The 144,179-nt window shown below is 45.8% G+C and overlaps 1 long non-coding RNA gene across 1 annotated transcript; it reads left to right on the top strand.

Moving 5' to 3' along the window:
* The first annotated feature begins 47,886 nt into the window (after positions 1-47,886).
* LOC123052894 (uncharacterized) lies at positions 47,887-50,927 on the top strand. Its single transcript, XR_006425153.1, has 2 exons — positions 47,887-48,441; positions 50,540-50,927. It is a non-coding gene; the product is annotated as an uncharacterized lncRNA (long non-coding RNA).
* Positions 50,928-144,179: the final 93,252 nt, after the last annotated feature.

The raw sequence follows: 144,179 nt of genomic DNA, 5'->3' as shown, positions 1-144,179 counted from the left end.
AAGGAATCTTCATAGTCGGTCGTCAAGCTTGCCTTCCACACCAGGTAGAGTCCAATCCGGACACGGGTGTAGTCTTCGGCCTTCATGTCTTCACAGCCCATCAGTCCGGCCCATGGATAATAGGCCGGACGCCCGAGGACCCCTTAGTCCAGGACTCCCTCAGTAGCCCCCGAACCGGTCTTCAACACTGAAGTGTTCGGCACACAAATCGTCTTCGGCATTGCAAGGCGGGTTCATCCTTTAATGTTCTCCAAGTAATGTATTCGGCCATTGATCCAATGTCGCTCCCCTCGGCTTCTGCGCGTTAAATAACTTTGTCTTCCGCGCGTCGAGCGAAGGTGGAAGGTCAGGGTATTTTTGCAGATTACACCCCGTCCATGCAAGGAAGAGCACCTATTAAAGAGATTGGATCCTAGATCCATTCGGCACCACGTAGAGAAAATCCCCGGAGACTGTTTAAGAGAAACCATTCCAGCATGGCCAGCGTCCCCAGCTCCTCCACCCGTTCTGGCCCAGAGAAAGGCGAGTGGGAGAGGTGTTCAGTGTCCCACAGTCAATTAATGAAGTTGCAAACACAGGGATTTCTTCCCCCTACAGATCTAGTCCCTGTTCGAGCGGGGCTAGATTTCTTCAACGGTGAGACTCAGGTAGAGGACTTTCCCAATCCATCCGGGGGAGAGCGAGTATGTTTCATCCCCTACCTGCTAAAAGGCGTTGGATTTCCCATCCATCCGTTCCTCCGAGGGCTTCTGGAATACTATGGCCTCCAGCTGCACAACTTCACCCCTGCCTCCATTCTGCACATTGCGGGTTATGTCGCTTTATGCGATTATTCCTGGGCATTGAAGCCCATTTCGAGCTGTGGAGGAAATTGTTCTGTCTTGTTCCGTGCAATCATGAGGGGTCAATATTTGAAGTGGGCGGAGCCGAAGTGTGGCGTATCGCTGATACCGGATATCTGTCCGGCACACCAAGGAAGGCATCTGAAGAGTGGCCTTCCGAATGGTTCTATATTGAGGACGTCGCACCTGACCCAGTTCGAAAGGGTCTTCCGCTGAAGAAACGCCACAGTTGGCGTCTTCGGAGTCATGAAGAGGGTGACAGTGCAGAAGTTCGTCAGCTCATGAGCAAGATAAGGACGCTCGCTCAGTCCGGACTCACAATAATCGAGGTAATGGCGACCTCCATAGTGCGAGGGGTTCAGCCGCTACAATACAGAGGGCTGCCGATGTGGCACATAATGGAGAGGATGACGCCTCCCGCTGTGGCCGGAAAGGTCCGGATACCCCCGCTGCTCTGGCCAAGATATTGGTCGAGCTGTTTAAAGGGGAGGAAGAGGAGTTTCTTCGCATCAAGCACAGAGATGGGTATTCTATGTATGATCCTCCCAGTTGGGTAAGCCTCCACCCCTCTATTCCACTCATTCCACTTCCGGATTATTTTTGATAAATTTCAAGTCTGTTTGTTATGACAGCACTGGCGGAAGGTCACCGAAGGACTTCATAGTCCTGCCCCACAACCGGAGATCCGCAACCGAGATCTAGATCCTGGGTTTGAAGAGGATCCGGATATATTCGTGGTGCTTGCGGAGGGGGTGTTTTACCAGGCGAACTATGACGGCACAGAAGTGGCCATCATCGCCGATTATCCTGGTCTTCTTCCAGTTTCCCACATAAGTAATCAGGAGAAACCCCCCTCGAAAGAGTTTCCTCACACTGCCTCACCCACCGCGCTATCTCATGCTTCAAAGGGGAGGCGTTCGGCGCGTCATGCTATGCCGAGGATGACTCCAAGAAGAGCAGCTCCCGCGCTGAGCAAGGCCTTGAAAAGGAAGGTTGGCGAAGACCAGGCCGGCCCTTCATCGAAGAGGTATGGATTTAAAGGTATGCTTTGGCAGTCGTACCCAACCGTGATTGTTATGTTGGTCCTGTATCAGGAAAAAGGTTCACCGGACTATGTCCGGGGATTCCGCCGGCCGCACTCCCAACAACCGGGATTTAGATCCCACCAGAGAGGTGGGGGCCGCTATGGGGGCAACGCCGGACTGTCCTTCGGCCGAGGGTTCGGAAGACATGTCCGTTACCAACTCGGAAGTAGAGAGTGCCATGAATCATCGGCGCTGCAGGGCTGTCTTATGAGACCCCAAGTTCTCGGAAGAGGCATTCAATGCCTTCAGTTCGGCTGACGCATACATCCGAGCTGCTCGAGATGGGGTTAGAAAAGCCACAAAGCAACATTTGACAGATGTGCATGTAAGTTTTTTCTTCGTCCGAAAAGGATAACCATATGCCCATAGCCCGCGAGACTAAAAGCAGTTGGTACAACTGATTTAAGGATCGTTGTATAACCAGGTCCTTACCGAGAAGAATGCTCTGCTAGCCCAAGAGCTGGAGCGGTGTCGGGCGCAGCTGAATGCTGCTACCGCCAAACTGGAAAATTTCAAGAAGGTGTCTTCCGGTAACGTTCCCCTCCATCGAGGAACAATAATTTTATATCAACTATGCTAATACTGTTGCTGATCGCATAATAGGATCGCCTGATCAACTTGAAGAGAAGTTGAAGATCACCCAAGAGGGAGAAAGAGAGGCGAAAAGGCTACACGCCACAGGCGAGCGTGTGCTGGCCCGCGTCAGGGACGAGAAAAACAAGCTACAGGATTCCAACACTACATTGGGTGAAGAGTTGAAAGATGTGCGGGCCCAGCTAGCTGACTCCGTGAAGGAGAACAAGAAGCTGCGGGGCGGCATATTCAGTATGTATCTGAACTTATTTTTAGAGTAGTTCGGAGATAAATGGAACTGATATAGTTATGTTTGCAGGCATATTGACGGGCCGTCCTGAAGAGGAGGTGTCCGGATCATCAAGGTATCTGCTGCAAAGTCTGTCGCAAGTGCACGAGCATGCCCGGCTGGCCATGCGGAGCATTGCCAAGGCCTTATGGCCATCCGCCTCCCCTCCAGGAAGTATGGAGGAGCTTGTAGAGCTATTCAAGGGAGCGCGGCGGCGTATCCGACTATGGAAGATATCGGCCTACCGAGAGGGTGCACGAGAGGCCTGGGCCATGGTGAAAACGCGATATACCAAGCTGGATCCGAATCACATGGCCCGCGTTGGACCGCTAGGGTCAAATGGGGAAGAAATTCCCGTTAGTTTAGTATATGACCAAGTAGAGGTGGCCGCCAAATATTCCCAACAGGATTGTAAGTTAGACTGCCTGTTGGACGGTATAGAGGAGGAAGTGTTTGAGTCCAAGTGACCATGTACTTTCCTTACCATGTGTAATTCTAGCTGAATTGTATAGCATTTGTCATGGCAGACCTTTTCGCTTCAACCTCTGGGCCCGAGGGTGCGGAGTGTTTCCGAATACCCTCGCGGCCGAATAGACCAGGGTATGCCTGGAAAACTAGGCTTAGGGGTCATAGTTGCTTGAACAGACAAGTTGTATCCTGCTAGTTATGTTATATTACATTGAGATCGTAAGAAACATCTTCTAGAGAGAATAGTTCCGTTAAGGGTTCCTTTCCCTGGGTGTGCATGTATTAATGTACATGTCCGATCTATGATGGAAAAATCACAGAGTATGTGACTTCTAGGGGTTCGCAATGGAGTAAATGCAAAAACGTCTTTAATTCACCGATCGAATATTCCTTTAAGAACGCTAGCTTTCGGCTTCACCCAGTCTGAGGTACACATCCGGATGACCCGGCAGTAACAACCGCAGAGGTGCTCCCTTTATGCCCTAGCCAAACTAACGGGAACGTAGGGCATAAGCACAGGAGCCAGGCAACCCAGCTTGGCCAAAACTTAAGTCATATCGATGCATATAATGGTGAAGAAAAGGTACATATGGAAGAAAACGCATATGTGAAGAGCTTGATGTTCCGTGAATAATAAAAAAAGCTTCTGTTCAAGAAGCCCCCGGGTATAATGGACGTACATATATAAAGATGTGTATGTCGATGGTGTTCGATCGAGCCGTATGAGAGCTTTAAAGCGAAGAATAAAAGCGGAAAAGAGAGAGAAAGTAACGGAAACTATAGAGGAGAAGGAGACAAACAAAGAATTTGGCGCTAGGCATAGAACCTTAGGAGTCTGGCCGCGCTCCAGGAGTTCGGCTCTAGGCGATTTTCCGATGCATCACGAAGACGGTACGCTCCTCCGGTAAGAACTTCGTCAATTATGAAGGGACCCTCTCATTTGGGCTTGGGTTTGTCCTTTTTCTTCTCCGACAAGCGTAGAACGAGTTCGCCAACGTTGTAAGTCTTGGCCCGTACTTCTCTGCTTTGATATCTTCGAGCCTGCTGTTGATAAAATGCTGAACGGGCTTTGGCGACGTCGCGCTCCTCCTCCAGGGCATCTAGGCTGTCCTGCCGATCCAACTCGGCCTCTTTCTCTTCGTACATACGCACTCGAGGTGAGTCATGTATAATATCGTAGGGCAACACAGCCTCTGCACCATACACCATGAAGAAAGGTGTGTATCCGGTAGTACGATTGGGCGTGGTCCGCAGCCCCCAGAGTACGGAGTCGAGCTCCTCAACCCAGTGCTTGTCTGATTCTTTCACAGACCGCACTAGTATGGGTTTGATGCCGCTCATAATAAGACCATTGGCTCGTTCGACTTGACCGTTGGTTTGCGGGTGGTAGACGGAGGCGTAATCGAGTTTAATGCCAAGATTGGTACACCAGGTTTTTACCTCATCGGCTGTGAAATTAGAGCCGTTGCCGGTGATGATGATGTGTGGAACACCATAACAGTGCACCACCCCGGATATGAATTCTATCACCGGGCCGGACTCACCCGTTTTGACCGGTTTAGCCTCTATCCACTTAGTGTATTTGTCCACCATAACCAGTAGATATTTTTTCTTATGGCTTCCCCCTTTAAGGGGTCCGACCATGTCTAGTCCCCAGACCGCGAAAGGCCAAGTAATGGGGATAGTGTGTAAGGCAGTTGGGGGCATGTGGCTTTGGTTGGCGAAGAGTTGGCATCCCACGCAGCGTTGGACGAGGTCTTGTGCGTCTGCTCGGGCTGTCGGCCAATAAAACCCAGTACGGAAGGCCTTGCTAACAAGAGCCCGAGCTGCGGCGTGGTGTCCACCGAGACTGGCGTGTATTTCCGCTAAAAGCTGCCGCCCCTCTTCTTCGGAGATACATCTTTGAAGTACTCCAGTAGTACTTTTCTTGTAGAGCTCTCCGTCGTGAACCTTGTAGGCCTTCGAACGCTGGACAATGCGGCGAGCCTCATTCTGGTCTTCGGGAAGCTCCTTCCTATTAATGTAGGCCAAGAAAGGTTCGGTCCATGGGGCAATGACTGCCATAATGAGGTGGGCCGACGGTGTTATTTCGGTGGCTGAGCCCCCGATACTATCAGTGTGTTCGGGATTTGGATTTGTATTCGAATCTGGACTATTGTTGTTGCCCTCCCCTTGCCACACCACGGATGGCTTAAAAAGCCTTTCCAGAAAGATGTTAGGTGGGACGGGGTCGCGCTTAGCACCGATGCGAGCAAGGACGTCCGCCGCTTGGTTACTTTCTTGGGCGACGTGATGAAATTCAAGCCCCTCGAATCGAGCCGACATTTTTAGTATGGCATTGCGATAAGCTGCCATCTTTGGATCTTTGGCTCAAAGTCGCCGTTTATTTGAGATATGGCGAGGTTCAAGTCCCCGCGCACCTCCAGGCGTTGTATGCCCATGGATACGGCCATCCGAAGACCATGCAGTAGGGCCTCGTATTCGGCTGCGTTGTTAGAGTCTGTGTATAATATCTGGAGTACATACTGGACGACGTCTCCGGTGGGGGATGTTAACACGACTCCCACTCCCAGCCCTACCAACATTTTGGAGCCGTCAAAATACATAACCCAATTGGAATATGCGCCGTACTCTTTAGGGAGTTCGGCCTCTGTCCATTCGGCGACGAAGACGGCCTGTACTTGGGATTTGATGGCTCGTCGTGGCTTGTATGTTATGTCAAATGGAAGTAGCTCTATGGCCCATTTGGTGATCCGTCCCGTGGCATCGCGATTGTTTATTATGTCATTGAGTGGGACCTCAGAAGCCACCGTGATTGAACACTCCTCGAAGTAGTGTCGTAGCTTGCGGGATGCCATGAAGACCGCGTATGCTATCTTTTGGTAGTGGGGGTACCGGGATTTGCACGGTGTGAGGACGGTGGATACGTAGTATACTAGTTTTTGAAGTGGGAATTTGTGTCTGTCATGTTCTCGTTCGACGACGAGCACGACGCTCACCACCTGATGTGTTGCCGATATGTATAGCAACATGGGTTCGCCCGCGTTTGGTGCGGCCAGGATTGGATTGCTTGCTAGGAGGGTCTTTATTTCCTCTAGTCCGATGGTCGCTGCGTCTGTCCATTCGAAGTTATCGGTGCGCCGTAAGAGGCGATAGAGTGGTAGCACCTTTTCTCCTAATCTGGAGATAAAGCGACTTAATGCTGCCATGCAGCTAGCTAGTTTCTGGACTTGTTTGAGGTCTGTTGGTGTAGCCAACTGTGACAGAGCTCAGATTTTAGCTGGGTTTGCTTCTATTCCTCTATTGGAAACGATGAAGCCCAGCAGCCTTCCAGCGAGGACGCCGAAGACACACTTTTCCGGGTTGAGTTTAATGTCATACGCGCGGAGGTTGTCGAAAGTGAGACGTAAATCATCTATTAGGGTTTCGACGTGCCTAGTTTTGATGACGACGTCATCGACGTAGGCCTCTACTGTCTTGCCGATCTGCTTCTCCATGCATGTTTGCATCATGCGTTGGTATGTCACGTCGGCGTTCTTGAGCCCGAAGGGCATGGTGTTGAAGCAGAATGGCCCGTATGGGGTAATAAATGCTATTGCAGCTTGGTCAGACTCCTTCATTTTGTTTGATGGTATCCGGAATATGCATCGAGGAAACACAGTGAGTCGTGTCCTGCGGTGGCGTCAATGATTTGATCAATGCGGGGAAGGGGGAAGGGACCCTTAGGGCAAGCCTTGTTGATGTCCTTGAAATCGACACACTGTCCACCGTGGGTTCTCATAGTGCGGCGTCAACTGTTGGGTTTAGTTGCGCTCCGATAGATGCTGTCTTCTTGGGGTCCGTTGGGTGGACCTGGAATTTTACTATTTCTTCTGCTGGTTTGAAGGAGGTGGATTTGGGGCGTTTGTCGAGGATCACGTCGTCCCTGTCCACCGTGGAGCGTAGTGCGGTTAATTCTTCGGTCGCGAGGGCTTTGGATAGCGCCTCCAGGGCCAGGGATGCGGTTTTGTTTTCAGCGCGGAGTGCTCTGTCCGGATCACTGACGAGAGTGATTATACCGTTTGGTCCGGGCATTTTGAGCTTCATATACCCGTAATGGGGTATGGCTTGGAAGCGTGTAAAGGCATCCCGCCCCAATAGGGCGTGGTATCCGCTGCTGAAAGGGGCCACTTGGAAAGTTATTTCTTCGGACCGATAGTTCTCCGGCGTGCCGAATACTACGTCAAGTGTGATTTTGCCTGCGCACCGCGCCTCCCGGCTGGGAATAATTCCTCGGAAGGTTGTGCTACTTTGCTTGATGCGGCTCCTGTCTATTTCCATTTTATGGAGTGTGTCCTCATAAATGAGGTTTAGTCCGCTGCCGCCGTCCATGAGGACCTTAGTAAGTCGAAACCCGTACACGATGGGACTGAGGACTAGCGCGGCTGGCACTCGGACTGTTCTGTACTTTGGTTCATCACCGGCATTAAATGTTATAGCCGTGTCATTCGAAGGGTTTATTGCAGCGGTTTGGCACACTTCTGCGAGGTCACGAAGTGCCCTTTTGCGCTTGTTGTTTGAAGCGAATGTCTCAAAGACCGTCAATACTCTTGTGCCGTCGTCTTCTGGGGGGTGTTGTTCTGGGGCGTCCTTGATAAGGATATCCTCGCCGCTCTTGGCCACCTGCCGTAGTATCCAACATGCTCTAAGGCTGTGGGTTGCCACGGTATCTGGTGTTGTATGTATTTTGCATGGGCCATCGAGCCACCCCTCCAGAATGGGCCGTGCCGCATAGTGGTTTATGTTTCTTGACTGTTGGACTAGGCGTGCCACGGGGGTGCGCCCTCTTCGCCTGTAGGGGGAGTTGAGTTGGGACCGACGGTTCCCAGCGAGCTGCCTGAGTTTTCCAAGCGCTCTCCATCGCGTTGTACTTTTGTACGATGGTTGCTAAGTCAGCGAATTTCAGTATGCGGTGGCGATTGATGGTGTTGAGGATTCCTTCGTCCGCGCAATTGTTGCAGACCGCTGATATTGCGTCCTCGTCACGGCAATCTTTTACCTTGTCCTTGACAAGGAGGAATCTGGCCCATAAGTGGTGGACCGTTTCCTGAGACTGCTGTTTTATGCTCATGAGAGCGTCTATGTTCGGGTGGGTGGGTGGAATTAAATCTGAACTCCGACCTGACCGATTACCCGGAGTCTGATGACCTTCTGGGATTAATAGTCCGGGTTCCGGAATATCTTCTGATTGTTTAGGACCGCCGTCCGATGCTATGTTCAGAGGGCTGGTCGCATCCTTTCGCGGGTGAGTGTCCGACTCTTCCTGAACGGCGATCCGAACATAGTCCGTCTTCGATATAGAAGAAGACTCGCCGTCCTGCTCCACGACTACCGCAATCTGGTGGGTGACCGGTAGGGCCTTGATTTCTCCTTGATCGGTTTTAGGCCCGATCCGATCGTAGTCTGTGGCGATTCCCAAAGCGGCGATGCGATCTAGGAGTTCGTTCAAAGATGAAAACTCTGCAGGATCCATCTGCTTGGAGTGCTCGGAGTTGATGCGAAGGGGGTTTTCGATGGCCCGAGAGGTCATCGTCGGCTCAACGGCCGAACGGGCGATCATAGTAAAGCGGCCCAGCCGGAGGGTTTGGCCTGGGGCCAGAGCTCCCCCGGAGGTGATGTTGTCTTTAAGGACAAGGCGAGCCATCGATCCTTTCATCGACGGCATAGTGGAACTCTCAATGAAAGCACCAATGTCGGTGTCAAAACCGGCGGATCTCGGGTAGGGGGTCCCGAACTGTGCGTCTAGGATCGATGGTAACAGGAGACGGGGGACACGATGTTTACCCAGGTTCGGGCCCTCTCTATGGAGGTAATACCCTACTTCCTGCTTGATTGATCTTGATGAATATGAGTATTACAAGAGTTGATCTACCACGAGATCGTAATGGCTAAACCCTGGAAGTCTAGCCTGTATGACTATGGTAATGTGTATATCCTATCCGGACTACGCCCTCCGGTTTATATAGACATTGGAGGGATCTAGGGTTACATAGAGTCAGTTACATAAGAAGGAATCTTCATAGTCGGTCGTCACGCTTGCCTTCCACGCCAAGTAGAGTCCAATCTGGACACAGGTGTAGTCTTCAGTCTTCATGTCTTCACAGCCCATCAGTCCGGCCCCTGGATAATAGGCCGGACGCCCCAGGACCCCTTAGTCCAGGACTCCCTCAGTAGGCATCCACCGTACTGAGGGCATTGAACTCTTCACTAGAAAAGGCAGGGTTCCTTAAAGAATCCCTCCTTCGACAATGATTCATAGTCCTTTCGACCTCGGAGGTGGTGGCTGAACAAGTCCCTGAACTCTCTTTTGAGGTACTTCAGGGGGACATTCCCCGTAGTGGGTATGGCCTCGGCGCTAGGCCTCAGGGCGGAGGTATCCCTGGCGACCGCCTCCTCAATTGCTGACGCATGGGCAAGCTGCCTGCACGGAAGGACAGGTAGTTAAGCATTTGATTCATAAATAACCCTCGAAGTGTCATTGTTGATAATATCACCTGGTCGGGGATAGGGCATCATGCTCCGTCTCCATGGTGGCCGCCCATTGAGGGGCACCCTGTGTAGCTGTTGGAGGCCCCCCTTGAGAGTCCAGACCAGGGTACAGGTGCTTTGAGCGCCGACCCTTAGGAAGAGGAGTCAGGGTGCTCGGGGCCTCAGGGGCGGAAGTTCTTTTCCGAGTTGAAGCCAGAGAGGGTTTTACCGATGAAGATGGTTGAATCCCTGGCAGGTTGGGAGTAATAGCCACTCTGGAGCCATCAAGGCTCTCCTGATAAAAAGTCCCCTCCTCATATATGGTGGACAATTCTTCATCTTCGTGGAGGACGTGAGTGCCTCCTCTACTCTAGTGGATCCACCATGACCTCAGAGCTAAGAACTCGAGCGGCTACTCCTCCAATCACCACGGCCAGTGCTGGTGCTGCTGCCACCTCGGGGCTAGCTTCTGAGGTGTCGATGATAATTTTCGAGGCCTAACTAATGGAGCTTTGCCAGGAGGTGGAGGCATCTTTAAAGCGCCCGGCGCTCCACTCTAGTCAGTGAACGGGCCTCCACACTGTCAAGAACCGATTCAGGTTTCTTGAGGTCAGGGTGCTAGATATTCTTCTCAGCTTTGCTGGAAGCATGGATGTATGTACATCTACTTTTTATTTGCTTTATCTGATCATGATAATGTAGCCAGTAGCCCAAAAGGTGCACCTCGGTTTTCTAAAATCCTATAGCTCCTCAAAATATTTGCGGCCAAAGATGTAGCCTTTTCGGTGGTGTAATTTAGTAGAGGAAGACGATAAACTGTAGGCCTGGTTATTTATGAAACCGCCGTGTATAGTAGCCCCCGAGCCTTAGGTAGTTTGGAGCAAATTGACTTGATGGTCGACATATCACATCAACTTAGTTATTGTCAACTAAAGTGAGTAAGAAAACGCTAATCCCAGTAGCCCCCGAGACTCATTCTTCTTCTCGTCCATCCACCGTATCATAAGATTCTTTGGCCCTATGACCTCCACGTCCTCCCGGGTCTCGATCTCCTAGAAGTTCATCTCAATCCTCGACTGTCTGAAACATCAAGCGGCAACGTTGTATGCACATGCGGCCACCTCCGAATACTTGAGGGTGCTGAGCTAGTGGCGATAGCCGTTGCACTAGAACTCGACACCGAAGTTCCCGGACGGCTTCTCCCGCACCCTAAAGAAGTTGGTCTTGCTCTTTGAGACCTTCTCCGGTAGCATGGCGATGGCTCAGGTGCGGCTTGGAGTTGGCAAGGGTGGGGTAGGGCCAAGGAAGCTTGGAATCGGCAGTGGTGGGGTGGGCTGGGTAAGCCTTGAATTGGCCGAGGTGGGATGGGGCTAAGGAAGCTTCGAATTGATGATGATGGGGCAGGACCGGGGAAGCTTGGAATTGGCATGTGGTGAGTGAAGAAGCATCGAAGCAGCGGTGACGGGGTAGAGAAAATGCAATCAGCTAGCAGGGGGCGATGGTGGAAGATTCAAAGCTTCGAATCCGCCATGCCTGGTGGAAGAAAGGAAAGGGAAGTGGCGAAAGTTTAGGGGCTCAGATGCTAGGAGAACTCTGGGCGCAAGGTCTGAAGGAAGAAGATGAAGATTAGGAGGAATAAACCCAGCTCTCTCTCATACACAACCTTATATAGGCAGATTAGAACGTGAAGCGACGGTGGGATAAAACACGCCGCACAGTAGTACTTTCGTCGGTTTCCCAAACTATACACGTTAATCATGCGCAAGAATCAAGGGGACGATTAAATAAATTACTACGTATATTAGGGCAGGATCGTCTCTACTGATGAGACATGACAATGGTGGGGCCTCACGCCGCGCTTGCACGTCATGATGATCGTTGAATTGACAACACCCCAATGTTGCGTGGGAAGACGGATCGAGCCGGTCAGTGTTGTCAAAATAAGACCGGACCATCATCTTGGTCCAAGCATGGGAATGCTTCGTGTCTAAGGCACCGCCACGTGAGAAAACATTTCTCGAGGTCTAGCGCAGAAATAACAAATAATTTAAGAGAAGCCAAAGGAACCTGAGAAGGGCTCTTCGGATGCCCGACGTGGAAACCCTTCGGATATGCTTAACATCCAGAGAGTCGAAGATGGGAAGATTTGTTCAGCCAACTTTCAAGACCATCGACCGAACACGAAGAACAGTTCTGAAGATCCGAGGAGCGTCCCTGACTTGAAGCCAAGTTCAGGGCTGCTAATGGTGTCTTGGATTAGGGGGGCACTTACCACGTCATCTCTCGTCTAGGTGGGCTGGGCCGAGGACCCCCATGGCAGTTCATCAATGGGCCATCTCAAGAGGGCCCATGGCGCGTAGAAGAAACATTCTTGAAGATTTGGCACATACTCCATGTCATAGAGGTCATCTACAACATGTTTTACCTTCTACGTAGCTGACCTAATTGTAACCCCCCCGGTACCTATATAAACCAAGGGATATGACTCGTAGACGACACACAACAATCTTGTGGTAGGTCAACCTATACTTTGTGCTCCACCCAAATCAATACAACACAAGTAGGACATAGAGTTTTGTCTCTTCGGAGAGCCTGACCTGGCTAAACCTCATGTCCTCGTTACCATCGCATCTAGGCTACTAGCTCGGGACCCCCTACCCATATCTACCAGAATCAACTCTGTCGCCCAAACGCGTAGTTGGTGCGTGTGAGTCTCAGATATGGGGCGGAGATGCCGCTCTCTCTCACCACTCGCACGCGCACCACCAACTCACCACCGCCACGGCATGTGCGGCTACACCCCCGGTGCGCAACTGATGACGGTGAACTTGCGTGCTGCTTCAGCTTAATCCTAGAGCTTCCATCGCCACCACCATTGTTGACACCACTGCCGCACTGCGAAGCACGGGAGCCAGCCATCGACCCCACAGGGCTCTAACACCAATTGTTGTTGTTTGAGCTGGTCGAAGTCGAGAGAGAGACAGAGAGAGAGAGAGAGAACAAGTGACACTTAGTTTTGTGTTGCGTGCAATATGCAGCTTTTCTGTTTCTTCTCCTTTTATTTAGTGCTCAAAGAAAACTGTCTTGGAGTTCACCCAATGATTCGATCATGCCATCCCACGACCACAAGCATGCACAAACACACCTACAATCACGCGGAGGATCACATAGATCGCGTCCTTGTATTCGGCCTAATTGAATTTAACTAGAAAACTAGCGAACTGAACACATTACAAAAATGCCGCCATGTCAGCAAAATCAGCTGCCATGGCAGGCTTATTTCCTAACAAAGAAAAACATGTGGTTGCAACGAGATCAGGCTAACACTGCCTTGGCATCCATGTCCTAAGGCACCGCGAAGCGTCCTTGTCAAAACACACCAACCATGTAGAAAGAGTGGAAGGCACCTCCTTCCACTCCTAGCTCAGCATCAGCCACCTAGTTTGGGTCAACACCTCCACGGTAGGAGGCGCCCATGCCTGCTTTCCTAGCGAGTCATGTTGGACGGGGGCACAAACCAGTGGCTACGACCACCGCCGATTAAGCCTTGGTCCTAGCTCTTTGGACATGTCCTAGGCGAGCTCGCATATCACCATGCGAGTGGCCGTTGGTGCTGATCTGCCGACGGCACATCCGCGCCCAGAAGCCCAATTTGGACTGACACCACGAACGAACCACATGCCAAGAGAGAACAACGTGAATGCTTGCACCAAAGCGGACAAGTCGGCCTTCCTTACCTTCTCGCCAACAGACGTCGTCCACCACCTCAGATCTGATCCACTTCGCTCACACGTCCAACGAGCACACCATCTTCGTCCTAGAGCCTCCTGTACACCGCCTTTCCGAGGCATAGCCATCACCAGGAGCGGTTCTGGCACCTCAAGCCCCTCTGGCCAGCCTGCCACACCCATTAGCAGCAAGCCAGCCGCAAGCCACACCCATGACAGGCGTGCTGGAGCAAGGACAATAGAGGCCGCCAGATCCTCCCATGGCTGCCCCTAGACTAGGTTTGAACCATCGCCGCCTCCACAAGCACACAACAGCCGCGCCGTGAGCCGCCGCCTACCTTGTCGTCGCTCCGCCATCCACGAGCACGTCGCCGCCTTGAGCCGCAACCTTCGCTTTGTCAAACCTTGCGCATGCCCGATGACTACGCTCCGTCAGGCCGCCCCACGCTGACCACCCTCGAGCAGCTGAGAGGGGCCCTGCCGCTGCCTCGGCGACTCCGACCATCGGCTGCTGTCACTACGTAGTTGTAATGTTTTAATAAAGCAATGTTCCACATATTGACGACATATATGTTGCTTAATATTAACTAGCAAAAGAGTATGTGCGTTGCAACAAAAGAAAAATACCACACTCCCTAACCCAATAATCATGAGTCAAGACTTCAGTTGGTCCACGTCCTTTATTTCAACACATGGCATCCCATCTTTGTTTTCACTTACCCTCCTTCCCACCCTCGCCAATGGTGGCCTCAGGGCTCACAAATTCACAACGTGTTTGAATTTTGTCAATCCTAAGGCGTCTCTCTCTCGGCGTAAGATGAGATTCTTTTTCTGTAAGGTTTCGGCGAGGCTTGCATGCGTGGTTGTAGATTATTTTCTTTCATCTCAAATTCTGATTTTGCTGAGGTGTTCATTTCCAATCCGGATCGATGTCAATATGAAAGAAAGACGGATCAGCTATTGATTAATATTTCGTCTTACATAGCATTTTAAAAACGGTTAACAGGTAAAATAACATCATATTCAGATTCTACACATTTTTCTAATAAAATACCATATACAACATGTTAAATTTAGAGTTAGGGTTTAAAAGCTATGGATAATTTTTAAAAGCATTTGATATGTACTACAGGTTGATTAATCCAAATAACAGGGGGTTTACTGCAAAAGAGAAAATATGAGTTAAAACTGATATGCAGGTTAATTACCACACACATCAGAAGGTTTTTTATGCAAAAATAAAAAATCTGACTTAAAACTGAACTACGGGTTGATTACCAGAAACATCAAGGGGGTGTTTTATGCAAAATAGCATGTCGGATCAAGAATATATTTTTTCATTATTAGTAGTATATTGATATTGATTTTGATTTTGATTTTCATCACATATCTTTGTTTTCTGTTGTATCGTGTTTTTAGATAGTTTGAAAAATAGGGAGAAGGCACATGTCCTCACACACAATATTTCAACGATAGAAGAGACTTGGTTTGTAAGGATAGTTCGTGTGCAAACAAGGTACGAATAAACACTCGCGACTATTCAGGTGCCGATCAGAGTGCGGCTGGAGTAGAAGTCCAAATAAACAAGCACAAGCTGCCAGGACTACTCCCTTCCTTCCTAAATATAAGTATTTTTAAAAATTCCAATATGAGACTATATACAAAGCCAGTGGCGGTGCCAGAAATGTTGTCTTGTGTAGTCAATTTAAAACTGTGTGGTCAAATATATGAATTTATACAATTTGTTTTAATATTTCTGCACCTCTATGCTAGTTTTATCAAAAAGTTTGGTAGTCGATTGACTACCCAGCTTGTACGTGGCTTCGCCACTGTACAAAGCAAAATTTGTGAATCTACACTCTAAACTACATCTATATACATCTGTATGTAGTTCATAGTGAAATCTTCAGAAATATTTATATTTCATTATGGAGGGAGTAACTAAGACTACCCATAATGTGAGTAGCATAAAGAGTACAGAGATGACACCATAATAAAAAAAGATGATGTAGCAGTTAATTAATGAGGGAGACAAATTAAGTAACATAGTTAGTTACTCACACTATAAATAACATCATAGTACATACCTGATACCCCTCACAAAACAACAACAACATAGGAGTACATACCAAGACAAGATGATCATATAACCTAATAAATAAAGTGTTGCATGACACCACACATATGTTATTCTTTGTTAGAGCAAGTATAATAAGGTACAGTCAGCAGGCTGTAAGGATTAAACTATTATATCTTTGCTGATGTGGATAAGAGAGAAGAAGAGAGAGAAGGGAAGCGGGCTATAGATTAACAGCCGGCTGCAGCTCGGACTCCAAGAAACATTGTGAAAGTGTAAGGTGGGCCATGCATTTTATAAAGTAGTATTACTTAGCAACTAGCTATTATACATGTTGGCTATTAGGTTGACTATATGGGAGGTGGCAATATCATACAGTCTATTAACCATGCTCTTATAGAGTTAGTAACATGCACTGATTAAGTTACTCCCACCATGAGTAGAAGTACGTAGTAGACATGTGGCGGTTCCGTAGAAGCAAGGCAACCGCATTGTGTATAGCTATACTTAGGGATTAAATTTTAGGTGACCGATCGATAACTTAAGTTGCAAGTTGCGACGCCTAGAGCCAAGAGTAATTTGTCCTCTCTTTCAAAAAAGAGTAATTTGTCCCCCGTTTCGACAGCCACATGCATCACTTTCACATTTATAGTACTGGCGATTGGAAGAATCAAATGTGGCCCAGGCTTTGTGATGCATAGCAGCAGCAGCATTCAGCTGCTAGGCTGTTACGATCATTTTTGCTCATATAGTACAGTTGGGCTGTGCCTGTAGGTATAACTACAATGCATGCGTGATGTATTGCGACCATGATGTCCCAACGCCGGATTTGCTCATACTGCTACATGAATATAGACAGGTTGCCACAGCCGGTGGTGGCAACAGATGGTTAACCACGTATATCCGTGGATGATACTGATCCATCTGTCCCTGCCTCGATCTTACTGAACAACAGTATAAGTACGTACTCCTGCCCAAATTTATTATTCCCTCGATCCAAAATAAATGCCGCGGTTTTAAACTGGAGTTAGTAGTAGTACATCTTTGTTTAATTAGCAGCACTGCAAGTGCGCAGTATTTGACGAATTCATGCGTGCATGACTTCCGGATCCGGACATCCACCATCCGTGGTTGGAGAGGAAGCAGCAAAATTGCAGATATATACTGAAAATACTGCATGTACTAATTCGTTTTGGCTGCAAAATGCAACGTTGACATGAACACAGGGCATTAAGGTAAGATAGCAGTGTGGTTGTGCTAACCAACCGTATATAAGACTGGGCAGGCGTATCCGGCCATGGAAAAGAGAGCGAAATAAACAAGTCGGAACAACCCAAGGGATGATTGAACCGGCCGAATCCAAAAGAGTCGCCACCGATCGTGCTCCGGACTTCCGGATCTCTGGCACGAAACGACCACGGCGACAGCAACGGCAACCGATAATCTCTCCATCGCCGGACGATGGGCACTGTCATTTTTAAAGAGTATTTGAAAAAAATTACCATATTAGAGGTTGCCGTTCCACTAACCATATTTAAAAAAGTGTATGATAACTATCAACCTTTTCTAATTTCGTTACTAAAAACTACTCCCTTCATTCAAATTTATTAGGCCCTGAGGGCATCTCCATCGCGAGGCGCCTAATCAGGCGCTTGACTAGGAGTAAAAAAGGATATTTATTCTAGCGCCTCAGCTTGGAGTCCAGGCATGCAACTCTAAGAGCTAGCGTACGGGTGGTACACGCAAAAAATAGAACGGGCAGCTCGTTTAGCGCCGGGTGACTCTTATGGCATCGACGGTAACCAAATTTCGGGATTAGAAGGAAACGGCCAGGATCCTGACCCTAGCGTCTGGCTTTAGCGTCTGCATTGCAGATGCCCTGAGTATCAAGCGCGCGTCCCTTAATGTAAGGCCCGTAACGAGCACGAGGCATTACGTGCAGCTTTTGTTTCCTATTTAATCACACCGTTGGAGTAAAACTAGGAGGTGTTACATGCAGCACCCAGTGCATGAGTTGGCCTTTCCATCGAATTGGGCCTGCAGCCGGATCTGCTTTGACTGCTCCCTCTCCATGCTTTCATTCGTGCTCTCATTTTATTCTACGGCTGTGTTTTTTTTCCCTTTCTAATCTAATCATCTCCCTTTTTAATTTTAAGAGAGTGGGGTCGGGCCTTATTTTGTTCCAATCAAATCAAGCCACGTACGCGGGAGTACGGATGGGCGCACGCACGGGGAGCAGGCAAGTCTCATCTCATGCAACCACGATTAGCACATATAGCTGGCGGCCTTGATTACCAGCATTAAATAACATGGGAAGTGGAACCGAACGCGCGACTGTTACTGGCCACAGTTATCGGCATCTCATCTTTATGTAAGAGTGCCTTGGTCGCAGTGCTTTGGTCGTTGGGCCTAATAAACCCGGACGGAGGGAGTACCACTTTTGAAAAATGACCAGTTTAGACGATTTAAACACGTTTATGACATGTGGGACCCATCCGTCAGGTATGACATGGCGGCAAAGTCAACTCTGTTTATTTTGACCGTTACGTTGACCGTTGTTACAAGTGGGGCCCACCTGTCAGCGTCATTCTTCTTCTTCCTCCTCTCTCTCTGGCATTTCCTCGAACACCCCGTGTGCATCCGGGCTTGAGCTCTGAACTCCTCCATGGCGACGCCCGGGCTCAGCACGTCACTGGCGTTGGTTTGGGACTGGAACGGCGGCGCAACCAAGGCGGCTGGAGCTGTGGAAGCGGCCGCCGAAGCTGACGGAATTCCTCCGAGGCCGTCGGCGCCACCACCCGACGCAGCTCCTCGGCGATGCTCTCCTTCAGGATCTTGTGCTCGAGCAACTCGGTGCGCAGGCGGGACTCTCGCTCTTGCAGCTCCTCGACGAGGCGCGCGAGCTTGGCGGCATCCAACGTTGTGGCCTCGCGCGTCGGCTGCACCTGCACGGAGGACGGGAGGCGGACGACGAAGAGCCCCGGGAGCTCATCTGGTAACTCGGACCAAGGCCGATGCTTGAGCGTGCGCGTGCGTTGCCGTTTAATTCTTTGAACAAGAATTTAGTGGCCAATGCTTGAGCGTGCACGTGCATTGTAGGTTAATGCAAGTACTAGCTAGGTTGGTTCGTGCGTGCCGGTGGCGGTGGTCGCCAGCAGAGGTGACCTCGCCGAAGTGATGTGAGGGGGAGAGGCGGTCACCGAAGTGGTTGGGCAGCTCGGGCTCTCCTGATCCAGACGGGATCGAGGCATGGGGAGAGGTGAGCGCCGGCAGTTGAGGACGGCGGAGGTGCCTTGCGAGTGCACAAGAGGTGTTTGAGGAAATGCCAATGAGAGAGAGGAGGAAGAAGAAGAGTGATACTGACAGGCGGGCCTCACTTGTAATAACGGTTAACATAACGGTCAAAATAAACAGAGTTGACTTCGCCGCCACGTCAGCCCTGACGGATGGGTCCCGCATGTCGTCTAAACTGGTCATTTTTCAAAAGTGGTAGTTTTTAGTTACAAAATTAGAAATTTTTGATAGTTATTAGTCACTTTTTTAAATGTGGTAGTTTAGTGGGACGGCAACCTCTAATGTGGTAGTTTTTTGTCAAATACTCTATTTTTATAGGAGACACGGATGTGTTGTCTCGCAAACAGATTTTTTTTAGGGAAAACATCGGGCTTTATTGCGTTATAAGAATGTTTAACGAAATACAAATAATATCTGGTACATTAATAAACCAAATATGGCTCCCGATGGGTAACGAAGCAGAGGCTCTAGCAAGAGCATGGGCCTCCTCATTATGCTGTCTGTGTTCATGACTGAAAATCACATCCTGCAGTGATTGCCGCTTGTGTTCGATTTCGCGAAGAACCGTGGCATAGTGGCAGGCTGAAAAGGACTTTGATATTGTTCACCACGACCACCTCAAGGCAGTCAGATTCAACAAAAGCTCGGTTCTGCTGGAGATCCAAAGCGAGAGATAAATCTTCGTTACATACCTGTACTTCCAGACTCGGCGGGTCTACTAGTCCCTCATAAACAACCACTGACGCCCCAAGATCAGCGCCAGCTTGATCTCTGCAAATAGCTGCCACTGCTCCGAACTTTCCATCCCCACCAAGTGCACCGTCAACATTGGTTTTTACCATGCCAGCTGGTGGTGGCAACCATACGTATAGAAGATCTCAAGTCACATGCACGAGTTGCAAACACATCCTCCAAGAACTTACGAAAACACTAACGCCCACACGCGTGGGCGTTAGCCAACTCACGCACACGCCTCCATCGTCGTTCAGCAATTTCTGCATGAATCTTGGCACGTTTTGGTTGATTTTGTGTGCCACGTAGGACAACTCGCGTGTGTCGTGTGAGAGAGTTCACCCACACGCCGGTTTCCTCTCCACGGTCAACAGTTGCCATTCGGGGGCGTGTGGTGGAACTGCTTAGCGCTCGCACGCCTCGCCCGACTGCGGTTGCCGTCAACCACGTCTCGCACTTCGCCCCCCTCCCCTCGCGGTTCCATTTACTCGCTCCACTTCATTACTCACCCAACCCACCCCGCAGTTCATTCGATTGGAAGAGAAGCCGAGAGGAGAAGGCGGCGGCGGAGGCGGAAGAGTCGACGGCATTCGCGGCCGTCGGTGGGACTCGCCGGACCGGAGCGTCTTCGCCGGAGTGCCTGCAGATGGAAGGTAACGCTCCTTGCCACACTCACCTTCCTTGCCTGCATTCCCCCTCTCCTCCGTGGACAATGTTCCGCTCGAGATTCATCGAGATTCCGGCGGATTCGCGGTGCTTCGGCGTTCCCGTCGGCGGCGGAGTCCAGTGCTTGCCGTTTTGGGTGGCAATGCGCAGTTTCGTCGCCGCCGCGGTGGCAGTCATGCCGGTGTGACTCGGCCTGTCCGCAGCCACATCCTGGTTCTGCCTTGCGATTGAGCCGGCGTTTTTCTAGTTGTCAGTTATGTATTGCATCGAAATGCTATTTGCGAGGGGGAAGTTTTTCGTTGTTGAATTTGAGGTTATGATAATTGCCAATGAACCCTAGATCTAGGTAGTTGTATTTCAAAGTGTAGTATAAAGGCAGCCATGGCAGTTTCAGCAACTATCTGCAATGGATGGCAACTAATTTTCTGATCAATTGTGTCAGTTGCCACAAATATGCTTTCCATGTGGCAACTATTTTTGTGACCACACTATGGCTGTTGCCATGCTGCAAAGTGTAGTATAAAGGCAGCCATGGCAGTTTCAGCAACTATCTGCAATGGATGGCAACTAATTTCCTGATCAACTGTGTCAGTTGCCACAAATATGCTTTCCATGTGGCAACTATTTTTGTGAACACACTATGGCTATTGCCATGCTGTAGGCAGGATAATGTGGCAACTTCACTGTATTATAGACCCAATTTGTGTTTTGCCATGCTGATTAGTGATATCTGAACATATTTGGTTGTATTACACGGCAACTCATTTTTAATATGAGGCCAGTGTGTGAATTTCCACATTACAGGTTGTTTAGTGGATGTTTTCAGCACTTTTTGAATTGTCTTCCATTTTAACATGGCAATTTCAACCTAGTACATTTGCCTTTGAACATATGGCAACTCATTTTTTATGATGACAGCGTGTGAGTTGCCACATTATATGTTTGTGTAGTGGAAGATGTGTTCCTTTCTTTGTAGTGTCTTGTGCTAACATGGCAACTTGAACATTTGTGTAAGTGCCATATGATCTGTACATTTTTCAAATGAAGCCAATGTGTTTAGTTGCCACTTTTCTTGTTGGACAATCATAGGGGGTGTGCGTGTTCCTATGATATTGCCTAATCTATTTGCCACTTTCAATTGAGCCCATGTGGCAAGTACATTCTGTTAGGTGGCAATTGCTTCATTCATAAGTTCATTTTCACCCTGACATTTTGATTTGTTCTTATCTCAGCACAATGGCTCGCGGCGACCATCAAGACGATGATGATGATTTCATGGAGTTACCGCAACAGAATCGCGCAACTGGACGGACAAAAGATGGCAATGAGGTAACTTTTCCACCCCCGTATGTTTTGAATGTCAGATTTAGTTTGCAATCGTCTGTTAGGAACTAAATTTTCATGATGCTGAAACATGGCAACAAATGATCATTTGTCTGTTTTGCAGAAGAAGAAACGTTATTGCAACAGGGCTTCACAGGAACGCCTGACTATATTGACCAAGGGACTTACCGACGAGTAGTAGGGAGCTACTGCTGAGATGGGTATGCAGGCTCTGATGGATGTTCGGTGCAAGAACCTAGTGAACCCTGTATGCGACGGGCTCGGTGAGATTTACGACACCGCCTCCAGGGAATTTGTGATTCCGAGACGTGGAAGACTCCCGTTGGACGAGGAATTTGTGTTCTGCACTTTGGGTGTGCCCCGTAGAGAAATCAAAGTCCCGTATGAGGTCAATAATAAGATTGAGGAAACATTGTTCGCCCCTTTGTTTCCTGGGATGGCATCCATGCCGAATACGACTGTGCTGGCAATTTCGCTGGAGGGCATGAAAACCCATGGCGAGGTTTTTAAGATGAAGATACTTGATACGTCTCCAACGTATCTATAATTTTTTATTGTTCCATGCTATATTATATTCTGTTTTGGACATTATTGGGCTTTATTATACATTTTTATATTATTTTTGGGACTAACCTATTAACCGGAGGCCCAGCCCAGAATTGCTGTTTTTTGCCTATTTCAGAGTTTCGCAGAAAAAGAATATCAAACGGAGTCCAAACGGAATGAAACCTTCGGGAACGTGATTTTCGGAACGAACGTGATCCAGAGGACTTGGACCCTACGTCAAGAAAGCAATCAGGAAGGCACGAGGTAGGGGGCGCGCCCTCCACCCTTGTGGGCCCCACGTTGCTCCACCGACGTACTTCTTCCTCCTATATATACCTACGTACCCCCCAAACTACCAGAAACGGAGCCAAAAACCTAATTTCACCGCCGCAACCTTTTGTACCCGTGAGATCCCATCTTGGGGCCTGTTTCGGAGCTCCGCCGGAGGGTGCATCGATCACGGAGGGCTTCTACATCAACACCATAGCCTCTCCGATGATGTGTGAGTAGTTTACTTCAGACCTTCGGGTCCATAGTTATTAGCTAGATGGCTTCTTCTCTCTTTTTGGATCTCAATACAATGTTCTCCTCCTCTCTCGTGGAAATCTATTCGATGTAATCTTCTTTTGTGGTGTGTTTGTTGAGACCGATGAATTGTGGGTTTATGATCAAGTTTATCTATGAACAATATTTGATTCTTCTCTGAATTCTTTTATGTATGATTGGTTATCTTTGCAAGTCTCTTCGAATTATCAGTTTGGTTTGGCCTACTAGATTGATCTTTCTTGCAATGGGAGAAGTGCTTAGCTTTGGGATCAATCTTGCGATGTCCTTTCCCAGTGACAGTAGGGGCAGCAAGGCACGTATTGTATTGTTGCCATCGAGGATAACAAGATGGGGTTTATATCATATTGTATGAGTTTATCCCTCTACATCATGTCATCTTGCTTAAAGCGTTACTCTGTTCTTATGAACTTAATACTCTAGATGCATGCTGGATAGCGGTCGATGTGTGGAGTAATAGTAGTAGATGCAGGCAGGAGTCGGTCTACTTGTCTTGGACGTGATGCCTATACATGATCATACCTAGATATTCTCATAACTATGCTCAATTCTGTCAATTGCTCAACAGTAATTTGTTCACCCACCGTAATACTTATGCTCTTGAGAGAAGCCACTAGTGAAACCTATGGCCCCGGGGTCTATTTTCCATCATATTAATCTCCCTACAACAAGTTATTTATAGCACCATTTTTATTTTACTTTCTTTGCTTTGCATCTTTATCATAAAAATACCAAAAATATTATCTTATCATATCTATCAGATCTAACTCTCGTAAGTGACCGTGAAGGGATTGACAACCCCTTTATTGCGTTGGTTGCGAGGATTTATTTGTTTGTGTAGGTGCGAGGGACTCGTGCGTGGCCTCCTACTGGATTGATACCTTGGTTCTTAAAAACTGAGGGAAATACTTACGCTACTTTGCTGCATCACCCTTTCCTCTTCAAGGGAAAACCAACACAGTGCTCAAGAGGTAGCAAGAAGGATTTCTGGCGCCGTTGCCGAGGAGTCTACGCAAAAGTCAACATACCAAGTACCCATCACAAACCCTTATCTCCCGCATTACATTATTTGTCATTTGCCTCTCGTTTTCCTCTCCCCCACTTCACCCTTGCCGTTTTATTCGTCCTCTCTTTTCCATTTGCCTTTTTCGATCGCTTCTTGTTTGCTCGTGTGTTGAATTGCTTGTTTGTCACGATGGCTCAAGATAATACTAAATTGTGTGACTTCACCAATACCAACAACAATGATTTTTTAGCACTCCTATTGCTCCTCTTACCGATACTGAATCTTGTGAAATCAATGCTGCTTTGTTGAATCTTGTCATGAAAGATCAATTCGCCGACCTTCCTAGTGAAGATGCCGCTACCCATCTAAATAGCTTCGTTGATTTGTGTAATATGCAAAAGAAGAAAGATTTGGATAATGATATTGTTAAACTGAAGCTATTTCCCTTTTCGCTTAGAGATCGTGCTAAAGCTTGGTTTTCATCTTTGCCTAAAAATAGTATTGATTCTTGGAATAAGTGCAAATATGCTTTTATCTCTAAATATTTTCCTCCCGCTAAGATCATCTCACTTAGAAACGATATTATGAATTTTAAGCAACTTGATCATGAACATATTACACAAGCTTGGGAGAGGATGAAATTAATGATACGTAATTGTCCTACACATGGTTTGAATTTATAGATGATCATACAAAATTTTTATGCCGGGTTGAATTTTGCTTTTAGAAATCTTTTAGATTCGGCCGCGGGAGGCACTTTTATGGAAATCACTTTATGAGAAGCCACTAAACTCCTAGATAATATTATGGTTAATTATTCTCAATGGCACACTGAAAGATCTACTAGTAAAAAAGAGCATGCGATAGAAGAAATTAATGTTTTGAGTGGAAAGATGGATGAACTTATGAAATTATTTGCTAATAAGAGTGTTTCTTCTGATCCTAATGATATGCCTTTGTGTACTTTGATTGAGAATAATAATGAATCTATGGATGTGAACTTTGTTGGTAGGAATAATTTTGGTAACAACGTGTATAGAGGAAACTTTAATCCTAGGCCTTATCCTAGTAATTCCTCTAATAATTATTGTAATTCCTACAACAATTCTTATGGAAATTTAATAATATGCCTTCTGAATTTGAGACTAGTGTTAAGGAATTTAAGGAATTTATGAATTCGCAAAAGAATTTCAATGCTTTGCTTGAAGAAAAATTGCTTAAAGTTGATGAATTGGCTAGGAACGTTGATAGAATTTCTCTTGATGTTGATTCTTTAAAACTTAGATCTATTCCTCCCAAGCATGATATCAATGAGTCTCTCAAAGCCATGAGAATTTCCATTGATGAGTGCAAAGAAAGAACTGCTAGGATGCGTGCTAAGAAAGATTGCTTTGTGAAAGCGTGTTCTTCTAATTTTTATGAAAATAAAGATGAAGATCTAAAAGTTATTGATGCGTCCCCTATTAAATCTTTGTTTTGCAATATGAATCTTGATAATGATGGGACTGAATATGATCCACCTTTACCTAGAAGGCGTTCCAAAAATTCAGAGTTTTTAGATCTTGATGCTAAAATTGATAAAAGTGGGAATGAAGAGGTCAAAACTTTAGATCTCAATACACCCACTATTTTGGATTTAAAGGAATTTAATTATGATAATTGCTCTTTGATTGATTGTATTTCCTTGTTGCAATCCGTGCTAAATTCTCCTCATGCTTATAGTCAAAATAAAGCCTTTACTAAACATATAGTTGATGCTTTGATGCAATCTTATGAAGAAAAACTTGAGTTGGAAGTTTCTATCCCTAGAAACTTTATGATGAGTGGGAACCTACTATTAAAATAAAAATTAGAGATCATGAATGCTATGCTTTGTGTGATTTGGGTGCTAGTGTTTCCACGATTCCAAAAACTTCATGCGATTTATTAGGTTTCCGTGAATTTGATGATTGCTCTTTAAACTTGCACCTTGCGGATTCCACTATTAAGAAACCTATGGGAAGAATTAATGATGTTCTTATTGTTGCAAATAGGAACTATGTGCCCATAGACTTTATTGTTCTTGACATAGATTGCAATCCTTCATGTCCTATTATTCTTGGTAGACCTTTCCTTAGAACGATTGGTGCAATTATTGATATGAAGGAAGGGAATATTAGATTCCAATTTCCGTTAAAGAAAGGCATGGAACACTATCCTAGAAAGAAAATAAAATTACCTTATGAATCTATTATGAGAGCCACTTATGGATTTCCTTCCAAAGATGGCAATACCTAGATCTATCCTTGCTTTTATGCCTAGCTAGGGGCGTTAAACGATAGCGCTTGTTGGGAGGCAACCCAATTTTATTTTTAGTTTTTTTTGCTTTCTTCTTCTGTTTAGGAATAAATATTTGATCTAGCCTCTGGTTAGATGTCTTTTTATGTTTTAATTAGTGTTTGTGCCAAGTTTAACCTATAGGATCTTCTTGGATGATAGTTATTTGATCTTGCTGTAAATTCCAGAAACTTTCTGTTCACGAAAATAATTGTTAAAAATCACCAGAACGTGATAAAATATTGATTACAATTGCTGCTGATCAATAAACAAATTTTCTAGGCCGTCCTATTTTGGCTGAATTTTTGGAGTTCCAGAAGTTTGCGTTAGTTACAGATTACTACAGACTGTTCTGTTTTTGACAGATTCTGTTTTTCGTGTGTTGTTTGCTTATTTTGATGAATCTATGGCTAGTAAAATAGTTTATAAACCATAGAGAAGTTGGAATACAGTAGGTTTAACACCAATATAAATAAAGAATGAGTTCATTACAGTACCTTGAAGTGGTCTTTTGTTTTCTTTCGCTAACGGAGCTCACGAGATTTTCTGCTGAGTTTTGTGTTGTGAAGTTTTCAAGTTTTGGGTGAAAGATTTGATGGATTATGGAACAAGGAGTGGCAAGAGCCTAAGCTTGGGGATGCCCATGGCACCCCAAGATAATCTAAGGACACCTAAAAGCCAAAGCTTGGGGATGCCCCGGAAGGCATCCCCTCTTTCGTCTACTTCCATCGGTAACTTTACTTGGAGCTATATTTTTATTCACCACATGATATGTGTTTTGCTTGGAGCGTCTTGTATTATTTGAGTCTTTATTTGTTAGTTTACCACAATCATCCTTGCTGTACACACCTTTTGAGAGAGTCACACTTGATTCGGAATTTATTAGAATACTCTATGTGCTTCACTTATATTTTTTGAGCTATATAGTTTTGCTCTAGTGCTTCACTTATATCTTTTAGAGCACGGTGGTGGATTTGTTTTATAGAAACTATTGATCTCTCATGCTTCACTTATATTATTTTGAGAGTCTTAAAATAGCATGGCAATTTGCTTTAATCATAATATCATGAGAAATTTGATGCTTGATAATTGTTTTGAGATATAAAGGTGGTAATATCATAGTTGTGCTAGTTGAGTAATTGTGGAATTGAAAAATACATGTGTTGGAGTTTGTGATTCCCGTAGCATGCACGTATGGTGAACCGTTATGTAACGAAGTCGGAGCATGAAGTATTTGTTGATTGTCTTCCTTTGTGTGGCGGTCGGGATCGCGCGATGGTTAACTCCTACCAACCCTTCCCCTAGGAGCATGCGTAGTAGTACTTTGCTTCGAGGGCTAATAAATGTTTGCAATAAGTATATGAGTTCTTTATGACTAATGTGAGTCCATGGATTATACGCACACTTACCTTTCCGCAATTTTCTAGCCTCTTCGGTACCGCGCATTGCCCTTTCTCACCTTGAGAGTTGGTGCAAACTTCGCCGGTGCATCCAAACCCCGTGATATGATGCGCTCTATCACACATAAACCTCCTTATATCTTCCTCAAAACAGCCACCATACCTACCTATCATGGCATTTCCATAGCCATTCCGAGATATATTGCCATGCAACTTTCCACCGTTTCATTTATCATGACACGCTCCATTATTGTCATATTGCTTTGCATGATCATGTAGTTGACATTGTATTTGTGGCAAAGCCACCGTTCATAATTCTTTCATACATGTCGCTCTTGATTCATTGCATATCCCGGTACACCGCCGGAGGCATTCATATAGAGTCATATTTTGTTCTAAGTATTGAGTTGTAATTCATGAGTTGTAAGTAAATAAAAGTGTGATGATCATCATTATTAGAGCATTGTCCCAAGTGAGGAAAGGATGATGGAGACTATGATTCCCCCACAAGTCGGGATGAGACTCCGGACTAAAAAAAAGAGGCCATAAAAAAAGAGAAAAGGCCCAAATAAAAAAATGAGAGAAAAAGAGAGAAGGGACAATGTTACTATCCTTTTACCACACTTGTGCTTCAAAGTAGCACCGTGATCTTCATAATAGAGAGTCTCTCATTTTGTCACTTTCATATACTAGTGGGAAATTTCATTATAGAACTTGGCTTGTATATTCCAATGATGGGCTTCCTCAAATGCCCGAGGTCTTCGTGAGCAAGCAAGTTGGATGCACACCCACTTAGTTTCTTTTTGAGCTTTCATACACTTATAGCTCTAGTGCATCCGTTGCATGGCAATCCCTACTCCTCGCATTAACATCAATTGATGGGCATCTCCATAGCCCGTTGATTAGCCTCGTTGATGTGAGACTTTCTCCTTTTTTGTCTTCCCACATAACCCCTACCATTATACCTTATTCCACCATAGTGCTATATCCATGGCTTGCGCTCATGTATTGCGTAAGAGTTGAAAAGGCTGAAGCGCGTTAAAAGTATGAACCAATTGCTTGGCTAAAACCGGGGTCGTACATGATATGAATATTTTGTGTGGGGAAGATGGAGCATAGCCAGACTATATGATTTTGTAGGGATAACTTGCTTTGGCTATGTTATTTTGATAAGACATAATTGCTTAGTTAGTATGCTTGAAGTATTATTGTTTTTATGTCAACATTAAACTTTTATCTTGAATCATATCAAATCTGAACATTCATGCCACAATAAGAAGAATTATATTGAAATTATGCCAAGTAGCATTCCACATCAAAAATTCTGTTTTTATCATTTACCTACTCGAGGACGAGCAGGAATTAAGCTTGGGGATGCTTGATACGTCTCCAACGTATCTATAATTTTTTATTGTTCCATGCTATATTATATTCTGTTTTGGACATTATTGGGCTTTATTATACACTTTTATATTATTTTGGGACTAACCTATTAACCGGAGGCCCAGCCCAGAATTGCTGTTTTTTGCCTATTTCAGAGTTTCGCAGAAAAAGAATATCAAACGGAGTCCAAACGGAATGAAACCTTCGGGAACGTGATTTTCGGAACGAACGTGATCCAGAGGACTTGGACCCTACGTCAAGAAAGCAATCAGGAAGGCACGAGGTAGGGGGCGCGCCTACCCCCCCAGGGCGCGCCCTCCACCCTCGTGGGCCCCATGTTGCTCCACCGACATACTTCTTCCTCCTATATATACCTACGTACCCCCAAACTACCAGATACGGAGCCAAAAACCTAATTCCACCGCTGCAACCTTCTGTACCCGTGAGATCCCATCTTGGGGCCTGTTCCGGAGCTCCGCCGGAGGGGGCATCGATCACGGAGGGCTTCTACATCAACACCATAGCCTCTCCGATGATGTGTGAGTAGTTTACTTCAGACCTTCGGGTCCATAGTTATTAGCTAGATGGCTTCTTCTCTCTTTTTGGATCTCAATACAATGTTCTCCCCCTCTCTCGTGGAGATCTATTCGATGTAATCTTCTTTTGCGGTGTGTTTGTTGAGACCGATGAATTGTGGGTTTATGATCAAGTTTATCTATGAACAATATTTGATTCTTCTCTGAATTCTTTTATGTATGATTGGTTATCTTTGCAAGTCTCTTCGAATTATTAGTTTGGTTTGGCCTACTAGATTGATCTTTCTTGCAATGGGAGAAGTGCTTAGCTTTGGGATCAATCTTGCGATGTCCTTTCCCAGTGACAGTAGGGGCAGCAAGGCATGTATTGTATTGTTGCCATCGAGGATAACAAGATGGGGTTTATATCATATTGCATGAGTTTATCCCTCTACATCATGTCATCTTGCTTAAAGCGTTACTCTGTTCTTATGAACTTAATACTCTAGATGCATGCTGGATAGCGGTCGATGTGTGGAGTAATAGTAGTAGATGCAGGAAGGAGTCGGTCTACTTGTCTCGGACGTGATGCCTATATACATGATCATACCTAGATATTCTCATAACTATGCTCAATTCTGTCAATTGCTCAACAGTAATTTGTTCACCCACCGTAATACTTATGCTCTTGAGAGAAGCCACTAGTGAAACCTATGGCCCCCGGGTCTATTTTCCATCATATTAATCTCCCTACAATAAGTTATTTCTAGCACCGTTTTTATTTTACTTTCTTTACTTTGCATATTTATCATAAAAATACCAAAAATATTATCTTATCATATCTATCAGATCTAACTCTCGTAAGTGACCGTGAAGGGATTAACAACCCCTTTATTGTGTTGGTTGCGAGGATTTATTTGTTTGTGTAGGTGCGAGGGACTCGTGCGTGGCCTCCTACTGGATTGATACCTTGGTTCTCGAAAACTGAGGGAAATACTTACGCTACTTTGCTGCATCACCCTTTCCTCTTCAAGGGAAAACCAACGCAGTGCTCAAGAGGTAGCAATACTCATGTACCTGATCTCAGCTGTTTTTGCGCCTAACACATCTCTTCGCCCAAGCAACAAGTGCTTCCTCATCCTGTTGAATGCTCTATCTCTACTCCTTTCTTCCTTCAATTTTTTTTATTCTGATGTCATATGTAAGCTAGTCACTGCCAGTTTTTTGATGCTTTCATTTGAATGCTGATGTGGCAACTTCTTGTCCTGAAATTTGTGTCGTGCAGGCGAAGCTGAAAGATGTGAAGAACATGAATTGGTGTAAGTTCATCGTGGACTTCCTGCATGATGCATTCTCAAACAAGATGTACCAGAAGGGTTGTCGACTCCATTTAATGGTATTTTCCCCGACTCCTTTGCAAACACTCTTACCACGTTGAATGTTTTCCCAAATCAACATGTCAGCTGTTGATAAGTGTGAACCGTACAAGATCATGCATGGCAACCCGTTTTGTTTTCATTTGTTTTTATATGATTTTTTTTACGTGTGAAGGCGACTTCTGTTTGATCCATGGCATCCGTGGTTACTGCCTACAAGGCAATATCATTTGTCAACAACATACAAAAAAATAAATTCATTTCATACATCCACTCTCTGTTTTATACAATATGCATGGCAACCATGATGTTGACCTTGTGGCAACTATCATCACAACAAGATGGCAACTGCCATCACATCATGATGGCAACTAATACAGATAGATGGCAACTCTTTTTTTCTTAATCCCCATCAACTTGATGACTGAAGGAATATACATTAGCTTCTTTTTCAACATAGCATGATGGCAACTGACATATTTTTCCTTTTTATTGTGTACACCAGCTGATGTACGTCGATCGTCTTGATCTGTCCACCGTTGACTTTACTGGGATAGGAGGTCCGCCACCTCCACATAAGTTTGCTGTCTCTGCGTGGACGTACGATGCTGTCAAGGCTGTGCTTGCCGCAAACAAGATAACTGATAAGAAATACGGGAAACTGCAGGTTAGTTCTGCCTCCTTTCTTTGCACAACATTCTTCAATTTCGATGCTGCATAACATATGAAAAAAATCCCCATACGGCAACCGTTTGTGGCTACCAAGATATGAATACCCTTGTTAGCCATGGCTTTCCGCACATGGCATCCATGTCTGACGCCACACGGCAACTCCGCCATCCGTGTTGAAACTTCTATTCTCTCCCTTTTTTTGCAATACATGAGCTGTTAGTTAGTGTTCCTTATTTTCTCTCTTACATCCCTAGCTGTTTTTGATGATTTCCAGTTGATGGCCAAGCATGCTATAGACTACAGCGTGTTTGGTGGGCCTCAAAACTTTGGCAAGTGGATGGACGTGCACTTAGCTCCGTCTTGTCCTGCGGAGGTAATCAAGGATTTTTATTTTGTTTTCTCAAATTGTTTTTCTCTTCTTTTTTTGATATATCTCTATGGTTGTTTTGGTTTATTTGATCTTGTGCACATGACTCCAATATGGTTGGTTACTGTTGCTTCTTGTTTCGTGCACAGGCGAGGGCACCTGTTGAGCATCTAATTGGGCAGTTTGCTTCCGGAATGACCGGCTTGCTCGAGAAGTTGGTTGAGGGTTGGATGTCCCTTAATGGCTCTGACAGCGACGTGGTTGCGAGGCAGTTCACTCCATTTGTTGTAGAACGGACCCATCGGCCAACTGGTTGACGTGGCTGGTACGACTACAACAGCTCCCAGGAGCTTCCTAACACACAAGATGAACTAGATGGAGATGCTGCTCTCGACAAGGACGATGATGATGACATGGAGAACGTGCAACAAGATACAGATGATGATGAACATGTTGAAGTTCGTGCAGGTGGTAAGAAGGGCAAGGCTGCACCAGATGTCCCCCCACCGGAGAAAGTCAAAGAACAGACCGCTGTGAGAGACAAGGGGGTGTCGCCCTCAAAGAGGGGGAGGGCTCCAGAGGATGTTGGGCAGGGCTCTCCTGGCAAGAGGTCTAGGACCGATCCCTTAGCTGCTAAGAGGAGGTTCGACATCTATTTTAGTGTCTTGTTTGTCTCTCCTTTTGAACAGACCGACCCCTTTTTTCCATTTGTTTGCGAAGCGTGGCAATGATTTTCGTGTCTGGCACTTGGTACCTTTTTTGTCATGTTTTTATACGTGCAGTGAGGCGACAGCTGGTGGACGAGCAGTTATGAAGAAACAAGCACCAACACCAACCCGTGTTTTTGCTCGATTGAACAAGGGTGCCCCCATTGCTGGTGACACCCCTTCCACTAGGTCACCTCCTTGTACGTCGACGTCCAACACTGGGGATCCTGTCGTGTTGGTACACTTGAGGAAGACAGTCAAGAAGTAGGTTATCCCTGTTCTTTCATTGTCATAGTGCTATATTTTTGCTTTTCAATGCAGCTGTCCAGCTTGCCACATGGGCTACTGCCATCAGTCCCACATGGCAACTGTTGTTTTCCCATGATCTCTTTTTTTTGCTGCATGGCAACTCCTGCTTGTTCTGCATGGCAACTGCTAACTAGGCCACATGGCAATTCTTATTCCACCTATATGGCAACTACCAACTTTCCACTGGCTTCCACCCCCCATACATTTGTCTTGTGTGCTCATCCCATACCTAGTTCTGAAATGGCAGCTCTGGCACATCACACATTTTTTCATTTTTCAAGATGGCTACCATGGCAACTATTTTGTTTAATTTTTAACACTGTTCACGTGCTTTTTTACAGGGTGAAGAAGACTACCACACCCGTGACCAAGCAGAACCCCAGAGACGCACTCGAACGCATACACTCAAAGCTGTCGACAGGTGGCAACTCAGATTCTCATGAGGCGCGAGTCGACAAAGCTGCTGCTACACCGTCCATTGTTCCCACTAGCTCTGATGCAAGCGGCCGACCATCTCCGCCGGTTGCAGATGTGCAGGCTACAACAAGAGGCATCCGTACATCTGGGAGTGATGAGTCAGTATCTGCCAGGACTGCAGAGATATTGCCCACTCTGCTGGCAATGAAGGATGCTGCTGTGAGCCATGCCACCCGATCAGCAAGTGTTGAAGTGGACACCCCCGAGATCAACCTAAGCAAGGAAGATTCCCGCTCATCTGATACGGGTTCCAAGCGCGTGGGTGGTGGCACTTCTGCGTCCACGAAAGGAGGGGCTGAGGCGATAGTTCAGACTGATATGCCATCCATAGGTGAGAGTCTTGGCACAACAGCTCCAGCTTCTGGTGTTCCAGAGGTTGCTAAGGCGACCGTTTCGCGAGCTGGTCTTCCACCTAGGCGTCGTAGCCCCCACAAGCAATCTGCAGAGATACCCAACGCACCAGCTGTAGCTAGGAGCAGCAGAGATGACTCTGGTTATGTGCCTGCGTCCACACTGTTCCCACCACCTGCCAAAAGCAATGTTATGGAGAAAACAAAAGACCGGAGTACAACTGACCCAGGTGGCAAGTCGGGCACGACTGACGAAGGTGAACGTCCGGAGCAGACTGCGTCTTTACCCGCCGTGGAGAACCCCAACTTAAATCTGCGCACTTCTAAGTTCACAGTCAACATTGGTGTCCCCTACAGCCCAAACAAGAAGATTGGCAAGAAAGTTGCGACTGATACCGCTGACCACACGCCCCGCCCTACTAATAAGCCTGATGATTCTGCAGCAGACGAGGCAGAAATGTTTGTTGATCTTTGACCCCTGGATTCTGCCCAGCAAGTTGTTCGTGGTCCGGCTAGTAGGCAGGAGAGGCACCCAATGGCCTTCACCCCACCAAGCTTTAGCCTTGGCATCGATCGCACTCAAGATGAACCAATGGTGCAAGATCCTATGCCAGTTGCCTTTGCTTTCCCGGCAGGCATGGCCCCAATGATGGCACAACCAATGGCTGAGGGCAGGAAGGCTGTGAAGTTTGCAGAGCCGATTGTGCAAGGTACACTTTTTATGCGTTTATCATTTTGTTGTACACATTTTTTCTAGTCTGAATTTTGTCCCAAGCTTTTTTTTGGCTTCTCACTGTTAGGGCAAATGTTATCTGATGACATGGCAACTAGATTTTTGCTGCACAATGTCAGCTACATTTTGTTGCCATGTTGCATTTTCCATTCGGCAAGCACATGGCAACTGCAGTTCAACCCACATGGCAACTGTAGTTGTTGCCACATGGCAACTACAGTGCACTACACATGGCAACTGGAGTTGCCTCCACACGGCAACTCCCTACTTTATGCACATACGTTTCACATTCTACACCATTTCTTTGCGCACTAAACTTGTTTTATTTCCCACGTATCCTAACCCACTTTTTTGATCATTGCAGCCACCCCTGAGGAGATTACGCCGTCACTTGATGAAGCTTACCGCAGGATTGAGGAGGCAGCATTGCAGAGGAGGTCCTCACGAGGTCAGGGGCAATCAAGTTCTAACGTGCCTGCTGAGTCGGTATCTGAGGATACCGTTAGAAGTGCCACCCCTGGTTCTATGAGGCAGCATAGGGTAGTTCACGCACCACCCGCGGATGACTATGAGCCAGAAGTCAAGGCCACAAAGGATCAGAACCAGCTGTACGATATTGTCAAACGATTTGGAAATGCGAGGTCCAACAGCAAGCACATGAAGGAGCTGAAAGCGTAATGACCACACCACATAACCTCTCATTTGCTTTCCTCTTTTTACTTTTCTTCCTTTTGCTATTCTAGATATGCTCTGTTTACATTTTATTTCTTTTTTTACTTAGTATACATGATTCTTCCATGTTATATCATTTTCATACAGCTCATGTTTGGACAGAACCAAGATCATACAATGCGATGCGACGTACGTTGACCTGGGTGATCTTGCCGAGTCTGTGAGGCCACTCGGTAAAATGTCGAAGAATGTAGTTGCATGTGGGATTGAATTAATCAACAGGCATATGGATATGTCTCCCGACAAAACAATCATGCGGTACAGTGTGACCTGCAGTGACTTCCACCACAAAATCCCGAGGAAGCATTTTGCTGTGCATGGTGATTTCAAGCACACAATGAAGAAATGTGTGAGTATTCCGTCCTTTTTTGCACATTTTTCCTCCCATGGTATGTTTTGCCAGTAGCTACGCTTCACATGTGGGCTACACCCTGTTTCGTGACAGCTGTTTCATGTGGCAACAGCTGCCATGTAAAATGAGTTTGATTTGCTTCTTAATACAACCTATGTGGCAACTTCAAACTAAAATACAGGGCAACTTTGTTCATACATGGATGGCAACTTCTTTTAATTACACACTGTAAATAAACATTCTATGTGGGTTTACTTTTGGACACTTGCTGCTTTATGTCATTCATGTGCCTCTTAGTGCAACCGGTGATATCTTTACACATCATTTTTCCAACTACATCATTTATGTTCTTGATGTGAACTCTGCTTTTTCTTTCCTTCATTTTACTTGCAGGTCTTGTTCTCCATGTTCCAGGAGCTTGCACCACAGGACCCACATGACAAGTGTGGTCACCACTACGCGATTTGCCTTGACCTGAAGAACCAACGTTTTGAGGTGCTTGATTCAATGCGTTCAGAAGCTGACGCAGACCTTACTACACATGCTGAATACTTCATCAACAACCTCAAAGAGACATGGAACCGTCACTACAAAAACTCAAAGGTCCAGATCAGACATTTTCCAATCGAGTACGTGGCGACTACGAAGCAAGGAAACCGGTACTTACTATCTTTTCTTCATGTGTCTGATAACCCACAAGTATAGGGGATCGCAACAGTTTTCGAGGGTAGAGTATTCAACCCAAATTTATTGATTCGACACAAGGGGGGCCAAAGAATATTCTCAAGTATTAGCAGTTGAGTTGTCAATTCAACCACACCTGGATAACTTAATATCTGCAGCAAAGTATTTAGTAGCAAAGTAGTATGATAGTAGCGGTAACGGTGGCAAAAGTAACAGTAGCAGTTTTGTAGTGATTGTAAAAGTAGCAACGGAAAAGTAAATAAGCGAAGAACAATATGTGAAAAGCTCGTAGGCATTGGATCGGTGATGGAGAATTATGCCGGATGCGATTATTCATGCAACAGTTTTAACATAGGGTGACACAGAACTAGCTCCAATTCATCAATGTAATGTAGGCATGTATTCCGAATATAGTCATACGTGCTTATAGAAAAGAACTTGCATGACATCTTTTGTCCTACCCTCCCGTGGCAGTGGGGTCCTACTGGAAACTAAGGGATATTAAGGCCTCCTTTTAATAGAGTACCGGACCAAAGCATTAACACATAGTGAATACATGAACTCCTCAAACTACGGTCATCACTGGGAGTGGTCCCGATTATTGTCACTTCGGGGTTGCCGGATCATAACACATAGTAGGTGACTATTGACTTGCAAGATAGGATCAAGAACTCACATATATTCATAAAAACATAATAGGTTCAGATCTGAAATCATGGCACTCGGACCCTGGTGACAAGCATTAAGCATAGCAAAGTCATAGCAACATCAATCTCAGAACATAGTGGATACTAGGGATCAAACCCTAACAAAACTAACTCGATTACATGATAAATCTCATCCAACCCATCACCGTCCAGCAAGCCTACGATGGAATTACTCACGCATGGCGGTGAGCATCATGAAATTGGTGATGGAGGATGGTTGATGATGATGATGGCGACAGATTCCCCTCTCTGGAGCCCCGAACGGACTCCAGATCAGCCCTCCCGATAGAGATTAGGGCTTGGCGGCGGCTCCGTATCGTAAAACACGATGAATCCTTCTCTCTGATTTTTTCTCCCCGGACACGAATATATAGAGTTGGAGTTGAGGTCGGTGGAGCACCAGGGGGCCCACGGGGCAGGGGGCGTGCCCAGGGGGGTAGGCACGCCCCCCGCCCTCATGGACAGGGTGTGGGCCCCCTGGCCTTGATTCTTTCGCCAGTATTTTTTATTATTTCCAAAAATAATCTCCGTGAAGTTTCAGGTCATTCCGAGAACTTTTATTTCAGCACAAAAATAACACCATGGCAATTCTGCTGAAAACAGCGTCAGTCCGGGTTAGTTCCATTCAAATCATGCAAGTTAGAGTCCAAAACAAGGGCAAAAGTGTTTGGAAAAGTAGATACGACGGAGACGTATCAACTCCCCCAAGCTTAAACCTTTGCTTGTCCTCAAGCAATTCAGTTGATAAACTGAAAGTGATAAAGAAAAACTTTTACAAACTTTGTTTGCTCTTGTTGTTGTAAATACGTAAAGCCAACATTCAAGTTTTCAGCAAAGATTATGACTAACCATATTCACAATAACATTTAGGTCTCATGTTTACTCATTTCAATGGCATAATCAACTAGCGAGCTATAAATCTCAGATGACAACACTTTCTCAAAACAATCATAATTTGATATAACAAGATGGTATCTCGCTAGCCCTTTCTGAGACCGCAAAACATAAATCCAGAGCACCTTTGAAGATCAAGGACTGACTAAACATTGTAATCCATGGTAAAAGGGATCCAGTCATAGTCATACTCAATATAAATCAATAGTAATGGATGCAAATGACAGCGGTGCTCTCCAGCTGGTGCTTTTTAATAAGAGGATAATGACTCAACATAAAAGTAAATAGACAAGCCCTTCACAGAGGGAAGCAGGGATTTGTAGAGGTGCCAGAGCTCGAGTTTTGAAATAGAGATGAATAATATTTTGAGCGGCATACTTTCATTGTCAACATAACAACCGAGAGATCTCGATATATTCCATGCTACACACATTATAGGTGGTTCCCAAACAGAATGGTAAAGTTTATACTCCCCCTCCACCAACAAACATCAATCCATGGCTTGTCCGAAACAACGGGTGCCTCCAACTAACAACAGTCCTGGGGGAGTTTTGTTTGCAATTATTTTGATTTGATTTGCTTAAAGCATGGGACTGGGCATCCCGGTGACCAGCCATTTTCTCGTGAGTGAGGAGCGGAGTCCACTCCTCTTGAGAATAACCCGCCTAGCATGGAAGATACAGACAACCCTAGTTGATACATGAGCTATTCGAGCATGCAAAATAGAATTTCATTTGAAGGTTTAGAGTTTGGCACATACAAATTTACTTGGAACGGCAGGTAGATACCGCATATAGGAAGGTATGATGGACTCATATGGAATAACTTTGGGGTTTAAGGGATTGGATGCACAAACAGTATTCCCACTTAGTACGAGTGAAGGCTAGAAAGAGACTGGGAAGCGACCAACTAGAGAGCGACAACAGTCATGAACATGCATTAAAATTAATAAACATTGAGTGCAAGCATGAGTAGGATATAATCCACCATGAACATAAATATCGTGGAGGCTATGCTGATTTTGTTTCAACTACATGCGCGAACATGTGCCAAGTCAAGCCACTTGAATCATTCAAAGGAGGATACCACCCTATTATACCACATCACAACCATTTTAATAGCATGTTGGCATGCAAGGTAAACCATTATAAACTCCTAGCTAATTAAGCATGACATAAGCAACTAAAATCTCTAATTGTCATTGCAAATATGTTTCTTCATAATAGGCTGAATCAGGAACGATGAACTAATCATATTTACAAAAACAAGAGAGGTCAAGTTCATACCAGCTTCTCTCATCTCAATCAGTCCATCATATATCGTCATAATTGCCTTTCACTTGCACGACCGAACAATGATAATAATAATAGTGCACGTGCTTTGGACTAAGATGGAATCTGCAAGCATTTAATAAATAGGAGAAGACAAGGCAATATGGGCTCTTGGTTAAATCAATAATAATGTATATAAGAGCCACTTCAACATTTTCATTATGGTCTTCTCGTATCGACCCCCAAAGAAAAGAAAAGAAATAAAACTATTTACACGGGAAAGCTCCCAACAAACAAAAGAAGAATAGGACACCTTTTTGGGTTTCTTTTAATTATTACTACTACAGCATGAAAAGTAAACTAGCTAAAGCTACAACTAATTGTTTTGGGTTTTCTTAAGGTTTTTCGAACACACAAAAAGAAAGCATAAAAAAGGATAATAAACTAGCATGGATATACAAAAAAAAGTATGAGCACCGACAACTAGCATGAGTGTGTGAATATGAATGTAATGCCGGTGAGCAATACGTACTCCCCCAAGCTTAGGCTTCTGGTCTAAGTTGGTCTATTCCCATGGATCAAAGTTGTAGTTGGGATCGTACCGTGATGCAGCAGCTATTGCCTCATGAGCTGCCGCTTGGAGACGAGCTGTCTCCATCCTCCTCTTATACTCGTTCATCTCCTCCCTGGTTATAATAAATCTCCCTTTTGTCTGAAAGTCAAAGAAAGTAGGAGCAGGGAGAGCAACATGGAAAATGTTGTGCCTGTCAAACATTAGTCGGTACTGGAGAGGTTGTTCATTCCTCTCAATAAACTGATGGCGAACCATAGCCTCATATCCTAGATAAGTGGGAGGCAATTCCATATCACTCTCATGTATGGGTATCCCAAGAAAATTAGCCACACGAGTTGCATAAATTCCCCCAAAAAAGTCTCCACTTAAACCATTATTATGTAACCTCCGTGCAACAATGGCCCCCAAGTTATAGTGTTTATCTCCTAAAACAGCACTCCTGAGAACACTAAGGTCAGGGACACACATGTGACATGCTTCATCCTTACCATTTATGCACCTACCTACGAAGAGAGCAAAATAATGTATAGCAGGAAAATGAATGCTCCCTATGGTATCTTGTGTTATATCTCTAGACTCCCCCACTGTAATACTAGCAAGAAAATCTCTAAGCTCAGATTTGCGAGGTTCACTAGCACTACCCCATTGTGGAAGTTTGCAAGCAATATTAAAATCCTCTAAGTCCATAGTGTAAGATTGGCCATAGATATATCAAATAGGACAGTGTGAGAATTACGTGAAGATGAAAATTTGAACCTTCTCACAAAGGAATCAGTTAGGTGATAGTATTGAGGGCACTTATCTAGCATGAAGCCCTCGAGTTCAGCATTACGCACATATGCATCAAATTCCTCCTTAATTCCTGCTTGGACCATGAAATCGTCTGACGGCCATTCACAAGGCCGCACTTGAGCTTCCCTCGGTGGTTCATCGTCCGCATCGCGTATTGCGGGCCTGGGTCCTTGCTTCCTTGAAGAAACACCTTGGTACATTTTTCTAAACATATTTCTTCCTCTGAAAAATTTCTGAATTTTTTAGTAACTTCAAATAAAAGTGAACCAAACTCAACAAAATTGATAGCAACTACTCCCACAAGTGCCTAGAGACTATATCATGCATTAGAACTACTTGGGACCATATAAATTTGACATGCAAGATCAAGAACAGGGTCACCTAGGCAGCAAAAATTTGCAATGAATAAAGCACTAGAACAAAAACTAATTGGACCATTGGAGGAGTCACATACCGAAGAACAATCCCCCAAAGCAGTTTTGTGAGTGGAGCTTTGAGCTGGGAGATCAAAAATCGCAACAAAATGAGCTAGAACTCGTGCTTGAGCTGGTTGGTGATTTTTTTGGGAGGAAGAAAGTGTGTGGTGGCTGGAATAAGTGGAGGGGAGCCACCATGGGCCCACGAGGCAGGGGGCGCCCTGGACCTTCGTGGCCAGATGCTTGCTCCCCCTGATGTGTTCTCAGTGCCAGATATTCTCAAATATTCTAGAAAAAATCATATTCCACTTTCGGGGCATTTGGAGAACTTTTAGTTTCGAGGTATTTTTTATTGCACGGATAATTCAGAAAACAGACAAAAAATTACTATTTTTGCTTTATTTATTCTAAATAACATAAAGTAAAAGGAGGGTACAGAAGGTTGTGCCTTCTAACTTCATCCATCTCATGCTCATCAAAAGGAATCCACTAACAAGGTTGATCAGGTCTTGTTAACAAACTCATTTCGAATAACATGAGACCGGAGAAATTTTGAATAACACTATGTTACCTCAACGGGGATATGCACATCCCCAACAATAAGAATATCATATCTCTTTTTGACAGTAGGAAGAGGGAATTCAAAACCTCCAATAGTAATAGTTGAATTTTTTTCAATAGAATTGATACTGTGGACTTGAGGTTGTTTCCTCGAAAAGTGTACCGTATGCTCATTACCATTGACATGAAAAGTGACATTGCCTTTGTTGCAATCAATAACAGCCCCTGCAGTATTCAAAAAGGGTCTTCCAAGAATAATAGACATACTATCGTCCTCGGGAATATCAAGAATAACAAAGTCCGTTAAAATAGTGACGTTTGCAACCACAACAGGTACGTCCTCACAAATACCGACAGGTATAGCAGTTGATTTATCGGCCATTTGCAAAGATATTTCAGTAGGTGTCAACTTATTCAAATCAAGTCTACGATATAAAGAGAGAGGCATAACACTAACACCGGCTCCAAGATCACATAAAGCAGTTCTAACATAGTTTCTTTTAATGGAGCATGGTATAGTTGGTACTCCTCGATCTCCTAGTTTATTAGGTATTCCACCCTTAAAAGTATAATTAGCAAGCATGGTGGAAATTTCAGCTTCCGGTATCTTTCTTTTATTTGTAACAATATCCTTCATATACTTGGCATAAGGATTCATTTTAATCATATTAGTAAAACGCATATGCAAAAAGATAGGTCTAATCATTTCAGCAAAGCGCTCAAAATCCTCATCATCCTTTTTCTTGGATGGTTTTGGAGGAAAAGGCATGGGTTTCTGGACCCATGGTTCTCTTTCTTTACCATGCTTCCTAGCAACAAAGTCTCTCTTATCATAATGTTGATTCTTTGATTGTGGGTTATCAAGATCAACAGCAGGTTCAATTTCTACTTCATTATTATTGCTCGGTTGAGCATCAACACGAACATCATCATTAACATTATCTCTAGGTTCATGTTCATCACCAGATTGTGTTTCAGAATCAGAAATAGAAATATCATTGGGATTCTCAGGTGTGTCAATAACAGGTTCACTAGAAGCATGCAAAGTCCTATCATTTTTCTTTTTCTTCCTTTCAGAAGGACTAGGTGCATCAACATTAGTTCGCCGAGAATCCCGCTCAATTCTCTTAGGGTGGCCCTCAGGATACAAAGGTTCCTGAGTCATTCTCCGACGAAAGACTTCATATAACAGAAGATGGGCACCGGAGGGCCACCAGGGGGCCCACGAGGCAGGGGGGCGCGCCCCCACCCTCGTGGCCAGGGTGTGGGCCCCCTCTGGTATTTTCTTCACTCAGTATTTTTTATTATTTCCAAAAACAACTTCCGGGGAGTTTCAGGACTTTTGGAGTTGTGCACAATAGGTCTCTAATATTTGCTCTTTTTCCAGCCCAGAATTCTAGCTGCCGGCATTCTCCCTCTTTATGTAAACCTTGTAAAATAAGATAGAATAGGCATAAGTATTGTGACATAATGTGTAATAACAGCCCATAATGCAATAAATATCGATATAAAAGCATGATGCAAAATGGACGTATCAACTCCCCCAAGCTTAGACCTTGCTTGTCCTCAAGCGGAAGCCGATAACGATAAATATGTCCACATGTTTAGAGGTAGAGGTGTCGATAAAATAGAATACAGACATGAGGGCATCATGATCATTCTTTTAACAGCAACACATATGGATATTGTCATATGATTTCTTATGCTCAAGTAATAATCTATTCACAATGTAAAGTATGAATCAGAAACTTCATTGATTACCAACAAACTATAATCTCAGTCATTGGAGCAATTGCAATTTATCATAACATCGGAAAGAGTCTATGTCAGAGCTTTTCAGCAAGTCCACATACTCAACTATCATTTAGTCTTTCATAATTGCTAACACTCACGCAATACTTGTGGTTATGGAATTTTAATCAGACACAGAGAAAGACAGGGGCTTATAGTTTCGCCTCCCAACCTTTTACCTCAAGGGTAATGTCAACAATAATAGTTCATGCTAACTTACTTCCAATTAGATATATATGTCAGGATCTTTCCAACACACTGTGCTTGCCAAAGGATAAAGTGTAAAAAGGAAAGGTGAAGATCACCATGACTCTTGCATAAGGTAGAAGATCAAAGTAAAAGATAGGCCCTTCGCAGTGGGAAGCAGAGGTTGCCATGTGCTTTTATGGTTGGATGCACAAAATCTTAATGCGAAAGAACGTCACTTTATATTGCCACTTGTGATATGGACCTTTATTATGTAGTCCGTCGCTTTTATTTCTTCCACATCACAAGATCGTATAAAGCTTATTTCCTCCACACTAATCAATCATACATATTTAGAGAGCAATTTTTATTGCTTGCACCGATGACAACTTACTTGAAGGATCTTACTCAATCCATAGGTAGATATGGTGGACTCTCATGGCAAAATTGGGTTTAAGGGTATTTGGAAGCACAAGTAGTATCTCTACTTGGTGCAAAGAATTTGGCTAGCATGAGGGGGAAAGACAAGCTCAACATGTTGGGTGATCCATGACAACATACTTTATTTCAGATATAAGAAAACATAACCCATTACGTTGTCTTTCTTGTCCAACATCAACTCTTTAGCATGTCATATTTTAATGAGTGCTCACAGTCATAAAATATGTCCAATATAGTATATTTATATGTGAAACCTCTCTTTCTTTATTACTTCATATTAATTGCAACGATGACCAAAGCTATGTTTGTCAACCCTCAATAATTTTTAGTCATCATACTCTTTCTATGTGAAGTCATTACTCTCCATAAGATCAATATGATCTCTTTGTTTCTTTTTATTCCTTTCCTTTTTCTTTTATTCCCTCAAAATCATAGCAAAATAATCAAGCCCTTGACTCAACACTAATCTTTATTATATAACTCACGGACTTGATTACATAGAGGGATCATAAAGCAAAACTCAAAACTAAATCATACCAAAAACTGTATTCTACTAGATCAAGCTATTACTAAAAGGATCGAACTAAGAAAAACGGTAAAGATAGAGATGCGATGGTGATACGATACCGGGGAACCTCCCCAAGCTTGGAAGTTGCCAAGGGGAGTGCCCATACCCATGTGATTATATCTCCTTTTTCGGTGATGGTGTGATATTCTTGGCGATGATACTCCTCAGGATACGATTCTCTTCCTCGAGCTTATTGAGTTGCCACTTGAGATTCATTATCTCCTTACGGAGCTTACCCGTGACGGTTAAAGCTCCTTGCACCCATGGATGCTGCATAGCTGCGGGAGAACAAGTAACACTCTTTTTCATATTTTCATAAGAGAGAAATTTAACATTGGAGGGGATGACCGAGTTTGGGATAGCTGAGCTCTGTAGTTCCCCCATTGTGAAGCCTGCCCGGAACCGAGGAGTAACTTCACGATCCTCCTCCATGGCATCTATCCTTTTCAAGTCAGCTTCCATCTCTTCCTTCGTTGAGGGCCCAAAGTGATATGCATCGCTGTTTGCCCCTGGACTTGGTGTCGGATGAGACACCCGACTCTCCCCGACTGACTCTTGAGAAGACATCTTGCTCTAATCTGCGGCAAAAAACAGCTCGAAACAAGAACAGAGAACAATTGCGTGATACAGGAGTCAAAACCTTCGGGAGATTATATAATGAATTTTTACCAACCAAAATACGTATCATGCAAGAAAACGGAGTCCGGAGAGCGCACGAGGTGCCCACGAGGCAGGGGGCGCGCCCTCCACCCTCGTGGAGGCCTCGTGTCCTTCCCGGACTGCTTCTTATTTTTTTATTTTTCTAAATATTCCAAAACGGAGAAAAATTGCCATTTGAACTGTTTTGGAGTCAGTTTACTTACCGTACCACATACCTATTCCTTTTTGGAGTCTGAAACGTTCTGGAAAGTGTCCCTTATGTATCCCTCCGGTGTTACGGTTTCGATAACATAGTTTCAACATTTATTGGATTACCTGAGATATAATGTTTGTTTCTTTGACCGTTCACCACCTTCGGATTTGTGCCTTCGAAGTTGTTGATTTTTATGGCACCGGAACGATAGACCTTCTCGATAACGTAAGGACCTTCCCATTTAGAGAGAAGTTTTCCTGCAAAAAATCTTAAACAAGAGTTGTATAGCAATACATAATCACCTACATTAAACTCACGCTTTTGTATCCTTTTGTCATGCCATCTTTTAACCTTTTCTTTAAACAATTTGGCATTCTCATAGGCTTGGGTTCTCCATTCATCAAGTGAGCTAATGTCAAATTACCTCTTCTCACCGGCAAGTTTGAAATCATAATTGAGCTCTTTAATGGCCCAATATGCCTTATGTTATAGTTCGAGATGTAAGTGACATGCTTTTCCATAAACCATTTTATACGGAGACATACCCATAGGATTTTTATATGCAGTTCTATAGGCCCATAATGCATCATCAAGTTTCTTGAACCAATTCTTTCTAGACCTATTAATAGTCTTTTGCAAATTTAATTTAAGCTCTCTATTACTCAATTCTACTTGACCACTAGACTGCGGGTGATAAGGAGATGCAATTCTATGATTAACATCATACTTGGCAAGCATTTTACGGAAAGCACCATGAATAAAATGTGAACCATCATCAATCATTAAATATCTAGGGACTCCAAACCTCGGAAAAATAACTTCTTTAAGCATCTTAATCGAGGTGTTATGATCAGCACTACTAGTTGGAATAGCTTCTACCCACTTAGTAACGTAATCAACAGCAACTAAAATATGAGTATACCCATTAGAGGCAGGAAACGGTCCCATATAATCAAAGCCCGAGACATCAAACGGCTCAATAACAAGTGAATAATTCATAGGCATTTCTTGATGTCTACTAATATTACCAATTATTTGACATTCATCACAAGATAAGACAAACTTACGAGCATCCTTGAAGAGAGTGGGCCAATAAAAACCAGATTGCAATACCTTATGTGCAGTTCTGTCTCCAGCGTGGTGTCCTCCATAAGCCTCGGAGTGACACTTGCGTAGGATCTATTCCTGTTCATGCTCAGGTACACAACGTCTAATGACACCATCTACTCCTTCTTTATAAAGATGTGGGTCATCCCAAAAGTAATGTCTCAAATCATAGAAAAACTTTTTCTTTTGCTGGTATGTGAAACTAGGTGGTATAAATTTAGCAACAATATAATTAGCATAATCAGCATACCATGGAGCAGTACGAGAAGCATCTATGACATTTAGTTGTTCATCGGGAAAGCTATCATCAATAGGTAGTGGGTCATCAAGAACATTTTCTAACCTAGACAAGTTGTCTGCAACGGGGTTCTCAGCTCCCTTTCTATCAACTAGCAAAGTGGCCCGCTCGATGCGCGGGCTAGAAATTTATAAAGGTTATTGATGAGAACATACGATTTCATTCATTTAAATAAAAATCAAAATTACATGTGATGCCCTTTTGAAATATATAAGACTTCTGTGAACATAGTTCTATCTTTGATATATTCAGGTTTTTATTGATATTCAAATATATTCATCATCACTTCATCATTTACGTGTTAATGATGCATGATGTACTAACTTTTTTTATGATTAGTTTTGTTTAAAATTTTATTTTCGGCATTTTTATCATGTGCTTAGTTATATTTTTTTACTACACAATTCTTATACTTCTCATTGTTTTCATGTGGGCATGGGTAGATTTGCTAATGTTGTGCAAGATTGTAGGTATTTTTCTCAATATATAACGTTTTTGTACTAATGGTTATTTTATTTTAATTTTGTATAAAAAAAGTAGTGTATTTATATATTGCACATAGCCATTAAAACTTTGTTGGTAGTTATTGGTTTCAATGGTCATTTGATTTAGTTAAGTTAAGACACGTGTGCTCAATCTAAATAAGGTTGTTCATAGTGTAGTAGTTTTTATCGTTTCAGGTAGCACCGCTCGTTGGTTGCGCCGTGTACCAAACTCTGCTTCAGAATTTGTCTTTAATGAATATAATGTGCACACCTGGCTTTAACCAGATAAAATCTAGTACAGCGGGAAGGATGTCATATTTCTGATCCACTACTTAGACTCTATAAGGGCTTTAGGTGAGGAACTACTTATGTCCCGAGGCACCCTTCTCCTGAGTTCTACCCAGCTCAAGTTTAAGAATGCGACCATAATCCTATTTCATGGAATATAACTCATTTTTTCTTTTAGAAAAAGACACATGTGCTCTGTAGTACCAGTGGTGACTTGTACTTTCACGTTGGCATAGTTTGGTGTCAGATGGTCCACTTTCTAGAAAAGAAACATCGTCCACGTTCATTATATTTCAAAAAAAGGCCATAGTGCACACTATTGTACATGTACGTACAAAACATTACTGGTTTCATTGATGCCACCATGGTAATTGTACCTTTCCTTTTATGTAGTCTTCCCTTCCGAGTAGTTTTTTGTGTGTGTTTTTCCTTGGAAAAGTTCTTTTTTTTTCGCCAGTGGAATTTTATGGGATTTAGCCAAACGGGCTCACGCTGATGGACTTAGGGGGTGTTTGGTTCAGAAGTTTTAGGATTTTTTTAGTCCCTCTCATTTGGTTTCTAGGAACTTTTTAGGGACTTTTTTTAGTTTCCGGTACTAAAAAGTCGTGAACCAAACACCGACCACACATCTTTCTTACACACCCCAAAATAAAATCCTCTTTCCCTGCCCTTGCCCTTGCCCGATCCCCTTTCTCACTCCAAAATTTCTGCCGCCGGTAGCTCTCATCAGCTTGATTCCTTGATTCCCTGCCTTGAGCTTTGCTCGTCCTCACCAGCAGCTACCCCGGCAGCTCGATTCACTGGTGCGGCCACAGGGTGATCTTCGACGGCGGCTGGTTTGTCTCCTCGTACGACTCCTCGGTCTCCTCCTAGGCTGGTAAACGGCGATGGAGGGGTAGCAGGGGCCAAGGTGTAGCTGCGCAAGCGAGGAGGCGAGATCATCAATCTGCACGGGGTTGTTGCTGTCAATATCCGTGCAGGTGATGTTCGCGTGGATTTCGTCTTCCGCAGCTGCTTTGATCCATTTTAGTATGAGGATGGTGTAGACGTTTTCTGCCCCTAGAGCGCCGGCCAGACACATCCTCCACATCGGCAACATTCTTCGAAGTTTGAAGGTCCCCCTTTTCCTTCTCCTCACTGTTATATTTTTTTATTAACCGCTTCCTTTGTTTCTGTAATTGATACGATAGTATAACGTAATTAAGGAAATGCCTGTTAGTGAAAAATGTTGACATCTTGGAAAACATGTGATTATTTTTAAGGGCTCTATAAGTGTTAATGAGATAGATAATAATTAGTGAGTGAAATTAAAAAGAATATAAGTATATGTCTGTGCACATATACACATGATAACTCAATCGGCGGCGCTTCTGCCATCGGCATGCATGTAGGTGATGCGCTTGCTTCTATCTTGCATAGTGTGCGGTTTGTAGCGGCTTTGTCATCCCGAAGTTCCAATGTGGATGTGTCATCACTGTCCCAAAGCGAGGCAGCCCAAAAATTTGTCTTCGGCATTGACAAAGGCAGCCCGGCTTGGTCATCGAATATTTTTACCACGCATGTCTTCAGATGACTGATACCTACCAAAATAAAGGTTTAAACCATATGATAAACTAACCTGCATATGTATATCTTAGTCTAAATGATGTGTAGCTTATTGTGGAAACATGCACTAAATATGCTTTGATTAATGCCATGTGTCTATTAAGGTGAGAAGCATGCACGGTCCTGAATCTGAATATAAAACATGGATTCGTACCCATCAACAGACTTCTTATAGAACAGAATTGACCACAACCATATGGATGTACATGGAAAACAACATGCCACCATCTCTCTTTGAAATAGCAATATTTATTGGAAATTTACATTTGGTGCACACTAATTCGCCAATAAGAATTTTTTAAATCTGCATATAGCACACTTTTCAAACTCTAATGCAAGGTGGTAACAATCATTTGATATTTAACATTTATGAGAATGTTAGAAAAGAAAAATGAAAGATAATATTGCGCAAGTCTAGACTGTGCATCCCTTCAAATAAAGGAACGATCATGAGCACAACTTCTAAATGCATAGGTGTATGTTCCAATTTTTATGTGTTGTAAAACATTAAATACTATCAATTTTTATTTTAACTGTAACTGGATTTCTTTTATGATCTGAATCTCTATTTGAGAAAAGTTCAATCAAGTTATGAAAAGCATTGCATAATGTCAGCCATTTCATATTGAATGCTTATGCCAAAAGAAGTGTTTTACAGCCATGTACATGTAGCTATCGTGAAGTCAAGGTGGTTCATAGATCTTTGGGGTTTGATCACCATGGACGTTACAAATAAAAGCAAGGGATTGGGATTCCAATGTTGCATTTCCAACACCAATAGACTTTAGTCCTACACTATGAAAAACATATGTACCATATTTAGAACTGAAACCCTTAGAGTAGATTGTATTTTTTTCTATGGAGTGCCTTGTCTTCTCACTGCTACATCTGAAAGGAGTTTAAAAATATACCTGTTACTATTAAACAATGCAATCAATTCCAAACAGCGGACATGCATCATACGACCTCCGATCCATAAAAAGTGTCATAGTTTTGAACTAAACCCTGTTCAAAACTGCGATACTTATTTTGGCTAGGAGGGAGTAGTAGTTTATAGGAATGAGCTTGCAAATATGACCACTGTGCTTCACTATATAGATGTCGAATGAAGGAATGCTGCAGTTGAGATGAGCTTAAACATATATGCAAATAGAGCATCATTAACATGGACCAATCCAATAAATAGATAATTGATCTTTTAATAAATATACTTAAGGAGGGCAGCCTGTTTTTACATTAATGTAATTATCTCTGAATGCACAAATAGATATCTCCAGATTAAATGGATTATGATTTAGAAGGTAGTTCCAGGTAAATATGCGACCACATCACACCTTGTGAAAAAAAATCATCATTTTGAAGTGCTACCAACTTAACTAAAGTAAACCATTACTGTATTGCAGCATACACAGGGGGAAATTAATAGATTAGTTACCTTGTCTGATCCAGAACCTATGCAAAGTAGACAACCCTTGCACACCCTTCCTTATAAATAATCTGAAGAAGAAAAATTGCCGAGTTGATTTTTGATTGAAATTATGTGTTCCTACGGAAAATTCTCTGCTAGAATTAACGCATTGATACTAACAATTTGACGAACACTTGCAGTGTGTTGCCCTACAGCAAGAAATAAGGAGAAGACACATGAACTGGGAATGATTGGACGCGGGGAGAGAAAAAGGAAATGTTACCTACGGAAAGAGTAGTAAAGCTCCAGCCTCTAGGTCAATATTGGCCTGTGTATTGTGTGTATCTCAAGTCTAAACTCTCACCTGGTTGGTCTTGTAATCCCCCTCTAGCTGGCTGACAGTGGGCATGCAACAACTCTATTCACCTGAAATTGCTGGCATGCATGAAGGATAGGCTTTGAGACCATCAATCGTATGTATCCTGCTGATCTGCTGAGTTGTGGTGCATACCATCAATCGTATGTATCCTGCTGATCTGCTGAGTTGAGGTGCATGATGTATGATAACATGCTGATCTGCTGAGTTGAGATGCATGATGCATGGCCACCGAGACATAGATTAACCTTTTTTTTGAACAAACATAGATTAACTTGATTACAGCGCTATTGCTTTTCAATCATCGAACACGCAGATTGTAGCTAGGAGCCCGACCTTATTAGAATGAAGTACTCATCTGCTTCACAGAGTGCTCATGCGACCACGCCTTCGGCGCAGCTAGATATGACCGACGGCGACTTGACACCCAATCGGGATACCTTTTACTTCTTTTTCATTGACGGACGGGAGGACGGCCCATCGGCCGGCGGGAACTTGATAAACTCATGGAACGGGCACCCTTTTCTCCCTTCTCAATCACGTATGGGAGGACGGCCAATCGGCCGGCGGCGACTTGACAACATGGAATCGGGATATTTCGCGACCTCCACTCTAATCAAAAGACTAAAGGCCCCTACGGAAGATGAAAAAGGCGAGGACTGAAATGAGAAAGGAAGGAGTTCGGCAAGACGACTTCGGTTCACATGTGAAAGTGCTTCGAAAGGTGTCAGCAGGTGCGCGGAGCCGGAGCCGGCATGTTCGCCCGCTGGGCCGAGTGTTCGCCGACTGGTCGAACAGAGACGAAAGTCGGCCATAGTGATCCGGGAGTCCCGTGTGGAAGGGCTCTCGCTCAACGGATCAAAGGTACGCATTAAGTGAAAGACGCTAACCGAATAGTTAGAGATGCCGCAAGCAAAGATCATATAGCCTAATTGACTGCAAGTTGAATAAGCTATGATCAAGACTTCTATCCCTCAGAAACTGTCTCGCGTCTTATCCGTGTGCGCGACTTCACTGTTTGAGTAGTCATTCCCTTTCTTAGAAAGTATCGGTGTCTTGAGAAAGCAATTGATGAGGTCAATGAGAGGAGCGTTATCTGTACCTAAGAGCTTAGACAAATGTTCAAGTAGTAACCGATGGTCTATGCTATCGAAACACTTCCCGCACAGAAGTTCTGCGCCCTCAACTACACCAGGATGCCCCCTGCAGTAGCATCACAACTTTTCTCACCATGGACAGCTCGCCAGTCTTCTTGCATCAGCCACACCTAATACACATTCTAAAATGACGCATCGAGCGAGACCATTCTGTTTCATTGTGAATGAAAGACGTTTTCGACCAACAACATCTACTCATATCCAGCTTCGTGTCATTTTTGAACACTGCGATCAGCAAGCGGCGGTCAACCATCAACTCTCGATATGCATATTGATCAATCGATCTCCGCGTCCTGCCAGTTCGCTAAGTAGACTTTTCAATCTAGGATGGGGAGGACAATGCTTTAGGTCATATATGTTTCCATGGCATAGGTGGGTAATTTTGATCAAATAAGACTTTGGATGATCTAATGGCCGTAATTACATAACTTGAAAGTTTAACGGTCAGATGTTTCTAATTTTTGTGGGATTTTTAGCATAATTCTCTTTTTTCTGGTTAACCCGTCAAATACTTTTTATATATAAATAGATAATATGCAAATCAAATTCTTGTAGCAAGAGAACCCATCTAATAAGTCTAGGTTTAGCATCTTTCTTTTCCATAAGATATTTAATAGCAACATGATCGGTGTGAATAGTTACTTTAGAATCAACAATATAAGGTCTGAACTTATCACAAGCAAATACAACTGCTAAGAATTCTTTTTCAGTAGTAGCATAATTTCTCTGGGCATTGTCTAGAGTTTTACTAGCGTATTGAATAACATTTAATTTCTTATCAACTCTTGCCCTAGAACAACACCTACAACATAATCACTAGCATCACACATAATTTCAAAGGGTAAATTCCAATTAGGTGGCTGAACAATAGGTGCAGAAATCAATGCTTTCTTAAGTATTTCAAATGCTTCTACACAATCATCATCAAAGACAAAAGGTATATCTTTTTGTAAGAGATTAGTCAAAGGCCGAGAAATTTTTGAGAACTCCTTAATGAACCTCCTATAAAATCCGGCGTGACCAAGAAAACTTCTTATACCTTTGATGGCCTTGGGACATGGCATCTTTTTAATAGCATCAACTTTAGCCTTATCCACTTCAATACCTCTCTCAGAAATTTTATGCCCCAAGACAATGCCTTCATTAACCATAAAGTGGCACTTCTCCCAATTCAAGACAAGATTAGTTTCTTCACATCTCTGCAAAACTCGATCAAGGTTGCTCAAGCAATCATCAAAAGAGGATCCATAGACGGAGAAATCGTCCATGAAAACCTCACAAATCTTTTCACAAAAATCAGAGAATATAGCCATCATGCATCTTTGAAAGGTAGCATGTGCATTACATAAACCAAAAGGCATACGTCTATAAGCAAAAGTATCGAAAGGACAAGTAAATGTGGTCTTAGCTTGATCATCAGCTGACACATGTATTTGAGAGAAACCAGAATAACCATCTAGAAAGCAAAAATGTGTATGTTTGGATAATCTTTCTAGCATTTGATCAATAAAAGGTAAGGGGTAATGATCTTTTTTAGTAGCTTTATTTAATTTGCGGAAATCAATTACCATCCTATAACCTGTAATAATTCTTTGCGGGATCAATTCATCTTTATCATTAGGAACGATAGTAATACCTCCATTCTTAGGGACACAATGGTCAGGACTTACCCACTGACTATCAGCAACAGGATAAATTATACCTGCCGCAAGGAGCTTTAGTATTTCCTTTCTTACCACTTCTTTCATCTTAGGATTCAGCTGTCGTTGATGATCAATAACTAGTTTGGCATCTTTCTCCAAATTTATTTTGTGTTGGCATAGAGTGGGACTAATGCCCTTAAGATCATCAAGAGTATATCCAATAGCAGCACGGTGCTTCTTCAGAGTTTTCAATAATTTTTCTTCTTCTCTGAAAGGTTAGCACTAATAATAACAGGATATATCTTCTTTTCATCAAGATAAGCATACTTAAGAGTATCAGGCAATGTTTTAAGTTCAAACACGGGATCACCTTTGGGTGGAGGAGGATCCCCTAGGATTTCAACAGGCAAATTGTGTTTCAGAATAGGTCCCTGTTTAAAGAACACTTCATCTATTTCCCTTCTTTCATTCATAAACATTTCATTTTTATGGTCTAGCAAATATTGTTCTAAAGGATCACTAGGAGGTACGGCAATAGAAGCAAGACCAATAATTTCATCCTTACTAGGTGTCACGACCGGTTTTTCAATAAAATATTTATTGAGAGACCAATCCCTTTTACGGACCAGTAAAGAAGAATCCCTTCTCACTGGTAGACAATATCTTGGTCACAGAAGAAAAATACCAGGAGTCAATGAATCCTTTGTTGGTGGTCAACCAGTCCATCCCTAAAATGACATCCAATCCTTTATTTTCCAACACGATGAGATTAGCTTGAAACTGTAGTCCTTCGAACTCAACGATCACTCCTTGGCAGTAACTCTGAGCGATTTGCTTATTTCCGGGGGACTTGATGATCATAGATTTTTCCAAGGGAAGTATCGGAAAACCATGTTGCAAAACAAAACTCTTCGAAACGAACGAATGGGAAGCTCCAGAATCAAACAAAACCGTGGCAGGTACTGTGTTGACAGGGAACGTACCGAGCACGATGTCTGGGGCATTCTGCGCTTCTTCCCTGGTCACATGGTTTAGGTGACCCTTCATGTGGTTGTTGTTGGGATCGAAATTGTTGCGCTTGGGGGCTGGATTATTCCCACCATTGTTCGGCTTGGGGGCCGAGTTCCTCGGCTTTGGGCACTGTTTAGCATAGTGCCCTTCTTCACCACAAGCATAGCATGTGACCCCTGGATGGTATGAGAAGTCCTTGTCCCTGGAATGAAACTGTCTGGTTGGCCTTACATCAGTAGTTGTGGATTTCCTTGCTTCAGTCCTCTGAACATCCGTCTTGCTTGGGTTGTTGCGAGCAAGGGTCGTCTTATCCCTCTTTCGCTTACGGATATCTTCCAGACTACGGCGCTCATTCTCCAAGGTGATGGCCTTGTCAACCAGAGTTTTAAAATCCGGGAAAGTGTGTACAACCAGTTGGCATCTTAGTGCCGGTGCCAGACCGTCCAATAACTTTTCCATCCTCTTGTTCTCTGTCATGCGCTCGTCGTAGGCATAACGAGATAGCTGGGTAAACTGACCGTTGTATTCGGTCACTGACATGCCTCTTTGCTTGAGGTCATCAAATTCTCTCTTCTTGATTTTTATGATGCTCCGGGGGATGTGTGCCCCACGGAAGCCTTCCTTGAACTCTTCCCAGGTGATGTTGTGTTCACTGGGATGCATGTGTAGGAAGTTTTCCCACCATGCTGTAGCTGCTCCAGTGAGGTAGTGTGGTGCATAAAGCACCTTCTCATTACCTGAGCACTGAGCAATAATCAGCTTCCTCTCGATGTCACGAAGCCAGTCATCGGCTTCCAGCGGCCTATCAGTGTGAGCAAAAGTTGGAGGGCGAGTCTTCTGTAACTCAGATAACTTGGAGTGGGGTTGGTACGGCTCACGGTGATTTCCCATATTGATGACGTGATTCATCATCTCTTGGTGCTGTTGCTGGCTTTGTTCGAAGAGACGGCATACTTGAGACAGGGCTGCTTCGCTGTCCTGTTGACTGGACTGTCCCTGAGTGAAGTTGTTGCTAGTCTGTGTCCCATAAACATCTTCTGGCTGATTGGGCATGGAACGAGTCCACGGACGAGACATTTTTCCAGTCTGGGGTATTATTTTGCAAAACTCATGAGAAGGACTGTGTGGCACAAGGAAAATCTTGCAAAGGCAAAAATTTAAAAGACCTCAAGATTTTTCAAGAAAGCATAAACGATTTCGCACGGAGACGAACTGCTTAACACAACCTTACACGCGAAAAGCAAACACATGATACATCACTCAGGATGTGCGTACACAATCCTGACATGTTATTTAGACTAGCACGCTCCTCCGGAAAGCAGCGTTCACAACTACTACAAACTAGCATACAGATACAACACAACATACAAGCAGCCATAACGTGCGGCTACTCGGCGCTCTCAGTCGGAGATGGTGACGATGTCCTTTCCCTTGCCGAGGGCAAGACTCAGCGGTGCAGGAGATTCAACCTCCACCTCCTCTCTAGCAGGTTCCTGGCGCGTAACACTGCGCTGCGGTGATGGCGCGGGTGCGACAAGCGGCAGTGCGGGTGTGGCAGGCAGTGCAACTCTGACTGGAGTAGGAGCGATGACTCTGTCGAACTCCTCAGTGGTAGGCAGACGGCGAGCAGTGGCCAAAACGGCCTGTGCATAAGAGGCTGAAGACGAGACGAATGTCAGAGGCGGTGCCGTGTGGAGAAGCTCCTTCCTGCAGGCAGGACCGCCCCGAACTAAGTCCATCCGGGCAGCCACAAGATCGTCCACGAGGTTGTCGAAAGACTCCTCCAGAGCCTTGAGATACTCCACAACCATCTCGATGGCTTCATCTCGCTCTCCCCGATGGCAGGCGAATGCATAGTGACAAGTATATGGCACATGGCATGGGAGGTAGCGGTAGCGACGAGTCTTCATCATAGGAAGGATGTCCCGAAGGCGAGCTATCGCCTCCCGGGCAGCCATCTGCATGGCATGCCTCTCCGTAGGCATGGCTCTTCCCACAAAACGGAAGTGGCGAGATGCAGAACGCCCTCCCTTGAATTGCACCACGGCTTGGTGCATAGACACGTCGTCGCTGAGCTTGTGCTGGTAAAGCGTGAACTCCGGACGAGTCGCTGGCCCGATCGCGAGCTTGGTGATGGAGACGAGGAGTTTGACAAACCCCTCGGGCACGTTCGTGAACACTCGAGTCTCGCAGTTGCTGCCAGCCATCTACAAAAGTAGGCAAAAATTCTGAGTAGTCATGTCATAAATTTATGATGACCAACAGAAAATAGCTACATTTGCAAAAATGCTGAAAAAGCACGAAAGACGCTAATAACCGATTAGCGATCGCACCTAGTGGCTTCCTACAGTCAGCCTGGCTCTGATACCAAGCTTGTCACGACCGGTTTTTCAATAAAATATTTATTGAGAGACCAATCCCTTTTACGGACCAGTAAAGAAGAATTCCTTCTCACTGGTAGACAATATCTTGGTCACAGAAGAAAAATACCAGGAGTACTGAATATAATACAAGGTTGAGCGGAGACTGCTCAACAATTTATTACATGTACGCCGATAAAACATAACGGCGGATATGGTGGCATAACTACTAACTCACGATAACAACGGTGGTGGAAATATCACAGCGGAGCGGGTGATATGACTCCTGAAAAAACTACAGCTCTTCGAGCGTCGGGGTGAAGCTCGAGGAGATTTATTGCGGGTGGCGGAAGCGTATATAATACAAGTGACCAATATCCAGGATCGCACGGGACTGACTGGGATTCCTCTAGGCGTCGGACTCACTATCAAACTCTTCATCCAAGAGGTCGCCTTCGTCAACATCTGGCCAAATCAACAAGCCAGGTGAGTACTATGAAAGTACTCGCAAGACAGTTCGGACATAAGATATAACAAATGTAAACATGATGCATTTGAGCAGGTTAACAAGTGCACTCAGACATAGAGATAATATTGCATGGGAAATTAAAAAGAGAAGTCGGGCGGTAGTCCTCCCGAAATCCCAAAATAAATACTGGGTGCCAAACGAGGGTCTGAATGACTCCTCGAGAGGAAAATGCAAGAATAACAATGCCGCAGTCGGGCGTCAGGGCGACACCACATAAAGGGCTTATAATAGAAAATAAAAGATAGTGCATGCCACAGTCGGACGTCTGAGCGACATCGCATAAAGGGCTTATATCAAAAGTAAATAACCAAATGCCACAGTCGGACGTCTGAGCGACATCACATAAAGGGCTTATATCAAGAGTAAATAACCAAAATGCCACAGTCGGACGTCTGAGCGACATCACATAAAGGGCTTATATCAAGAGTAAATAACAAGAGTGCCACAGTCGGACGTCTGAGCGACATCACATAAAGGGCTTCATAACTTAATACCTTAGTAGCTCAAGAATTTAAATCATAACAAGGAATAATCAAGTATGAGGTAAATAACGGGGGTTAGTCCATCCTTAGGAAAAATGTTTAACCAAGTTTACCACTCAAGTTTGGTTACCGGGGATAATACCACGAGGACTTGACATAGATATGGATACACTGATCACGATACTTGACCTTGGATACGATGACTCGGAAGGATTTGACTCTGCAGAGTTTGTACTTTAACCACAGCCAACGGATTTCAGTAGTCACGGGGACTAGTTCCGTTTACGGTGTTTTGGAAGAAACACATCTAACCAGTACACACCCATTCAACATTCCGAAGCCAGGAATCACCCTCGGCAACGTTCACGAAAAACCTTGAGACGGGGAGGCTACAACCTCGCGTAGCATGGGATCAAATTTCTATACGCGCGCTCTAAGGGGTGCCCCCCTCTCGGTCCCAACCGGAAACACCCATGCCCCCTGACCGGATGACTGGCTTTAATCCAGGGCCATGGAACCCTCATCCCGGCCCCTCTGTTTGGTGTGTACACGGAAAGAGGTTACCAACTTACTAAACCGCATTCTGGCAGAAAACATGTGGTAGCACGGAAGGGGGAAGAACGATAACGTGACTCCGACCACGTTAACGTCGGAAATAAATCGGATGACGTAAGGCTGGCATGCTACAACAGTACCACCTTACCGCCCTTCATGTCACCACATGACTAGGCCATCTCTCATCAGAGATCACAGTAACTTTGGAACACACGGGTAGCTGCCTCGCATGCAACGAGATACTCACTGATACTCATATGCCATGCACAACCTTTCACGCAAACATGCAAAACACCTATCATATCAAAGGTTCAAACATGCTTGCCTGGTTCGGAGAAGTCGGAGTCTAGCTCGGCGAAGTTCGCGGCTCCGTCACCTCTCCCGGAACCTACGGTATAGCGAAAAAATGCATACTAACGTGAAAACCAACGCGTGCATAAAAGTTGTTCCAAATTTTTTCAAATAAATCCCATAAAAAACTAGACAAAATTATAAGACTGTCAGAAAAAGAATCACTCAAAAATCACTTTTTATTAAAAAGTTATAAGGGTTTCTGTCCAGGGACTCATCTGTAATGAAACAGAAAAGTTCCAGGGGCTAAACTGAGAAAACAGAAAACGGTTCGAATAGAAACGCGCCAGCCCACAGAGAAAACGTACTCTGCCCGAAGGCGCCAACAGAAAACGCTTCGGGGGTGAAAGAAGAGAGGCTGACGTGGGGGGTCCACATGTCAGGTTTGAAAAAACCTCGCCGGCGCCCGAAGGCTGCGGTGGTCGCCGGCGTCGAACCACGGCGAGTCAGGGAGATCGGAGTGTACCAAGAGTATCAGCGTGTCCTTCCGCGTCGGTGGGTGGTGGACTTGGGCGTCGGGGAGCACCACGTCGACGGCGACACTTTCTCCGGCGGACGGCGGCTCGGGCGATGGTGGGGAACTCCGGTGGTGTGCTGCAAACTTCGAATTGAAGCGCGGGTCAGAAGGAGGGATGCACTAGAGAGTTACTGGCAAGAGATGGGAGGCAGAGGTGCATGCACGGGAGCGAATCGAGCTGGATCCCGTGGCGGGTCGCGGCGGCCGGAGTTGAGGAAGGAGACTTCCTCGGGGCTCTTCCAGTGGCTAGGCGGGGTCTTGGTGGAGTGCAGAGGTGGTGTGGGTACTAGCTGGAGCTCGGGGCCTCTATTTATAGGCGGCTCGAGGGGGTGGCCGTGAACGGAGAATCTCCGGCGAGCGATTACGGCGAGGCAGTGGCTTGGCAGAGGGTTTAGGTGGCCAGGCAGCACCAGTGGGAGTTACTGGTCCCGTTCCACTGCTAAACTCGGTCGGGCATGGCGTAATGGCGTCGGTCTTCGTCGGGGTCGCCGTACTGGCACGGCGGCGGCAGAGAGCGCGCTTCGCGCCTAGCGGTTCACGACGAGGGTGGTAGCGCGCACTGGGGAGTGGAAGACCACGCGGCGACCTCCGGTGGCTTGGGCGGCGCCGGACGGCGCCGTCTGCGCTGCGCCTCTCTTCTGACGACCGCAAAGCCGCCGCTGGCGTCGGTCACGGGGCGGCGCACCTCCTGCTGCTCGTAGCCGACGTCCGCAAGCTTCCAGGCGCTCGTGCGGTGTAGAGGACAAGGGGGAGGGGACAGGGAACACGGCGACGCCGGGGCACTGGTGAGATTGGCAACGGACACTGAAGAAACGACAGTGGTTCAGACACTGTTAACTGAATTTGACTGAACATGACATTGACAGTGCTCTGAAGGTGTTCGATGAAATGATATGGTATGAAGAAAATTTTTCCTGGAGCTGGGACTTGGTGAGGTGACCTCTCAATGCACCCAGAGGCTGCCTGATTTTTCTCAGAATTTTTGGAGAAGGATTTGAAAGAATTTCATCAAATTTGGCAAATCTGGTTCAAACTTGCAGCAAGAATAGTTTGAAAAATTTGAACTGGAGACCAGTGGATCTTCATGGATCTTGGTTGAGGGTTCAAAGGACTAGGAAGGGAAAATGGTTTGGGGGCAAAAATCAAAGCAGAAGGAGTAGTTCCTTTGTAAACCTCCAAGGATCAAGATATAAGGCAGAAATTGTTTTTGATAAGAAATAAATGGGAAAATTTATATGGAGAGGTTCAACTTGCTGGATTTGAAGTAAATCATGATTCAAAGATGAGGAAAGGTTTATGAGAGTGGATTTGCACTAAGGTCATGGCAAGAGAGATTTGTTGAAAGTGGCAAAGGATCATTCCAAAAGCCATAGGGCATTTTCAAAGAAATTTTCAAAGGATATTTTTCCCAAGTGAAAAGTATTTTGGTTTGAGTCCAATTAAAAGGAAAGAACCTCCAAGACCAAAATCAAGTCTTGGGGGAATCCAAATAAAACTCTTGCCATAAAAAAATATTTTGAAAGGGAGGGTTCTTTTGAAGATTTTTTTGTAAAACACCTCCCTCAAGTCAAATAATTTTTTTGAAAAGGCCAAATAAAATTTTGGGTGTCACACTAGGCAATTCCTCTTCACGGTGTTGTCTATGAAATTTAGAAAAGTTGAACTCATGAGACATATCATCCAAACCAACAGTAACAACATCCTTTTTGCAGTCTATTTTAGCATTAACAGTGTTCAAGAAGGGTCTACCAAATATAATGGGACAAAAGCTATCTTGTGGGGAACCAAGAACAAGAAAATCAGCAGGATATTTAGTTTTCCCACACAAGACTTCAACATCTCTAACAATCCCAATTGATGAAATAGTATCTCTATTGGCAAGCTTAATGGTAACATCAATTTCTTCTAACTCAGCGGGTGCAATATCATGCATAATTTCTTTGTATAAGTCAATAGGTATGGCACTAGCACTAGCACCCATATCACATAAGCCATGATAACAATGATCTCCTATTTTAACAGAAATAACAGGCATGCCTACCACAGGTCTATGTTTATCTTTAGTACTAGATTTAGAAATTCTAGCAGTCTCATCACAGAAATAAATAACATGCCCATCAATATTACCAGCCAAGAGATCTTTAACAATAGCAATATTAGGTTCGACTTTAACTTGCTCAGGAGGTGTATAAGTTCTAATATTGCTTTTACGAACCACAGTTGAAGCTTTAGCATGATCCTTTATTCTAACAGGGAAAGGTGGTTTCTCAACATAAGCAGTAGGAACAATAGGATCATTATACGTGATAGTCTTTTCTTCAACTTTAATAGGTGCAACTACTTTTACTTCTATGGGAGGATGATAATTAAACCACTTCTCCTTAGGGAGATCAACGTGAGCAGCAAAAGATTCACAAAAAGAAGCTACTATCTCGGAGTGAAGTCCATATTTAGTGCTGAATTTACGGAAAACATCGGTCTTCATAAAAGATTTAACACAATCGAACTTAGGTGTTATACCTGACTCCTTACCTTCGTCGAGGTCCCAATCTCCAGAGTTGCGTTTAATTCTTTCCAATAAATCTCATTTGAATTCAATAGTCTTCATCATAAAAGAACCAGTACAAGAAGTATCGAGCATGGTGCGATTGTTATCAGAAAGCCGAGCATAAAAATTCTGAATAGTCATTTCTCTTGAGAGCTCATGATTGGGGCATGAATATAACATTGACTTAAGCCTCCCCCAAGCTTGAGCGATGCTTTCTCCTTCGTGAGGCCAAAAATTATATATATAATTATGATCACGATGAACAAGATGCATAGGATAAAACTTCTGATGAAATTCCAATTTCAATCGCTTGTAGTTCCATGATCCCATATCATCACATAGCCTATACCATGTCAATGCATCTTCCCTCAAAGATAAAGGGAATACCTTCTTCTTGATAACATCATCGGGCATACCTGCAAGCTTAAATAATCCACAAACTTCATCCACATAGATTAGGTGCTCATCAGGATGTAATGTTCCGTCTCCTGCAAAAGGATTAGCTAGCAGTTTTTCTATCATACCAGAAGGAATTTCAAAGTAGACATTTTCATTTTCAGTAGGTTCAGTGAGTTGAGGAGCAACTACTTGCTCTATTAGTCGGGGTGAAGATACCCCGAACAAGCCCCTCAGAGGATTACTTTCCATAGTAACAAGTGACAGTAAATTTCAGCACACTATATAACTTTTTCCTTACCAAATTCCACCTACCAAAGGCGCTTCACTCCCCGGCAACGGCGCCAGAAAAGAGTCTTGATGACCCACAAGTATAGGGGATCTATCGTAGTCCTTTCGATAAGTAAGAGTGTCGAATCCAACGAGGAGTAGAAGGAAATGATAAGCGGTTTTCAGCAAGGTATTCTCTGCAAGCACTGAAATTATAGGTAACAGATAGTTTTGTGATAGGATAATTTGTAACGAGCAACAAGTAAAAAAAGTAAATAAAGTGCAGCAAGGTGGCCCAATCCTTTTTGTAGTAAAGTACAAGCCTGGACAATTTCTTATATGAAGGAAAACGCTCCCGAGGACACATGGGAATTATCGTCAAGCTAGTTTTCATCACGTTCATATGATTCGCGTTTGGTACTTTGATAATTTGATATGTGGGTGGACCGGTGCTTGGGTGCTGTCCTTACTTGAACAAGCATCCCACTTATGATTAACTCCTATTGCAAGCATCCGCAACTACAAAAGAAGTATTAAGGTAAACCTAACCATAGCATGAAACATATGGATCCAAATCAGCCCCTTACGAAGCAACGCATAAACTAGGGTTTAAGCTTCTGTCACTCTAGCAACCCATCATCTACTTATTACTTCCCAATGCCTTCCTCTAGGCCCAAACAATGGTGAAGTGTCATGTAGTCGACGTTCACATAACACCACTAGAGGAGAGACAACATACATCTCATCAAAATATCGAACGAATACCAAATTCACATGACTACTAATAGCAAGACTTCTCCCATGTCCTCAGGAACAAACGTAACTACTCACAAAGCATATTCATTTTCATAATCAGAGGAGTATTAATATGCATACAGGATCTGAACATATGATCTTCCACCAAATAAACCAACTAGCATCAACTACAAGGAGTAATCAACACTACTAGCAACCTACATGTACCAATCCCAGACTTAGAGACAAGAATTGGATACAAGAGATGAACTAGGGTTTGAGAGGAGATGGTGCTGGTGAAGATGTTGATGGAGATTGGCCCCCTCCCGATGAGAGGAGCGTTGGTGATGACGATGGCGATGATTTCCCCCTCCCGGAGGGAAGTGTCCCCGGCAGAACAGCTCCGCCGGAGCCCTAGATTGGTTCCGCCAAGGTTCCGCCTCGTGGCGGCGGAGTCTCGTCCCGAAAGCTTGCTTATGATTTTTTCTCGGACGAAAGACTTCATATAGCAGAAGATGGGCACCGGAGGGCCACCAGGGGGCCCACGAGGCATGGGGGTGCGCCCAGGGGGGTAGGGCGTGCCCCCACCCTCGTGGCCAGGGTGTGGGCCCCCTCTGGTATTTTCTTTGCTCAGTATTTTTTATTATTTCCAAAAACAACTTTCGTGGAGTTTCAGGACTTTTGGAGTTGTGCAGAATAGGTCTCTAATATTTGCTCCTTTTCCAGCCCATAATTCCAGCTGCCGACATTCTCCCTCTTTATGTAAACCTTGTAAAATAAGAAAGAATAGGCATAAGTATTGTGACATAATGTGTAATAACAACCCATAATGCAATTAATATCGATATAAAAGCATGATGCAAAATGGACGTATCAACTCCCCCAAGCTTAAGCCTCTCTTGTCCTCAAGCGAAAGCCGATAACGATAAATATGTCCACATGTTTAGAGGTAGAGGTGTCGATAAAATAGAATACGGACATGAGGGCATCATGATCATTCTTTTAACAGCAACATATATGGATATTGTCATATGATTTCTTATGCTCAAGTAATAATCTATTCACAATGTAAAGTGTGAATCAGAAACTTCATTGAGAACCAACAAACTATAATCTCAGTCATTGGAGCAATTGCAATTTATCATAACATCGGAAAGAGTCTATGTCAGAGCTTTTCAGCAAGTCCACATACTCAACTATCATTTAGTCTTTCATAATTGCTAACACTCACGCAATACTTGTGGTTATGGAGTTTTAATCGAACACAGAGAAAGATAGGGGCTTATAGTTTCGCCTCCTGTTGAGGATATAAACCTTAGAGTCACCCGCCAGAAGAGGCCGGGTTACTCGTAAGGGTCATCACTTGAAGCCCGGCGCCAAACTTGAAGATGGTGGGCCAAAGATGGGCTTAAGACCCGGAGATGGCTTAAAGCCCGTAGTGATAAACCGCCGTATGGTGAGACTTGTAGTATAAGGCAAGAATAGTTAAGAGTCCGAGCCGGACACTTTTATGAGCCGGCCGGGACTCTGAGGGCTGTTGGGCGTCAACCTCTCTATATAAAGGGACGACCCGACAGCGGTTTAGGGACAAGAAAGATCTGATCGAGAGCCGGGCATAGCAGTTAAGCTCCCTGGTCATCGAAACCCTAATCAATACCACCTCAACTGGACATAGGCTTTTACCTTCACCGTAAGGGGCCGAACCAGTATAAACCCTCGTGTTCCTTGTCCCGTTAACCCCTTCAAGCTTCCTAGCGGCGATGGCTCCACGAATAAGTCCTAGCTTGAGGACATCTGCCGTGACAATTCCACGACAGTTGGCGCCCACCGTGGGGCCAGCGCACGGTGGATTTGAGTTCTTGAAGGGCAGCTTCGAAGGGCTCAAGGGATACGCTGTGGGCCGGATGACCAAGAGTCGTCGCGGCAAGCTCTACGTCGACGATGCAAGCTGGGGCCCCGACGCCGGCTCAATCGAGTACGGATACCGGGTCCCCTTCGGCGGAATTCATGTTTTCATTGGCAAGATTGGTGAGCCGGGCCCTGAGCCGGATCTCTGCGCCGATCTCATCGAGACGGCTCAGCGCGCACGACCCGCCCGGGCCCTGCCTGCCTTGAGGCATGCTTTTGTGGGATGTGTCCATGGAGGGCACTCTGACAGATCTGGATCTAGTGATGAGACGGCCGCTGACTCTGACGGCGAATCGTCCACAGATGAGTCAAACTCGTTGTATCAACTTCAAGATGGTAGGCTCATGGGTTGTTCCGAGGGTGACAGTATTCCGGACCCGTTTGAGCCGCCGAGCCGGGTTAGAATCTTCATGGCCGGTGCACAGCTTGCTCAGAACCCTGCTGCTGGGGCAGGAAACCCGGTGCCCTCACCGGCTCAGGTGCCGATGGATCTCACGGACAAGATGACGGCCCTGTCGACCGCCGCGGTTGGCCCGACGGATCAAGCTCGGCATGACGCGGAGGTGGCGCAGTTAAAGTTAGATGTAGTGAAAGCCAAAGAGGATCTGGCAGCGGAAGGGATCAGGATGGCTGCAGAGAGGGCGGCTCTCGACGCCCAAACCCAGTTGATTCAGGCGCAGTCCTTCCGGCTCACGATGGATCAAAACGCGTCCAATGAGGTCATGAGAAGGAGGCATCAAAAAGCCCAATCTCGACTCCCTCCGGTTTACGATCCTCGAAACCTCTTCAACACGCCAGGTGCAGGGTCTAGTAACCCGCCAGGGATCATAGTGCCCGGGTCTGGGACCCCTGTTCAGCCACAAGTGATGGGGCCTCCCCGGGTGAACCCTGCCCCGCCTCAGTATGTGCCAATACCACCGGGTCATTATGCTAACCCGCTGGAGAACATGGTTGCCGCAGCAGCACGGCTGGCGGCCCTCCCAATTGACGGCGACTCTCCGACGGCTATTGAAACCCGCCGGGTCAGGGAACTCCTCCAGACACCACTGGTGCAGCAAGAGGCGTACTCTTACAGCCGGGACAGGATCCACTCGACCCCTCGTCCAGGCCGGAGCCCGAGTTATAGCAGACACATGGTCTCAGCGACCGGCTCAAGTAATGTCCGACGCCATGACCCGCCCCCTGGCCATGGCCCGGTTCATAACGGAGCCTTTCACGCAGCAGACCAAGACAGAGCGCGGCAAGAGGCAGAGCAGGTGCCTCAGTTGACGGCTTACCAGACTCCCCCGGCTTATCCGATGACTTCCGTCGACGTGGGTGTCCCTACCAGGACTGGAGGTGTCCCTTGTTTAGTGCCAGCTCTCCGCAATGAACGTCTACCCAAGGACTTCAAAGGCCCTAGGAAGGTGCCTAATTACACGGCTGACTTACAACCCGCAGCCTGGATTGAGAGTTACGAGATGGCCATGGAACTGCTGGAAGTCAGTGAAGCGGCAATGGCCAAGTACTTCACCATGATGTTAGATGGGACTGCCCGCACTTGGTTGAAAGGGCTACCACCGAATTCCATCGGGTCTTGGGCTGAGCTGAAAGTCCGGTTCATCCAAAACTTCAAGGATACCTGTAGGCAGTCTATGTCAATTGTGGATTTGACTAACTGTAAGCAGCAGGAGGGTGAGTCTACGACACATTGGGTTCGCCGGGTTAAGGAGATAATACATTCCTCTGATAAGATGGATGCCGGCTCTGCAGTCTTAATGTTGGAACAGAATTGTCGTTTCGTGCCCCTGAAGATGAAACTCGGGCGCCTTAAGCGCGACTGCAATGATATGGGTACACTGATGGCGGCTCTCGTCAAGTACGCCGATTCTGATGGTACCAAGGACCCCGCTTCAGATGATGAAAGGACAGGGAAGGGAAAGAAGAACGGCAATGGCAAGGGTCCTCAGCATAACCCGGGGAACCAAGGAGGTGGCAAGCGCAAGGCCGATGGCAGCCTAGAGTTCGTAGCCAACGCCAGCTCACAGGGTAATAACCAGCGACGCAAGGGGAGGCCCCCTCCCCGAGCCGGCGGGTCAGGCCCGACGCTGGAGCAGCTGTTGAATGAGCCTTGTCCAAGGCATGGCTCTAGAGAGAAGCCAGCTACTCATCTATGGAAGGATTGTGCAATCATGAAGGCCTTTAAGAATTCCAACGCCTTTAACGGCAATAATGGCCCGGGCGGTGGCTCAGGCGCCGGAGGCTTTCATGGCCCGGGCGGCGGCTCAAATTCTAATCCTCAGAACGGTCAAGGGGTCTTTAATCAACAGTCTGGCCAGGGTCATCAACAGCAGCAGGGGGGTTATCAGACCAATCCAAAGCAGCTTAGCAGTGGACAGTATCATGTGTTTACCACCAGCCTGTGTAAGCGAGATCAGAAGCTTCATAAGAGGGCTGTGAATGCTGTTGAGCCGGCGGTTCCACGCTACTTGCGGTGGTCTGAGCAGCCTATCGTGTGGAGTAGGGAGAATCACCCTCCCCGGGTGGATAATCCGGGTCACTTGGCCTTGGTGGTGGCTCCTCAGGTGGGAGGATATAAGTTCACTAAGGTGCTCATGGATGGAGGCAGCAGCATCAACATCCTCTATTATGAGACGTTCCGTCGTATGGGGTTGATTGATAAGAACCTCAGCCAGTCAAACACTATTTTCCATGGTGTGGTACCTGGTAAGTCGGCTTATCCAGTCGGCAAGATCGAGTTGGAAGTGACCTTTGGAGATGAGCACAACTACAGGGTGGAAAAATTGACCTTTGAGGTGGTCAAGATAAGAAGTCCGTACCATGCCATATTTGGGCGGCCGGCTTACGCCAAGTTCATGGCACGGCCGTGTTACGTGTAGTTACAGCTCAAGATGCCGGGTCATAATGGGACCATTACGGTTCACGGCAGCCGGAAGGTGGCCCTGGAGTGTGAGGAAGGCGATGCAGCTTATGCAGAATCTGTTTGTGCAACAGAGGAGTTGAAGTTTTACAAAGACAACGTTGACCCAACAGATATGACCTCTCTGAAAAAGCCGACTACGGAGCATGAGCCGGCAATGAAATTTAAGTTGGCTGATGAGACTAAACTTGTTGATTTCGTTCCAGGAGATTCATCTCAGCAGTTTAGCATCAGTGCCAATCTGGATCCAAAATAGGAAAGCGCGCTCATCGAGTTCATCCGTGAGAATAGGGACATTTTTGCATGGAAGCCGTCTGACATGCCAGGTGTACCTAGAGAACTCGCTGAGCACACTCTCAATGTTGATCCGAAATTTAAGCCGGTCAGGCAGTTCCTTCGGCGGTTTAATGAAGAGAGGCGGAAAGCTATTGGTGAAGAGGTGGCCCGGCTCTTGGCGGCCGGGTTTATCATTGAAGTCTTTCACCCAGAATGGTTAGCTAACCCGGTGCTCGTACTTAAGAAGAACGGCACCTGGCGGATGTGTGTGGACTACACGGACTTGAACAAGGCGTGTCCGGCTGATCCTTTCGCCCTTCCCCATATTGATCAAATTATTGATGCTACGGCGGGTTGTGAGCGCCTAAGTTTCTTGGATGCTTATTCTGGATATCATAAGATTAAAATGGCAGTTAAGGACCAGGAGAAGACGGCGTTCATCACTCCCCTTGGAGCCTTCTGCTATGTGTCTATGCCCTTTGGACTCAAGAGTGCACAGGCGACTTATCAGCGTTGCGTGCAGAACTGTCTTCATAACCAGATTGGGCGCAATGTTCATGCTTATGTGGATGATATTGTGGTTAAATCCAGGAAGGAGGAAACCTTGATAGATGATCTGAGGGAAACCTTTGATAATCTCCGGGTCTACAAGATGATGCTTAACCCGGCCAAATGTGTTTTTGGTGTTCTTGCAGGCAAGCTCTTGGGTTTCTTGGTTTCTAACAGAGGCATTGAAGCTAACCCGGAGAAGATCAAGGCCATCACCTCCCTGGCTAAGCCGGCGTGTATAAACGACGTCCAGCGCTTGGCGGGTCGTATCGCTGCTTTAAGCCGGTTCATAAGCCGTTTGGGTGAGAAGGCCATGCCATTATATCAGTTGATGAAGAAAACTGACGACTTTGTCTGGAATGATGCAGCTAATACTGCTTTTGAGGATTTGAAGAGACAGCTGGCCGAGCCCCCAGTCCTTGCTGCTCCGGTTGACAAGGAGCCTTTATTGCTGTATGTGGCTGCTAACACCCAAGCCGTCAGTGTGGCCGTGGTGGTGGAGCGCAAGGAAGAGGGTAAGGAGCATCCGGTTCAGAGGCCGGTTTATTATGTCAGCGAAGTACTCATCGAGTCCAAGCAGCGGTATCCGCATTGGCAGAAACTTGTTTATGGTGTGTTCATGGCAAGCCGGAAGCTTAAGCATTATTTCCAGGGTCACCCCATTACTGTGGTCAGTTCTACCCCCCTTGGAGATATCATTCAAAACAGGGAGGCCACAGGGAGAGTGGCTAAGTGGGCTATAGAGCTTGGGCCTCATGGTCTGAAGTATGTGCCACGCATTGCGATTAAATCTCAGGCTTTGGTGGATTTCATCAATGATTGGACAGAGCTAGAAGTGCCCGAGCAAAAGCCGGATAACACATATTGGACTATTCACTTTGATGGGTCCAGGCAGTTGGAGGGCTCGGGGGCTGGAGTCGTATTGGCTTCCCCTAAGGGTGATAAGTTCCATTATGTGCTACAATTGATGTTTCCTTGTACCAACAATGCAGCTGAGTACGAGGCCTTGCTCCACGGTCTTCGGATGGCTAAGGAGATGAGCTTGAGCCGGGTAAGGTGCTTCGGCGACTCAGACTTGGTGGCTCAACAAGTATCAGGAAAGTGGGACTCCAAGGACCCTCTCATGGCGGCTTATCGCCGCGAAGTTGATGCCATTGCTGGGCACTTTCAGGGTTACCAAGTAGAGCACATCGATCGCAGGAAGAACGAGGCGGCTGATGCTTTAAGCCGGCTGGGCTCTCAGCGAAAACCGGTGCCGCCTAATATTTTCCTGGACGTCCTGCTTAACCCTTCTGTTAAGTTGCCTACAGAGGAAGACTTGGCTGTCCCTGACCCGGAGGCACGACTGGTGGCGGCTCTCCACATCATACCAGACTGGACAATGCCCTATCTGGCTTACATGACCCGGGGAGATTTGCCTGAGGATGAAACTTTGGCCAGACAAATAACCCGGCGGTCTAAGTCAATGATTGTTATCAATGGTGAGTTGCATCGCCGCAGTGTTACGGGAGCGTTCCAGCGTTGTGTCTCCCCTGAGGAAGGCCAAGAGATCTTGCGTGAGATTCATGAAGGGGATTGTGGCCATCACGCCGGCTCAAAGTCTCTTGTGGCCAAGGCTTTTCGTCATGGTTTTTATTGGCTGACGGCTCATGCTGATGCGGAGGACTTGGTCAGTAAATGTGATGGTTGCCAAAGGTTCTCGCGATGGGCTCATGTGCCGGCTCAGGAGCTGAGGATGATCCCAATTACTTGGCTCTTTGCAGTCTGGGGGCTTGATATGGTTGGGCCTTTTAAAAGGTCCAAGGATAAGAAGACCCACCTCTTGGTGGCAGTTGACAAATTTACCAAGTGGGTTGAAGCGGAGCCAGTTAGCAAGTGTGATGCAGCCACGGCAGTTCAGTTTATGAAAAAGGTGATCTTTCGCTTTGGCTTTCTGCACAGCATTATAACTGACATGGTACCAATTTATCCTAAGGCGCCATGGAGGAGTTTTGTCAACGAGAGCATATTAGACTTGATGTTTCATCTGTGGCTCACCCTCAGTCCAATGGTCAAGCGGAGAGGGCTAATCAGGAGATTCTGAAAGGCATCAAACCCCGGCTTTTGGTCCCTTTACAACGGACGCCGGGTTGTTGGGTGGAGGAGTTACCCTCCGTGTTGTGGAGCATCAACACTACTCCTAACAGGTCTACAGGTTTCACGCCTTTCTTCATGGTTTATGGAGCGGAAGCAGTCCTCCCCAGTGACATCCGTCATGATTCGCCTCGAGTGGCGGCTTATGTTGAGATGGATAATGAACAGGCGCGCCAAGATGCTCTTGACTTGTTGGACGAGCAGCGTGATGTGGCAGTAGCTCGCTCAACAATTTACCAACAGGACCTGCGCCGTTATCATAGTCGCCGGGTTAAATCCCGGGTCTTCCAGGAAGGCGATCTGGTGCTCCAGCTCATCCAAGATCAAACAGATGCGCATAAGCTATCCCCGCCTTGGGAAGGGCCCTTTGTGGTCAGCAAGAATTTGCACAACGGGTCATATTACCTCGTTGACGTTCGGGAGCACAAAGATTCACGTAAGTCGGAGGAAGAGACCCGTCGGCCGTGGAACATAGCTCAGCTTCGGCCTTATTACACTTGAGACACCGGCTCTCATAATGTACATATTTCTCTAAAGCCATGTATATATTATGATAAGCAATAAAGCAGGACCTCTGTCCTTTTTTCCTCCTCCAAAGATGAATGTGTTGTTTTCATTACAAGATCATGTGATAACTTGAAGGAGGATCCGGCTTATGATCGTATTCGAATCTAGCCATACATAATATAGTCACTTGGGGGCTTCCTGTTCAAACATAGGTCGTATTCGAACCAAAGAGAACATAGCTGTCGATACCCATTTGATTGGCAAAGTGCCGAGCTCATTGGGGAGTTTTCTTTGATCATATTTGAATCATAGTTTAACCTCTTTGGGAACCGACGTGGATCGTATTCGAATCAGCGTCGTTAAACAATTCTTAAAGTCATTTGGGGGCTTCCTGTTCAAACATGGGTCGTATTCGAACCAAAGAGAACATAGCTGTCGGTACCCTCTTGATTGGCATCGCCACACCCACTAGGGGCTATATGATCGCATTCGAATCCTAGCATAACCCGTTTGGGACGGGTCTCTGGTCGTATTCAAACCGGAAGCCCCCAAGTTCTTCTGATTTATAGCGAGCTCTTCCGATTATTTCAAGTGTGCACGACGGGTCTCACTTTGCCGGCTTAACTTTGATTTATGGTACTAGTCAAATACAATCGGTGTTATTAAGACTGGTAAACCTGAATTGAGGTACCAACCTTATTACCCGGGTTATATAAGCCGGAAGTGTGCTTGCAGGCCGGTAAGTGTGTTATTACGGCTATATCAAGGACATAATTGAGGACCAGTTTTTTTTTGATTCATATTCCGGGTTATATGTCTAAAACTATGATTCTCAGTGCGGTAAGCCGCCTAGAGACTTGTGATTTGTCCTTCTATGCAGGATAGTTAAAGGCAACTATTTGAGCTTAAGGAAAATGAATGATCGATTATGACCCGGGGAAATATAAAGGAGACAACTTCAATGGACTTCAGCATTCAACGCGTGCACGATGGCACGGCAAAGTTAAAGTGTTGGTCCTACTCTATTACAAGACTCATCGAGTCCAAAAGGGTGAAGCATTGTTTAATAAGCTGCCTGCAGAGTTACGATGCTTGCTGGGTTGAAGTCTCCGGCTCATCCCTCTCCTCTCCTCAGGCTGTTCCCAAGACCTGGAAAGTTGACGACTTCCAGTCAATGCCGCTCAGAGCTTCAAATTGAGCTTCCTCGTCAATTAACCCGGCCGGGTCAATCTCCGGGGCGAAGGTGTGCTTACGAGCTGGTGGGACTAAGCTGACAGCTTCATAACGCGGAGTGGGGATCCTTTGATTTTTTGCATTGTAACCCGGCTGGTACTTGGTCAGATCTGTGTCGTTTCCAATGAGGGTGGCCACCGGGCGCACGATCTTCACGCAGGCTGCAAAGTCCCTTTGGTCGAAGGGTGTGCCGTCTTCCTTCAAACTGGGATAGCCGAGGGCAATGTCCGCCGGGTCTAACTCTGGAAGATACGCCTTGGCCCGGCTCAGAGCGGCGATAGCTCCGGCTCTTGCAGAGGCCCGCCGCAGCTCTTGGACACGTTGGGGAAGAACGACAAGCCGGCGAAGAACTTCCGCCAGATGAGTCGGCACCTCATTGGATAGGGCCACCACGGCCAAGGCGCGCTGTGACCCGGTGTAGAGTTGCTCCACCAGGGTGTACACGGCCTTCAACTTGGTCACCACGCTTTGCTTGAGGTTGGCGCTTCTGGGACCTGTGTAACAGAGTAAGATAAAGCCGCCGGCAATGATGGGTTATGAAACATAAAAATTATAAAACTGGACGAAAGCCGGTGGAATGACTTACCGAAGATTGCGGCAACCATCTGGGACACCTGGCGTTTTAAGCCGGCGAGTTCAGCGGTCTTCTCTGTCAGAGCCTTCTCCGCCTGTTCGGCCCGGTTCACCAGAGTAGCCTTCTCTTCGGCCCAAGCTTTCCGTTCAGCATCAAAGTCCGTCTTCAGCTTTTCTTGTGCAGCAATACTGGACACAAATTTGGCATTGGCCTTCCGGGTCTCAGTTTCTTGCGTCCTCAGCCGGGTCTTCAGATCAGAGATGTCAGCTTCAAACTTCTTGCAAGCAGCCTGCATAATTTCCGGGTTATGGGATGAACAGTTATTATGCAATTTTAAAGTCCCAAGCACTTTCCACGCAAAGACACTTGGCACTTGGGGGCTAATGCATATCGAACGTTTTCTATTTACAAATTGCCGGTTCAAGCGAGTAAGCCGGAACTTAAGTCTACAACATATTCTATCATAAGTCATAGACTTGGGGGCTAGAGTATGGTAAGAATAACAAGATAACTATGCAGTAAGCAAGAAGAAAGAAGAGTAGTACCTCAGACTTCTGCTGAATCTGGTTCACCATGCCGATCTCTACATCCCGGCTCTTGTGCACTTGGCTGACATAGCCGGAGACGATCTCTCCGATGTTCAGATTGGCGTAGTCGGTGAGGTCCAGATTAACCCGGCGGTGCTGTAGCAACTCCTCCTTGGCGGAGCACTTGGCCAGTGCAGTAGGTCTCCCCAGCTCAACAAACTCCGTCCGGGTGATTACCACGTCCGGGTCATTGACCGGCTGAGCCGAGCTGGAGGTCTCCGGGTTAGCAGAAGCCTCTGTAGTTGCCTTGTCGGTTGGAGCGGTGGCTTCAGGAGCGGAGGCAGCTGGCGGTTCTTGAGCTGCTACCTCCGGTTCAGGCAAGTCCGGCTCTTCGACCGGCTTGTTCTTCTTCGCCCTCTTGGTGAGCTTTGCCTGGGCACTGAAAGGACAAAAAGGTTAGTACAAAGGTATGAGCAAAGATAAGCACAACAAAGAGATGATCATTGTTACCCGGGTACGGTCTTGAAGGCCGGCAGGCTTGATTGCATCGAGTCACCAGAGGAGGGTGAGGTTTCCTGATAGTTTGAATCAGAAGAATTGAGCGGTTGATGTGTAACACCCCCCAAAGGATGAAAAGGGTACAAGTTGGAGATAACCTCGGTTCGGCGTTTCCTCGATGCGTCGGGTAAGCCGGAAGAGAGGTCAGCGTCCTTGTTGGTCCGGGTGTGCCGCCGGCTCTCATGAGTCTGTTGCTTCAAAAGAAATTGAGGATCTTGATAAGCTAAAGGATGAGAAAATCTTACTTTCCGGGTTACCCTTCGGACTTTCAGCCTTGGCAAGGGCTCCGAGTCGGAGGAAAGTATCATTACCTCTTCAACCACCGGGTTACTTGCTCCGGTATCATCCTGTTGATGAACAGTATTGATAAGGTGGACAGAAATAGACAGCAAGTACAACAAGAGTTTATAGGCTCAGGGGTTACCTCTGACTCGGAGCTGTCGCTTAGTTGCAGCAGCTCTGAAGCAGTAGGCCTACTTCCCTTCTTGCGGGGAGCGGCTCTCTTGGCGGCTTTCTTAGCCTTCCTGGCCTTCTTGGCCGCCTCATGGTCATATTTGACCTTCCAGAATTTGTCATCAGCCTGAAAAATACAATGACGATTTTGTAAGGTCCAGATGAAAGCTATCTACGGAAGAAAATAAAATGTCCAGATCAGCGACTTACCGCTGGGGCCGGGTTGGTCTTGCAGAAGGGGGCTAACCCGGTCCTCCCGCAGTCTGCCAAGCTCTCATTTAAAAGGGCCTTGGTCATGTCTTCAGCAATGTCTTCAGGAAGATCATTGCGGCTGTGTCGCAGGGGATCATCTTTCCGGCCTGTGTATTCACACATTAAGCCGGGGCGGCGGCTCAGGGGGATCACCCGCCACGAGATCCAGACCCGGACCAGATCAATTCCGTTGAGACCATTGCCCAGGAGAGCCTTGATCTTGTTGATGGTGGGGAGCAGAGGTTGGCGCTCCGCCTGAGTTAACTTATCAGACAGAGGGTGAGTCGGTTCCAGACGTAAAGGGCGAAAGCCGGGCAGCGGGCTCTCGTCAGCCGGCGACGTGTCTTGGCAATAGAACCATGTCTGGTTCCAGTCCTTTGGGTGACTCGGCGGCTCGGCGTAAGGGAAAAGGCGGTCTCTCCGTCGCTGAATGGAGATGCCGCCAAGTTCCAAGCTTGGCCCGTTGGCGCACTCGTTTTGACGGTTCAGGTAGAAGAGCTCTCTGAAGAGCAGCAGGCTGGGCTCCTCTCCAAGGTAGACTTCGCTGAACACTTGGAAGTTGCATATATTGGACACAGAATTGGGTCCTATGTCTTGTGGCCGCAGGTCAAAGAAATTCAGCACGTCTTTAAAGAACTTTGAGCCGGGCGGTGCGAAGCCCCGGCTCATGTGATCCGCAAAAATTACCACCTCCCCGTCCCTTGGCTGTGGTCTCTCCTCTGATGGGTCAGGGGCACGGTAGGACATGACGTCCTTCTTGGGCAGGTAACCCGACTTCACAAAGTCTGCTAAGGTCTCGTCGGTGACGTTGGACCTCATCCAATTGCAAGTGATGGGAGCTTTGGGAGCTTTGGGAGGCATGGTGAAAGTCGGAAGCCTATGATAAAAGGAAATATGCCCGGTTTATTTATAATTCGGAGGAAATTTACAGTTCAATGTTAAAATGGCGGCTTATGGAGGGGACTAATGACATATATCTAGGTGCATCGGGTTATCTAAGCCGTTCGAGGTATTAAGAGTAATTCGGTTGTCTACGACCTTGTCACAGATAAACCAGAAAATTTTATGGTACATGGCCTCTTTTGAGCCGGAAGGTTCTACGGTGCGTGGTTTCTTTAAACCGGAAATATAAACCGCCATGACTTAACGGGTGCAGTTTTTTTACCAAGTGTGGTGAGAACAGGTTTCACACATTGCAGTAAATAATTCGGATCAAAACGGTCGGCTAAAAGGAAGGTTTCTAGACCTAAAAAACAGATGCAAAGGAAGTTCTTGGGCTCGAACGGAGCCTTTATGCAGTGAAAAGAGATCTATTCACATTTGAAATGGGTGCTAAACAGCCGCCGCGTTGGTTCTATGCTATCTTAAGATCAAGGAGAGGCAGTAAAAATGAAAACTACCAAGAACTCCCGAACGACGGCGAAGAACACGGGAAGAGCAGCAGGAGCTTAACGTAGATCTATCCTACAAGAAGGAAGGAACTTACGGATGCAGGGGTTCGCCGCGGTTCTCTGGACGGTTCAGGGTGATGCAGCGGCCAAGGACGACGAGGATGCGGAGCTCTGTTGCAGCGGCGACGGCGGCGGAGCTCGAGTAGCACGGGAGCAGCGAGAGGAAGGAGACGACAGAAGGGGGAGAATGAGAAGACCCGAGGGTCGGGCTACTTATAAGGCCAGACTCATAAGTGGGCGCGAGAAACGAGGAGGCCACGGCGTGGTTATCTCGCCCGAGAGGCACCTCGATTTTTGGGATGGCAGTAAAGATAAGATCCGTTGCGAATCTGGTGGAATAAAAAATGGATTTAATGGAAGATGACGTCACGGCGGATTACCCGGAGTCCAGAGGATGACGTCACGCCGGGTTATGGCCTTCACACAATTGTAAGCCGGAGATTTTCTGTCGAAAGAGTTGAAGATTGACATGAGCCGACTCAAATCAATCTGGGGCCTAATGTTGAGGATATAAACCTTAGAGTCACCCGCCAGAAGAGGCCGGGTTACTCATAAGGGTCATCACTTGAAGCCCGGCGCCAAACTTGAAGACGGTGGGCCAAAGATGGGCTTAAGACCCGGAGATGGCTTAAAGCCCGTAGTGATAAACCGCCGTATGGTGAGACTTGTAGTATAAGGCAAGAATAGTTAAGAGTCCGAGCCGGCCGGGACTCTGAGGGCTGTTGGGCGTCAACCTCTCTATATAAAGGGACGACCCGGCAGCGGTTTAGGGACAAGAAAGATCTCATCGAGAGCCGTGGCATAGCAGTTAAGCTCCCTGGTCATCGAAACCCTAATCAATACCACCTCGACTGGACGTAGGCTTTTACCTTCACCGTAAGGGGCCGAACCAGTATAAACCCTCGTGTTCCTTGTCCCGTTAACCCCTTCAAGCTTCCTAGCGGCGATGGCTCCACGACTAAGTCCTAGCTTGAGGACATCTGCCGTGACAATTCCACGACACCTCCCAACCTTTTACCTCAAGGGTAATGTCAACAATAATAGTTCATGCTAACTTACATCCAATTAGATATATATGTCAGGATCTTTCCAACACACTGTGCTTGCCAAAGGATAAAGTGTAAAAAGGAAAGGTGAAGATCACCAAGACTCTTGCATAAGGTAGAAGATAAAAGTAAAAGATAGGTCCTTCGCAGAGGGAAGCAGAGGTTGCCATGCGCTTTTATGGTTGGATGCACAAAATCTTAATGCAAAAGAACATCACTTTATATTGCCACTTGTGATATGGACCTTTATTATGCAGTCCGTCGCTTTTATTTCTTCCACATCACAAGATCGTATAAAGCTTATTTCCTCCACACTAATCAATCATACATATTTAGAGAGCAATTTTTATTGCTTGCACCGATGACAACTTACTTGAAGGATCTTACTCAATCCATAGGTAGATATGATGGACTCTCATGGCAAAACTGGGTTTAAGGGTATTTGGAAGCACAAGTAGTATCTCTACTTGGTGCAAAGAATTTGGCTAGCATGAGGGGGAAAGACAAGCTCAACATGTTGGGTTATCCATGACAATATACTTTATTTCAGATATAAGAAAACATAACCCATTACGTTGTCTTTCTTGTCCAACATAAACTCTTTAGCATGTCATATTTTAATGAGTGCTCACAGTCATAAAAGATGTCCAAGATAGTATATTTATATGTGAAACCTCTATTTCTTTATTACTTCATATTAATTGCAAAAATGACCAAAGCTATGTTTGTCAACCCTCAACAATTTTTAATCATCATACTCTTTCTATGTGAAGTCATCACTCTCCATAAGATCAATATGATCTCTTTGTTTCTTTTTATTCCTTTCCATTTTATTTTATTCCCTTAAGATCATAGCAAAATAATCAAGCCCTTGACTCAACACTAATCTTTATTATATAACTCACAGACTCGATTACATAGAGGGATCATAAAGCAAAACTCAAAACTAAATCATACCAAAAACTTTATTCTACTAGATCAAGATATTACTAAAAGGATCGAACTAAGAAAAACGGTAAAGATAGAGATGTGATGGTGATACGATACCGGGGAACCTCCCCCAAGCTTGGAAGCTGCCAAGGGGAGTGCCCATACCCATGTGATTATATCTCCTTTTTCGGTGATGGTGTGATATTCTTGGCGATGATACTCCTCAGGATACGATTCTCTTCCTCGAGCTTATTGAGTTGCTGCTTGAGATTCATTATCTCCTTACGGAGCTTACCCGTGACGGTTAAAGCTCCTTGCACCCATGGATGCTGCATAGCTGCGGGAGAACAATTAACACTCTTTTTCATATTTTCATAAGATAGAAATTTAACATTGGAGGGGATGGCCGAGTTTGGGATAGCTGAGCTCTGTAGTTCCCCCATTGTGAAGCCTGCCCGGAAACGAGAAGTAACTTCTTGATCCTCCCCCATGGCATCTATCCTTTTCAAGTCAGCTTCCATCTCTTCCTTCGTTGAGGGCCCAAAGTGATAGGCATCGCTGTTTGCCCCTGGACTTGGTGTCGGATGAGACACCCGACTCTCCCCGACTGACTCTTGAGAAGACATCTTGCTCTAATCTGCGGCAGAAAACAGCTCGAAACAAGAACAGAGAACAATTGCATGATACAGGAGTCAAAACCTTCGGGAGATTATATAATGAATTTTTATCGACCAAAATACGTATCATGCAAGAAAACGGAGTCCGGAGAGCGCACGAGGTGCCCACGAGGCAGGGGGCGCGCCCAGGGGGTAGGGCGCGCCCTCCACCCTCGTGGAGGCCTCGTGTCCTTCCCGGACTGCTTCTTATTTTTCTATTTTTCTAAATATTCCAAATCGGAGAAAAATTGCCATTAGAACTGTTTTGGAGTCGGTTTACTTACCGTACCACATACTGTAACACCCCGGATGTAACTTTCCATATTTGTAACTCCAACTCTTGCCATTTTCGGCTATGTGTTATGATATTCCCTTCGTGGTCGGGTTTTGTTTTCCGTTTTGCATTTTGTTCATGTCATGCATCTCATATCATGTCATCATGTGCATCTCATTTGCATACGTGTTCGTCTCATGCATCCGAGCATTTTCCCCGTTGTCCGTTTTGCAATCCGGCACTCCCACGTGCACCGGCGCGTCCCTCTTGTTTCTTTTCGTGAGCGGGTGTTGAACATTCTCAGAATGGACCGAGGCTTGACAAGTGGTCTTGGTATACCACCGGTAGACCACCTGTCAAGTTTCGTGCCATTTGGAGGTCGTTTGACGCTCCAACGGTTAACCGGGTAACCGCAAAGTCCTGTTGTGTGTTGCAGCAAAACCCACCTTCAAACAGCCCAAAACCCATCTAAGTCACTTCCATGCTCTAGGTCGTTCGATTACGATCGTGTGGGCGAAAACCGTGCTCCATTTGGAGTCTCCTAGCTCCCTCTACCTATAAAAACACCTCCCCCCTCCGAAATTCCGGATCCCCAAAACCCTAGCCCGCTCCTCCGCGCCGCCGGACGTGTCCGCCCGGCGCCGGACAAAAACCCGCCGCCGCGCCCGGCCACTCCCAGCCTGCCACGTGGCCCCGCGCCGCGTTCCCCGCGCTGCCGGCCCGCCGGGCCCGTACGCCGCCCGCGCGGCCCGTGCCTCGCCCGCAGCGCCCGCCGCTCCTCCCACGGCTCCCCGTGCCGCCGCCGGATCCCATCGCCGCCAACCGCCGCTGTCCTCCCGCGCCGTCGCCGCCGCGCCCCGCCACCGGCGCCACGCCGCCGCCTCGGTGCCCGCGCCGCTCCGCCCGGCGTCGCCGACCCCCGCCGCCATCGTCCTCCGCTCCGGCCCCGTCTCCCCCGAGCTCTCCGGCGCCTCCTCCCTCTTCCACGCCGGCCGTCGCCTCCACCGCCGGCGAGCATCGAGCTCGAGCCCGATCCGATCTGGATCCGACCGAGAGGGTTGACCTTTTCTCCCCTTCCCCGAAAATCTTCCAAGTCTTGAGATATTTGCATTACATGCTCCTGTTCATCGCATCATAACTCTCTGCATATAGCTCCGTTTCGTGCGTGTAATATGTCGAAATGTTCGCCTCGAGATGCTCTTCATTTTGTTCCATTATGCCATGTTCATTTGAGTCCATCGTGATGCCCAAAGCTCTGGTGCAAGAGTGCTAATTGCTGTTAACTGCTGTTACTTATCATATCTTGAGGATTTGTTATTTTTGTTGCTATTGATGTGTGCATCTTATGAGCATGAGCTCTACATGTGCTTTGATGTATGCTATGCCATCTTTACAGAGGTGTATGCCCTGTATTTTTGTGATCTCTGTGGTGACTAGCACAAGCATGCAAACTAGGCTTCGTGATGTTTCCGATTTTAGGGACTTTGTAATTTTGCCAAGTCTGTGACTGCTGTTATTTTGTTGCTATGTATCGATGTGGCTACAGAGAGATCCATGCTTATTTTGGGGATGTTCAGTAAGGATGTTTTGTAGATATAGTTGTGATATATCCATCCATGCCCCTGTTTGAAATTATGGAGTGCCCTAGCATGACTCAATCTTGCTCTACTTTTGCTATAAAATATTTCTGGCAGAATGTTATCATGATATTCAATATTGCCAAGGTTGTTGTAGTTGTTTCATACATGTTATGTATTTATTCTTGCCATGGATAGCTTCATAATCATGCCATATTGCTGTAGGTATGATTGTTTTGTCATGCAGTGCCTTGTGGTGAGTGCATCAAGCTCACCAACATGCCTTCATATTACTGTTTCTGCCATGCTCTGATTTCTGCCAAGTCTGAAACCTGTTAACGAAACTTGCTATGTTTACATGGTTGCCATCGTATCTTCTGATCCTTTTTGGCTTATGGTCATTAAAGGATTTTTGTCATATGCATTTAGTAGATTGAAGCCATGCCTTGTTTTGATATGTTAAGTTTCTGTAGCATGTGTTTTTCTTGCTCTGAACATTGCTACCTGATGCTGTTTCAGCCATGTCCAGTAATTTCACCAAGTCTGTGAACCTGATATCTTTTGCACTTTTGCCATGCTTGTTTGAACCTGTTATGTTGTCATCTAGCCGTAGCTCAGTGTTCATCTTTTGTCAAGCATCTTCTTTAGATTACTGCCATATACTTTGTTGCTATGTTGGAGTGCTGTAGCATAGTTACTTGATGTATTCTAAGTGCTATCATGCTGTTAATCACAGATTCGTGTCATTCTTGTTTTGCTTGCCATTTGCAAATCGTGCATCCGTTTCCGGTGATCTTTATATCGATTTCGACCGAAATCATATCATCTTTCCAGTGGCATGCTTGGTTTGCCAATTTATTGCCTTGTTCATCATTTTTCCTCCGGAGCACGCATACGCATCGCATATCATATCCCGCATATTATGCACGTTTTGCATCATGTTGCTTGTGTTTTTCCCGTGATTGATTGTGGTTCCGGGCTTGTGTTCTTGTTTTGGGTAGAGCCGGGAGACGAGTTCGTGAACGAGGAACCTGTTGAATACGATTACAAGGATCAAGCTTTCGTCAACTCTGAGAACCTTGCAGGCAAGATGACCATACCCTCGAAATCACTTCTATCTTTGCTTTGCTAGTTATTCGTTCTATTGCCATGCTGCGCTACCTACCACTTGCTATATCATGCCTCCCATATTTTGCATGTCAAGCCTCTAACCATCCTTTCCTAGCAAACCGTTGTTTGGCTAAGTTACCGCTTTTGCTCAGCCCTTCTTATAGGGTTGCTAGTTGCAGGTGAAGTTGAAGTTGGTTCCATGTTGGAACATGGATATTTTGGAATATCACAATATCTCTTATTTAATTAATGCACCTATATATATTTGGTAAAGGGTGGAAGGCTCGGCCTTATGCCTGGTGTTTTGTTCCACTCTTGCCGCCCTAGTTTCCGTCATACCGATATTTTGTTCCTTGAGTTTGCGTTCCTTACGCGGTTGGGTGATTTATGGGACCCCCTTGACAGTTCGCCTTGAATAAAACTCCTCCAGCAAGGCCCAACTTTGGTTTTACCATTTGCCACCTAAGCCTTTTCCCTTGGGTTTTCGCGAGCCCGAGGGTCATCTTTATTTAAACCCCCGGACCAGTGCTCCTTCGAGTGCTGGCCCAAACCGAGCGATGTCCGGCGCCCCCTGGGCAACCAGGGTCTATGCCAACCCGACGTCTGGCTCATCCGGTGTGCCCTGAGAACGAGATATGTGCAGCTCCTATCGGGATTTGTCGGCACATCGGGCGGCTTTGCTGGTCTTGTTTTACCATTGTCGAAATGTCTTGTAAACCGGGATTCCGAGACTGATCGGGTCTTCCTGGGAGAAGGTTTATCCTTCGTTGACCGTGAGAGCTTATAATGGGCTAAGTTGGGACACCCCTGCAGGGTATTATCTTTCGAAAGCCGTGCCCGCGGTTATGAGGCAGATGGGAATTTGTTAATGTCCGGTTGTAGAGAACTTGTCACTTGACCCAATTAAAATACATCAACCGTGTGAGTAGCCGTGATGGTCTCTTCTCGGCGGAGTCCGGGAAGTGAACACGGTTTGTGTTATGCATGAACGTAAGTAGTTTCAGGATCACTTCTTGATCATTTCTAGCTTCGCGACCGTTGCGTTGCTTCTCTTCTCGCTCTCATTTGCGTATGTTAGCCACCATATATGCTTAGTGCCTGCTGCAGCTCCACCTCATCACACCATCTTTTCCTATAAGCTTAAATAGTCTTGATCTCGCGGGTGTGAGATTGGTGAGTCCTCGTGACTCACAGATTCTACCAAAACAGTTGCATGTGCCGATGATGCCAGTGCAGATGACGCAGCCGAGCTCAAGTGGGAGTTCGACGAGGAACGTGGTCGTTACTATGTTTATTTTCCTGATGATTAGTAGTGGAGCCCAGTTGGGACGATCGGGGATCTAGCATTTGGGGTTATCTTATTTTCATTTGGATTTGACCGTAGTCGGTCTATGTGTGGATTTTGTATGATGTATGAATTATATTTATGTATTGTGTGAAGTGGCGATTGTAAGCCAACTCTCGTTATCCCATTCTTGTTCATTACATGGGATTGTGTGAAGATGACCCTTCTTGCGACAAAACCACAATGCGGTTATGCCTCTAAGTCGTGCCTCGACACGTGGGAGATATAGCCGCATCGTGGGCGTTACACATACCTATTCCTTTTTGGAGTCTGAAACGTTCTGGAAAGTGTCCCTTATGTATTCCTCCGGTGTTACGGTTTCGATAACATTAGTTTCAACATTTATAGGATTACCTGAGATATAATGTTTGATTCTTTGAACATTCACCACCTTCGGATTTGTGCCTTCGAAGTTGTTGATTTTTATGGCACCAGAACGATAGACCTCCTCGATAACGTAAGGACCTTCCCATTTAGAGAGAAGTTTTCCTGCAAAAAATCTTAAACGAGAGTTGTATACCAATACATAATCACCTACATTAAACTCACGCTTTTGTATCCTTTTGTCATGCCATCTTTTAACAATTTGGCATTCTCATAGGCTTGGGTTCTCCATTCATCAAGTGAGCTAATGTCAAATAACCTCTTCTCACCGGCAGGTTTGAAATCATAATTGAGCTCTTTAATGGCCCAATATGCCTTATGTTCTAGTTCGAGAGGTAAGTGACATGCTTTTCCATAAACCATTTTATACGGAGACATACCCATAGGATTTTTATATGCAGTTCTATAGGCCCGTAATGCATCATCAAGTTTCTTGGACCAATTCTTTCTAGACCTATTAACAGTCTTTTGCAAAATTAATTTAAGCTCTTTATTACTCAATTCTACTTGACCACTAGACTGCGGGTGATAAGGAGATGCAATTCTATGATTAAAATCGTACTTGGCAAGCATTTTACGGAAAGCACCATGAATAAAATGTGAACCACCATCAGTCATTAAAAATATCTAGGGACTCCAAACCTCGAAAAAATAACTTCTTTAAGCATCTTAATCGGGGTGTTATGATCAGCACTACTAGTTGGAATAGCTTCTACCTACTTAGTAACGTAATCAACAACAACTAAAATATGAGTATACCCATTAGAGGCAGGAAACGGTCCCATATAATCAAAGCCCCAGACATCAAATGGCTCAATAACAAGTGAATAATTCATAGGCATTTCTTGACGTCTACTAATATTACCAATTATTTGACTTTCATCACAAGATAAGACAAACTTATGAGCATCCTTGAAGAGAGTGGGCCAATAAAAACCGGATTGCAATACCTTATGTGCAGTTCTGTCTCCAGCGTGGTGTCCTCCATAAGCCTCGGAGTGACACTTGCGTAGGATCTGTTCCTGTTCATGCTCAGGTACACAACGTCTAATGACACCATCTACTCCTTCTTTATAAAGATGTGGGTCATCCCAAAAGTAACGTCTCAAATCATAGAAAAACTTTTTCTTTTGCTCGTATGTGAAACTAGGTGGTATAAATTTAGCAACAATATAATTACCATAACCAGCATACCATGGAGCAGTACGAGAAGCATCTATGACATTTAGTTGTTCATCAGGAAAGCTATCATCAATAGGTAGTGGGTCATCAAGAACATTTTCTAACCTAGACAAGTTGTCTGCAACGGGGTTCTTAGCTCCCTTTCTATCAATAATATGCAAATCAAATTCTTGTAGCAAGAGAACCCATCTAATAAGTCTAGGTTTAGCATCTTTCTTTTCCATAAGATATTTAATAGCAGCATGATCGGTGTGAATAGTTACTTTAGAATCAACAATATAAGGTTTGAACTTATCACAAGCAAATACAACTGCTAAGAATTCTTTTTCAGTAGTAGAGCATAATTTCTCTGGGCATTGTCTAGAGTTTTACTAGCATATTGAATAACATTTAATTTCTTATCAACTCTTTGCCCTAGAACAGCACCTACAACATAATCACTAGCACCACACATAATTTCAAAGGGTAAATTCCAATCAGGTGGCTGAACAATAGGTGCGGAAATCAATGCTTTCTTAAGTATTTCAAATGCTTCTACACAATCATCATCAAAGACAAAAGGTATATCTTTTTGTAAGAGATTAGTCAAAGGCCGAGAAATTTTTGAGAAGTCCTTAATGAACCTCCTATAAAATCCGGCATGACCAAGAAAACTTCTTATACCTTTGATGTCCTTGGGACATGGCATCTTTTCAATAGCATCAACTTTAGCCTTATCCACTTCAATACCTCTCTCAGAAATTTTATGCCCCAAGACAATGCCTTCATTAACCATAAAGTGGGACTTCTCCCAATTCAAGACAAGATTAGTTTCTTCACATCTCTGCAAAACTCGATCAAGGTTGCTCAAGCAATCATCAAAAGAGGATCCATAGACGGAGAAATCGTCCATGAAAACCTCACAAATCGTTTCACAAAAATCAGAGAATATAGCCATCATGCATCTTTGAAAAGTAGCAGGTGCATTACATAAACCAAACGGCATACGTCTATAAGCAAAAGTACCAAAAGGACAAGTAAATGTGGTCTTAGCTTGATCATCAGCTGACACAGGTATTTGAGAGAAACTGGAATAACCATCTAGAACGCAAAAATGTGTATGTTTGGATAATCTTTCTAGCATTTGATCAATAAAAGGTAAGGGGTAATGATCTTTTTAGTAGCTTTATTTAATTTGCGGAAATCAATTACCATCCTATAACCTGTAATAATTCTTTCCGGGATCAATTCATCTTTATCATTAGGAAAGATAGTAATACCTCCCTTCTTAGGGACACAATGGACAGGACTTATCCACTGACTATCAGCAACAGGATAAATTATACCTGCCTCAAGGAGCTTTAGTATTTCCTTTCTTACCACTTCTTTCATCTTAGGATTCAGCCGTCGTTGATGATCAATAACTGGTTTGGCATCTTTCTCCAAATTTATTTTGTGTTGGCATAGAGTGGGACTAATGCCCTTAAGATCATCAAGAGTATATCCAATAGCAGCACGGTGCTTCTTTAGAGTTTTCAATAATTTTTCTTCCTCCTTCTCTGAAAGGTTAGCACTAATAATAACAGGATATATCTTCTTTTCATCAAGATAAGCATATTTAAGAGTATCAGGCAATGGTTTAAGTTCAAACACGGGATCACCTTTGGGTGGAGGAGGATCGCCTAGGATTTCAACAGGCAAATTGTGTTTCAGAATAGGTCCCTGTTTAAAGAACACTTCATCTATTTCCCTTCTTTCATTCATAAACATTCCATTTTCATGGTCTAGCAAATATTGTTCTACAGGATCGCTAGGAGGTACGGCAATAGAAGCAAGACCAATAATTTCATCCTTACTAGGCAATTCCTCTTCACGGTGTTGTCTACGAAATTTAGAAAAGTTGAACTCATGAGACATATCATCCAAACCAACAGTAACAACATCCTTTTTGCAGTCTATCTTAGCATTAACAGTGTTCAAGAAGGGTCTACCAAATATGATGGGACAAAAGCTATCTTGTGGGGAACCAAGAACAAGAAAATCAGCAGTATATTTAGTTTTCCCACACAAGACTTCAACATCTCTAACAATCCCAATTGGTGAAATAGTATCTCTATTGGCAAGCTTAATGGTAACATCAATTTCTTCTAACTCAGCGGGTGCAATATCATGCATAATTTCTTTGTATAAGTCAATAGGTATGGCACTAGCACTAGCACCCATATCACATAAGCCATGATAACAATGATCTCCTATTTTAACAGAAAGAACAGGCATGCCTACCACATGTCTATGTTTATCTTTAGTACTAGATTTAGCAATTCTAGCAGTCTCATCACAGAAATAAATAACATGCCCATCAATATTATCAGCCAAGAGATCTTTAACAATAGCAATATTAGGTTCGACTTTAACTTGCTCAGGAGGTGTATAAGTTCTAATATTGCTTTTACGAACCACAGTTGAAGCTTTAGCATGATCCTTTATTCTAACAGGGAAAGGTGGTTTCTCAACATAAGAAGTAGGAACAATAGGATCATTATAAGTGATAGTCTTTTCTTCAACTTTAATAGGTGCAACTACTTTTACTTCTATGGGAGGATGATATTTAAACCACTTCTCCTTAGGGAGATCAACGTGAGCAGCAAAAGATTCACAAAAAGAAGCTACTCTCTCGGAGTGAAGTCCATATTTAGTGCTGAATTTACGAAAAACATCGGTCTCCATAAAAGATTTAACACAATCGAACTTAGGTGTTATACCTGACTCCTTACCTTCGTCGAGGTCCCAATCTTCAGAGTTGTGTTTAATTCTTTCCAATAAATCCCATTTGAATTCAATAGTCTTCATCATAAAAGAACCAGTACAAGAAGTATCGAGCATGGTGCGATTGTTATCAGAAAGCCGAGCATAAAAATTCTGAATAATCATTTCTCTTGAGAGCTCATGATTGGGGCATGAATATAACATTGAATTAAGCCTCCCCCAAGCTTGAGCGATGCTTTCTCCTTCGCGAGGCCAAAAATTATATATATAATTACGATCACGATGAACAAGATGCATAGGATAAAACTTCTGATGAAATTCCAATTTCAATCGCTTGTAGTTCCATGATCCCATGTCATCACATAGCCTATACCATGTCAATGCATCTCCCCTCAAAGATAAATGGAATACCTTCTTCTTGATAACATCATCGGGCATACCTGCAAGCTTAAATAATCCACAAACTTCATCCACATAGATTAGGTGCTCATTAGGATGTAATGTTCTGTCTCCTGCAAAAGGATTAGCTAGCAGTTTTTCTATCATACCAGAAGGAATTTCAAAGTAGACATTTTGATTTTCAGTAGGTTCAGTGGGTTGAGGAGCAACTATTTGCTCTACTGGTCATGGTGAAGATACCCTGAACAAGCCCCTCAGAGGATTACTTTCCATAGTAACAAGTGATAGTAAATTTCAGCACACTATATACATTTTTCCTTACCAAATTCCACCTACCAAAGGCGCTTCACTCCCCGGCAACGGCGCCAGAAAAGAGTCTTGATGACCCACAAGTATAGGTGATCTATCGTAGTCCTTTCGATAAGTAAGAGTGTCGAACCCAACGAGGAGCAGAAGGAAATGATAAGCGGTTTTCAGCAAGGTATTCTCTGCAAGCACTGAAATTATAGGTAACAGATAGTTTTGTGATAGGATAATTTGTAACGAGCAACAAGTAACAAAAGTAAATAAAGTGCAGCAAGGTGGCCCAATCCTTTTTGTAGCAAAGGACAAGCCTGGACAATTTCTTATATGAAGGAAAACGCTCCCGAGGACACATGGGAATTATCGTCAAGCTAGTTTTCATCACGTTCATATGATTCGCGTTTGGTACTTTGATAATTTGATATGTGGGTGGACCGGTGCTTGGGTGCTGTCCTTACTTGAACAAGCATCCCACTTATGATTAACTCCTATTGCAAGCATCCGCAACTACAAAAGAAGTATTAAGGTAAACCTAACCATAGCATGAAACATATGGATCCAAATCAGCCCCTTACGAAGCAACGCATAAACTAGGGTTTAAGCTTCTGTCACTCTAGCAACCCATCATCTACTTATTACTTCCCAATGCCTTCCTCTAGGCCCAAACAATGGTGAAGTGTCATGTAGTCGACGTTCACATAACACCACTAGAGGAGAGACAACATACATCTCATCAAAATATTGAACGAATACCAAATTCACATGACTACTAATAACAAGACTTCTCCCATGTCCTCAGGAACAAACGCAACTACTCACAAAGCATATTCATGTTCATAATCAGAGGAGTATTAATATGCATACAGGATCTGAACATATGATCGTCCACCAAATAAACCAACTAGCATCAACTACAAGGAGTAATCAACACTACTAGCAACCTACATGTACCAATCCCAGACTTAGAGACAAGAATTGGATACAAGAGATGAACTAGGGTTTGAGAGGAGATGGTGCTGGTGAAGATGTTGATGGAGATTGGCCCCCTCCCGATGAGAGGAGCGTTGGTGATGACGATGGCGATGATTTCCCCCTCCCGGAGGGAAGTGTCCCCGGCAGAACAGCTCCGCCGGAGCCCTAGATTGGTTCCGCCAAGGTTTCGCCTCGTGGCAGCGGAGTCTCGTCCCGAAAGCTTGCTTATGATTTTTTTCTCGGACGAAAGACTTCATATAGCAGAAGATGGGCACCGGAGGGCCACCAGGGGGCCCACGAGGCATGGGGGTGCGCCCAGGGGGGTAGGGCGTGCCCCCACCCTCGTGGCCAGGGTGTGGGCCCCCTCTAGTATTTTCTTTGCTCAGTATTTTTTATTATTTCCAAAAACAACTTTCGTGGAGTTTTAGGACTTTTGGAGTTGCGCATAATAGGTCTCTAATATTTGCTCCTTTTCCAGCCCAGAATTCCAGCTGCCGACATTCTCCCTCTTTATGTAAACCTTGTAAAATAAGAGAGAATAGGCATAAGTATTGTGACATAATGTGTAATAACAGCCCATAATGCAATAAATATCGATATAAAAGCATGATGCAAAATGGACGTATCAACTCCCCCAAGCTTAAACCTCGCTTGTCCTCAAGCGGAAGCCGATAACGATAAATATGTCCACATGTTTAGAGGTAGAGGTGTCGATAAAATAGAATACGGACATGAGGGCATCATGATCATCAATAACAGGGGGGCACCACACACGGCTAACAATGTCTGTTGTGTGTTCTAGCGGTGCCCCCTTCATATATATAGTTTGGAGGGGAGGAGAGGCAGCCAAGGGGGTGCCCCAAGTAGGATTCTCCTACTTGGGCGCCTCCCAAGTCGGCCTCCCCCCTTTCCTATTGCTATTCGGAGTGGGGAAGGAAAGAGGGGAGAGGGGAAAGGAAGGAGGAATCATATTCCCTCTATTTCCTTTCCTCCTCCCCTTTTCCTTTCTCCACTTAGATCAGTCCATATGGGGGCGCACCAGCCCACAAGGGGCTGGTTTGTCCCGCCCTAGGCCCAATAAGGCCCATATCTTAGCCGGGGAGTGCCCGGAACCCCTTCCGATGACCCGATATGTACCCAGTACCCGCGGAACACTTCCGGTGTCCGAATACTATCGTCCTATATATGAATATTTACCTCTCGACCATTTTGAGACTCCTCGTCATGTCTGTGATCTCATCCGGGACTCCGAACAACATTCAGTCACCAAATCACATAACTCATATAATACAAAATCGTCACCGAACGTTAAGCGTGCGGACCCTACGGGTTCGAGAACTATGTAGACATGACCGAGACTCATCTCCGGTCAATAACCAATAGCGGAACCTGGATGCTCATATTGGTTCCTACATATTCTAGGAAGATCTTTATCGGTCAAACCGCATAACAACATACGTTATTCCCTTTGTCATCGGTATGTTACTTGCCCGAGATTCGATCGTTGGTATCTTCATACCTAGTTCAATCTCGTTACCGGAAAATCTCTTTACTCCTTCCGTAATGCATCATCCCGTAACTAACTCATTAGTCACATTGCTTGCAAGGCTTATAGTGATGTGCATTACCGAGAGGGCCCAGAGATACCTCTCCGAAACACGGAGTGACGAATCCTAATCTCGATCTATGCAAACTCAACAAACACCATCGGAGACACCTGTAGAGCATCTTTATAATCACCCAGTTAAGTTGTGATGTTTGATAGCACACAAGGTGTTCGTCCGGTATTCGGGAGTTGCATAATCTCATAGTTAGAGGAATATGTATAAGTCATGAAGAAAGCAATAGCAATAAACTGAACGATCATTATGCCAAGCTAACAGATGGGTCTTGTCCATCACATCATTCTCCTAATGATGTGATCCCGTTCATCAAATGACAACACATGTCTATGGTCAGGAAACTTAACCATCTTTGATTAACGAGCTAGTCTAGTAGAGGCATACTAGGGACACTTTGTTTTGTCTATGTATTCACACATGTATCAAGTTTCCGGTTAATACAATTCTAGCATGAATAATAAAAATTTATCATGATATAAGGAAATATAAATAACAACTTTATTATTCCCTCTAGGGCATATTTCCTTCAGTTTCCCACTTGCGCTAGAGTCAATAATCTAGTTCACATCGCCATGTGATTTAACACCAATAGTTCACATCACCATGTGATTAGTTCACATCGCCATGTGACTATTACCCAAAGGGTTTTACTAGAGTCAATAATCTAGCTCACATTGCTATGTGATTAACACCCAAAGAGTACTAAGGTGTGATCATGTTTTGCTTGTGAGAGAAGTTTAGTCAATGGGTCTGTCACATTCAGAGCCGTATGTATTTTGCAAATTTTCTATGTCTACAATGCTCTGCATGGAGCTACTCTAGATAATTGCTCCCACTTTCAATATGTATCCAGATTGAGACTTAGAGTCATCTGGATCAGTGTAAAAGCTTGCATCAGCGTAACTCTTTACGACGAACTCTTTATCACCTCCATAACCGAGAAATATCTCCTTAGTCTTCAAAGGATAATTTTGACCGCTGTCAAGTCATCCACTCCTGGATCAATATCGTACCCCCTTGCCAAACTCATGGCAAGGTACACAATAGGTTTGGTACGCAGCATAGCATACTTTATAGAACCTATGGCTGAGGCATAGGGAATGACTTTCATTCTCTTTCTATTTTCTGCCGTGGTCGTGTTTTGAGTCTTACTCAACTTTACACCTTGCAATGCAAGCAAGAACTTCTTATTTGACTATTCCACTTTGAACTACTTCAAAAATCTTGTCAAGGTATGTACTCATTGAAAAATCTTATCAAGCGTCTTGATCTATCTCTATAGATCTTGATGCCCAATATGTAAGCAGCTTCACCGAGGTCTTTCTTTGAAAAACTCCTTTCAAACACTCCTTTATGCTTTCCAGAAAATTCTACATCATTTCCGATCAACAATATGTCATTCACATATACTTATCAGAAATTCTGTAGTGCTCCCACTCACTTTCTTGTAATTACAGGCTTCACCGCAAGTCTGTATAAAACTATATGCTTTGATCAACTTATCAAAGCGTATATTCCAACTCCGAGATGCTTGCACCAGTCCATAGATGGATCGCTGGAGCTTGCACACTTTGCTAGCACCTTTAGGATTGACAAAACCTTCTTGTTGCATCATATACAACTCTTCTTTAAGAAATTCATTAAGGAATGTAGTTTTGACATCCATTTGCCAGATTTCATAAAATGTGGCAATTGCTAACATGATTCGGACAGACTTAAGCATCGCTACGAGTGAGAAAATCTTATCGTAGTCAACACCTTGAACTTGTCGAAAACTTTTGCGACAATTCGAGCTTTGTAGATAGTAACACTACTGTCAGTGTCCGTCTTCCCCTTGAAGATCCATTTATTCTCAATGGTTCGCCGATCATCGGGCAAGTCAATCAAAGTCCATACTTTGTTCTCATACATGGATCCCATCTCATATTTCATGGACTCAAGCCATTTCGCGGAATCTGGGCTCATCATCGCTTCCTCATAGTTCGTAGGTTTGTCATGGTCAAGTAACATGACCTCCAGAACAGGATTAGCGTACCACTCTAGTGCGGATCTTAGTGTGGTTGACCTACGAGGTTTGGTAGTAACTTGATCAGAAGTTTCATGATCATCATCATTAGCTTCCTCACTAATTGGTGTAGGAATCACTGGAATTGATTTCTGTGATGAACTACTTTCCAATAAGGGAGCAGGTACAATTACCTCATCAAGTTCTACTTTCCTCCCACTCACTTATTTTGAGAGAAACTCCTTCTCTAGAAAGGATCCACTCTTAGCAACAAAGATCTTGCCTTCGGATCTGTGATAGAAGGTGTACCCAACAGTTTCTTTTGGGTATCCTATGAAGACGCACTTCTCCGATTTGGGTTTGAGCTTATCAGGTTGAAACTTTTTCACATAAGCATCGCAACCCCAAACTTTAAGAAGCGACAGCCTAGGTTTCTTGCTAAACCACAGTTCATACGGTGTCGTCTCAACGGATTTTAGACGGTGCCCTATTTAACGTGAATGCAGCTGTCTCTAATGCATAGCGCCAAAACGATAGTGGTAATTCGGTAAGAGACATCATAGATTGCACCATATCTAATAAAGTATGGTTATGACGTTTGGACACACCATTACACTGTGGTGTTCCAGGTGGCGTGAGTTGCGAAACTATTCCACATTGTTTCAAATGAAGACCAAACTCGTATCCCAAATATTCGTCTCCGCGATCAGATCGTAGAAACTTTATTTTCTTGTTACGATGATTTTCCACTTCACTCTGAAATTCTTTGAACTTTTCAAATGTTTCAGACCTATGTTTCATCAAGTAGATATACCCATATCTGCTAAAATCATTTGTGAAGGTCAGAAAATAACGATACCCGCCGCGAGCCTCAACACTCATTGGAGTGCACACATCAATATGTATTATTTCCAACAAGTCTGTTGCTCGCTCCATTGTTCCAGAGAACGGAGTCTTAGTCATCTTGCCCATGAGCTATGGTTCGCAAGCATCAAGTGATTCATAATCAAGTGATTCCAAAAACCCATCAGCATGGAGTTTCTTCATGCGCTTCACACCAATATGACCTAAACGGCAGTGCCACAAATAAGTTGCACTATCATTATTAACTTTGCATCTTTTGGCATCAATATTATGTGTATCACTGTGATCGAGATTCAGTAAACCATTTACATTGGATGTAAGACCATAGAAGGTTTTATTCATGTAAACAGGACAACAATTATTCTCTGATTTAAATGAATAACCGTATCACAATAAACATGATCCAATCATATTTATGCTTAACGCAAACACCAAATAACATTTATTTAGTTCCAATACTAATCCCGAAGGAAAAAGGAGTGTGCGATGGTGATCTTATCAACCTTGGAATCACTTCCAACACATATCATCACCTCGCCCTTAACTAGTCTGTGTTTATTTTGCAACTCCCGTTTCGAGTTACTACTCTTAGCAACTGAACCAGTATCAAATACCGAGGGGTTGCTATAAACACTAGTAAAGTACACATCAATAACATGTATATCAAATATACCTTTGTTCACTTTTCCATCCTTCTTATCCGCCAAGTATCTAGGGCAGTTCCACTTCCAGTGACCATTTCCTTTGTCGTAGAACCACTCAGTTTGAGGCTTGGGTCTAGCTTTGGGCTTCTTCATGGGAGTGGCAACTTGCTTGCCATTATTCTTGAAGTTCCCTTTCTTTCCCTTTCTTTCCCTTTCCCTTTTACTTGAAACTAGTGGTCTTGTCAACCATCAACACTTGATGCTTTTCTTGATTTCTACCTTCGTCGATTTCAGCATCGTGAAGTGCTCGGGGAATTATTTTCTTCATCCCTTGCATATTATAGTTCATCACGAAATTCTAGTAACTTGGTGATAGTGACTAGAGAACTCTGTCAATCACTATTTTATCTGGAATATTAACTCCCACTTGATTCAAGCGATTGTAGTACTCAGACATTCTGAGTTCATGCTCACTGGTTGAGCTATTCTCCTCCATCTTGTAGGCAAATTACTTGTCAGAGGTCTCATACCTCTCGACTCGGGCATGAGTCTGAAGTACCAATTTCAGTTCTTGGAACATCTCATATGCTCCATGGTGTTCAAAACATTTTTGAAGTCCCGGTTCTAAGCCATAAAGCATGGTGCACTAAACTATCAAGTAGTCATCATACCGAGCTTTGCAAAACATTCATAACGTCTGCATCTACTCCTGCAACAGGTTCGTCACCTAGTAGTGCGTCAAGGACATAATACTTCTGTGCAGCAGTGAGGATAATCCTCGGATCATGGACCTAGTCCGCATCATTGCGACTATCATCTTTCAACTTAGTTTTCTCTAGGAACATATCAAAAATAAAATAAAATAGGGGAGCTATACGCGAGCTATTGATCTACAACATAGATATGCAAATACTATCAGGACTAAGTTCATGATAAATTAAAGTTCAATTAATCATATTACTTAAGAACTCCCACTTAGATAGACATCCCTCTAATCATCTAAGTGATCACATGATCCATATCAACTAAACCATGTCCGATCATCACGTGAGTTGGAGTAGTTTTCAATGGTGAACATCACTATGTTGATCATATCTACTATATGATTCACGCTCGACCTTTCGGTCTCAGTGTTCCAAGGCCATATCTGCATATGCTAGGCTCGTCAAGTTTAACCCGAGTATTATGCGTGTGCAAAACTGGCTTGCACCCGTTGTATGTGAACGTAGAGCTTATCACACCCGATCATCACGTGGTGTCTCGGCACGACGAACTGTCGTGCATACTGAGGGAGAACACTTGTACCTTGAAATTTAGTGAGAGATCATCTTATAGTGCTACCACCGTACTAAGCAAAATAACATGCATAAAGGATAAACATCACATGCAATCAATATAAGTGATATGATATGGCCATCATCATCTTGTGCCTTTGATCTCCATCTCCAAAGCACCATCATGATCACCATCGTTACCGGCTTGACACCTTGATCTCCATCGAAGTATCGTTGTCGTCTCGCCAACTATTGCTTCTACGACTATCGCTACCACTTAGTGATAAAGTAAAGCAATTACATGGCGATTGCATTTCATACAATAAAGCGACAACCATATGGCTCCTGCCAGTTGCCGATAACTGTTACAAAACATGATCATCTCAAACAACAATTTGTATATCATCACGTCTTGACCATATCACATCACAGCAAGCCCTGCAAAAACAAGTTAGACGTCCTCTACTTTGTTGTTGCAAATTTTACGTGGCTGCTACGGGCTTAGCAAGAACCGTTCTTACCTACGCATCAAAAACCACAACGATTTTTCGTCAAGTGTGTTGTTTTAACCTTCAACAAGGACCAGGCGTAGTCACACTCGATTCAACTAAAGTTGGATAAACACACACCCACTAGCCACCTGTTGTGCGAAGCACGGCGGTAGAACCAGTCTCATGAACGCGGTCATGTAATGTCAGTCTGGGCCGCTTCATCCAACAATACCACCGAATCAAAGTATGACATGCTGGTAAGCAATATGACTATTATCGCCCACAACTCTTTGTGTTCTACTCGTGCATATAACATCTATGCATAGACTTGGCTCGGATGCCACTGTTGGGGAACGTAGTATTTCAAAAAAAAAATTACCTATGACCACGCAAGATCTATCTAGGAGAAGCATAGCAACAAGACAAGAGAGTGTGTCCACGTACGCTCGTAGACCGAAAGCGGAAGCGTTAGCTTAACGCGGTTGATGTAGTCAAACGTCTTAGCGATCCAACCGATCAAGCACCGAACGTACGTCACCTCCGAGTTCTGCACACGTTCAGCTCGGTGACGTCCCTCGAACTCTTGATCCAGCAAAGTGTCAAGGGAGAGTTCCGTCAGCACGACGGCGTGGTGACGGTGCTGGTGAAGTGATCCGCGCAGGGCTTCGCCTAAGCACTACGTGAATATGACCAAAGGCGTAAACTGTGGAGGGGGCGCCGCACACGGCTAACTATGTTTGTTGTGTGTTCTAGCGGTGCCCCCCTTCATATATATAGTTTGGAGGGGAGGAGAGGAAGCCAAGGGGGCGCCCCAAGTAGGAGGAATCCTACTTGGGCGCCTCCCAAGTCGGCCTCCCCCCTTTCCTATTCCTATTCGGAGGGGGGAAGTAAAGAGGGGAGAGGGGAAACGATGGGGGGATCCTATTCCCTCTATTTCCTTTCCTCCCCCCTTTTCCTTTCTCCACTTAGATCAGCCCATATGGGGGCGCACCAGCCCACAAGGGGCTGGTCTGTCTCGCCCTAGGCCCAATAAGGCCCATATCTTTGTCGGGGGGTGCCCGGAACCCCTTCCGGTGACCCGATATATACCCGGTACCCGCGGAACACTTCCGATGTCCGAATACTACCGTCCTATATATGAATCTTTACCTCTCGACCATTTCGAGACTCCTCGTCATGTCCATGATCTCATCCGGGACTCCAAACAACATTTGGTCACCAAATCGCATAACTCATATAATACTAAATCGTCATCGAACGTTAAGCGTGCGGACCCTACGGGTTCGAGAACTATGTAGACATGATCGAGACTCATCTCCGGTCAATAGCCAATAGCGGAACCTGAATGCTCATATTGGCTCCTACATATTCTACGAAGATCTTTATCGGTCAAACCGCATAACAACATACGTTATTCCCTTTGTCATCGGTATGTTACTTGCCCGAGATTCGATCGTCAGTATCATCATACCTAGTTCAATCTCGTTACCAGCAAGTCTCTTTACTCATTCCGTAATGCACCATCCCGTAACTAACTCATTAGTCACATTGCTTGCAAGGATTATAGTGATGTGCATTATCGAGAGGGCCCAGAGATACCTCTCCGAAACATGGAGTGACAAATCCTAATCTCGATCTATGCCAACTCAACAAACACCATCGGAGACACCTGTAGAGCATCTTTTATAATCACCCAGTTATGTTGTGACATTTGTTAGCACACAAGGTGTTCCTCCGGTATTCGGGAGTTGCATAATCTCATAGTTAGAGGAACATGTATAAGTCATGAAGAAAGCAATAGCAATAAACTAAACGATCATTATGCCAAGCTAACAGATGGGTCTTGTCATCAATCTCTCCTAATGATTGATCCCTTCATATAATGACAACACAAGTATATGGTCCAGGATAACCTAATATCTTTGATTATAACGAGCTAGCTCTATAGAGGCATATAGGGAACTTATGTTTGTCTTAGATCACAATGTAACAAGTTTCGACTTAATCAATGTCTGCGACATGAATAGATAACCACTATGATGATTAAGGAAATATAGAATAACAACTTTAATTATTGCTCTAGGCAGTATTTCTTCACAGACATGCCTCGGAAACTTGAAGACCTACATATGAAAATGGTCAAACACTAAGACGAAAGTTGAAAGTGAATCATATTAGTAGATATGATCAACATAGTGATGTTTCACCATTGAAACTACTCCATCTCACGTGATGATCGGACATGGTTTAGTTGATATGGATCATGTGATCATTTAGATGACTAGAGGGATGTCTATCTAAGTGGGAGTTCTTAAGTAATATGATTAACCGAACTTAATTTATCATGAACTTACTCCTGATAGTATTTGCACATCTATGTTGTAGATCAATAGCTCGCGTATAGCTCCCCTGTTTTATTTTTGATATGTTCCTAGAGAAAAACTATGTTGAAAGATGATAGTAGCAATGATGCAGACTGGGTCTGTGATCTGAGGATTAACCTCATTGCTGCACAGAATAATTATGTCCTTGATGCACCGCTAGGTGACAGACCTATTGCAGGAGCAGATGCAGACATTATGAACGTTTGACAAGCTCGATATGATGACTACTTGATAGTTTAGTGCACCATGCTTTACGGCTTAGAACCGGGACTTCAAAAAAAAAAATTTGAACGCCATGGAGCATATGAGATGTTTCAAGAGCTGAAAATGATATTTCAGACTCATTCCCGTGTTAAGAGGTATGAGACCTCTGACAAGTACTTTTCCTACATGATGGAGGAGAATAGCTCAGCTAGTGAACATGTCCTCAGAATGTTTGGGTACTACAATCGCTTGAATCAAGTGGGAGTTAATCTTCTAGATAATATAATGATTGACAGAGTTCTCTAGTCACTATCACCAAGTTACTAGAACTTTGTGATGAACTATAATATGCAAGGGATGACGAAAATGATTCCCAAGCTCTTCGCGATGCTGAAATCAGCGAAGGTAGAAATCAAGAAATAGCATCAAGTGTTGATGGTTAACAAGATCACTAGTTTCAAGAAAAAGGGCAAGGGAAAGAAGGGGAACTTCAAAAAGAATAGCAAGCAAGTTGCCACTCCCGTGAAGAAGCCGAAAGCTAGACCTAAGCTTGAAACTAAGTTCTTCTACTGCAAAGGGAATGGTCACTGGAAGCGGAACTACCCCAAATACTTGGCGGATAAGGATGGCAAAGTGAACAAAGGTATATTTGATATATAGTTTATTGATGTGTACTTTACTAGTGTTCATAGTAGCCCCTGGGTATTTGATACTGGTTTAGTTGCTAAGATTAGTAAGTCAAAACAGGAGTTGCAGAATGAACAGAGACTAGTTAAGAGCGAAGTGATGATGTGTGTTGAAAGTGATTCCAAGGTTGATACGATCACCATTGCACACTCCCTCTACCTTCGGGATTAGTGTTGAAGCTAAAATAAATGTATTTGGTGTTTGCATTGAGGATGAATATGATTGGATCATGTTTATTGCAATACGGTTATTCATTTAAGTCAAAGAATAATTGTTATTCTGTTTACATGAATAAAACCTTCTATGGTCATACACTCAATATAAATGGTTTATTGAATCTCGATCGTAGTGATACACATATTCATAATATTGATGCCAAAAGATGCAAAGTTGGTAATGATAGTGCAACATATTTGTGGCACTGCCGTTTAGGTCATATTGGTGTAAAGTGCATGAAGAAACTCCATGTGGATGGACTTTTGGAATTACTTGATTATGAATCATTTGATGCTTGCGAACCATGCCTCATGGGCAAGATGACTAAGACTCCGTTCTCCAAAACAATGGAGCGAGCCACTGACTTATTGGAAATAATACATACCGATGTATGTGGTCCGATGAGTGTTGAGGCTCGCGGCGGGTATCATTATTTTCTAACCTTCACAGATGATTTGAGCAGATATGGGTATATCTACTTAATGAAACACAAGTCTGAAACATTTGAAAATTTCAATGAATTTCAGAGTAAAGTGGAGAATCATTGTAACAAGAAAATAAAAGTTTCTATGATCTGATCGCGGAGGCAAATATTTGAGTTACGAGTTTGGCCTTCATTTAAAACAATGCAGAATAGTTTCACAACTCACGCCACCTGGAACACCACAGCGTAATGGTGTGTCCGAACGTCGTAACCGTACTTTATTAGATATGGTGCGATCTATGATGTCTCTTACCGATTTACCACTATTGTTTTAAGGTTATGCATTAGAGATAACTGCATTCATGTTAAATAGGGCACCGTCTAAATCCGTTGAGACGACACCATATGAACTATGGTTTGGCAAGAAACCTAAGCTATCGTTTCTTAAAGTTTGGGGTTGCGATGCTTGTGTGAAAAAGTTTCAGCCTGATAAGCTCGAACCCAAATTGGAGAAGTGCGTCTTCATAGGATACCCAAAAGAAACTGTTGGGTACACCTTCTACCACAGATCCGAAGGCAAGATCTTTGTTGCTAAAAATGAATCCTTTCTAGAGAAGGAGTTTTCTCTCGAAAGAAGTGAGTGGGAGGAAGGTAGAACTTGATGAGGCAATTGTACCTTTTCTCGAATTGGAAAGTAGCTCATCACAGAAAACTGTTCCCGTGATGTCTACACCAACTAGTGAGGAAGCTAATGATAATGATCATGAAACTTCGGATCAAGTTACTACCGAACCTCGTAGGTCAACCAGAGCACATTCCGCACCAGAGTGGTACGGTAATCCTGTTCTGGAAGTCATGTTACTAGACCATGACGAACCTACGAACTATGAGGAAGCGCTGATGAGCCCAGATTCCGATAAATGGCTTGAGGCCATGAAATGTGAGATAGGATCCATGTATGAGAACAAAGTATGGACTTTGATTGACTTGTGCGATGATCGGCGAGGCATTGAGAATAAATGGATCTTCAAGAGGAAGACGGATGCTGATAGTAGTGTTACTATCTACAAAGCTCGAATTGTCGCAAAAGGTTTTTGACAAGTTCAAGGTGTTGACTATGATGAGATTTTCTCACTCGTATCGATGCTTAAAGTCTGTCTGGATCATGTTAGCAATTGCCGCATTTTATGAAATCTACTAAATGGATGTCAAAACTGCATTCCTTAATGGATTTATTAAAGAAGAGTTGTATATGATGCAACCAGAAGGTTTTCTCAATCCTAAAGGTGCTAACAAAGTGTGCAAGCTCTAGCGATCCATCTATGGACTGGTGCAAGCATCTCGGAGTTGGAATATACGCTTTGATGAGTTGATCAAAGCATATAGTTTTATACTGACTTGCGGTGAAGCCTGTATTTTCAAGAAAGTGAGTTGGAGCACTACAACCTTTTTCTGATAAGTGTATGTGAATGACATATTGTTGATCAGAAATGATGTAGAATTTTCTGGAAAGCATAAAGGAGTGTTTGAAAGTATTTTTTCAAAGAAAGACCTCAGTGTAGCTACTTACATATTGGGCATCAAGATCTATAAAGATAGATCAAGACGCTTGATAAGACTTTCGATGAATACATACCTTGATAAGATTTTGAAGGAGTTCAAAATGGATCTGTCAAAGAAGGAGTTCTTGCCTGAGTTGTAAGGTACGAAGTTGAGTAAGACTCAAAACCCGACCACGGCAGAAGATAGAGAGAGAATGAAAGTCATTCCCTATGACTCAGCCATATGTTCTATAAAGTATGCCATGCTGTATACCAGACCTATTGTATACCTTGCTATGAGTTTGGCAAAGGGGTACACTAGTGATCCAAGAGTAGATCACTGGACAGCGGTTAAAATTATCCTTAGAGTACTAAGGAAATATTTCTCGGTTATGGAGGTGATAAAGAGTTCATCGTAAAGAGTTACGTCGATGCAAGCTTTAACGCTGATCTGGATGACTCTGAGTCTCAATCTGGATACATGTTGAAAGTGGGAGCAATTAGCTAGAGTAGCTCCACGCAGAGCATTGTAGTCATAGAAATTTGCAAAATACATGCGGATCTGAATGTGGCGGACCCGTTGACTAAACTTCTCTCACAAGCAAAACATGATCACACCTTAGTACTCTTTGGGTGTTAATCACATGGCGATGTGAACTAGATTATTGACTCTAGTAAACCCTTTGGGTGTTGGTCACATGGTGATGTGAACTATTGGTGTTAAATCACATGGCAATGTGAACTAGATTATTGACTCTAGAGCAAGTGGTAGACTGAAGGAAATATGCCCTAGAGGCAATAATAAAGTTGTTATTTTATATTTCCTTATATCATGATAAATGTTTGTTATTCATGCTAGAATTTTATTAACCGGAAACTTGATACATGTGTGGATACATAGACAAAACACTATGTCCCTAGTAAGCCTCTACTAGACTAGCTCGTTAATCAAAGATGGTTAAGTTTCCTAACCATAGACATGTGTCATCATTTGATGAACGGGATCACATCATTAGGAGAATGATGTGATGGACAAGACCCATCCGTTAGCTTAGCATGTTGATCATTCAGTTTTATTGCTATTGCTTTCATGTATGTGAAATACACATTCCTTTGACTATGAGATCATGCAACTCTCCGGATACCGGAGGAATGCCTTGTGTGCTATCAAACGTCACAACATAACTGGGTGATTATAAAGATGCCCTACAGGTATCTCCGAAGGTGTCTTGTTGGGTTGGCGTGAATCGAGATTAGGATTTGTCACTCCAAGTATCAGAGAGGTATCTCTGGGCCCTCTCGGTAATGCACATCATAACAAGCCTTGCAAGCAATGTGACTAATGAGTTAGTTGCGGGATGATGTATTACGGAACGAGTAAAGAGACTTGCCGGTAACGAGATTGAACTAGGTATGAAGATACCGACGATCAAATCTCGGGCAAGTAACATACCGATGACAAAGGGAATTATGTATGATGTCATAAGGTTCGACCGATAAAGATCTTCATAGAATATGTAGGAGCCAATATGGGCATCCAGGTTCTGCTATTGGTTATTGACCAGAGAGGTGTCTCGGTCATGTCTACATAGTTCTCGAACCCGTAGGATCCACAGGCTTAACATTTGATGATGATTTGTTTTATTAGTTATGTGATTTGATGACCGAATTTTGTTCAGAGTCTCGGATGAGATCATAGACATGACGAGGAGTCTCGAAATGGACGAGGGGTAAAGATGCATATATTGGAAGGTTGCATTTGGACATCGGAATGGTTCCGAGTGGTTCTCATACATGGATCCCATCTCAGATTTCATGGCCTCAAGCCATTTCGCAGAATCTAGGATCATCATCGCTTCCTCATAGTTCGTAGGTTCCTCATGGTCAAGTAACATGACTTCCAGAACAGGATTACCGTACCACTCTGGTGCGGATCTTATTCTGGTTGACCTACGAGGTTCAGTAGTAACTTGATCCGAAGTTTCATGATCATCATCATTAGCTTCCTCACTAATTGGTGTAGGAATCAATGGAACTAATTTCTGTGATGGACTACTTTCCAATTCGGGAGAAGGTACAATTACCTCATCAAGTTCTACTTTCCTCCCACTCACTTCTTTCGAGAGAAACTCCTTCTCTAGAAAGGATCCATTCTTAGCAACGAATATCTTGCCTTCGGATCTGTGATAGAAGGTGTACCCAACAGTTTCCTTTGGGTATCCTATGAAGACACATTTCTCCGATTTGGGCTCGAGCTTATCAGGTTGAAGCTTTTTCACATAAGCATCGCAGCCCCAAATTTTAAGAAAGGACAACTTGGGTTTCTTGCCAAACCACAGTTCATATGGTGTCGTCTCAACGGATTTAGATGATGCCCTATTTAACGTGAATGCAGCCGTGTCTAAAGCATAACCCCAAAACAATAGCGGTAAATCAGTAAGAGACATCATAGATCGCACCATATCTAATAAAGTGCGGTTATGATGTTCGGACACACCATTACGCTATGGTGTTCCAGGTGGCGTGAGTTGTGAAACTATTCCACATTGTTTCAAATGAAGACCAAACTCATAACTCAAATATTAACCTCCACGATCAGATCGTAGAAACTTTATTTTCTTGTTACGATGATTTTCCACTTCACTCTGAAATTCTTTGAACTTTTCAAATGTTTCAGACTTATGTTTCATCAAGTAGATATACCCATATCTGCTCAAATCATCTATGAAGGTCAGAAAATAATGATACCCGCCGCGAGCGTCAACACTCATTGGACCGCATACATCAGTATGTATTATTTCCAATAAGTCTGTTGCTCGCTCCATTGTTCCGGAGAACGGAGTCTTAGTCATCTTGTCCATGAGGCATGGTTCGCAAGCATCAAGTGATTCATAATCAAGTGATTCCAAAAGCCCATCAGCATGGAGTTTCTTCATGCGCTTTACACCAATATGACCTAAACGGCAGTGCCAAAAATAAGTTGCACTATCATTATTAAACTTGTATCTTTTGGCTTCAATACTATGAATATGTGTATCACTACTATCGAGATTCAATAAAAATAGACCACTCATCAAGGGTGCATGAACATAAAAGATATTACTCATATAAATAGAACAACCATTATTCTCTGTTTTAAATGAATAACCGTCTCGCATCAAATAAGATCCAGATATAATGTTCATGCTTAACGCTGGCACCAAATAACAATTATTCAGGTCTAAAACTAATCCCGAAGGTAGATGTAGAGGTAGCGTGCCGACCGTGACACATCGACTTTGGAACCATTTCCCATGCGCATCGTAACCTCGTCCTTAGCCAATCTTCGCTTAATCCGTAGCCTCTGTTTTGAGTTGCAAATGTGAGCAACATAACCAGTATCAAATACCCATGCGCTACTACGAGCATTAGTAAGGTACACATCAATAACATGTATATCAAATATACCTTTCACTTTGCCATCCTTCTTATCCGCCAAATACTTGGGGCAGTTCCGCTTCCAGTGACCAGTCCCTTTGTAGTAGAAGCACTCAGTCTCAAGCTTAGGTCCAGACTTGGGCTTCTTCACTTGAGCAGCAACTTGCTTGCCGTTCTTCTTGAAGTTCCCCTTCTTCCCTTTGCCCTTCTTCTTGAAACTAGTGGTCTTGTTAACCATCAACACTTGATGCTCCTTCTTGATTTCTACCTCCGCAGCCATTAGCATTGCGAAGAGCTCGGGAATTGTCTTATCCATCCCTTGCATATTATAGTTCATCACGAAGCTTTTTTAGCTTGGTGGCAGTGATTGAAGAACTCTGTCAATGACACTATCAACAGGAAGATTAATTCCCAGTTGAGTCAAGTGATTGTGGTACCCAGACATTCTGAGTATATGTTCACTAACAGAACTATTCTCCTCCATTTTGCAGCTTTAGAACTTATTGGAGACTTCATATCTCTCAATCCGGGCATTTGCTTGAAATATTAACTTCAACTCCTAGAACATCTAATATGCTCCATGACGTTCAAAATGATGTTGAAGTCCCGGTTCTAAGCCGTAAAGCATGGCACACTGAACTATCGAGTAGTCATCAACTTTGTTCTGCCAGATGTTCATAATGTTCGGAGTTGCTCCTGCAGCGGGTTTGGCACCCAGCGGTGCTTCCAGGACGTAATTCTTCTGTCCAGCAATGAGGATAATCCTCAAGTTAAGGACCCAGTCCGTGTAGTTGCTACCATCATCTTTCAACTTAGCTTTCTCTAGGAACGCATTAAAATTCAAAGGAACAGTAGCACGGGCCATTTATCTACAGCAACATAGACATGCAAAGCTATCAGGTACTAAGTTCATGCTAAATTAAAGTTCAATTAATCATATTACTTAAGAACTCCCACTTAGATAGACATCCCTCTAATCATCTAAGTGATCACATGATCCATATCAACTAAAACATGTCCGATCATTACGTGAGTTGGAGTAGTTTTCAATGGTGAACATCACTATGTTGATCATATCTACTATATGATTCACGCTCGACCTTTCGGTCTCAGTGTTCCGAGGCCATATCTGCATATGCTAGGCTCGTCAAGTTTAACCCGAGTATTCTGCGTGTGCAAAACTGGCTTGCACCCGTTGTATGTGAACGTAGCGCTTATCACACCCGATCATCACGTGGTGTCTCGGCACGACGAACTGTAGCAACAGTGCATACTCAGGGAGAACACTTATACCTTGAAATTCAATGAGAGATCGTCTTATAATGCTACCGCCGTACTAAGCAAAATAAGATGCATAAAAGATAAACATCACATGCAATCAATATGAGTGATATGATATGGCCATCATCATCTTGTGCCTTTGATCTCCATCTCCAAAGCACCGTCATGATCACCATCGTCACCGGCTTGACACCTTGATCTCCATCGTAGCATCGTTGCCATCTCGCCAACTATTGCTTCTACGACTATCGCTACTGCTTTGTGATAAAGTAAAGCAATTACATGGCGATTGCATTTCATACAATAAAGCGACAACCATATGGCTCCTGCCAGTTGTCAATGACGGTTACAACACATGATCATCTCATACAACAATTTATATATCATCACGTCTTGACCATATCACATCACAAGAAGCCCTGTAAAAACAAGTTAGATGTCCTCTACTTTGTAGTTGCAAGTTTTACGTGGCTGCTATGGGCTTCTAGCAAGAACCGTTCTTACCTACGCATCAAAACCACCATGATTTTTCATCAAGTGTGCTGTTTTAACCTTCGACAAGGACCGGGCGTAGTCAAACTCGATTCAAGTAAAGCTGGAGAAACAGACACCCGCTAGCCACCTGTGTGCGAAGCACGTCGGTAGAACCTGTCTCATGAACGCGGTCATGTAATGTCGGTCCGGGCCGCTTCATCCAACAATACCGCCGAATCAAAGTAAGACATTTTTGGTAAGCAGTATGACTATTATCGCCCACAACTCATTGCGTTCTACTCGTGCATATAGCATCTACGCGTAGACCTGGCTCGGATGGCACTGTTGGGGAATGCAGTATTTCAATTTTTTTACCTACGATCACACAAGATCCATCTAGGAGATGAATAGCAACGAGCGGGGAAGATTGTGTCCACGTACCCTCGTAGACCGAAAGCGGAAGCGTTTAGTAACGCGGTTGATGTAGTCGAACGTCTTCGCGATCCAACCGATCCAAGCACCGAACGTACGGCACCTCCGCGATCTGCACATGTTCAGCTCGGTGACGTCCCTCGAACTCTTGATCCAGTTGAGGCCGAGGGAGAGTTCCGTCAGCACGACGGCGTGGCGACGGTGATGATGAAGTTACCGACGCAGGGCTTCGCCTAAGCACTACGACGATATGACCGAAGTGTGTAACTGTGGAGGGGGGCACCGCACACGGCTAAGAGAAACTTTGGTGTGCCTTTGGGGTGCCCCTCTCCCACGTATATAAAGGGGGAGGAGAGGAGGCCGGCCATAGGTGTGGCGCGCCAAGGGGGGGGAGTCCTACTTGGACTCCCGGTCCAAGTAGGATTCGACCCCCCCCCCCTTTCCTATTCCTACAAGGAGAAGGGGGGAAAGAGGAGGAGGAGAGAAGGAAAGGGGGTCGCCCCCCAACCCTAGTCCAATTTGGATTGGGCTTGGGGGATGGCTCCTCCACCTGGCCGCCGCCTCCTCTCTTCCACTAGGGCCCATGAAGGCCCATTAACCCCTCGGCGGGTTCCGGTAATCCCCCGGTACTCCGGTAAATGCTCAAACCTATCCGAAACCATTCCGGTGTCCAAACATAACCTTCCAATATATCAATCTTTATGTCTCGACCATTTCGAGACTCCTCGTCATGTCCGTGATCTTATCCGGGACTCCTAACAAACTTCGGTTCATCAAAACATGAAACTCATAATACAAATCGTCATCGAACGTTCGGGAACTATGTAGACATGACCGAGACACCTCTCCGGTCAATAAACAATAGCGGAACCTAGATGCTCATATTGGCTCCTACATATTCTACGAAGATCTTTATCAGTCAAACCGCATAACAACATACGTTGTTCCCTTTGTCATCGGTATGTTTCTTGCCCGAGATTCGATCGTCGATATCCTCATACCTAGTTCAATCTCGTTACCGGAAAGTCTCTTTACTCGTTACGTAATGCATCATCCCGCAACTAACTCATTAGTCACATTGCTTGCAAGGCTTATAATGATGTGCATTACCGAGAGGGCCCAAAGATACCTCTCCGATACACGGAGTGACAAATCCTAATCTCGATCTATGCCAACTCAACAAACACCATCGGAGACACCTGTAGAGCATCTTTATAATCACCCAGTTATGTTGTGACGTTTGATAGCACACAAGGTGTTCCTCTGGTATTAAGGAGTTGCATAATCTCATAGTCTAAGGAACATGTATAAGTCATGAAGAAAGCAATAGCAGAAAAACTAAACGATCATTATGCAAAGCTAACGGATGGGTCTTGTCCATCACATCATTCTCTAATGATGTGATCCCGTTCATCAAATGACAACACATGTCTATGGATAGGAAACTTAACCATCTTTGATTAACGAGCTAGTCAAGTAGAGGCATACTAGGGACACTCTGTTTGTCTATGTATCCACACATGTACTAAGTTTCTGGTTAATACAATTCTAGCATGAATAATAAACATTTATCATGATATAAGGAAATATAAATAACAACTTTATTATTTCCTCTAGGGCATATTTCCTTCAGTCTCCCACTTGCACTAGAGTCAATAATCTAGATTACATAGTAATGATCCTAACACTCATAGAGTCTTTGTGCTGATCATGTTTTGCTCGTGAGAGAGGCTTAGTCAACTGGTCTGCAACATTCAGATTCATATGTATCTTGCAAATCTCTATGTCTCCCTCCTTGACTTGATCACGGATGGAATTGAATCGTCTCTTGATGTGCTTGGTTCTCTTGTGAAATCTGGATTCCTTTGCCAAGGCAATTGCACCAGTATTGTCACAAAAGATTTTCATTGGACCCGATGCACTAGGTATGACACCTAGATCGGATATGAACTCCTTCATCCAGACTCCTTCATTTGATGCTTCTGAAGTAGCTATGTATTCTGCTTCACACGTAGATCCCGCCACGACGCTCTGCTTGGAAATCTCGATTTATGCCAACTCAACAAACACCATCGGAGACACCTGTAGAGCATCTTTATAATCACCCAGTTACGTTGTGACGTTTGATAGCACACTAAGTGTTCCTCCGGTATTCGGGAGTTGCATAATCTCATAGTCATAGGAACATGTATAAGTTATGAAGAAAGCAATAGCAATAAACTAAACGATCATAGTGCTAAGCTAACGGATGGGTCAAGTCAATCACATCATTCTCTAATGATGTGATCTCGTTACTCAAATGACAAAACATGTGTATGGTTAGGAAACTCAACCATCTTTGATTAACAAGCTAGTCAAGTAGAGGCATACTAGTGACACTTTGTTTGTCTATGTATTCACACATGTACTAAGTTTCCGGTTAATACAATTCTAGCATGAATAATAAACATTTATCATGATATAAGGAAATATAAATGACAACTTTATTATTGCCTCTAGGGCATATTTCCTTCAGTCTCCCACTTGCACTAGAGTCAATAATCTAGATTACATAGTAATGATTCTAACACCGATGGAGTCTTGGTGCTGATCATGTTTTGCTCGTGAGAGAGGCTTAGTCAATGGGTCTGCTACATTCAGATCCGTATGTATCTTGCAAATCTCTATGTCTCCCTCCTTGACTTGATCGCGGATGGAATGGAAGCGTCTCTTGATGTGCTTGGTTCTCTTCTGAAATCTGGATTCCTTTGCCAAGGCAATTGCACCAGTATTGTCACAAAATATTTTCATTGGACCCGATGCACTAGGTATGGCACCTAGATCAGATATGAAATCCTTCATCCAGACTCCTTCATTTGCTGCTTCCGAAGCAGCTAAGTACTCCGCTTCACACGTAGATCCAGCCACAATGCTCTGCTTGGAACTGCACCAACTGATAGCTCCACCATTCAATAAAAATACGTATCCGGTTTGTGACGTAGAGTCATCCGGATCAGTGTTAATGCTTGCATCGACGTAACCATTTACGACGAGTTTTTTGTCACCTCCATAAATGAGAAACATATCATTAGTCCTTTTCAGGTATTTTAGGATGTTCTTGACAGCTGTCCAGTGATCCACCCCTGGATTACTTTGGTACCTCCCTGCTAAACTAATAGCAAGGCACACGTCAGGTCTGGTACACAGCATTGCATACATGATAGAACCTATGGCTGAAGCATATGGAATGACTTTCATTTTCTCTCTATCTTCTGTAGTGGTCGGGCATTGAGTCTGACTCAACTTCACACCTTGTAACACAGGCAAGAACCCTTTCTTTGCTTGATCCATTTTGAACTTCTTCAGAATTTCATCAAGGTATGTGCTTTGTGAAAGTCCAATTAAGCGTCTTGATCTATCTCTATAGATCTTCATGCCCAATATATAAGCAACTTCACTGAGGTCTTTCATTGAAAAATTCTTATTCAAGTATCCTTTTATGCTATTCGGAAATTCAGTATCATTTCCGATCAACAATATGTCATCCACATATAATATCAGAAATGCTACAGAGCTCCCACTCGCTTTCTTGTAAATACAGGCTTCTCCAAAAGTCTGTATAAAACCATATGCTTTGATCACACTATCAAAGCGTATATTCCAACTCCGAGAGGCTTGCACCAGTCCATAAATGGATCGCTTGAGCTTGCACACTTTGTTAGCACCTTTTGGATCGACAAAACCTTCTGGTTGCATCATATACAACTCTTCTTTAAGATAACCATTAAGGAATGCATTTTTGACATCCATTTGCCAAATTTCATAATCATAAAATGCGGCAATTCTAACATGATTCGGACAGACTTAAGCATCGCTACGTGTTGAGGATATAGACCTGGGGGTCACCCGCCAGGAGGGCCGGGTTACTCCAAGGATCATTACCAGAAGCCCGGAGCTAAGTTTCAGGATAATGGGCTAGAGATAGGCTGAGACCCGGATATGGCTTAAAGCCCGTAGTTACAATCATTGTTATAGTAGACTTGTAGTGTAAGGCAAGTATTGTTTTAGAGCCCGAGCCGGACACTCTTATGTGCCGACCGGGACTCTAAGGGCTGCTGGGCGTCAGCCTCCCTATATAAAGGGACGACCCGGCAGCGGTTTTGGGGCGACAACAATCTCTCCGAGAGCCGGGATAAGTGTTTAGCTCCCTGGCGATCGTAACCCTAATCAATAACACCTCGAACTGGACGTAGGCTTTTACCTTCACCGTAAGGGGCCGAACCAGTATAAACCCTCGTGTTCCTTGTCCCGCATAACCCCTTCAAGCTTCCTAGTTGCGATGGCTCCATGACTAAGTCCTAGCCCAAGGACATCTGCCGTGACAATTCCACGACAGTTGGCGCCCACCGTGGGGCGAGCGCACGGTGGATTTGAGTTCTTGAAGGGCAGCTTCGAAGGGCTCAAGGGATACGCTGTGGGCCGGATGACCAAGAGTCGTCGCGGCAGGCTCTACATCGACGACGCAGACTGGGGCCCCGACGCCGGCTCAGTGGAGTACGGGTACCGGGTCCCCTTTGGCGGAATTCATGTCTTCATTGGCAAGGTTGGTGAGCCGGGCCGCGAGCCGGGTCTCTGCGCCGATCTCATCGAAACGGCTCAGCGCGCACGACCCGCCCGGGCCCGGCCTGCCTTAAAACGCGCTTTTGTGGGATGCATCCATGGAAGGCCCTCCGATCCATCTGGGTCTGGGGATGAGGCGGCCGCCGGCTCTGACGGCGAGTCGGCCGCTGATGAGTCAAACTCGTTGTACCAACTTCAAGATGGCAGGCTCATGAGTTATTCCGATGGCAACAGTATTCCGGACCTTTTTGAGCCGCCAAGTCAGGTCGGAGTTTTTATGGCTGGTGCGCAGCCTGTTCAGAACCCCGCTACCGGATCAGAAAACCCGGAGCCTTCCCCGGCTCAGGTGCTGATGGATCTCACAGATAAGATGACGGCCCTGTTAACTGCCACGGTTGACCCGGCAGATCAAGCCCAGCATGACGCGGAGGTGGCACAGTTAAAATTGGATCTGATGAAAGCAAAAGAGGATCTTGCAGCAGAAGGGATCAGGCTGGCGGCGGAGCGGGCGGCTCTCGACGCCCGGACTCAGTTGATCCAGGCGCAGTCCTTCCAACTCACGATGGATCAGAACGCGGCCAACGAGGTCATGAGAAGGAGGCATCAGAAGGCCCAGTCTCGACTCCCGCCGGTTTACGATCCGCGCAATCTATTCAACACGCCGGGTGCGGGATCCAGTAACCCACCAGGGGTCATTGCGCCCGGGTCGGGACCCCTTATTCAGCCACTAGTAATGGGACCACCCCAGGGGCCCCCCGCCCCACCTCAGTATGTACCAATACCCCCGGGCCATTATAATAACCCGCTGGAGAACATGATCGCCGCAGCGGCACGGCTGGCGGCTCTGCCCGTCGATGGCGACTCTCCGACGGCTATTGAGACCCGCCGGGTCAGAGAACACCTGCAGACGGCTCTAGCACAGCAAGAGGCATACTCCTACAGCCGGGACCGGATCCACTCAACTCCTCGCCCAGGCCAGAGCCCGAGTTACAGCCGGCACATGGTCTCGGCGACCGGCTCAAGTAATGTCCGACGCCATGACCCGCCCCCTGGCCATGGCCCGGCTCATGTTGGAACCTTCTACGCCGCAGACCAAGCACGGCAAGAGGCGGAGCAGGTGCCGCAGTTGACGGCTTATCAGACCCCCCCGGCTTATCCAACGGCGTCCGTTGATGTGGGTATTTCTACCAGGACCGGGGGTGTCCCTTGTTTGGTGCCGGCCATCCGTAATGAACGTCTACCTAAGGATTTCAAGGGCCCTAGGAAGGTGCCTAATTATACAGCTGACTTACAGCCTGCGGCCTGGATTGAAAGTTATGAGATGGCTATGGAACTGCTAGAGGTCAGCGAGGCGGCCATGGCCAAGTATTTCACCATGATGTTAGATGGAACTGCCCGCACGTGGTTAAAAGGGCTGCCACCGAACTCCATTGGGTCTTGGACTGAGCTGAAGGCCCGGTTCATTCAAAACTTCAAGGATACCTGTAGGCAGTCTATGTCGATTGTGGATTTGACTAACTGTAAGCAGCAGGAGGGTGAGTCCACGACCCATTGGGTTCGCCGGGTCAAGGAGATCATACATTCATCAGATAAGATGGACGCCGGCTCTGCAGTCTTGATGTTAGAACAGAACTGTCGTTTTGTGCCCCTAAAGATGAAGCTTGGGTGGCTTAAACGTGACTGCACGGATATGGGTACACTAATGGCGGCTCTTGTCAAATACGCGGATTCCAATGGTACCAAGGATCCCCCTTCAGATGATGAAAGGACAGGGAAGGGAAAGAAGAACGGCAATGGCAAGGGCCCTCGGTTTAACCCGGGGAATCAAGGAGGAGGCAAGCGCAAGGCCGATGGCAGCCTGGAGTTCGTAGCCAACACCCAAGGCAACAACCAGCGACGCAAGGGGAGGCCCCCTCCCCGAGGCGGCGGGTCAGGACCTTCTCTGGAGCAGCTGTTGAATGAACCTTGTCCGAGACACGGCTCTAGAGAGAAGCCAGCGACTCATCTGTGGAAGGATTGTGCTATCATGAAGGCCTTTAAAAACTACAATGGCCCGGGCGGCGGCCCAGGCGCAGGCGGCTCCGGCGCTGGCGACTTTCATGGCCCGGGTGGCGGGTCAAATTCCGGTCCTCAGAACGGTCAAGGGGGCTTCAATCAACAGTCTGGTCAGGGTCATCAACAGCAACAGGGGGGCTATCAGACCAACCCGAAGCAACTTAGCGGTGGACAGTATCACGTGTTCACCACTAGTTTGTGCAAACGAGACGAGAAGCTTCACAAGAGGGCTGTTAATGCTGTTGAGCCGGCGGTTCCACGCTACTTACGGTGGTCGGAGCAGCCCATAGTGTGGAGTAGGGAGGATCACCCTCCCCGGGTGGATAACCCGGGCCACCTGGCCTTAGTAGTGGCTCCTCAGGTGGGAGGCTATAAGTTCACAAAGGTACTCATGGATGGAGGCAGCAGCATCAACATCCTCTATTATGAGACTTTCCGTCGTATGGGGCTAGTTGATAAGAACCTCAGCCAGTCAAATACTATCTTCCATGGTGTGGTACCTGGTAAATCGGCTTATCCAGTCGGCAAGATCGAACTGGAAGTGGCCTTCGGTGATGAGAACAACTACAGGGTGGAAAAGTTGACCTTTGAGGTGGTCAAGATAAGAAGTCCATACCATGCTATATTCGGGCGGCCGGCTTACGCCAAGTTCATGGCACGGCCGTGTTATGTGTACTTACAACTCAAGATGCCGGGTCACAACGGGACCATTACGGTTCACGGCAGCCGGAAAGTGGCTCTGGAGTGTGAGGAAGGTGACGCGGCTTATGCAGAGTCTGTTTGTGCCACAGAAGAGTTGAAATTTTATAAAGACAATGTTGACCCAACAGATATGACCTCTCTGAAAAAGCCAACCACGGAGAATGAACCAGCAATGAAGTTTAAATCAGCTGATGAGACTAAACTTGTTGATTTTGTTCCAGGTGACTCGTCTCAGCAGTTCAGCATCAGTGCAAATCTGGACCCGAAATAGGAAGGCGCGCTCATCGAGTTCATCCGTGAGAATAGGGACATCTTTGCATGGAAACCTTCTGACATGCCAGGTGTACCTAGAGAACTCGCTGAGCACACTCTCAATGTTGATCCAAAATTTAAGCCGGCAGACAGTTCCTTCGACGGTTCAATGAAGAGAGGCGGAAGGCTATTAGTGAAGAAGTGGCCCGGCTTTTGGCGGCCGGGTTCATTGTTGAGGTTTTTCACCCAGAGTGGTTGGCTAACCCGGTGCTTGTACTTAAAAAGAATGGCACCTGGCGGATGTGTGTGGACTACACGGACTTGAACAAGGCGTGCCCGGCTGATCCTTTTGCTCTCCCCCGTATCGATCAAATCATTGATGCTACGGCAGGTTTTGCACGCTTAAGTTTCTTGGATGCTTATTCCGGGTATCATCAGATTAAAATGGCAGTTAAGGACCAGGAGAAGACGGCGTTCATCGCTCCCTTTGGAGCCTTCTGCTATGTCTCTATGCCCTTTGGGCTCAAGTGTGCGCAGGCGACTTACCAGCGTTGTGTATAGAATTGTCTCCATAAACAGATCGGGCGCAATGTTCACGCGTACGTGGACGATATTGTGGTTAAGTCCATCAAGGAGGAAACCCTGATAGATGACTTAAGGGAAACCTTCGATAATCTCCGGGTCTACAAGATGATGCTTAACCCGGCCAAATGTGTTTTTGGTGTTCCTGCGGGCAAGCTATTGGGTTTCTTGGTTTCTGACAGAGGCATTGAGGCTAACCCGGAGAAGATCAAGGCCGTCACTTCCTTGGTTAAGCCGGCGTGCATAAATGACGTTCAGCGTTTGGCGGGTCGCATCGCTGCTTTAAGCCGGTTTATAAGTCGGTTGGGTGAGAAGGCTATGCCCTTATATCAGTTGATGAAGAAAACTGACAACTTCATCTGGAATGATGCAGCTAATACCGCTTTTGAGGATTTGAAAAAGCAACTGGCAGAGCCCCCTGTCCTTGCTGCTCCGGTTGATAAGGAGCCCTTGCTGCTGTACGTGGCGGCAAACGCACGAGCCGTCAGCGTGGCTATTGTGGTGGAGCGCAAGGAGGCGGGAAAGGAGCATCCGGTTCAGCGGCCGGTTTATTATATCAGTGAGGTGCTCATTGAGTCCAAGCAGAGGTATCCACATTGGCAGAAGCTCGTGTATGGGGTGTTTATGGCGAGCCGGAAGCTTAAGCATTATTTTCAGGGTCATCCCATTACTGTGGTCAGTTCCGCCCCTCTTGGTGATATTATCCAAAACAGAGAGGCTACAGGGAGAATTGCTAAGTGGGCTATAGAGCTTGGACCTCATGACCTTAAATATGTGCCACGCACTGCTGTCAAGTCTCAGGCCTTGGTGGATTTCATCAATGATTGGACAGAGTCACAAGTACCCGAGCAAAAGCCGGATAACACTTATTGGACTATTCACTTTGATGGGTCCAGGCAGCTGGAGGGCTCGGGGGCTGGTGTTGTCTTGGCTTCCCCTAAAGGTGACAAGTTCCATTATGTGCTACGGTTGATGTTTCCTTGCACTAATAATGCGGCGGAATACGAGGCTTTGCTCCACGGTCTTCGGGTGGCTAAGGAAATGAGCTTAAGCCGGGTGAGGTGTTTTGGTGACTCGGACTTGGTGGCTCAACAAGTATCTGGCACCTGGGATTCTAAGGATCCTCTAATGGCGGCTTATCGCCGCGAGGTTGATGCCATTGCCGGGCACTTCCAGGGATACCAAGTGGAGCATATCGATCGCAGGCGGAACGAGGCGGCTGACGCGTTAAGCCGGCTAGGCTCTCAGCGAAAGCCGGTGCCGCCTAACACTTTCCTGGATGTCCTATATAACCCTTCGGTTAAGTTGCCTACAGAGGAGGACTTGGCTATCCCTGACCCGGAGGCACGACTGGTGGCGGCTCTGCATATCATACCAGACTGGACAATACCATTCCTGGCTTATATAACCCGGGGAGAGTTGCCTGAGGATGAAATTCTGGCCAGGCAAATAACCCGGCGGGCTAAGTCAATGATTGTTATCGATGGCGAGTTGCATCATCGCAGTGTTTCAGGGGCATTCCAGCGTTGTATCTCCCCTGAGGAAGGTCAAGAGATCTTGCGCGAGATCCATGAAGGGGATTGTGGCCATCATGCCGGTTCAAAATCTCTTGTGGCCAAGGCTTTCCGTCATGGTTTTTATTGGCTGACGGCTCACGCTGATGCAGAGGACTTGGTCAGTAAATGTGATGGCTGCCAAAGGTTCTCCCGACGGGCTCATGTGCCGGCTCAGGAATTGAGGATGATCCCGATCACTTGGCCCTTTGCGGTCTAGGGGCTTGATATGGTCGGGCCTTTTAAACGGTCCAAGGATAAGAAGACCCACCTCTTGGTGGCAGTGGACAAATTCACGAAGTGGGTGGAAGCTGAGCCAGTTAGCAAGTGTGATGCAGCCACGGCGGTTCAATTTATGAAAAAGGTGATCTTCCGCTTCGGCTTTCCACACAGCATCATAACAGACAATGGCACTAATCTGTCCAAAGGCGCTATGGAGGAGTTTTGTCAAAGAGAGCATATCCGGCTCGATGTCTCTTCAGTGGCACACCCCCAATCCAATGGTCAAGCTGAGAGAGCTAACCAGGAGATTCTGAAGGGCATTAAACCCCGGCTCTTGGTCCCTTTGCAACGGACGCCAGGTTGTTGGGTGGAGGAGTTGCCCTCCGTTTTATGGAGCATCAACACTACTCCTAACAGGTCTACAGGCTTCACGCCTTTCTTCATGGTTTATGGAGCAGAAGCAGTTCTCCCCAGCGACATCCGTCATGATTCACCTCGTGTGGCGGCTTATGTTGAGACGGATAATGAACAGGCGCGCCAAGATGCTCTGGACTTGCTGGACGAACAGCGTGATGTGGCAGCCGCCCGTTCAGCGATTTACCAACAAGACCTGCGCCGTTATCATAGCCGCCGGGTCAAATCCCGGGTCTTCCAGGAGGGCGACCTGGTGCTCCGGCTCATCCAGGATCAAACAGATGCACACAAGTTATCCCCACCTTGGGAAGGGCCTTTTGTGGTCAGTAAGAACTTGCACAACGGGTCATATTACCTCATTGATATCCGGGAGCATAAGGACTCACGTAAATCTAAGGAGGAGACCCGTCGGCCGTGGAACATAGCTCAGCTTCGGCCTTACTACACTTGAGCTTCCGACTCTTGTGATGTACATATTTATCTCAGCCATGTATATATTATGATAAAGCAATAAAGCAGGACCTCTGTCCTTTGCTCTCTTCCGAAAATGTGTGTTGTTACATGCTGACTTACAGAAGATCCGGCTTATGATCATCTTCGAATCTAGCTGTAAGCAGTAAAGTCGCTTGGGGGCTTCCTGTTCACACATGGGTCGTATTCGAACCAAAGAGAACATAGCTGTCGATACCCATTTGATTGGCAAAGTGCCGAGCTCATTGGGAAGTTGCCTCTGGTCATATTTGAATCATAGTGTAACCCCTCTGAGAACCGACGTGGATCGTATTCGAATCAGCGTCGTTAAACAAATTTTCAGAATCACTTGGGGGCTTCCTGTTCAAACATGGGTCGTATTCGAACCAAAGAGAACATAGCTGTCGATACCCTCTTGATTGGCATCGCCAAACCCACTGGGGGCTATATGATCGTATCCGAATCTTAGCTTAACCCCTTTGGACCGAGTTTCTGGTCGTATTCGAACCGGAAGCCCTTAAGTTTTTATATTTTACCACAAACTTGCTTTGATCATGTCAAAGTATGTACTGCCGGGTTTCACTTGCCGGCTTAATTTTGGTTTATCTTGTTAGTTGAGCATCATGGATGTCATCAAGACAAATAAATTCGAGTTAGGGTACCAACCGTGCTACCCGGGTTATTTAACCCGGAAGTATGCTTACAGGCTGTTAAGTGTGTCATCACAGCTATGTTCGAGTATAGTTAAGGACCGATCTTTTTTGGTTCGTATCCTGGGTTATCCATCTCAAACACCTGATTCTCAGGGCGGTAAGCCGCTTTGCGACTTGTAATTTGCCTTTCTATGCAGATATTTAAAGGCACTTTTTAAGGTTGAGAAGAACAAAGGGATAATTCCGACCCGGAGGAGCATCAAAAGAATGACTTCAAAGGATTTCAGCATTCATTACGTGCACGATGGCACGGCAGAGATAAATTGTTGCACCTACTCTATTACAAAAATCTTTCAAAGTTTCAAGGTTGGAGCGTTGTTTGGTGAGCTGCTAGCCGGTTTATGACGCCTGCTGAGTCGAAGTCCCCGGTTCATCTTCTGCTCCGGCTGATCCCAAGGCTTCGAAGGTCGACGACTTCCAGTTGATGCCGCTGAGAGCTTCGAACTGAGCTTCTTCGTCAATTAACCCAGCCGGGTTAATCTCCGGGGCGAAGGTGTGCTGGCGAGCCGGGGGAATCAGATTGATAGCTTCATAGCGAGGGGTTGGAATCCTCTGATTCTCCGCGTTGTATCCCGGCTGATACTTGGTTAAATCGGTGTCGTTCCCGATGATGGTGGCCACCGGGCGCACAGCCTTCACACAAGCCGCGAAGTCCTTCTGGTCGAACGCTGAGCCGTCTTCTTCCAGGCTAGGGTAACCCAGGGCGATATCGGCCGGGTCTAGCTCCGGCAAGAAGGCTTTGGCCCGGCTCAGTGCGGCGATTGCTCCGGATCTCGCGGATGCTCGTCGTAGCTCCTGGATCCGCTACGGCAGAACTGCGAGCCGGCGCAGGACTTCGGCCAGATGAGTCGGCACTTCATTTGACAGGGCCACCACAGCTAAAGCCCGCTGTGACCCGGTGTAGAGCTGTTCCACCAGGGTGTACACGGCCTTTAACTTGGTGACCACGCTCTGGTTCAAGTTGGCGCTTCTGGAACCTGTTTAACAACATCAGATGACCCGGTGATAAGGATGAGTTAAGAGATGTAAACATTCCAACTTGAATGAAAGCCGGTGAGGCAACTTACCGAAGATGGCAGCTACCATTTGGGACACTTGGCGCTTTAGACTGGAGAGCTCAGCGGTCTTCTCAGTGAGGGCCTTCTCCGCCTGTTCTGCCCGGGTCACCAGTGCAGCTTTCTCCTCAGCCCAGGCCTTCCGCCCAGCGTCGAATTCAGTCTTCAATTTCTCCTGAGCGGCGATGCTGGAGACAAACTTGGCATTTGCCTTCCGGGTCTCCATCTCTTGTGCCTTCAGCCGGCTCTTGAGATCCGCCAGGTCCGACTCTAATTTCTTGCCAACAGCCTGCATATATTTCCGGGTTGTTAAAAGTCATTCTATAAAGTCCCAAGCGCTTTCCAAGCAAAGACACTTGGCACTTGGGGGCTAATGCATATTGAACGTATCTATCTATGTACGGCCGGCTCAGTTCAGTAAGCCGGAATCTAAAGTCTACAACATATTCAAGTATAAGTCCTAGACTTGGGGGCTAGAATGGCAAGGATCACTATGCGGAAAGTAAGAGAACAGCAGAAGGTTACCTCAGATTTTTGTTGGATCTGGTTGACCATGGCGATCTCGGCGTCCCGGCTCTTGTGAACCTGGCTGATGTAGCCTGAGACGAGTTCTCCAATACTTAAGTCGGTGTAGCTGGAGAGATCCAGATTCACCCGGTGGGGTTGCAGTAACTCCTCCCTCGCGGAGCATTTGGCCAGCGCGGTCGGCCTCCCCGGCTCAACAAACTCCGTCCGGGTAATTACCACGTCCGGGTCGTTAGCTGGTGGGGCTGAGCCGGAGGCCTCCGGGTTAGCTAAGGCTGCGGTCGTTGTCTTGGTGGTCGGGGCAGGGGCTTCAGGCGCCGTATCCATGGGAATGGTAGCTTCAGGGGCGGAGGCGACTGGCGGCTCTTGAGCCGTCGTCTCCGGCTCAGGCAAGTCGGGCACTCCGGCTGACCTGGTCTTCTTTGCTCTTTTGGTGAGCTTTGCCTGGGCACTGAAAAGGCAGAAGTGTTAGGCATACAAAGGGTAAGTACAGACAGATAATGTAAGGAGATTGTTATTACCCGGGGGCAGTCTTGAAGGCCGGCAGACTTGACTGCATGGAGTCACCCGAGGAGGGGGAGGTCTCCTGGTAATTGGAGTCAGAAGAGTTGAGTGGCTGACGGATGACACCCGCCAACGGATGAAAAGGGTACAGGTGAGAAAAAACCTCAGTGCGGCGTTTCCTCGTTGCGTCGGGTAACCCAGTGGAGAGGTCGGCGTCCTTGCGGGCCCGGGTGTGACGCCGGCTCTCGTGAACCTGCTGCTTCAAAAGAAATTGAGGGTCTCGGTGAGCTAATGGATGGGAAAAGCTTACTTTCCGGGTTACCCTTCGGACTTTCAGCTGTGGTAAAGGCTCCGAGCCGGAGGAAAGTGATGTTACCTCTTCGACCACCGGGTTACTGGCGCCGGTGTCATCCTGTCAATAAGCAAGTGTTGATAAGGCGGATAGCATCAGACAACATATACTGCAAGAATTTAAAAGATTAAGGGTTACCTCTGATTCGGAGCTATCGCTTAATTGCAGCAGTTCCGAAGCAGTGGGTCTGTTTCCCTTTTTGCGAGGGGCGGCTCTCTTGGCGGCTTTCTTCGCCTTCCTGGCCTTCTTGGCCGCCTCATGGTCATACTTGACCCGCCAGAATTTATTATCAGCCTGAGAAATACAGTAATGAGTTCTTAGTAAGATGACAGGTAAAACAAAATGGAAAGGTTAAAGTCAGCGGCTTACCGCTGGGGCTGGATTGGTCTTGCAGAACGGGGCTAGCCCGGTTCTTCCACAGTCTACCAGGCTCTCGTTTAAAAGAGCCTTGGTCTCTTCTTCAGCAACGTCTTCTGGAAGATCATTGCGACTGTGCCTCTGCGGGTCATCCTTTCGCCCGGTGTACTCACACATTAAGCCGGGGCGGCGGCTCAATGGGATCACCCGCCATGAGATCCAGACCCGGACCAGGTCAATTCCGTTCAGACCATTGCCTAGCAGGGCTTTGATCTTGTTGATCGTTGGAAGCAGAGGCTGGCGTTCTGCGGCAGTCAGTTTGTCGGATAATGGATGAGTTGGCTCCAGGCGCGTTGGGCGAAAGCCGGGCAGCGGGCTCTCATCAGCCGGGGACGTGTCTTGGCAGTAGAACCAAGTCATGTTCCAGTCCTTGGGGTGACTTGGCGGTTCTGCGTAAGGGAACAGACAATCCCTGCGCCGTTGGATGGAGATGCCGCCTAACTCTAGACTTGGACCGTTTGCGCACTCGGTTTGGCGGTTCAAATAGAACAGCTCTCTGAAGAGCAGCAGACTCGGCTCTTCTCCAAGATATACTTCACAAAAAACTTGGAAGTTGCAGATGTTGGATATGGAATTGGGTCCTATATCCTGAGGCCGAAGATCAAAGAAGTTGAGCACGTCCCGGAAGAATTTTGAGCCGGGCGGTGCGAAGCCCCGGCTCATATGGTCGGCAAAGATCACTACCTCCCCGTCTCTCGGCTGTGGCCTTTCTTCGGACGGGTCAGGGGCACGATAGGACATCACTTCCTTCTTAGGCAGATATCCGGATTTAACGAAGTTGGCCAGGGTCTCTTCGGTGACGCTGGATTTCATCCAGTTGCAAGTGATGGGAGCCTTGGGAGGCATGGTGACGGTTGGTGGTCTACGAGGAAGAGAAAAGTGTCCGGGTTAATTATAAGCCGGAGTATATCATTCAAGTTACAATGACGGCTTATGAAGGGGACTAATGGTATGTATTGATACGGTGGGTTATCTAAGCCGTCGGGGCTTTTAGGATAAGTTGGTCGTCGACGGCTTACTGCGGTTAAGTCGGAAGATACTACAGAGCATGATTCTCTTTAAACCAGAAAGTTCTACGGTGCGTGTTTTCTCTAAGCCGGAAATATAAGCCGCTAAGATTCAAGGACTGCAGTTTTTACTAAGTGTGGTAAACAGATTTCACATATTACAGTAACTTTTTTGGATCAAAGTAGTCGGAGCGGAGAAAGTTTTCTAGACCTAAAAAACAGAAGCAGGGGAGGTTCTTGAGATGGAACCCAGTCCTTATGCAATAAAAAGAGGTGTTCTTGCAGAAGAAATGAACCTCAGATATCTACCGCGGTGGTTCTACACAAGCCTAAGGATCAACGGGGGCAGTGGCTACAGGGGTTACCGAAACTTGCGGTAACAGTGATGAACATGAAGAACACAGATGAACTCTGTCCTAGATCTATGCTAGTAAGGCAGAGGGGACTCACCGGAGCTGGAGAAGAGCGGAGGTCGCCGACGTTATCTGGTCCGAGTCAGGTTGATGCAGCGGCCGGGTTGAGGAAGACCAGGGGTGCGACGGCGGCGGCGGCAGAAGCTCGGGCAGAGGAACGGCAGTGCGAGGAAGAAGGAGAATGTGAAGAAGAGAGTGCCGGGCCGGCCTATTTATAAGGCCGAGTCATAAGCGGGCGCGGGATTTGAGGAGGCCACGGCGTGGTTATCTCCCCCCTCATGACGCCTCGATTCTCGGAAGGTCAGTAAAAGCAAAGATCCGTTGCGGATCTGGCGGAGTAAAAAACGGACTTAGTGGAGGATGACGTCACGGCGGATTACCCGGAGTCCAGAGGATGACGTCACTCCGGGTTATGACCTTCACATGAATGATAAGCCGGAGATTTTTTCTGACTGCGGAGCTGAAGATTGACACGAGCCGGCTCAAGTCAATCTGGGGCCTAATGTTGAGGATATAGACCTGGGGGTCACCCGCCAGGAGGGCCGGGTTACTCCAAGGATCATTACCAGAAGCCCGGAGCTAAGTTTCAGGATAATGGGCTAGAGATGGGCTGAGACCCGGATATGGCTTAAAGCCCGTAGTTACAATCATTGTTATAGTAGACTTGTAGTGTAAGGCAAGTATTGTTTTAGAGCCCGAGCCGGACACTCTTATGAGCCGACCGGGACTCTAAGGGCTGCTGGGCGTCAGCCTCCCTATATAAAGGGACGACCCGGCAGCGGTTTTGGGGCGACAACAATCTCTCCGAGAGCCGGGATAAGTGTTTAGCTCCCTGGCGATCGTAACCCTAATCAATAACACCTCGAACTGGACGTAGGCTTTTACCTTCACCGTAAGGGGCCGAACCAGTATAAACCCTCGTGTTCCTTGTCCCGCATAACCCCTTCAAGCTTCCTAGTTGCGATGGCTCCACGACTAAGTCCTAGCCCAAGGACATCTGCCGTGACAATTCCACGACACTACGGGTGAGAAAGTCTCATCATAGTCAACTCCTTGAACTTGTCAAAAACCATTCGCAACAAGTAGAGCTTTGTAGATAGTAACATTACCGTCAGCGTCAGTCTTCTTCTTGAAGATCCATTTATTCTCTATGTCTTGCCGATCATCGGGCAAGTCAACCAAAGTCCATTCTTTGTTCTCATACATGGATCCCATCTTAGATTTCATGGCCTCAAGACATTTCGCGGAATCTGGGCTCATCATCGCTTCCTCATAGTTCGTAGGTTCTCATGGTTAAGTAACATGACTTCCAGAACAGGATCACCGTACCACTCTGGTGCAGATCTTATTCTGGTTGACCTACGAGGTTCGGTAGTAACTTGATACGAAGTTTCATGATCATCATCATTAGCTTCCTCACTAATTGGTGTAGGAATCACTGGAACTAATTTCTGTGATGGACTACTTTCCAATTCGGGAGAAGGTACAATTACCTCATCAAGTTCTACTTTCCTCCCACTCACTTCTTTTGAGAGAAACTCCTTCTCTAGAAAGGATCCATTCTTAGCAATGAATATCTTGCCTTCGGATCTGTGATAGAAGGTGTACCCAATAGTTTCCTATGGGTATCCTATGAAGACACATTTCTCTGATTTGGGTTCGAGTTTATCAGGTTGAAGCTTTTTCAGATAAGCATCGCAGCTCCAAACTTTAAGAAACGACAACTTGGGTTCCTTGCCAAACCACAATTCATATGGTGTCGTCTCAACGGATTTAGATGGTGCCCTTGAATGCAGCCATCTCTAAAGCATAACCCCAAAATGATAGCGGTAAATCAGTAAGAGACATCATAGATCGCACTACATCTAATAAAGTGCGGTTACGAAGTTTGGACACACCATTACTGTTGGGGATATGACTATCAGGCATGACCCGCCAGGAGGGGCCGGGTCATCCTGATGATGATTCGTCTCCATGAAGCCCAAGATCGCAATGGCGGTTCATAGATAGGCTGAGTAGAGGGCCCAATCCCAGAGGCGGCTTAAGGCCCACAGTTATAAACCGCCATGTATCCATGACTTGTATTGTAAGGCATATGTAATTGGTGTCCGAGCCGGACACATATATGAGCCGGCCGGGACTCTGTAGACCGCGGGGCGTCAACCCGTGTATATAAGGGGACGACCCGGCGGCGGCTTAGGGCAAGAAACAAGAGATCGAGAGCCAGGCTTAGCGTATTCGCTCCCTGCTCATCGAAACCTTAGCAATACGACCTCAAACTGGATTAGGCCTTTACCTTCACCGCAAGGGGCCGAACCAGTATAAAATCCTCATGTCTTTCTGCCCTGTTTAACCCCTTTAAGCTAATCTCGTTGCGATGGCTCCACGACTAAGTCCTTACACTAGGACATCTGACGTGACAATTCCATGATAGTTGGCGCCCACCGTGGGGCTACCGCACGATGGTTTCAATTTCTTAGAGGGCAGCTTCGAAGGGCTCAAGGGATACGCTGTGGGCCGGATGACCAAAAGTCGTCGTGGCAAGCTCTACATAGACGACGCAGGCTGGGGCCCCGAGGCCGACTCAATTGAGTACGGGTACCGGGTCCCCTTCGGCGGAATTCATGTCTTCATTGGCAAAATCGGCGACCCGGGCCTTGAGCCGGACATCTGCAGCGACCTCATCGAGACGGCTCAGCGTGCGAGACCCGCCCGTGTTCAGCCTGCCATGAAACGTGCCTTCGTGGGATTCAACCACGGAGTGGAATATGAGGTTGTATCGGAGTCTGGCGATGAGACCGTCGTTTACTCCGATGGTGAATCGTCCACCGGCGAGACTGAGTCTTTATACCAATTACAAGATGGTCGGCTCGGGGGCTATTCCGATGGCGACAGTATTCCGGATCCCTGTGAGCTGCCGAACAGGGTTGTGATCTTCATGGCCGGTACACAGCCGGTGCAACACTCATCGACTGCAGCAACACTAATTTCTAGGTCAGCGGCGGCGACGGCTGCCGGGGCAGGAGGCCCTGTGCGCCCGCCGGCTCAAGTCTTAACTGATTTAGTGGATAAACTGACAGCGCTGGTGACAATGGTGGTTAACCCGGCAGATCAGGATCAGCACAATGCGGCGGTTGCAAAACTGCTTGATGAGATAGCACAGGCTAAGGAGGAGCTGAACGCGGAAAACATGAGGATGGCTGAGGAGCGAGCTGCTTTGGATGCCCAGGCGCAGCGGATTCAGTCGGAGTCATACCGGTTCATGCTAGATCAGAACGCTTCAAATGATGTCATGAGGAGGAGGCATCGAGTCATCTGCCCCCGGTTTACGAGGCGAGGAATCTCTTTAACACGCCCGGAGCAGGAACCAGTAACCCGGCGGTGGTAAACCGAGTCGAGACACCTGGAACGGGCACGCCGGTTCAGCCACGAACGACGGACCCGCCTCATCAGAGCAATAACCCACCGCAGCACGTGCCAACACCACCGGGTCATTAATCTAACCCTTTGGATAACATGATCGCTGCAGCATCACGGTTAGCGGCTCTCCCGGTTGAAGGTGAATCTCCGACGGCGGTTGAAACACGGAGGGCCAGGGATCTTCTTCGAACTGCTTTGGTTCAGCAGCAGGCGTATTCTTACAGTCGTGGCAGGATTCATTCCACCCCTCGCCGAAGCCGGAGTTATAGCAGGCATATGGATGAACCGGCTGTGTCAAGCAGTGCGCGAAACCGTAACCCACCACCAGGGCATAACCCGGCGGGCTGCGGTCCTAACGCTCAGAACGTGGTGGATCAAGGTAGAGCACGCCGTGAGGCCGAGCTGGCGGCTCAATGCGTGGCTTGTCAATTTTCTCCGGCTCGTCCGACGACTTCGATAGAGCCAGGCATGACATCTAGGAATTTGGGCGTGCCGTGTTTGGTACCGGCTCTGCGCAATGAGCACCTGCCCAAAGATTTCAAGGGTCCTCGCAAGGTGCCTAATTATACAGCTGATTTACCTCCGGAGGCATGGATCGAGAGTTATGAGATGGCCATGGAATTACTGGATGTTAGTGAAGCTGCATGTGCTAAGTATTTCCCCCTGATGTTGGAGGGAACGGCCCGTACTTGGTTGAAGGGGCTCCCCGCCAACTCTATTGGATCATGGGCCGAGTTAAAAGCCCAGTTTATCCAGAATTTTAAAGATACATGCAAGCAACCCATGTCAATTGTGGATTTAGCTTCATGTGTCCAAGAAGAAGGTGAGTCAACGAGTCATTGGGTGCATCGGGTCTCGACCATCCTACACTCGTCGGATTGCATCAAGGCCGACTCAGCGGTCTTAATGTTGGAGAGTAATTGTCGGTTCACGCCTCTAAAGCAGAAATTAGGGCGGCTCAAACGTCACTACAATGACATGGGGACGCTCATGGCGGCTCTGGTTAAGTATGCTGACTCTGATGGTACCAAGGACCCCGAGTCTGATGATGATAAGCCGGGAAAGGGAAAGAAGAGCAGCAACACTAAGGGCCAGCAGCATAACCCGGCAAGCCAAGGAGGCAATGGTAAGCGCAAGGCTGATAATAGCTTTGACTTTGTGGCTAACACCAATGCGCAGAATAATGGTCCGCATCGTAAGGGTAAACCGCCCCCGCATAATGGAGGATCAGGCATCAACCTTGAGAAGCTACTAAATCAGCCCTGCCCAAAGCACGGGACGTGGGAAAGGCCATCTACGCACCTCTGGAAGGATTGCTTCATTATGAAGGAGTTCAAGAATTCAAACTTTTACCAAGGCGGTCATGGACTGGGTGGCGGCTCAGGATCCGGCTTTCAGGGACCGGGTTACGGCGGTGGCAGCTCTAACTTTGGGTTTCAGGGAAATCAAGGCAATCATGGCAATCAAGGTGGTTACAATCAACAGAATAACCAGGGGAATCAACAGCAGCAGCAGTCTGGTTATCAGAGCAACCCGAAGTAGTTGAATAGTGGGCAGTATCATGTTTTTACCACTAGCTTATGTAAGCGTGGTCAGAAGCTTCATAAGAGGGCAGTCAATGCCGTTGAGCCGGCAGTTCCCCGTTAGTTCCGCCGGTCTGAGCAGCCCATTGTGTGGAGCCGGGAAGATCACCCGCCCCGGGTTGACAATCCGGGTCACTTGGCTCTAGTAGTTGCACCTCAGGTTGGAAGATATAAGTTCACCAAGGTACTCAAGGATGGAGGGAGCAGTATCAATATCCTTTATTATGAAACCTTCCGCCACATGGGGTTGACAGATAAAAACCTTAAGCCGTCAAATACCGTTTTCCATGGCGTGGTGCCTGGTAAGTCGGCTTATCCGGTTGGTAAAATAGCTCTGGAGGTTGCCTTTGGGGATGATCATGACTCTAGGTCGTAGGCATTGACCTTTGAAGTGGTGAAAATTCAGAGCCCATATCACGCTTTGTTCGGGCGGCCGGCTTATGCCAAGTTCATGGCACGACCTTGTTATGTGTATCTGCAGCTTAAGATGCCGGGTCACAAGGGAACCATCACAGTGCATGGGAGCCGGAGGATAGCCTTGGAGTGTGAGGAAGGAGACGCGGCTTATGCTGAATCTGCTTGTGCAACGGAGGTGTTGAAATTTTACAAAGATAATGTTGACCCGGCGGACATGACGTCTCTAAAGAAACTGACTACAGAGCAAGATCCTTCACTCAAATTTAAGTCGGCAGATGACACTAAGATGGTTGACTTTGTTCCTGGCGATTCTTCGAAGCAGTTCAATATCAGTGCCAACCTGGATCGAAAGCGCGCTCATCGAGTTCATCCGTGAGAACTGGGACATCTTTGCATGGAAACCTTCAGACATGCCGGGTGTACCGAGAGAACTCGCTGAGCACACTCTTAATATTGATCCAAAGTTTAAGCCGGTCAAACAGCTTCTTCGCCGATTCAACGAGGAGAGGCGGAAGGCCATTGGAGAGGAAGTGGCCCGGCTCTTGGCAGCTGGGTTTATCGTTGAAGTTTTTCATCCTGAATGGTTGGCTAACCCGGTGCTGGTACTCAAGAAGAATGGCACTTGGCGGATGTGTGTGGATTACACGGACTTGAACAAGGCTTGTTCGGCTGATCCGTTTGCTCTCCCTCGTATTGATCATAATTGATGCTACGACGGGTTGTGAGCGCCTGAGTTTTTTGGACGCTTACTTTGGTTATCATCAGATCAAGATGGCAGTTAAGGACCAGGAGAAGACAGCTTTCATTACTCCGTTTGGAGCCTTCTGCTATGTGTCTATGCCTTTTCGGCTCAAGAGTGCCCAGGCGACTTCTCAGCGGTGTGTGCAAAATTGCCTTCACAATCAGATTAGGCGTAATGTTCATGCTTATGTCAATGCCATTGTGGTGAAGTCAAGAAAGAAGGAGACCCTGAATGATGATTTGAAGGAGACATTTGATAATCTCCGGGTATACAAGATGATGCTTAATCCAGCTAAGTGTGTCTTTGGTGTACCTGTAGGCAAGCTCTTGGGTTTTTTGGTTTCTAATAGAGGCATTGAAGCTAACCCGGAGAAAATCAAAGCTATCACTTCTTTGGCTAAGCCGGCGTGCATTAATGATGTTCAGCGTTTGGCGGGTCGTATCGCCGCTTTGAGCCGGTTCATAAGCCGGCTGGGTGAGAAGGCTATCCCCCTCTATCAAATGATGAAGAAAACAGATCATTTTGTTTGGAGTGATGCGGCTAACCAAGCATTTGAGGATTTGAAGAAACCATTGGTTGAGCCGCTTGTGCTCGCTGCCCCGGTTGATAAGGAGCCTCTGTTGTTATACGTGGCTGCGAACAGCCGGGCCGTCAGTGTGGCCATAGTGGTAGAAAGGAAGGAGGCAGGCAAGGAATATCTGGTTCAACGGCCGGTTTATTATATTAGTGAGGTGCTCATTGAATCCAAGCAGAGATACCCGCATTGGCAGAAGCTTGTATACGGAGTTTTCATGGCAAGCCGGAAACTTAAGCAATATTTTTAGGGTCATCCCATCACGGTGGTTAGTTCTGCTCCTTTGGGGGATATCATCCAAAACTGGGAAGCAACTGGCCGGGTTGCTAAGTGGGCAATTGAACTTGGACCTCACGGGTTAAAATATGTGCCACGTACGACTATTGTGGCACCCCGGCTCAGAGCGACCGGTTTACCATGCATTGCCAGCCCAGAGACCATGTCTTCTGGCAACACACAACATCTTGGTACAGAAAACAACCGCTTTATTGATGCTAGCGGAACAGAGTTTATATTACAACAGCTGTCGAGGCCAAGCGGCACACCCGGTGCGGCTGAACAATATGTACATTATTTAGTGAACATAAAGGGGCCCCGATCAGAACAACTACATGGCAACGGAATAACGTCATAGCGGAAGCTCCATATCACAGGGACACCGATGTGGACACGATCTAGACTTGAGCAGCGCTCCTCTCCAACGAGACTTTCCTGAAATCTGACATGACACGCCAGGTCAGTACATTGAATGCACTTGCAAGCTCACAACAGGCATAATCATAATGGCAAACAATATCATGATACTTAACCAATTATTAATAATGCAACACTATATGTCAAACATGCTGTGATCATGCTCGAACGTCCCTCAGGACAACTTACCCACCGTGATCATTCTCGGATCACAAACAAGCTGCCAACGTGGTCTTAACAAGAGTAACTCGTGATCCTTACGGCGATCACAACCACGACCAATATCTGGTCCCGAATATCTCGATGGCCTTTCTGCCATCCTCAACAATGCAAAGTTCATAGCTTAGTGTGCACATTTTATTAAACGTTGACTCATGGTGGGACCTACTACGAGGTGTTCGTGACCGTGGACTCGGCTATCGATAGATTATACACTCTGCAGAGGTAGCACACTGTACTCACACCACGGAACCCATGGCCTCGCACTCCCATTCGGGTGGACCAACGGCATTCCGACGAAACCCTTCCATTGCCATGACACTCTTCCGGCCACTCCGACCCAATCCCCAACGGGCTAGTCCTGGGTGGCCCCGTGTCTACCAAAGACACACCGACCACCGTCGTGGCCAAAACGATCCCACTCGGGGACCTGGTACCATAATCTCAACAACGGGCACACAAGGTTATGCCTGCTTACTGGGCCAGGGTAAGCATGACGTAACCTTCCCTAGTTGGAGGCACCGACCAGAGGCAATGTCAATGGACCGAATCAAGGCCTTCCCACAAAGGCAAATGTGGTTGCACTGGGAAAAACTCGATTCCGCAGCACCATGACCCAGTCAACGGTATATTCAAGTTGAGTTATATTCAGGTTCAACTTAAAATGAAAATGACCGGTGTCATAGCATGCCATGAAATGCAAAACTACACATGCATCACTTAATAACGAAAATGACCGATGTCATCCATATTCACACTAAGCATAAACATCAACAACTCATATTACTTTGCTGATCAAGATAACTCACATATTAACCAAAATATTTTGCAGCAAGTTTTATTATTTTCTCATGCAAGAACGTAACTCCGATTAATTTCTCATATGAATAACAAAGATTTTACCACACACAAATCCTAATTTCTTTACCAACCAAGTGAGGTTCAAACATTCTGTAAGTCAAGTAAAATGACTAAACAAGTACTTAACAGAATATTTTCTAGCAAATTTTATCATTTTATTTATGCAAGAACATAACTTTAAATAATTAATAACATGCATAACAAAATTTATTTCTATCATCACCACAAATAGATCCTAGCTTTGCTTCACCAACTAAGCTAGTTTCCACATTCTGTAAATCAAGCATATTAACTAGCAAACATAATATAAATAACACAATAGTTATTTAAATGCATGGATTAATCATTTCATTCAAGTAAGAAAATCATAAATATTGAAATGACACCATGAAAATGTTGCTGTGGCTTGCCTTAGTGCAGATGAGGTTCACAAGCCTTCTGGTGATCCTCAAGACAAGCCTCACCCTCTGAAAATAATTTTAAACACAAAAAAGAAAATATCAAGAACACTTATGAAAATCACCAGAAATTCTAAACAGCTCAGAAAAATCTCATCTTTGGTGAGCTGCAAGATTTCTTTGCAAAGAACAAGATGCAAAAAGAATCAATTCATTTGGACTTATGGTTGAGGAGTTATGGCTGTTTGAAGTGTTCTGTAAATTCAAATGAATTTGAATAAAAATAAGCAGGCTGGGGGGTGACATCGAAGGCGTAAAGCCCAGGGGCGCCACCACTCGTACTGCTTAATGCGCGTACAGAGTGGCTGACTAGCGGGACCCGCTAGTCAGGTTAGGAGGAGGGGGAGAAGGAAACAGAGGGAGTCGCAGCTCCGCCAGAGCTCTCGCCGGCGACGAGGACTCCTTGGCCAAAACGAGAGGGAGGGATGGCAAGAGGGGGTTGAGGCGCACCTTCCCGTACCCGTAGCATAGCTAGGGGCGGTCGGACGGCTTCGGAATCAACCTTGCAAGCGGAGGCAGAACACGGTGGTCGCCGAAGATGAACAAGACGGCGAGCGGAGGCAACTCCAGGGGCTCCAGAGGGGCGGAACGTCTTCACCGTGGAGGGGCGGAGGCCCTGGAAGGTTCGCCCTGCCCTGGGAGGGGCTGGAGCTACCGCGGCGACCATAGGGGATCGCCGGCGAGCTCGAGCTCGGGGACGGCGGCCCAAGGCCTGCCCGGCCGGGCTACGGCTTCCTACTCGCTTGTGGGGTGTGTGGGAGTGCTGGATGGTGCTCGAGGAGGCTGGGGGTGGCTCCATTTATAGGCGAGCGGCGAGGGGGTTTCGGGCTCCGCCGGTGGAGACCTGTCCACGGCGCCCGATGACGAGCGGCGTTAGTGAGAGGGGAAGAAGGCGACGCAGCTCACACGGCAACAATTGGCGGACGGAGACGAGCACAGGAACGAGGAGAAGGCGACGAGCACAGTGCGCACCGCACTGTTGGGTTGGCCGGACCGTGCCCGTGCTCGCTGTGGCGAGCTGCGGCGTCGGCGAGTGCAAGAGGGGAGTTAAGGGAGTTGAGACGAAGATGGTGGCGAAGTTTGGCGCGCTACGATAGTCGGGGAAGCGAGCACGCGCGAAACAGAGCGCTCGGCGGCACTCAGAGCGCGTCGACACGCATGCCAGCACCCCTGGACGAACGCGGTCACCGCGTGGACTATGACATCAGGCCGAGCTAAGCCTAAACTTCATGTCTGGCGTGTTGTCCGTGGTAGTTTGAAATGTTACCACGCTTTGGTTTGGATCCAGGTGCAGTAGAGAAGTTTTTACACGCCAGGTAAGTTTCTGGTCAGTAACTTTGAGAGGTTACTGAGGTCAAATGGCTGGGAGTTAGAGGCTGTTCTTTGGAGGTTAGGCAAGAGTTACTAAGGTGAAAATGCACAAGAAAACCCAGGCACAATGGAGCAAGTAAAATGGTAGTTGCTGTAGAAACCACCATTTCTGTCCAGAACAGAAAATATTTTCTGTAGAAAAAATATTCGAAAAAGTGATGAAATATTTTTGCTCAGGAAGGTGCCCTAGGGTTCAAAGAATATTTGTGAATTATCTCAGATTTTTCTGGGCCATAAAAATTAGGGTTGCTTTGGAGCATACTGATCTGGCTAGGGTTTTTGAGAGAAAATGAATATTTTTCTTTTAAGAAAAATATTCCAAAGATTATTTTGGGATGGATCAGAAGGGGAATGATGATCAGAGAGGGAAATGGAGCACTTGGGTGAAAGCCAAGAGTACCCAAGTGTTTAAGTCCATATGAAAAGATTCAAAAACTCCAAGTTTCAAATTTAATCCAAATAAAAATCAAGCAAATGAGAGAGGGCAAAAACCAGGCTGTCACAAACCTCCCCCACTTAGAATGAATCTCGTCATCGAGATTCGGTTGCTTGGGAAAACCACTCTGGATAATGTGACTGTAGAAATTCTTCCCGCTCCCAAGTTGATTCTGACTCTGTGTGATGCTCCCACTGAACTTTGTAAAATTTCCTTACTTTACTGGGAGTGACCCTTTCCATCTGATCCAAAATTCTGAACGGTCTCTCTTCATAAGTTAAATCATTTGCCAACTCTACCTCAGCCATAGCAGTCCTTTTCTCAGGCGGGGATATGCATCGTCTCAATTGTGAAACATGAAACACGTCATGCACGTCCGCCAACTCAGCGGGTAGTTCTAATTTATACGCAACAATACCTACTCGAGACATAACTTGGAATGGACCGGTAAATCTGGGGGCCAACTTTCCACGAGTCTGAAATCTCTTGACTCCTTTCATAGGAGTGACTTGGAGGTATACGTGCTCTCCGGGTTCAAAACTTATCTGTCGGTGCTTTGCATCATAATAACTTTTCTATCGAGATTTGGCCAATTGCAATCTGTCTCTGATTTCCTTAACTTGTTTCTCAGCTTCCATCATGAGATCTGTTCCGAAGATACGGCTATCTCCAGTTTGAGACCAATTTAAAGGAGTGCGGCACTTACGGCCATACAGAGCTTCATATGGTGACATTTTCAGACTGGTCTGGAAGCTATTGTTATAGGAAAACTCGGCATATGGCAAATAGTCTTCCCATTTGGGTCCTTGGGCTAAAGCACAGGCTCGCAACATATCTTCGAGTATTTGATTTACCCTTTCTGTCTGTACATCCGTCTGAGGATGATAAGCAGTACTATATTTCAGTGCTGTCCCCAAGGCTTGATGGAGGCGTGACCAAAAAGCGGAGGTAAACAGGGAACCTCGGTCGGAAGTGATAGTTCGGGATACTCCATGCAGACTGACTATTCTGGATACATACAGCTGTGCAAGTTGATCTGCCCTGTATCTGGTGCTGATTGGAATGAAGTAAGCGACCTTGGTTAGGGTGTCCACTATAACCCAGATTGCATCATTGCCTCGCTGAGTCTTAGGCAATCCCGTAATGAAATCCATACAAATGTCATCCCATTTCCATTGTGAAACCAGCAGCGGTTGGAGGAGTCCGGTTGGCTTCTGATGCTCTGCCTTCACCTTGTTGCATATGTCGCAACAGGCTACGAAATAGGCAATGTCTTTCTTCATTCCATCCCACCAGAATATTTGTCTAAGGTCCTCATACATTTTCATACCTCCCGGGTGAATGGAATATGAGGATTCATGTGCTTCTGACAGAATTTTCTTCCTTAAATCCGGTTGATTGGGTACACAAATCCGTCCACGGAATCGTAGGGTACCGAATATGTCCTTGAAGAAATCTGGGGTCTGTTCTGCCATCTGGCCCTGGGCACGTCTTTGCAGCTCGGTGTCAGCTGGCTGGGCCTTGCGGATCTCTATCTCAAGTGTGGGTGTAACTTCCAAAATATTAGCGAAGCCAACATCCACTATGACCAAGTTGAGCTGAGCGATCTCCTCTTGGAGTTTGGGCGGCAAGGATCTCAATATGACATTTAAGCTGACGGGCTTTCGACTGAGTGCATCGGCAACTACGTTGGCCTGGCCCGGGTGATAATTTATTCCAAGGTCATAATCCTTGACCAACTCTAGCCATCTTCACTGACGGAGTTTTAAATCTGGCTGAGTGAAGATGTATTTGTGACTCTTGTGGTCGGTAAAAATTTGGCACCGTTTTCCAATGAGGTAGTGTCTCCAAATTTTTAATGCATGAATCACCGCAGCCAATTCCAAATCATGAGTAGGATAATTTCCCTCATGGGGTCGTAGCTGTCGCGATGCATATGCTACTACCTTGCTGTCTTGCATAAGTACGCAACCAAAACCTTGCCTGGAGGCGTCACAATACACATCAAAACTGCGATAAATGTCTGGAAGAGTCAATACAGGTGCGGTTGTCAGACATATCTTTAACTCATTAAAACTTTTCTCACAGTCCTCCGTCCATTCAAACTTCTTATCCTTTTTGAGAAGCTCCGTCATGGGTTTAGCAATCTTGGAAAACCCTTCAATAAAACAACGGTAATATCCAGCCAATCCGAGAAAACTACGGATCTGCGTCACAGTCGTGGGCGGCACCCAATCGAGCACATCCTTTACTTTGCTCAGGTCCACGGCTATACCTTCGGCGGATAGTACATGTCTGAGAAACCCAACTTGCTTGAGCCAAAATTCGCATTTACTGAATTTGGCGTATAGCTGATGGTCGCGGAGTCGTTGTAGCACTGCTCGGAGGTGATCCTTGTGCTCTTCTTCACCCTTGGAGTAAATGAGGATGTCATCGATGAAGACTACCACGAATTTGTCGAGCAAGTCCATGAATACTTTGTTCATCATATGCATGAAGAAAGTAGGGGCATTGGTGAGACCAAAGGACATCACGGTATATTCGTAAAGACCGTACCGAGTAGTGAATGCGGTCTTAGGAATATCCTCCTTTTTAATCTTGAGCTGATGATATCCGGTCCGTAAATCGATCTTAGAGAATACTTTAGCCCCACTGAGCTGATCAAACAGATCATCAATCCTTGGCAGCAGATATTTATTTTTGATAGTGACCTCATTTAGCTGGCGGTAATCGACGCACATACGGAGACTGCCATCCTTTTTTTCCACGAAAATAGCAGGTGATCCCCATGGTGAAGAGCTGGGACGAATATATCCTTTCTGGAACAATTCATCAAGCTGTTTCTTTAGCTCCACTAATTCTGATGAGGGCATCCGGTAATACTTCTTGTATAACGGTGCAGCCCCGGGCACAAGATCTATTGCAAATTCCAGTTCCCGATCTGGTGGCATGCCTGGCAGTTCTTCTCGAAATACATCAGGGTACTCGCTGACCACAGGAATAAATTCCAATTCAGCCACAGCGGTGCAAACCAATTCTTGCTTGGGTATATTCTTGCGAGCGTAGAATTTGATAGTCTGCCCATTCAGACTGGTCAAAGTGACTTCTCGGGTTGCGCAGTTTATGCAAACATGATATTTGGTCAACCAATTCATACCCAATATAATATCCAAGTTTCAGACTCAATGATTATCAGAGAGGTTGGAAAGTAGACTCCGTTGATATTGATTTCCAGATCACGGCAGACCAGATTGCTCTTGATTATAGATCCCGGGGTTTGTACCAGCATATTTTTGCCCAAAAGCGTGCAAGGAAAGTTGTTTTGGGCAGCAAAACTCCGAGAAATAAAAGAGTGGGAAGCCCCAGAGTCAAATAAAATTACGGCAGGTATGTCATTAACAAAAAACATACCAATGACGACTTCTGGCTTCTCCTGGGCTTCATCGGCGGAGATATGATGCACGTGCCCAGTGAAGTTTTGCTGTATTGGCCATGACTCCATAAAGTTGACTTGTGGCCTGATTAGGGCATTCGCCTTGTTGTTCTTGGGGCACTGTCTGGCATAATGTCCGTTCTGCCCACAATTAAAGCAAGAATTATTGCGCTGACGCTCTTCATGTATTGGGTTGGTCACGACATTCTTGACTTGAGTGGTGGTCTTGTTAACATTCTGCTGCCAATTTGGCTTGTATTCCACCTGAGTCTGCTGCCAGGTACGAGCCTTTTGCACTGGTTGCCCATCCTTCTTTGGCTCAAACTTACGCTTGTTGTCGTTGTTAACAGGCCTATTATCTGCTATAAGCTTGTGCTCCCGTTCAGCAATGAAAGCCTTGTTCACTAGAGTTTGGAAATATGGGAAATCAAGCATACTGAGAGTACACCAGAGTTGCGGATTTAGGCCTCCAAGAAATCTATCAATCTTCCTTTCTTCGGTGGCAACGTCATAAAGAGAGTAACGGGCCAGATGATTGAATTTTTGCAAATATTCAGCCACAGACTGATTTCCTTGGACGAGTGCGAGAAATTCATGCTGCTTGGTCTTCATAACTCTAGTAGGGATATGATATTTTCGGAACTGATCCTTAAACTTTTCCCAGGTGATTTCCTCATCAACCGGCCACATGGCTTTTGTATTTTCCCACCATATGGCAGCTGCGCCTTCAAGGAAATGAGTGCAAATGGAACTTTATCATTTTCTTCAGCACGAGCAATCTCAAGCTTTTTCTCAATGGTGCGCAACCAATCGTCTGCATCCAATGGGTCAATAATCTGACTGAAGCTGGGTGGCTTGGTCCTCTGAAAATCTGATAGCTTTGAGTGATGATCATTCTGATTTCCATTCTGTCCAACCATAGCTTGCACACTTCCTAATATTTCAATCAGATCATTGTTCCTTCTTTCCTCAAACATACGCAGAATTTGCTCGGTGGAGGGCGGATTAGGCGGTGGAGGTGGTGGCGAAACGTACGGCTCGGGAGAATGTCCTGCCTGTCGTGCGTAACGACGAACAGGACTTCCCTCACGAACATTGCTACTGCTACCTCCTCACGTCATCCTATTGTGGATTTTTTCCAAGACAACGCAATCGAGATGAGAAACACCCAAGAATAAAATTGGGGAAAAGCCAGCAACAAATCCCGGAAGGAAACAAAAGAGCGAAGAAAATATGGCGAATAAAGTCCCAACATAATTATACATAGACTCATACATGAAAGATAAACAACATGCCAGGTTCAACTACTCTCATACATGCAATGAAACATCATGACTCGTACGACTACATTCGTACATCATCCGGACGACTGCGAATACTCAAAGGTACTACTGCTCTGCTGGTGCTACGGTGTCCTTCCCTGAAGCGGTCTCGGATCCCGAACTGACGTGGTTGACGGAAACCTCCGGGTTAAAGGTAACACGACGACACTACCTCGAGGGCTCTCCCTCAGGGGCAGGGGTAGGATGAAGCATCGGGGCTACAGGAGTAGCGAGAAGTGAAACCCACTCGGCAGGAGTACTGAGAGGATTCACGGCCGAGACGCCCGTGCTACTCGAAGGAGTAACCGGCGAAATAGGGGAACTAGAGCTGGCTGGAATATAAGGGGTAAATCCCAGAGAAGATGGAGTAGTGGCAGATCTAGTAGTGACTAAAGCAGCGGCTAAAGCAGTACGGGCACACAAGGCCCCGTGTCTACCAAAGACACACCGACCACCGTCGTGGGTGGCCCCGTGTCTACCAAAGACACACCGACCACCGTCGTGGCCAAAACGATCCCACTCGGGGACCTGGTACCATAATCTCAACAACGGGCACACAAGGTTATGCCTGCTTACCGGGCCAGGGTAAGCATGACGTAACCTTCCCTAGTTGGAGGCACCGACCAGAGGCAATGTCAATGGACCGATTCAAGGCCTTCCCATAAAGGCAAATGTGGTTGCACTGGGAAAAACTCGATTCCGCCGCACCATGACCCAGTCAACGGTATATTCAAGTTGAGTTATATTCAGGTTCAACTTAAAATGAAAATGACCGGTGTCATAGCATGCCATGAAATGCAAAACTACACATGCATCACTTAATAACGAAAATGACCGATGTCATCCATATTCACACTAAGCATAAACATCAACAACTCATATTACTTTGCTGATCAAGATAACTCACATATTAACCAAAATATTTTGCAGCAAGTTTTATTATTTTCTCATGCAAGAACGTAACTCCGATTAATTTCTCATATGAATAACAAAGATTTTACCACACACAAATCCTAATTTCTTTAAGTCAAGTAAAATGACTAAACAAGTACTCAACAGAATATTTTCTAGCAAATTTTATCATTTTATTTATGCAAGAACATAACTTTAAATAATTAATAACATGCATAACAAAATTTATTTCTATCATCACCACAAATAGATCCTAGCTTTGCTTCACCAACTAAGCTAGTTTCCACATTCTGTAAATCAAGCATATTAACTAGCAAACATAATATAAATAACACAATAGTTATTTAAATGCATGGATTAATCATTTCATTCAAGTAAGAAAATCATAAATATTGAAATGACACCATGAAAACGTTGTTGTGGCTTGCCTTAGTGCAGATGAGGTTCACAAGCCTTCTGGTGATCCTCAAGACAAGCCTCACCCTCTGAAAATAATTTTAAACACAAAAAAGAAAATATCATGAACACTTATGAAAATCACCAGAAATTCTAAACAGCTCAGAAAAATCTCATCTTTGGTGAGCTGCAAGATTTCTTTGCAAAGAACAAGATGCAAACAGAATCAATTCATTTGGACTTATGGTTGAGGAGTTATGGCTGTTTGAAGTGTTCTGTAAATTCAAATGAATTTGAATAAAAATAAGCAGGCTGGGGGGGTGACATCGAGGGCGTAAATCCCAGGGGCGCCACCACTCGTACCGCTTAATGCGCGTACAGAGTGGCTGACTAGCGGGCCCCGCTAGTCAGGTTAGGAGGAGGGGGAGAAGGAAACAGAGGGAGTCGCAGCTCCGCCGGAGCTCTCGCCGGCGACGAGGACTCCTTGGCCAAAACGAGAGGGAGGGATGGCAAGAGGGGGTTGAGGCGCACCTTCCCGTACCCGTAGCATAGCTAGGGGCGGTCGGACGGCGTCGGAATCAACCTTGCAAGCGGAGGCAGAACACGGTGGTCACCGGAGATGAAGAAGACGGCGAGCAGAGGCAACTCCAGGGGCTCCAGAGGGGCGGAACGGCTTCACCGGAGAGGGCCGGAGGCCCTGGAAGGTTCGCCCTGCCCTGGGAGGGGCTGGAGCTACCGCGGCGACCATAGGGGATCGCCGGCGAGCTCGAGCTCGGGGACGGCGGCCCGAGGCCTGCCCGGCCGGGCTACGGCTTCCTACTCGCTTGTGGGGTGTGTGGGAGTGCTGGATGGTGCTCGAGGAGGCTGGGAGTGGCTCCATTTATAGGCGAGCTGCGAGGGGGTTTCGGGCTCCGCCGGTGGAGACCTGTCCACGGCGCCCGACGACGAGCGGCGTTAGTGAGAGGGGAAGAAGGCGACGCAGCTCACACGGCAACTGTTGGCGGACGGAGACGAGCACAGGAACAAGGAGAAGGCGACGAGCATAGTGCGCACCGCACTGTTGGGTTGGCCGGACCGTGCCCGTGCTCGCTGCGGCGAGCTCCGGCGTCGGCGAGTGCCAGAGGGGAGTTAAGGGAGTTGAGACGAAGATGGTGGCGAAGTTTGGCGCGCTACGGCAGTCGGGGAAGCGAGCACGCGCGAAACAGAGCGCTCGGCGGCACTCAGAGCGCGTCGACACGCATGCCAGCACCCCTGGACGAACGCGGTCACCGCGTGGACTATGACATCAGGCCGAGCTAAGCCTAAACTTCATGTCTGGCGTGTTGTCCGTGGTAGTTTGAGATGTTACCAGGCTTTGGTTTGGATCCAGGTGCAGTAGAGAAGTTTTTACACGCCAGGTAAGTTTCTGGTCAGTAACTTTGAGAGGTTACTGAGGTCAAATGGCTGGGAGTTAGAGGCTGTGCTTTGGAGGTTAGCCAAGAGTTACTAAGGTGAAAATGCACAAGAAAACCCAGGCACAATGGAGCAAGTAAAATGGTAGTTGCTGTAGAAACCACCATTTCTGTCCAGAACAGAAAATATTTTCTGTAGAAAAAATATTCCAAAAAGTGAGGAAATATTTTTGCTCAGGAAGGTGCCCTAGGGTTCAAAGAATATTTGTGAATTATCTCAGATTTTTCTGGGCCATAAAAATTAGGGTTGCTTTGGAGCATACTGATCTGGCTAGGGTTTTTGAGAGAAAATGAATATTTTTCTTTTAAGAAAAATATTCCAAAGATTATTTTGGGATGGATCAGAAGGGGAATGATGATCAGAGAGGGAAATGGAGCACTTTGGTGAAAGCCAAGAGTACCCAAGTGTTTAAGTCCATATGAAAAGATTCAAAAACTCCAAGTTTCAAATTTAATCCAAATAAAAATCAAGCAAATGAGAGAGGGCAAAAACCAGGCTGTCACAGCTATCAAATCTCAAGCACTCGTGGATTTCATCAATGATTGGACAGAGTTGCAGGCACCATAGGAAAAGCCGGATAGCACATATTGGACTATTCACTTTTACGGGTCTAGGCAACTGGAGGGCTCAGGGGCTGGAGTTGTCTTGACTTCCCCACGAGGTGATAAATTTTCCTATGTCCTCTGATTAATGTTCCCTTGTACTAACAATGCAGCTGAGTGTGAGGCCCTGCTCCATGGACTTCGGATGGCTAAGGAGATGAATTTAAGCCGGGTGAGATGCTTTGGCGATTCAGATCTGATGGCCCAACAGGTCTCTGGTACTTGGGATTCAAAGGATCCGCTTATGGCGGCTTATCGGCGAGAAGTTGATGCCATTGCAGGTCACTTCAAGGGTTACCAAGTTGAGCATATCTATCGAAGGAAGAATGAGGCGGCTGATAATTTAAGCCGGCTAGGCTCTCAGCGTAAGCCGGTGCCACCAAATACGTTCCTGGATGTATTGCTCAATCCTTCGGTCAAATTACCTACGGGGGAAGACCTTGCTATTCCAGACCCGGAGGCACAGTTGGTGGCGGCTCTTCATGCTATTCCAGATTGTACAGTGCCCTATTTGGCTTACATGACCCGGGGTGAGTTACCTGAGGATGAGGTCTTGGCCAGGCAGATAACCCGACGGTCTAAGTCAACGACAATAGTCAATGGGGAGCTGCACCATTGCAGTGTTATAGGGGCGTTTCAGCGGTGCGTCTCTCCTGAAGAAGGTTCTGAGATTCTGCGTGAGATCCACGAAGGAGATTGTGGTCATCTTGTCGGCTCTAAATCTCTGGTAGCCAAGGCTTTTCGTCACGGCTTTTATTGGCTGACGGCTCATGCTGATGCGGAGGGCTTGGTCAGAAAATGTGACGGTTGTCAGAAATTTTCACGACGCGCTCATGTTCCGGCTCAGGAATTGAGGATGATTCCAATCACTTGGCCATTTGCAACTTGGGGGCTTGACATGGTTGGACCTTTCAAGAGGTCCAAGGATAAGAAGACCCACCTCTTCGTGGAAGTTGATAAATTCACAAAGTGGGTCGAGGCAGAGCCGGTGAGCAAGTTGATGCAGCCACGGCGGTTCAATTCATGAAGAAGGTGATCTTCCGTTTTGGTTTTCCACATAGCATCATAAAAGATAATGGCACTAATCTTTCCAAGGGTGCTATGAAGGACTTTTGCCAACGTGAGCACATCCGGCTTGACGTGTCGTCAATGGCTCACCCTCAATCTAATGGTCAAGCTGAGAGAGCTAATGAAGAGATACTAAGAGGCATCAAGCCCCGGCTTATGGTTCCTTTGCAGAGGACGCCGGGTTGTTGGGTGGAAGAGTTACCTTCCGTCTTGTGGAGCATTAATACTACCCCCAACAGGTCTACGGGTTACACGCCTTTCTTCATGGTTTACGGAGCAGAGGCGGTTCTCCCTAGTGACATCCGTCATGATTCACCTCGTGTGGCGGCTTATGTTGAAGCGGACAATGAACAAGCACGTCAAGAGGCACCGGACCTGTTAGATGAGAAGCGGGACATAGCGGCAGCTCGTTCGGCGATTTACCAGCAAGATCTGCGTCGTTACCACAGCCGCCGGGTTAAAACCAAAACTTTCCAAGAAGGCGATCTAGTGCTCCGGCTCATCCAGGATCAGACTGATATGCACATGTCATCCCCACCTTGGGAAGGGCCCTTTGTGGTCAGCAAGAATCCGAACAACGGGTCATACTACCTTATCGATGTTCGAGAGCACAAAGACTCACGTAAGTCAGAGGAGGAGACCCACCGTGCCTGGAATATTGCTCACCTTCGGCCTTATTACACTTGAGCCACCGGCTCTTCTGATGTACATATTATAATCATGTATATATTATGATCAATATAATAAAATCGGCATGCTTGTCAAAGCAGGGCCTCTGTCGTTTTCTCTTTAAATCATGAGTTTTTTGGTCACTTGGGGGCCTTTGTTTTATTGAGAAAAGTTATGATTACCCTTTGATCTAGCTTATAGGCCACATAAAAAAACTTGGGG

The sequence above is a fragment of the Triticum aestivum genome, chromosome 2D, assembly GCF_018294505.1.
Source record: "Triticum aestivum cultivar Chinese Spring chromosome 2D, IWGSC CS RefSeq v2.1, whole genome shotgun sequence".
Classification (NCBI taxonomy): Eukaryota; Viridiplantae; Streptophyta; class Magnoliopsida; order Poales; family Poaceae; genus Triticum; species Triticum aestivum.
This window is presented reverse-complemented; position numbering and strand designations above follow the sequence as displayed.